Source organism: Meles meles, chromosome 5 (assembly GCF_922984935.1).
Source record: "Meles meles chromosome 5, mMelMel3.1 paternal haplotype, whole genome shotgun sequence".
Lineage (NCBI taxonomy): Eukaryota > Metazoa > Chordata > Mammalia > Carnivora > Mustelidae > Meles > Meles meles.
The window spans coordinates 126,599,717-126,743,895 of NC_060070.1; the positions used below are offsets into that span (position 1 = coordinate 126,599,717).

Sequence of the window (144,179 nt, forward strand, 5' to 3'; positions counted from 1 at the left end):
TACTATAGCATCCAGGGAGAGAAGCTTCACAAGTTTCTGATGATCAAATCATACCACATACTGGATATTTCTTTTCTCTCAGTTGCTTTATTTTTCTTTTGATTCTGTAGATGGCCAATTGTTCATTGCCTACCCAAAAACCTCCTTTGTTCTTCTTTGCTTAAAAACCCCATATATTTCCCATGATGGTTTCATGATGCGACTTTCCAGACAATATAATTTATCTGTGTCAGATACTATATCTTGCAAAAGAAAAAAAAAGTGTCCATACAACCCAATTCTAACCAAGGATGTATAAGAGGAATTTGGAGGAGGGATTCTGAAATAGCTCTTCCTTTTACTTCTGGCTTTCAATACATACATAGTGCCTGGAACTGCAGCAGGAACAGCAGCAAGCTAACACATTAAAGATGGTAGAGAGGAAGTCTGCCTGCCAACACCTTGATTTCAGCCCAGTGAGACCCATGTCAGACCTCTAACCTACAGAACTGTAAACTAATAAATGTGTGTTGTTTTAAGCCACCAAGTTTGAGGTAATTTATTAAAGCAGGAGTAGAAAACTGATACATATATAGTAACATCTTAGTAAATTCAGTTAATCTCTGCTAGAACTGAAAGAATCTTCAGTAATTCAATAATCAGACTTATAAAATTAAACCCACATATTCTCGGAATTAAAAATAAAATATGCTTTTCCCAAATTCTCAGCTATGTGCCTGGATGTGCCCACTATTGTCTTGCCTTTGTTAGTCCTTACTCTAAAGAGACAAGGATACTTCTACATTGCTATGTGTTGTTCTTCAGAATTAGATCTAGAGTTATGTTTCCTCTTTATTGCTTCCTCCACCAACTTAGATGAACTCAGCCAAGCAAAGGCAAATATTTAGCAGATGTTGTCCTTTTAGCAGAATTAAAGTCACAGTAGATATCTAGAAATGTAAGTACATGAAATAAAAAAACAAAAAGTTCTAAGTCTGATTATTTTAATCAGTTCAACATATAGGAACTTCGTTAATATTATTAAACATTTAAAATAATTTTATTATTAAAATAATTTTTATTATTCCATGTGGGGTTGTATGATTATCTATAATGAAATATAAAATAACAAGTAAATATGCATAGTACAGAAAGAATTCACACTAGAGTAATGGCTGTTGTGTGAAGCCACTCTGCCTGGGTACAAATAACACTCCTTCCACTTACTCAGCACATGATGATAAGGATATACCTTCTCTTAACTTCTCTTAACTCTTAATTCCCAATTAAAACAGAATTATAGTACCTGAATCATAGAACTGTAAGTATTAAGCAAGTTAATATATTTAAGACACTTAGAAGAGTTCTGGCATACAACAAATACTTGACAAATATTATTATTTATTACCATTCATTGAACATCTTATGAAGAAAATATTTTAAATAAATATTTCAAATATCTTTAATGAGTTTATCATCTTGAATTGGCAAGACTTTTTCATTTTACATTTGGACATCATTAAGAAATATTGTTGCCAAAACAGTTGCTTTTTTATTGGCTCTGATGCTTTCAGCTGCAACAACATAAAATTCAACTAAGTGTGCTTAAACCATAAGGAAATTTATTATTTATCCAATAATTCTAGATCCTTTAACTGTTCATATAAATTTTAGAACCAGATTATTGGTTTCTATAAGGAATCAGGGAATATAAATGGGATTTATATTGCATCTATAGAGCAAGTTGGGGGAGATTTTACATTTCAACAATACTGAGTTTTTAAATTCATGAACATGGTATACTTTCCCATTTAGATAGTCTTTAATTTCTCTCACTAGTATTTTGTTAATTTTAAACACATAGACCTTACACATTTTAGATTTACATCTATGTATTTCATGTTTATTGGTGCTATTATAAATGGCAGGTGGGTGGGGATGGATTAAATTAGGTAATGGGGATAAAGTGTGCACTAAGTGTGATGAATATTGACTGTTGTATGTAAGTTTTGATCACTAATGGTGAGTATTGGCTGTTGTACATAAGTGTTCAATCCCTAAATTATATGTTAACTAACTGGAATTTAAATAAAAACAAAAAATATAAAAATAATATATGTTAAGAAAAATATGGCAATATTTTTTAAAATTTAAATATCCATTATTTCACTGCTATTTTATAAAAAAATGTTATTTTCATATTGATCTTGTAACCTGTGGATTTGTTAAATTCACTTACTAGTTCTAGTGGTTTTTTTGTATGTTAAGATTCTCTATATAAGTAATCATCTCATCTATAGAGATGGTTGTATTTCTTTTTTTATTTATTTATAAATATTTTTTCCTAAGATTTTATCTATTTATTTAACAAACAGAGATTACGAGTAGGCAAGGAGAGGGGGGAAGCAGGCTCCCCGCTAAGCAGAGAGCCCAATGTGGGGCTCAAACCCAGGACCCTGGGATCATGACCAGAACCGAAGGCAGAGGCTGAAACACTGAGCCACCTGGGTTCCCCTATTTCTTTCTTTTCAATGTCTATTCTTTCTCCTCCTGCCATTCCTTGATACATTGACTAGAATCTCTAGTATGATGCTGAATAGGAGTGGTCAGAAGGAACATATTGGTCTTGTTCCTGATCTTAAAGAGATAGCATTTAGTTTTCACCATTAAGTATGAAGTATAGCTATATACATACATACACACACATCTTTCTCAGGTTGAGAAAGTTGCCTTGTATCCCTAGTTTGCTGAGCATTTTATCAGCAATGGATGTTAGATTGTGTCAAATTTTTTCCCCTGGATCTATCCAAATGGTAATTCTTTGTCTTTATTGTATTGATATAGTGAATTAGATTGTTTGACTTCCAATATTGAACAACATTGCATTCATGGAATAAATCTCACTTGGTCATCATCTATTGCATTTTTACATATCAGTAGATTTTATTTACTAACATTTTGTTCAGGATTTTCACAAATATATTCCTGATAAAATTGGTCTGTTGTTTTCTTTTCTCATATTGTCTTTGTCTGATTGTGATGCCAAGGCAATACTGGCTTTACAGGATGTGAATGTGGATAAAAATCATATAAATATTTTTACTATTTTAGGTTATTATGTGTTACCTCCCTTGACTAGAATTTAAATTCTTCAAGGATAACAGTTTTATTTTCTGGGTTTCAAGTCAAAGCTTTAGTTCCATAGGGCAGAAGGGTTTGGGTGGGACTCATGATTTTCCCAGTGGCATTGCTCCCCTCCTCTATGTCTGTACCACCACAAGAGGCTCTTTCCAATCTTCTGCCTGTCTTAGCTTCTAATCTCACCAGTAAGAATCTGGTGAAAGTCTGTGAGGAAGAGCCTGTGAGTGGGTACAAATTTTCATATGATTTGGGTGGCATTCACACTAGTTTATACCTGGTTTCTAGCATCTGTCAAAAAATATTTATCTCTTACTTACTTCTATGGTATCTGAAATCTTTTCCTGTCATATTCTACCATTGATTGGGCAAGTGCTTGTATCCAGTTTATCCTAGAGAAGACCTGCCTTTCTTTGAATTTGGGGCTACTTAGTTAACCTAAGACCTCAGGTGTCTAAGATGTTCAAGAAAACTTACAAATATATAGATTATCTAGCTCTTGCCTATTTGAGTGAGATTATCTAGCTCTTGACTATTTGAGTGAGAACAATACTCCTTATTTTCTATATACCCAGAACTCTTCATCTTTGTACTTTCTTGTATCTTTTTTTCAAATTATTTATTTATTTATTTATTTGACAGACAGAGATCACAAGTAGGTGCAGAGGCAAGCAGAGAGAGAGGAGGAAACAGGCTCCCTGCTGAGCAGATGCAAGGCTTGATCCCAAGACCCTGGGATCATGACCTGAGCTGAAGGCAGAGGCTTAACCACTGAGCCACCCAGGCACCCCTGTACTTTCATATCTTAATTGAAATCTTAATTAATACACAATGAAATAGAATTTAAAATGTGTGTATTGAAGTCCTTTCTATTTGGCCTTACAAGTGCGTAGGATTTTCTATTTTAATAAAAAAAAGTGCATAGTACCTTATCTTTATTATTATACAATCTATATTAGGAACATTATTTGAACAACTGTGTAACCACACAGTTTTCAGAAGGGACTTTTAGGAGGACTGAGAGCCATCTTTCAATGAAGTTTTCTCTCTTTTATATACTGGAGGCTTAAGTCCAAGACCAAGGTGTTAGTAGGGTTGGTCCTTTGTGAGGTCTCTCTACTTGGCTTGTAGATGGCCACCTTCTCCCTGTGTCCTTACAAGGTCTACTGTGTCTGTGTCCTAATCTTCTCTTCTTATAAGGACAGCACTCAGATTAGGGCCATCCAGGTGACCTTATTTTACCTTAATCACCTCTGTAAAGACACAATTTCCAAATATAGTCACATTCTGAAGTACTGAGGGTTAGGGCATTAATATATGAAGTTTGGAGAGCACAATTCAGCTCATAACCCTCCTTAACTACACTCCAATCAGGTGGCCCACTGCCATGGCTCCAACTTCTAGTAGGCTCCAAGCAGTATAGTCTTCCTCTCCGTGATCCAGACCTAGGGACAACAAGAGCTTCCCACTATCTTAGTCTCCTTCTGCCTCAGCAGTTATCTTGGGTTCTGTTAACCTTTACACACATTTCACTAAGAAATTCTTCATTTCAGTTACTTGAACAATCTGACTGTTCAATCTGATTGGATACTATTTCCTGCTGAGATAGTGTTCTAGCACCTTCTCTGTGGATATCCTTATCAACTTCCCTCTCCTGCTTCCAATGTGCCGCACACTGTATGGCAACTCTCTGACTCCTTGTCCATGTACCATATGGAACTGCAAATTCCTCTGAGGTAAAATCCAGACCTTTTCATTTTTGTATGTTTAGGGCGTATCCTGATATCTGTTGTATAGTACATGCTAAAAATTTGCTGTACAATTAATTATTGACGAATGACTCACTTTCTCCCAATCCCACCATCACTTTCTTTCCAGGATTATTTTATAGAACCCTAATACAACATCTCTAGGCTATGGAAACAGATTTCTAGTGGATCTTACTGTTCCACCTTCAGTACTAATAACAGATTAATCTTCCTAATAAATGATTCTCAGAGGGATGTAGCATTCAATACAATCACACTCAACCTTAACCTACCTTCAATTTCTCAACCTCCTACTATGCCAATAACTACCACCCACTTTCCAGCTGCCAGCCTTAGTGCTATTGCTCACATGCTTCCCTCCACATGACACAGCTGTTACCCCCTTTGTTTTCAGCTGGAATCTTAACAAGCCTTTGAGGTATGGATGTTCACAATTACACTATATCATGGGTATTATAAAAATTATAAAAGCAGTTTGAATTAGGAGCAGGGTTTAAAGACCTGAATGCTTTAAGTTGTGTCATGGATTTACCTAGTTTCTAGGTGGTGGGAAGGTAGGAAATCCCAGAGAATGGGTCTGGGTAATGAGAGGGAAACCTGAAACAGCAAATAATTTCTGCTATTGCTTATCTGTGGCACTAGGAAAATCACTTAACGTTTTGGTGTCTTAGTAGCCAAATACCTTAGACTAGAATCTGATGCTAGTCAAAGGTACTTTGAGTTCTATAATTTGATTTTCTTTAATATAAGCCAAATATGATTTGCTGATTAAGCTCACTACCAACCATCTATCTCTTGATGCCAGGTTTTCCTCAAGAAGTATAGAAGAATAGGTTTCACTTCACCAGGTTAAATATTTCACACACACACACACACACACACACACACACACATTTTTTTTTTTTACTTATTTGCAAATTCTCTGATGTCCAGTCTTCCCTGAAGATGGTACCTGTGAGAATCTGAATCAGTTTTGACAACTGAGAATCAGTTTGACTTCTAAGCAAGAACATATTCTGGTCTGTCCTTATTATATCTAGACATAAGGCACATGCATCACTCCCTATATCACCACACTTTTAGATATTACACTTTATGAACCAAGAGCTTCAGAATGTGGCATTAAGACAGGCAATCTTATATTCCTAGCTCTAAATAACCAAAATCATTGTGCTTGAAACACACGTGAGTGTATATGTTTAAAAAGAACTTGCATTCTCTTGCACAATATACAAAGATAGACTCAAAATATATGAAATACCTCAATGTCACACAGTATTCCATCAAAATTCTACAGGAGAACATAGGCAGTAACCTCTTCGACATCAGCCACAGCAAATTCTTTTAAGATACGTCTCCAAAGGCAAGGGAAACAATAGTGAAAATGAACTTCTGGGAGTTCATCAAGATAAAATACTCCTGTACTGCAAAGGAAACAGTCAACAAAACTAAGAGACAACCCACGGAATAGGAGAAGATCTTTTCAAATGACATTTCTGATAAAGTGCTAGTATCCAAGACCTATAAAGATTTTCTCAAACTGAATGTCCAAAAAACAAATAATCCAGTCACAAAATGGGCAGAAGACATGAACACACACTTCTCCAAAGAAAACACATAAATGGCTAACAGACACATGTAAAAATTTCATCATCATTAGTTATCAGGGAAATTCAAATCAAAATTACCTTGATATATTACCTTACACCAGTTAGAATGGCAAAATCAGGCAAGGCAAGAAGCTACAAGTGTTGGAGAGATTGTGGAGAAAGGGGAACCCTCTTACAACGTAAGTTGGTATAGTCACTTTGGAAAACAGTGTGGAGGTTCCTCAAAAAAGTTAAAAATAGAGCTACCCTATGACCCAGAAGTTGCACTACTGGGTATTTACCCCAAAGATATATATGTAGTGAAAAGAAGGGCCACATGCACCCCAATGTTCATAGCAGCAATGTCCACAATAGCCAAACTATGGAAAGAGCAGAGATGCTCTTTAACAGATGGATAAAGAAGATGAGGTCCATATATAATGAAATATTACTCAGCCATCAGAAAGGATGAATACCCAACTTTTACATCAACATGTGTGGGATGGGAGGAGATTACGGTGAGTGAAATAAGTCAAACAGAAGAAGATAATTATCATATGGTTTCACTTATTTGTGGAACATAAGGAATAGCATAGAGGACATTAGGAGAAGGAAGGGAAAATTGAAGGGGAGGAGAGAATCAGAGGGGGAGATGAATCATGAGAGATTATGAATTCTGGGAAACAAACCAAGGGTTTTAGAGGGGGTGGGGTTTGGGGGGATGGGTTAGCCCAGTGATAGCACATATTGCATAGAGCACTGGGTGTTATATGCAAACAATGAATCATGGAACACAACATCAAAAACTAATGATGCACTGTATGGTGACTAACATAATATAGTAAAAAAAAAAAAAAAGAAGAGGAAGATTGCATGTCAGAAATAAGGAAATAAGAGCCAATTAAGGCAGTTCCATGAGTGCCTTTCTCTAAGTTCTCAAAGCAAATTTTGCAAATTCAAAGTATATCCCAGTACATGGAAATTATTTATGTATGAGACCTTTTCCAAGACTTAATAAATAAATGTGAGTTTAGAATGGGCCAGTTTTTTTATATTTCTGTATCCTTGGCTTCTGGCACAATGCCTAGAATATAGGTTTTCAATAAATGTTGGTTGAATAAATAAATAAGATGCCTCGATGCTTGGAGGTGGGGAACGTGTACAAGGACATCCAAGACCATGTCACCTGGAGAGCAGTAACTGGACTAAGGGGTGGTAGACAATGAGGGTATTTAGGAAGTAGAAGATGATTCATTTATGAGATAGTTTCTAGGAAAATACTCAAATGGAACCTAAGAAACTTTTGACTTGTTTTGGGAAAGATCAAAATGTATTTTTCTCTAGGGAGAAATACTGACATTGACTTTTCTTCAGTCAATATTTCTTTCTAGAAAGTATCAGTTTCCCATTACATCCCTTTAGGAGAGCCCAGTTCTTGCTTAGTGTGCTGCTTTCAGAGCTGTAAACTGCCTGGCCCTGCCCAGTAATGGAAGGCAACTGTTCCTTTTTTTTTTTTTTTTTTTTTTTTTTTAGCTGTTCATTAATTTATTTATTTTTTCAGCACAACAGTATTCATTGTTTTTGCACAACACCCAGTGCTCCATGCAATATGTGTCCTCCCTATTACCCACCACCTGTTCCCCCAGCCTCCCACCCCCGACCCTTCAAAACCCTCAGGTTGTTTTTCAGAGTCCATAGTCTCTTATGGTTCGCCTCCCCTTCCAATTTTTTTTTTATAAACATATAATGTATTTTTATCCCCAGGGCTACAGGTCTGTGAATCGCCAGGTTTACACACTTCACAGCACTCACCATAACACATACCCTCCCCAATGTCCATAACCCCCTCCCCCTCTCCCAATCCCACCTCCCCCCAGCAACCCCCAGTTTGTTTTGTGAGATTAAGAGTCATTTATGGTTTGTCTCCCTCCCAATCCCATCTTGTTTCATTTATTCTTCTATCCCCCTAACCCCCCATGTTGCATCTCCATGTCCTCATATCAGGGAGATCATATGATAGTTGTCTTTCTCCGATTGACTTATTTCACTAAGCATGATACCCTCTAGTTCCATCCATGTCGACGCAAATGGCAAGATTTCATTTCTTTTGATGGCTGCATAGTATTCCATTGTGTATATATACCACCTCTTCTTGATCCATTCATCTGTTGATGGACATCTAGGTTCTTTCCATAGGTTGGCTATTGTAGACATTGCTGCTATAAACATTCAGGTACACGTGCCCCTTCGGATTACTGCGATTGTATCTTTAGGGTAAATACCCAGTAGTGCAATTGCTGGGCCATAGGGTAGTTCTATTTTCAACATTTTGAGGAACCTCCATGCTGTTTTCCAGAGTGGTTGCACCAGCTTGCATTCCCACCAACAGTGGAGGAGGGTTCCCCTTTTGCCGCATCCTCGCCAGCATCTGTCATTTCCTGACTTGTTAATTTTAGCCATTCTGACTGGTGTGAGGTGATATCTCATGGTGGTTTTGATTTGTATTTCCCTGATGCCGAGTGACGTGGAGCACTTTTTCATGTGTCTGTTGGCCATCTGGATGTCTTCTTTGCAGAAATGTCTGTTCATGTCCTCTGCCCATTTCTTGATTGGATTGTTTGTTCTTTGGGTGTTGAGTTTGCTAAGTTCCTTATAAATTTTGGATACTAGCCCTTTATCTGATATGTAGTTTGCAAATATCTTCTCCCATTCTGTCAGTTGTCTTTTGGTTTTGTTAACTGTAGAAGTCAAACTATCACTCTTCGCAGTTGATCTGATACTATATGTGGAAAACCCAAGACTCCACTCCAAAACTGCTAGAACTTACAGGAATTCAGTAAAGTGTCAGGATATAAAATCAATGCCAGAAATCAGTTGCATTTCTGTACACCAACAACAAGACAGAAGAAAGAGAAATTAAGGAGTCGATCCCATTTACAATTGCACCCAAAACTATAAGATATCTAGGAATAAACCTAACCAAAGAGACTAAGAATCTATCCGCAGAAAACTATAAAGTACTCATGAAAGAAATTGAGGAAGACACAAAGAAATGGAAAAATGTTCCATGCTCCTGGATTGGAAGAATAAATATTGTGAAAATGTCTATGCTACCTAAAGCAATCTACACATTTAATGCAATCCCTATCAAAATACCATCCATTTTTTTCAAAGAAATGGAACAAATAATCCTCAAATTTATATGGAACCAGAAAAGACCTCGAATAGCCAAAGGAATATTGAAAAAGAAAGCCAAAGTGGGTGGCATCACAATTCCAGACTTCAAGCTCTATTACAAAGCTGTCATCAACAAGACAGCATGGTACTGGCACACAAACAGACACATAGATCAATGGAACAGAATAGAGAGCCCAGAAATAGACCCTCAACTCTATGGTCAACGAATCTTCGACAAAGCAGGAAAGAATGTCCAATGGAAAAAAGACAGCCTCTTCAATAAATGGTGCTGGGAGAATTGGACAGCCACATGCAGAAAAATGAAATTGGACCACTTCCTTACACCACACATGAAAAATAGACTCAAAATGGATGAAGGACCTCAATGTGAGAAAGGAATCCATCAAAATCCTTGAGGAGAACGCAGGCAGCAACCTCTTCGACCTCAGCCGCAGCAACATCTTCCTAGGAACATCGGCAAAGGCAAGGGAAGCAAGGGCAAAAATGAACTATTGGGATGTCATCAAGATCAAAAGCTTTTGCACAGCAACTATTCCTTTTTAACATTAAACACATAGATCTATTTTTAAATAAAGAAGAAGATGCTTAAATGAAAATTAAGTATTTGTTCTCATTTCAAATGAATTCATATTTCCCCCAAATACAGCATAGCTGTAGGGTAACTAACTATCCTGGGTTGCTCAGGACTAAAGGGCTTCTTGGGACACAAGACTTTCAGTCATAAAACCAGGAAAATCCTGGGAAAACTGGGTCAAGTTGGTCACCCCACATGATAGATGCTTACAGAACCAAACTCTTTCCTCGTTTTATGTGATAATTAAATATCTCAGAAACAAAGTTAAGAACAGAAAGAGACTGATGCAAACAAAAACCATATATTTCTTTTTTTAAAGATTTTATTTATTTATTTGACAGATAGATCGCAGGCAGAGAGGAAAGGGAGGAAGCAGGCTCCCTGCTGAGCAGAGAGCCTGATGCGGGGCTGGATCCCAGGACCCTGGGACCATGACCTGAGCTGAAGGCAGAGGTTTTAACCCACTGAGCCACCCAGGTACCCAAAACCATATATTCCTTAGGAAATAGGTAAAGATGGTTAAGAGATTATTATCTTAACTCTGTGGAACTATTATACTTAATAACTGGAAGTGAACATGGTCTGTTTCAAAGTAGTTCTGCAACCACTTGATTAGATATTTCACCTCCTAAAACAGACAGCTATGTAAATCTGGCAATCAGATTCAACACTTATACTGATTATAAATCTCTAGATTTTCTATTACTCAAGAAAAGAAAAACCCACAAACCATACCTTTATACCAAAAAAAAAAGCTTCATACCATGGTTTGAATAAAATAATTACAATGCAGAGAGCTTCCTGCTCCACTTGTTTGTTGTGACTACAACAAAAATCATGAGATTTTAAAAGCAAAGTTTCATTTTAAATTGTACATATCTTCAAAAGCATTGCAGTGAGCATGCATTGAAAATAGCCACATACCACACTGCCTTGTATATCATTTATCTAGTTATCTTGCTACCCATCTACTGTGCTTGCCCGTCTGTCATTGCCCACAAAAACCTTGACAAGCAGGAAGAGGAACTGCCATTTAAAAATCACAAAGTTTTCTATCTGTAGGGATAGATTTCATATCACTTTCAAGACAAACTATACCTTTGATAGGGAAAAAGCACCTTCATGGACCCTTTGATTACAAGAGAGATAGAGCACAACCTTTTATTCTGGAACAGAATAGAGGAGACACTGATGTCATTTTAAAGGCAAATATAAATGCTTTTAGATTGAGACACTGTTCTAGTCTGTTTGGTATGCAAGTTGTGTATCAATGAAGTAGGGGAAGCTTTGCCTTAGACTATCCTGCACTTTCTTAGGACTTTGAAATTCCTTTGAACTGAATGTACCCCGAGATGCAATGGCTTGAATTTCTCTACAGCTGTTATTCTTGCTTTAGTCATTTACACAGACCTGAAGTTGAAGCTCTGCATAGACAAGGCACACAGGTGTGAACGAGATGGTGAAAAGTACAAGTCTACCAGTGCTTGAAGGATGCTGGTCTTTGAATAACACGATGTGGCTGTAGCTGAGATCTTGGGTGGGTTGGGGAGTGGGTGGAGTTTAGGGGGCAAAGGAGAAGGTAGTCTCCTGCAAAACAAGTTTTTATTGGGGAAGTACAAACACCTTGGTGTGGATAGGAAAGAAGTTGCTGGTCTGTAGTCTAGCCCAAGCAGCTCTTTATGTATGATGGTTTTCTCATAATTCACAGGGTTTTAATGATGAGTGACTAATCAAAATAATGATAAATATTAACAAATGTAAAATCCAACAGAGTGTTAAATAATGACACCATTATGTCATATGAAATGGACTTCCCCTCTCATGACAAGTGAAATTTCTCTTGGGACATTCCATTCTTTGAGGAAACCCCCTCCTCTCTCCAGCCCCCTACCCAGACTTTGTGAAGAATCTTCAGACCTAGTTCTATTTGTTTCACACAAAAAAGGGTGAAACAAACAAACAAACAAATAAAAATAACCAACACAAAGCTCTTTACTAGAGAAAAACCTTAAAGTAACATTTAGCAGATAGATGTTATATTTGCTGAGGAGGGCTGCTCTTGACCAATCATTCTTTAGAGCTGGAGCTTCCCTTGACATCTTCCTTTCTTTCTTCACATATGGGTGGCCCCAGGACCTTGAAGGCATATGAAGAAGCAGAAGTGTGCCTTTAAGAGGGTGACTGGCCATGCAGGTGTCATAAATGCAGATAGATGTGATCCTCTGACCCGGGACACTTAGGGGTCATCCCACTTCCCACTAGATATAAGGCCATGTGGTCACTTTGAATAGGGCTTTATGAAAATTTAGAGGCCAGCAATATAGTACTACATAGAAGGGGAGTTCTGTGTATCTCTTCATACCCAGGTGAGTTAGGGTAAGAAAGCAAGGCCCAAGTCATATCTTATATCAGTACTGTCAGGCAGATTAAAAAGACAATTATTGTAGGGCACCTGGGTGGCTCAGTCATTAAGTGTTTGCCTTTGGCTCAGGTCATGATGCCAGGGTCCCAGGATTGAGCCCTGCATCGGGCTCCCTATTCGGAGGGAAGCCTGCTTCTCCCTCTCCCACTCCCATTCCCCCTGCTTGTGTTCCCTCTCTCACTATGTCTCTCTCTGTCAAATAATAAATAAAATCTTAAAAAAAATACAATTAATCTACTGAATCTAAAAAGATATTAGTGGTTCAAATTTTAGTAGCTTTGGGCTGGGATCATCAACCTTGTAAAGTTGTGGGGTTTTTGTTGTTGTTGTTGCTTGTTTTTAAACAACGGAAAGTCTTTTTTTTTTTTTAAGATTTTAGTTATTTATTTGACAGAGAGAGAGAGAGATCACAAGTAGGCAGAGAGGCAGGCAGAGAGAGAAGGGGAAGCAGGCTCCCCGCCAAGCAGAGAGCCTGATGAGGGGCTCGATCCCAGGACCCTGAGATCACGAATCGAGCCGAAGGCAGAGGCTTAACCACTGAGCCACCCAGGTCCCTAACAATGGAAAGTCTTTTTTTTTTTTTTTTTTAAAGATTTTTATTTATTTATTTGACAGAGAGAGAGAGATCACAAGTAGGCAGAGAGGAAGGCAGAGAGAGAGAGAGGAGGAAGCAGGCTCCCCGCGGAGCAGAGAGCTCGATGCGGGGCTCGATCCCAGGACCCCGAGATCATGACCTGAGCCGAAGGTAGCGGCTTAATCCACTGAGCCACCCAGGCGCCCAACAATGGAAAGTCTTAAAAGAAACTGTTTGTTGTCTCAGGTAGACCTTTCTTGAGAGAGATAGGGAAGTACAGAGGTCAAGGAAAACCATTCCAGACAAGGAAAATAACCATAGCCAACCAGCAAAATGGATGTTCATAAACCAGGAATGGTTTTTTAACCAAAGCTCAAAGAATAACATGATATCAAGGTCAGAACTACAGACAATACTGGGCTCTGCCAGCTACAGCTATGATAGAAACTCAAGTGGCAGAGTACAAGAGTAGAGCAATGCATGAAAGCACTATGTGCAAGGACTCTCCCCGCCCACCACCCATTACACCAATGTGCACTACATCACTTTCAAAAACAAAGGATAATAGGACTTTGGTCATCCTTAGATCAAAGAGCCATCTCACATAGAAATTGCTCTACAAAAGGAAAAACAGGTAGGTGAGGTGACGACAGAGTAGTATATAAAAGAATGAATTATTAGTGCCTCACATCTGGACAAATGCAACAACCTCCCAGTTGTGTTTTCTCTCTTTAATCAAAAAACATCAGAAAATTTCCCCATATACTAGGAGCTATTCTAAGTGGTGGATATAAAGAGGGATGACAGCTGGTCCCTGTCCTCATGAAGCCTACAATTTTGGAAGCTAGGTATACTCAAAATAAACATGCATCCATGTTATAACCCATAGCCTGGCAACAGTGTCTCTTTCTACCTGATTTTTAGGAATAAGGGCTATTATTTCCCCTTTTGCCTAGGGGTCTGCTCTGTAAACTTCTTGATAACACCATTCCTCCAACACTGGCCTTACCTCTGCCAACACTCCCAGAAACTCTACACAGAGCAGATTTTATTGACTCCTAACTATGTCTGCTAGTATCTGTCCATTGACCTACCCCCAGATTCTCTGACCCTCTTACCTACCCCCAGATTCTCTGACCCTCTTTCTCTGCCCTGCTTACCTACCTATGTAACCATTCCTCTTACTGCTTTTCTCTGACCTCACTAGATGGCTGTGCTCTGAGATCTGAGCTCTCCAAACCTCTTAAGGGGAAGGAGGACACCAAGGTCATAATCAGAAGACTGCTTGGAGGACTGGACACTGGTGGTTTTTGAAAGGCTGAGGTCATTGAAGACCCCATTCTTATGATCAGGATTCTCTGCATGGCCTCAGTCAACCAGGTGACCTCTTTCTGGGCAGTTCTGAAGAAATAAAGAAAATGTTTTGTGCTTTTGCTAAGGTAGTTCGAGACTCCATCTTTCTTCTTCTTTCCATAATTCATTAGCTTCCTTTACTTTCAGTCATGCTTTAGTTATATTAGCTCTTCATTTTAACTTCCTGTTCTTAATTGGTTCTTATGACAGCATGGCCTAAGAATTCTATGGAAGACTAACATTATCTATTAGTATAAATTTAACTTGTTATAAAACAAGAGAAAGAAAGAGGGAAAGAGTTACAGAAAGAGAGAGATTTCATGTCTGAAAGACGATATCTATATGGCCCTATCATTCAGATGATAATGGCAGGAAATGCGTTTTTCTCTCCAAAGACTGGAGATGTTTCTGATTGCCATGACACTATAGGGATGTTAGTAACATATAGTAATAGAGACCAGGGATACTCCTAAATATCCTACAATGCACAGGACAGCCCCACAAGCAAAAAACAAACAAACAAAAAATCAGCCCCAAATATCAGCAATACTGAAGTTGAGAAATAGGATTACAGAATGTTCAGAAGGCCAAGGAAGATTATGTAGCTCCTTTTCATTAGGTCACAGGTTTATCTCAATTCTCTGAAATTATCCGTACTACCCCTCATAATCTGGCTGACTTTAATTGTTGAGCTTCTGCTTGTGGGCTTTTGCACACTACTATCTTAAAGTTCAGTTATTGCTCACTAAATACAACATTAAGTGGTTATCCTTCACCACATGCCTATGAATTCAGCTTGTTAACAGAGTACTCTTCACCATGCACATGTGAAGGCTTTACTTATTTGGAGTTATTACTAAAATCTACGGTGTTGTTTTGAGAGACACGAAAATGGAAGCAAAAATCTTAAATGGGGGTGCGTGGGTGGCTCAGTGGGTTAAGCCTCTGCCTTCAGCTCAGGTCATGATCTCAGGGTCCTGGGATCGAGCCCCACACCGGGCTCTCTGCTCAGCAGGCAGCCTGCTTTCTCCTCTCTCTCTGCCTGCCTCTCTGCCTACTTGTGGTCTGTCAAATTAAAAAAAGAATCTTAAATGGCATGAGATTCCACTAGGTTTATGATGATTTAAAAAATTTTATGAGCCAGAGAGAATGCAAAAGAATAGTTTCTGCTTTAGATGTGAAACTTGCCAGCTTCTTCTAGGAGTCTCCTTCCTTTCCTTCTTTCTATAATCAGGAGCTATCAAGAATAAAAGAAGTAAGACAGAAAGGCACTTGGAAATGGGCCATTCACCTGTTCAAGAGGAGAACTGAACTTGAAAATCTCAGAGGTGCTGCTGTGAAAACGAAAAGAAAGGAAACCAGGACTTGGTGCCCAGACTGGATCAGATTTTTCCTTTTCCTTTTCTTTAGTCATAGACTTGCAAGATATGACAAACCGTTAATTGTTGTGTGATGATAAAGAGAGGTAGGATTAAGCTCTAGGATAGGATGAGGGGAGTGAAGGGAGAAACATCCCACAGAATATATATATATATATATATATATATATATATATATATATTTTAAGATTTTATTTATTTATTTGACAGAGAGAGTTCACAAGTAGACAGAGAGGCAGGCAGAGAGAGAGAGGGAAGCAGGCTCCCCGCTGAGCAGAGAGCCCGATGCGGGACTCGATCCCAGGACCCTGAGATCATGACCTGAGCTGAAGGCAGCGGCTTAACCCACTGAGCCACCCAGGCGCCCCCCACAGAATATATTTTTTAAAATAACTCTTCTGACTTCTGATGTTAATAGTCTTCTCTTTTCTCATTTAACCAAAAATAAAAATTTGAGGATGTAAAATCAGTTCTGAGCATGTGTATCTTATAAGACCATACTGAATGAAGACCAGAGTACCCATTTTGACTGTTAAGAGATAACCATCACAAGTTATGAGTTTAGGAGAGGTTATAAGAAATGAGTAAGAGAACGGAAATGTTCCAAATGGATTACAGAAGAAAAAAAATTCATATGGGTCTGCCATTTATTGGAAAGTACCAACTTATGAACTGGTTATGTTATTGAAAGTTCATCTGACTACTGGAAACAACAACAGCAAAAGTGAAGTGCAGGGGAAAAGTAGTTCATTGATTGCTGAATAGGATCTTCAAAAATTTAAAGTCCAATGCTCTCTAAAATGAGGAGGAAAAAAAACAGGTTCCAAAAAGTTGATCATCTTGCCAAAGATCACTATGAGATTTAGGAACAAAGGTTGGTCTTAGGATTCCCCAGGCAGTCTACTAACCACCTTGTGTTATCTATAAGCAGGAAGGCAGTAAAAAATAGTGATGGTGAGGAGCAGAGGGATAGGAGATATGCTGTCCAGGTGTCTGGAAGGTGAGGAAGAGAAGAGAAAGTGAAGGTGGCAGAGAAGAATCACTCCATAAACAAGAGGGCAGGTCTGGATTTCAACAAACCTATGGGAGATAATTTGGGTGAGCACTGAGTGGGGGCTTCCTACATGTGGGGTTCTGGTCCCTGCTATTGCCCAGAATATATATGGAGTCCAAGGAGAGATGTGACTCACATGGAATCTGGAAGTTCTTTACAAAATGTCAGCATCCTTCAGAATCTAATTGATGGTATCAGTCCTCTAGAATTCATTAATTTATTCAACAAGTATATACTGAACCCCTATTTCATGCCAGGTACTATCCCAGAACATGTGGCTTTGGTAATGAATGAGATGGGTAAGGTCCTCTATATCAGAAGGCTTCTTTTTGGTGAGACAGATAAAATGTAAGCAAACATATATGATAATGTCCAATTAGGTTAAACACCATGAAGAAAAAATACAGGATAACTTAACTGTGACTTAAGAATCTGCTTTAGATTGGGTGGTAGGGAAAAGCCTCTTTGAGGAGGTGACATTTGGGCTGAGACCTCAAAGTAAGATCCAGCTTTGCAAAGGGCTAGGTCTGGATGGAGAGCACAGCCCATACAGAGTGCACGATCCAGCCTGGCAGGTTCAAGAGGCACAAAGAAAGTCAGAGTGGTTGTTAACTTATTGAGCAAGAAGGAGCAGCTGAAATGAGGTCATTAGGGGTGAGCCCAGCCATATTAGATTGATAATATATGTTCATTTAACATTGGGCACCTATTTTGTGCAGAGCATTGCTAACGAAATAAAAATAACACTGAGAAACCCCTACCTCAAGGATTCCGTCCCCAGGGAAGAAAGCTGCTTAGCAGAAGTGACAGAATTCCCAAAACAATTCTGCTATAGGTTGGAAAGCATTCTACCGTAGACACAATTATAATGCACACATTATGCTGTTTAGTAAGAACAGGGGCTTTCCAGAAGCAACTCTATCAACACAGCTAAGCCACCTATTACGGCCAGTTTATAATCTGAAGATGGGCACATACTAGATGTCTCATGACACAGTATGAGGTCTGAGATCTGGCCATCTGCTCCCCCACAGTAGGAGGTTAGGTCATCCCAGAGATGAGTCACTGAGTCCACCTTTCCCCACCGGGTGAGTCTTCTCGGTCTTCGTGGGTGGGGCAGGGCCATAGGAATCCCCCAACCCGGGCCTAAAACTGTTGCCCTCAGAAAACCCAAGAAGGGGAGCTGCGAAGACCAAGGCTCTGATTAGCACCTGATTCACCGAGGCAGTCAAGGAAGGGTGGTGACTACTGGTAACAGGTCTCCCCAGTCGCCCCAGGGGAAAAGGTCTGCGGGAGTTTTGGTGACCCTGATCCCGGGGGAGGTTGCTGGGTGACGTGCTGAGGCCGGGTTGGGGAGGCGCCTGCGCGACCACCAGGCCCCGCCCCGACTCGTAAATCCTCCCCAACGGCTCATAGCAGCTGCTCCCTGCGCTCGGGCTGCGCGTGCGCTTTGGGCTCCGGCTCCGGCAGCCTGGAAGCTGTGGGCTGCGCAGGGCGGGGCGAGCAGTCGCAGCGCCTGGGAGCCTGACTACAAGTCCCAGGGAGCCGGCCGGGGAAGGTTGATTGGGCGCTCACGGAGCGTGCAGTGGCAAAGCGAGACCATTTCCCGGCAAGAGCGCCAGTTCTCTGCTCTGCTGGGCCGGGAAGTCCGGGGCGGACGAGTGGAAAGCCCTTCCATCCAGGCCAGCTACCTGGAGCAAGCCGAATGGCCTGGATGTCCCTGATTATTATTGTTGTTGTTTATACTGCGAGCACTAAATTACTCCCCAGGGCCGCCTCCCCCGCCCGCTCCACCTGCTCCTCCCTCCTGTTGTAACATGCCATTAATGAGCCTGCGACCTCATTTCCAAGGGTGCTAGAGTTCGCATTCAGCCACCATGGGGAATGGGATGAACAAGGTAACGTGTCTTTCTTTCATTTGTGCTGGTTTTGCTTCCACTTTTCAGGCTTCACCCCGGCTGGTGTTTGCAGGGCAAGGAGAGCCCTCAAAGGGTGCCCCCTCTTCGCGAAGGAGGGGCGGCGCGCCTGGCTTGGTGCTTGTGATGTCTATATCTTTGGGGTGCCCCCCCCTCCACAGGCGTCCTGAGGGCTTCCGGGTAAGCAGTCCCCTCGCCTACCCTGCCAGCCGGTGTGCTTTACAACTGAGAAGCAAGCCGTGCCCTTTAAAAGCGTTGACACTTGTTCTGCGGAGACCTCAGCTGAGCTCAGAGGGATTGTGGTTTCTTTTTCTCTCCTCCCCTTAACTCCCAAACTCGGCTTTTGAAGCGTCACCACCCACGTTACTAGTAAACTGGAGTAGAGAAGTGTCTTATATTATTTAAATTCCTCTTTCTCCCACATTTTTTTTTCTTCGTGTGGTCAGAGAAGTTGACAGAGACCTAAGTCCTGAGGTGTTAACTGGCAAGGGTGGGGGTTGTTGAGAAAACTGGTTCAGAGCTGATTTATCCTGGATTATATGGCTTCTGTAACAAGGGCAACCTGTTGGCTGGCTACTTGTGCTGATTTTGCCTTATACAAAATCCATGTTACTGTCTTCTTTTTGTCTCTGTTCTGGTCCCCCACCGGTGGCTCTTCAGTTTCTCTAGAACCCCCTTCCTAAGTTGTGAGATAGCCTATGTCCTTCCTGACAGTGGAAGATACAAGAATTAGCTCTTGCAATTTAGAGCTGCCTGGGATGTGCATTCATGTCTACCAGGGGTTAAGGATTTTGTGATATGGTACTGCGGGTTTAAATGAGATACAAAACTTAAAAAAGCCCTCAGCAAAGACGAGTACCTCTTCACAGGTCTTTAAGTGGTCCTGGATCAGAGGTTAGTTTCTGGCCTAGAGCTTGTTCCCATTCTAATTCGCTCACATACATCCATATAGAATCAGTTTTCATATTTGGTGAATATAACCATGTGACTGGCTGGCTGGCTGGCTTGTTTTCTTCCTTCCTTCCTTTCCTCCCTGTTCTCTTTCTTTTCTTTTCTCTTTCATCTCTGCACTAGGGTTAGCAGTGGTTTGGCTCTTTCCGCTAGAGTGTGAAGTGCGATAGGGAGTGTTAGAAGTTAAGGTTGGGAAGAAAGTGCAGTACACAGGTAATCCTGGGTACCCAGTTAACTTTTTCACCTGCCCACATCATGTTTCCTGCAGACCCAGTTTATGGAAGAACTGTGTGATTTGGGCCTGCATATCTGAGACTTTATGGTAACCAGAATTGTATTCCTTGTGTGGGGCTTTTCCTTGGCGAGGGGGGGTGTGGGGAGGTGGGCAGTGACCAAGATTGGAAACACGTTATTTTTCTTGAATAAATACTTGCATTCTGTCCCCATTAAAACTGAAATCCACCAGCACCATGAACCTTCTGCTTGTTAAATGAGAACAGAACAATAAGGGTGCTTCCACAAGTTTGTGGGCTTGTAGTCATACCTTGATTTTCCTTTGTTTTTTTCTATGGTTTTTTTTACTTGAGTTATTCACTCTGCACCGCTTTTCGCATTTAATTTGTAGTATTTTTACATTATAATTCAAATAACATACTTAAGGATGTGAATTATTTATTAAGGTTCAAAATTAAGGCTTTTCAATGGAAGTCATATTCATATTCATATCATGATTTTTACCTTTCAAAAAAAGTAATGAATTTTTTGCTGCTATTATCATAATCATCTTATAAATAGAGCCACTATATCTAATGCAGAGATACAGAAACAGAATAGGTTTAGAGAGGTGATTAATTTAACAAATATTTATTGTGTCCCTACTATTAGCCAGCTGCTGTGCTAGTTGAAAGGGCCAAGGGTAAATGACACAGTCTTGAGGTCGAACCAACTGAAGTATTTGCCTCCCACTGTCACAAGCTCGGTTTCCTTTGAAATTGAGGGACAGCTGATTTTCACCAGGCAGGATGCCTTTTGGAGGACATAGAGCATCAAGGAAAGAAGAAGCCATCAGCCCGGGCAGCTGGGTTCCAGATGAAGTGCACCAACCCTGGCAGTCAATGGGAGGTTAAGATATTGGATCCAGAGGGTCCTCACATCCTGCCTAGAATGGTAATGCTTCCTTCAGCCCACAATTAGATCATTGATTCAGGTTGATCAAGATAAAAACGTGCACATAGAGGGGGTGCCTGGGTGCCTCAGTTGATTAAGCGTCAGCTCAGGCCCGGATCTCAGGATCCTGGGATAGAGTCCTGCATGGAGCTCCCGGCTTAGTGGGGAGTCTGCTTTTTCCTCTCTCTCTCTCTTTCTCTGGCAAATAAATAAATAAAATATTTTTAAAAATGCACATGGAGAAGGATTTGGGGCAGATTTCTCTAAGAAAATGCTTGACTAGAGAGACTAGATTTTTGTTTCTCATGGGGTATTATAATACTTAAGACTAATAAGATGACAATGAGGATAGGAGTTTCTGTGATAAGCCCTCACCCAAAAGAGTAGCAGGTTCAGACCCTTGAGAGAACTTTGAGTCAACTGGGAGTTTTCAAAGACTCCACAGAAACATGACATTTGCATGCAACAGACTGTTTAGTTTAAATCTAATCCCACTAGAGACATTTACTAAGTTGATCTTAGCAGCATAGTGAGGCACTCTGCATTGTGTCTATGAGCCAGACCACCTGGCTTTGAGTCCAGGCTCTGCCACTTACCAGCTGGGTGACTTTGGGCAGGTCACTTAACCTCTGTGCACCTCATCTGTAAACGGGAATGAAAATAACAGCACTGACTTCATGGGGTTATGGTGAAGATCAGATGAGTTACTCTGTGTGGTGAAATCTCAAAATAGGGCCTGACACACCATAAACTCATTAGTGATTACATTTTTGGCCAGTTCAGAGGGTCTACTTGGGAATTGCCCAAAAAGTAATCAAAGATTATTTTAGTTGCCTGCCTTTCTCTCCACTCTATGAATGTCAAACATGAAGGAAAAGAGATGGTGGCTTTTTCTATTTTGCAATTAATTTAGAACTCTGGAAGCTTTTTCGGGTTACTTTTCAAAGTCTTTAGAATTCATTTGGGATGAACTGCCATCCTAGCACAAAGGAAAGATTTCCACTCTCTTCACAATCAACAGGAACTAAGTTTCAAACTTAGCATTAGGAACTCAGTCATGTTATTTAATTTCTCTGAGGGTCCATTTCCCAATCTACACAGAGGGGAAGACACACTGACTTCCCATGGTTATAGTGAGGCTTAGATTTTATAAGCTATAGGCACATGATATGAAGCTTAAAAAATAATAGATTACAACTGCTGTGTTCTCTTTTTCTACTTCATCATCTTTGATAGGCTAGAACACAGAAGCCTCTTTCCTCTGGCCTTACGCTGCCTGTGTAACAAGCCGTGTCTGCCTCACTGAGGTAGACCTGACGTTTTGCCACACAGGAGACTGGAATGTATGGTGAGAACGTCCTCCATGAGGCATGAAATGTACATAAAAAGTGCTATACTTTAAGCAGTCAGAAGAAAAATCGATGTTGTTTAGTCCCTAAGTTTTCTTTTGCTAAGGATGACCAACTTTTGTGAGATGGGGATAAATCTTGTCCCAATAACCTTACGGCACAGATACTGCAAATCATGCTTTTCATTCCAAGGGCATTGTATGTTTTTATTTGCAAATGGTCTTAGAAAAGCATTTCTGTGGTTAACATTGATTCTGCAAATCAACTTGCTTTTACAGATGGGGAAAATATGAAGCCTAGTTTAAGACATACATGAACAAATTCTAGCTAAGGCTTTTAATTTCTAGATTCTAACAATGTACTTTGCCACTATTCCTGTAACTTTGAGCAATTCCTTCTGATCTCAGCTTAAACATTTTTACTCCAGCAGATCCTTGACCTAGATTGAATGCCACCTAAAATCGCACTCATCATCTACTTACCCGACTCTCCTCAAGTTGTCTGTCTTAACCCACTGGAACCTCTACACCTCCCCATGTCTCTCTTCCTTTTCTCTTTTCCCTCCACCCTCCCTCAGACACACACACACACACACACACACAACCTGTGTTGTGCAAAACAGTAGCCATTAGTCACAGGGCTGTTGAGTACTAAAATATGGCTAATTGCAAGTGAGATGTGACTTAAGTATAAAATATACGCCAGACTTTAAAGAGTAGTACAAAAACTTGTAAACCATTCTATGAATAATTTTGTATGTTGATTGCAGAAATATGTTTATATGTTGTATATTATAAATATTCTAAATATATTTTACTTAAATAAAATATATTAAAATTGACCTCATCTGTTTCTTTTTACTTTTTATGTGGCTACTAGAAAATTTTAAATTATATATAGCTCACATTATATTTCCATTGGGCCACCACCGTTCCATGAGAAGTCCACTGTGGTGAAAGAGAGAGGGGCCAGAGTTATCACAAAGCCTGATTTGGGGTGTCTCTAACAGTCTGCTGCTTCATGCATGTGATCTTGAACAAGTCACTTAATGTTCCTGAACTTCAATTTCTTTACCTCTTTCAACTCATAGAAACTATGGTTAGCTTATCTAGTCTCATTTGCTCAAAAATGAGTATGATGATACTTCTCAAATTCTTGAGAGAAGCAAATGAGAATTTTTCAGAAGACATTCCTGCAACCTGTGAAGTGCAAATGTGCACTGCTATTAGTATGAGTTGCTTTATCCCATTAATGATTATAGTAATGATACTAGTTGAGGATAGCTCTGTTCTCCTTAGGAAGATAAGGCAGTAGAGTGGAGAAAGTTTAGTTCAAGAGGAAAAGATCAAAGACATAAATATGCCTCCCTAAGCATATGCCAGGGTTCCTCAACCTCTGCACTATTAACATTTTGGGCTGGGTCAGTCTTTTTTTTTTAATTAACATATGTTATTTATTTCAGGTGTATACGTCTGTGATTCATCAGTCTTACACAATTCACACCACTCACCGTAGTACATACCTTCCCAAATGTCCATCACCAGCCACCCCATCCCTCCTACCCCCCAGGCTGCGTCAGTCTTTGTTGTGGGGGTTGTCTTTTGCATTGTAGGAGGTTTAGTAACATTCCAGGCCTCTCCCCACTAAGTACCAGTTGCACTTTTCCACCATTGTGACAATCAAAAATAATATCTCCAGGAATTCGAAGATATAAGCCAGGGAGCAGGGGCGCCTGGGTGGCTCAGTGGATTAAGCCGCTGCCTTTGGCTCGGGTCATGATCTCAGGGTCCTGGGATCGAGCCCCGCATCGGGCTCTCTGCTCTGCGGGGAGCCTGCTTCCTCCTCTCTCTCTGCCTGCCTCTCTGCCTACTTGTGATCTCTCTCTGTCAAATAAATAAATAAAATCTTTAAAAAAAAAAAAAAAATAAGCCAGGGAGCAGAATGGTCCCCCATTGAGAACCATTGGCCTAGGCTTCTCCCCTCAGAGGAGAAGGTCTAGGTAATCTAGAACTGGAACATTATCAAAAGGTGAATAGGATTATATGTTTATAAAAAAAATGAAAGAGGAAGGCAAAAAAAAAAAAAGGTGAATAGGGCCTTAAAGGTTGAGAAGCTCTGTTTTCATATGGTGAGGGGCTAGAAGGTTAGACATCTTTGTGCTGTTACCATGTGACAGCACCTGACTTGGCCACCTTCATAATTTATTCATCTGTCCATCCACCCAGTCATCAGATTATACTATTGAGCACCTGCTATTGTCAAGGCACTGTGCTAGAGCCTGTACTGGGAAATGAATTTGAAAGACAGGAAGACCCTGTCACCCAGCCCCAGGCAGCTTACAGAGGAGTCCTTCGGTGGGAGATAAGCACACCATGTACGCAGCTGTGTAGACAGACTGCTGTATGCTGGTAATCTGTCTCCTGTCCCCTATACTACCTTCTGGATATTTTCTCTTTTCAACATTAGAGTTTTATTTTATGTTGAAGGAACAGATGCTTAAGGCTTTATTCTAAGTGCATACAAAATTACTCTCAGATTCTTTTCTCTTTTTCTTTTTTTAGGAGCACAAGCAGAAGGTAGAGGGTAGAGGGAAAGGGATCCCATTCTTAATCTTTTTTTTTTTTTTTCTTAAGCAGACTGTGCTGAGTGCAGAGACCAACATGGGCTCTATCTCAATGAACCTGAGATCGTGACCTCAGGTGAAATAAAGAGTTGGATGCTCAACTGACTGAGCCACCCAGGTGCTCCAAGAGTATTCTCAGATTCATCCTTTTGCAAATGCAAACTGGTTAAGTCCATGGCCAAATGGCATTAAGAAAGTCTGTGACATTTAACCCTTCACAGAATCCACCAAAGTTCTCCCCCTCATTCCTGGCTTTGAAACCCAGAAAGTTCTTTCTGACCTAGGAAGAATTAAGATTATCCCACCGCCAACAGCCTTGTCCTGCTGCCTGATTTTATCTGAATTTTATCTTTTAAATCTGTTTGGGTGGTGGTCTTAGATTGCATGGTATCCTGAAGCACTAAGAGAAATGTTTAAAAAATAAACTCAAAATATTTACTGCCCTTAGAAGCAGTATTGTTTTGTTCATAAGTGCTTTTTTGTGGTGAAGGATTTGATTTTATGCACTTCTGTATAGATATTATAGTGTGGTGTGAAGGATATTGATCAAGAGGAGCCATTAAACATGGAGAATCTTTAGCATAGTTTCAAAGTATTTCTGCGGGAGTCTGCCTTCATTTCCTGTCTCTATACAGTCTTTTATCAGAAAGCAAGAATCTTTTTTGACTAGCAGAGTGCTAGAGAGCATCTTCCATTGCCTTTTATTATCTCTTTATGTGCTGGACTCTGTGGCAGGCTCTTGAGACAGAGCAGGGAAGACAACAGACAAACCCCCTGCTTCAAGGTCAATCAAAAAAGTAAGCAAATAGGGGCGCCTGGGTGGCTCAGTGGGTTAAGCCGCTGCCTTCGGCTCAGGTCATGATCTCAGGGTCCTGGGATCGAGTCCCGCATCGGGCTCTCTGCTCGGCAGTGAGCCTGCTTCCCTCCCTCTCTCTCTGCCTGCCTCTCTGTCTACTTGTGATCTCTCTCTGTCAAATAAATAAAAAAATTAAAAAAAAAAGTAAGCAAATATTAAATAATTTTAAGTACTGATAAATATGATGAAGAAAATAACAAGGGGTTGTGATGGAGGGTGTCAGGGAATTTAATGGTCATGAGAGACTTCCTTAAGAGCTGTCATCTTATAGGAGACCCAAAGGACAAGGCACCACCCATGTGAACAATGGGGGAAGAACATCCTCTGCAGAGGGAATAAAAATTATTTCTGAGGCCCAAAGACAATTAGGACCAATCTGGTGGTTGTTATCTTAAGAGTCATAGAACATTCTCAAACATATCCAAACTGCATATACAAACTTCTTTCTTTGATCTATGCTTTTCTTTCCTCCCAGGTGGCAATGTTTTCACTTTCCGTGTGTTCTTGCTTCTGGCTTAAGTTCAGACTTCATGAATTGACTGACTAGTCATCCACTTTGTCCCAGATGAACACTCTGCTCTTCCATGGTCTCTATAAGCTGTCTTTCTGCTGGAAAATTATTTCATTTCATTTTCTCTTTCTCTGTACTTAAGGATTACCAGCAACAATCATGTCAGGAAAGTGGATGGGTCAAAATTTGGGGGGTGGGGGGCAAGTCAAATTTTTTGTTTCAAGTTTGAATTATGAAGCTGACTAGAGTAGAAGTTTAAATATTCATGGGGTTTCTATTCTTGAAAACAAAAAATGTAATTTCGCACTGTGCCAGTGGTTAGCCATCCTTTCTCTTATTTTGTAATTCTATATGGAAGAAACTACAGAAACTGGAATTGAGCCATTCACTTTCTGTTTCTGGCCCTCGAAACGCTAGTTTACTCTTGTGGTCTTGAAAATGGAGTTTAAAGTTTACTGATATAGCTCTGTCTTCTTTTTGCATATGTGGAATTTAAGAAATAAAACAGATGAATTTGGGGGAGGGGCAGAAAAGAGACAAACCAGAGAACAAACTATAGGTTGCTGGAGGGGAGGTAGGTGGGGCTTGGGTTAGATGGTTGATGGAGAATAAGGATGAGCACCAAGTGTTGGATATAAGTGATAAATCACTGAATTCTACACCTAAAACTAATATTACACTGTATGTTAACTAACTGTGGAGTTTAGATAAAGACTTGGAAAAGAAAAAAAGAAAAAAAATTTACGGACATCTTGGTGGCTCAGTCAGTTAAGCCTCTGCCTCTGGCTTAGGACCTGATCCCAAGGTCCTGGGGTGCTTGCTCAGGCGGGAGCCTGCTTCTCCCTCTGCCTGCTCTGCCTGTTGCTCCCCCTGCTTATGCTCTCTCTCTCCCTCTCTGACAAAGGAATAAATCAATAAATCTTTTTAAAAAATAAATTTTAAATGCATACAAAATGTGCATCTTAACTGATTTTTAGTAAGTTGGCTCTTTGATTTTGGTAAGATTAAGCCTCTGTCTTTGCCAGCACTCTGACCTGGCCTCCTTTTGGGATGCTGCTCTCATCCAGCACTGGCCCCTATGCTGCTGGTGTGACCATCATTGACCCCTATGGAAACCTGCCCAGGGCAGAAAAGGGGCAAGGTTTGATTTCTTAGGCTTTACTCATCATTGTTTTTCAGGTCTCTCCTTTCCTTGCTTTACTTCCTCCTACCTTATTCACATTCTCTTTTTGTTCATCTATTCATGGAAGAAACATTTACTTGAGTAACTAGGAATCAAGGGAGAACCATCCAAGTTTAGAGAGAACATACTCACAATACATCATATTTGATGCAAGCAGCAGATAAAAGTCATAAACTTGACGTCCATGGGCTATAGTAAGCGTGGAGATGTGTTTTGTCTATCAAAATATCTAAGGTTTTGTGGGGTTTTTTTAAATGTAGTTGATAGCTGTTGAAAATTGGGTTGTTTCCCTTAAAACCTGGATGCTAGGATTGGGGGTCTCGCCCTGCATCTTTGAATGGTTATTTCAGCTCTGGGGAAGTTTAGGGAAAGAACTAGGCATAGGGCTGAGGTTGCAGACATAGCAACCTCAGTACCTGAAGGTCTCACTTGCTGAGGTACCAGATTTAGTTTCTATGGTGACAGCTACTTGGAACCCTAAGAAGGTTTTAATCTGAAGAGTTACATAGTCAGTTTTGCACTTGGAGTCTGGTTGAGGATTCCTTTGAAGGGATCAATCCAAGGGTAGAGAGATCTTTAGGAGGCTGTTACAAGTCAGAGGGGAGGCACTAAGAAGCTGAACAAAGATACTGCACTGACGTTTCAAGAGGAGCAGACAAATTAGCGAGCTATTGAGGAGTGGTGAAGTGTTTAATGAGGTGTGAGTAGAGTCCAGAGTGGGGAAGGAATCTCCTTTTGGAGTGATCTCTAACTCGTTTTGGGAGTGCCGGTGGGGCTGCTGCTTACAAGGTGGGTAGGACTTTGCTAGTCTGTGACTTGCCTGAAGGTCTGTACAGCTCATTTGCATTTATGCATTTTTACTGGGTTGAAAGGCCTATACCAGGGTCAGTGTTTGTAAGCAACAAAATCCAAATATGGCTGCTTTGGGTACAATAGGTAGGATGTTCGACCTAGCAATAGCACTACTGGGTATTTACCCTAAAGATACAAATGTAGTGATCCAAAGGGGAACGTGCACCCAAATGTTTATAGCAGCAATGTCCACAATAGCCAAACTATGGAAAGAACCTAGATGTCCATCAACAGATGAATCAATAAAGGAGATGTGGTATATATATGTACACACACACACACACACACACATACACACACACACAATGGAATACTATGCAGCCATCAAAAGAAATGAAAGCTTGCCATTTGCAATGACACGGATGGAACTAGAGGATATTATGCTGAGTGAAATAAGTCAGAGAAGGACAAAATTATCATATGATCTCTCTGATATGAGGAATTTGAGAGGCAGGATGCAGGGCTTGGGGGGTAGGGAAGGAATAAATGAAACAAGATGGGATCAGGAGGGAGACAAACCATAAGAGACTCTTAATCTCACAAAACAATCTGAGGGTTGCTGGGAAAAGAAGAGTAGAGAGATGATGGTTGGGTTATGGACATTGGGGAGGATATGTGCTATGGTGAGTGCTGTGAAATGTGTAAGCCTGACATTCACAGACCTGTACCCCTGGGGGCTGATAATACAATATATGTTAATAAAAATAATTATTAATTAAAAATATTAGCCATTAAAAAATACAAAACAATAGGTTAGATGGCCAGGAAGTTGGGAGAACTAGATTAAGGCTAACTTGCCAGAAGCAGATCCTAGAACTGATCTGGTGAGAGCATTTCTGGGGCTGCTCCAAGATACTGCTGATGCTATTTTGGGTTCTAGATGTGCTACCAGCCCTGCTGCCTCTGTTGGGGGAGAGAATATTGTGGGTTATCTCTGGATTCTGGTCTGGAGCAGCTGTTGCACATTTGTCACATTTCCATGTCACAGCAGCAACGGCAAATGCAAGCAGTCATCTGGTAATTGGCAGCTTCTGTAGTAAGAGCTGGGATCTGCTTCCTACCAAGACTCTAAATTGCAGGGAAATTCCTCAGACATAGGAAAGGGCTTCAGAGGCTAGGAAACCAGTGAAATAATTGTCTATTATAAGGTTTATAATTTTTTAGTATAGCCAAGGGGGATGAGGGACCCCAAATAGTGGGGGTCACTTCTCTGTTTAAAGAGAGTATTGAGAGCAAAAAAAATGTGATATTGCAAATTAGGACCAGTAAAGGGTATTGGGAAACTGGAGGTTACTTGGTTTGGCTGCAAATTGGAGAGAAATGGAGGAAATCCTTCAGGGGTAAGTTGGAGCCATCATGTGGAAGCCATATTGAAATTTTCAGTTGAATTTCAGTCTTGGCTTTCATTTTCTTTGGAAAGAGTTTGCTACTAAACATCATCTAGAAAATGACCCAGTGAGAATATGACCTTACAAAATTAATTTGATGGGACAGAGAAGCTAGTTCAATGGAGACTACTCTAGCCCATTTTTGAGTTCATGCTCCGACTGCGGGACAAGCAGCCAGGACTGTGCTAGGACTTTGTAACTCACTGGTTGGAGAGAGGCACGAGGGAGTATGGAGGGGAGTGCCATGGTGGGAATGGGGTCCAGATTTTCATTCTAGGGGACTGGGAGAAGGTGACATCATCAGGAGACTTGAGGAATTGATAATGGGGGTGGAAATATAGTGTTATGTTTTAGATAGCAGTGCAGGGAGTAGAAGCCTGACTGGAGCTGGCTTCTAAAGGATGGATTTAGGAATCATAAACCATGGCTCTAGAGCATCAGGGCACAGAGATGATCTAATCTCATGTCCTTGCTTTATTTTATTTAAAAAATAATATGAAGCGTATTAGTTTATTTTGGTAGAGAAGAACAGTAGAAGTAAAAAAAAGAAAAGCAAAACTGGGCCATAGTCTTTTCCCTAAATCACCCCTCTTGACTTAAAAAGGAAAAAAGTAAATTGAAGTAAAGCATGCACACAATTAGAACATCGAAACCATATAGAAAAGTGCAAAGATAAATACAGAAATGGCCCTTCTTGGACCCTCCCCACCAGCCCCCAGTGTTCCCCTTAACAGAGGTAATATGATAATGAAGACATTGACCACATACACAACTTTACCTTTCCTCTATTTTTATCATGACATTTCCAAGATATATTAAATGAAAATATCTTTCTAATGGCCCCACACATCTTAATCATCTTAGTGGTACTTTATCTAGAACCCTGAAAGCCTTCCATGGTTGCCTGTGTCTGCTGCATGCAGCCTGGTCCACAGCCTGGTCCTTTTCTTCTCTGCTGTGTCTCTGCCTCCCTCATGCTCTCTCCTGGTAGAAATTAGCCTTCTTTCTCTGCACTGGTGGTTTCCATTGCTCCCCTGCCTGTCCTTTCCTCTCTCCTGACCCACTGCTCTTGAACTGCAGGTCCCCTAAGTGTTCCTTCCTCCTGAAAATCCTTGGGGATCCCAGAGTGGTCAGGTCACCTCCTCCTTCCCTAAGCAAGAAGCTCCACAAGGGAAGTAGTATGCCTCTGGCAAGGCCCTATCTCTCCCCATCACACCTATATCCTGAGTGTCCAACATGAAGTCCACATGTGACAGGAATCAGTAAACCATTCGCCTACTGTTGTACATTCTGTGATTTTGGGCAAATATACATGCTCATGTTATGGTTCATTATAACTGTCAGTTTTATGAATCTGGAGCTATTTGTGGTCAATGTTATAAAAGAAAAATTATTCTTACTAAAAATGGCGAGGAAGCCTTTATTTGAGACTAGTGCAATAGTAGAGATACTATTGCAAGTGAGAGAATTTGACTCTTAATACAATAGGAGCAAGTGGGGATTTATAACCAACAGGCAAGGTGAGGGAAAGATGGAAAATTATTGAAAAGAATTTGATTAAATATCAAGGGTAGAGGAAGATGAGCTTGATTGGATATCAAGATTGGGAGGATTCTTGATAAACTGGCTTAGCAGGATTCTTTGCTAAAACTGGCAGGCCACGGGTGAGGCCTAGTCAAGAAGAAGGCTCAAAGGAGCCTGATTAAAGTTTGGTTAAGGAGAAGTTGCTGTTGGGCACCTGGGTGGCTCAGTGGATTAAGCCGCTGCCTTTGGCTCAGGTCATGATCTCAGGGTCCTGGGATCGAGTCCCGCTTCGGGCTCTCTGCTCAGAAGGGAGCCTGCTTCCCTCTCTCTCTCTTTGCCTGCCCTCTGCCTACTTGTGATCTCTCTCTGTCAAATAAATAAATAAAATCTTTTAAAAAAAAAAAAAGGGAGATCATATGATAGTTGTCTTTCTCCGATTGACTTATTTCACTAAGCATGATACGCTCTAGTTCCATCCACGTCGTCGCAAATGGCAAGATTTCATTTCTTTTGATGGCTGCATAGTATTCCATTGTGTATATATACCACATCTTCTTTATCCATTCATCTGTTGATGGACATCTAGGTTCTTTCCATAGTCTGGCTATTGTAGACATTGCTGCTATAAACATTCGGGTACACATGCCCCTTCGGATCACTATGTTTGTATCTTTAGGGTAAATACCCAGTAGTGCAATTGCTGGGTCATAGGGTAGTTCTATTTTCAACATTTTGAGGAACCTCCATGCTGTTTTCCAGAGTGGTTGCACCAGCTTGCATTCCCACCAACGTGTAGGAGGGTTCCCCTTTCTCCGCATCCTCGCCAGCATCTGTCATTTCCTGACTTGTTAATTTTAGCCATTCTGACTGGTGTGAGGTGATATCTCATGGTGGTTTTGATTTGTATTTCCCTGATGCCGAGTGACGTGGAGCACTTTTTCATGTGTCTATTGGCCATCTGGATGTCTTCTTTGCAGAAATGTGTGTTCATGTCCTCTGCCCATTTCTTGATTGGATTGTTTGTTCTTTGGGTGTTGAGTTTGCTAAGTTCCTTATAAATTTTGGATACTAGCCCTTTATCTGATATGTCGTTTGCAAATATCTTCTCCCATTCTGTCAGTTGTCTTTTGGTTTTGTTAACTGTTGCCTTTGCTGTGCAAAAGCTTTTGATCTTGATGAAATCCCAATAGTTCATTTTTGCCCTTGCTTCCCTTGACTTTGCCGTTGTTCCTAGGAAGATGTTGCTGCGGCTGAGGTCGAAGAGGTTGCTGTCTGCATTCTCCTCAAGGATTTTGATGGATTCCTTTCTCACATTGAGGTCCTTCATCCATTTGGAGTCTATTTTCGTGTGTGGTATAAGGAAGTGGTCCAATTTCATTTTTCTGCATGTGGCTGTCCAATTCTCCCAGCACCATTTATTGAAGAGGCTGTCTTTTTTCCATTGGACATTCTTTCCTGCTTTGTCGAAGATTCGTTGACCATAGAGTTGAGGGTCGATTTCTGGGCTCTCTATTCTGTTCCACTGATCTATGTGTCTGTTTTTGTGCCAGTACCATGCTGTCTTGATGATGACAGCTTTGTAATAGTGCTTGAAGTCTGGAATTGTGATGCCACCAACTTTGGCTTTCTTTTTCAATATTCCTTTGGCTATTCGAGGTCTTTTCTGGTTCCATATAATTTTTTTTAAAGATATTATTTATTTATTTGACAGAGAGAGATCACAAGTAGGCAGAGAGGCAGGCAGAGAGAGAGAAGGAAGCAGGCTCCCCGCCGAGCAGAGAGCCCGATGTGGGGCTTGATCCCAGGACCCTGGGATCATGACCTGAGCCGAAGGCAGAGGCTTTAACCCACCGAGCCGCCCAGGCACCCCAGATGCCATTAATTTTTAGCACAGAAGCTGTTTGTCAGGAAGATGCTCCAAGAAATCTGCACACGTGAAAAATGTTACGACATGCTGCTTTCAGCTTTCTTGGTGGAAGTGAATAAAAAATAGGGAGTGTGAAGCAGATGAAGCTGAGTGGGGGATGTGGGATGGTAGTGCCGACAGGAGGGTGTCGCCAGGGCACCAGGGGTCTGCAGTGGCAGTATGCTCTATGCACTTGGAAATCATGTCAGGTGATGTAACTTCCAAAACAGTGTCTGTATTTGAATTTAAGACCTGTCATACAAATTAGTGGCAGGACAAGAATTAGCTTTGTATTTTGCAAAGTGGGGGGTTGCTTGTGAAAAACCCAGCCCCTTGTTCTTATCTCAGATCTACTAAATCGTTCTATATGGGAGCTGGGGCTAGGGCTTTTTAAGAAATCTGAATTTTTTTTTAAGATTTTATTTATTTATTTGACAGAGATTACAAGTAGGCAGAGAGGCAGGCAGAGAGAGAGGAGGAATCAGGCTCTCTACTGAGCAGAGAGCCCGATGTGGGGCTTGATCCCAGGACCTTGGGATCATTCCCTGAGCTGAAGGCAGAGGCTTTAACCCACTGAGCCACCCAGGCGCCCCAGAAATCTGAATTTTTAACAGCTTCTGGTGATTCTGATGGATTGTCTTGAGAACCACTGCCTCAGGAAAAGTAGATATTTTGAAGCAAATCGTATGTTCTTATTAACTTGTGCATTTGGGCAGTTCATTCATTCCTTTAGTAATTCTTTATTGAATACTAATCATGAGCAAAGCCCTGGGTGAGGAGCTAGGTATACAGCAGCGAGCGACAGGATATGTTTGCTGTCCAAACAACTTTCCATTGTAGCAGAGGAGACAGACCTTCCCTAGCAATACCCCTGTGACATATCTCTGCAAGGGAACTGTGGGTGCTGAAGCCAGGGTCTACCTCAGAGCCTGGGCTCAGGACAGGCCTCTTCAGGGTGTGAGTTAGATCTAGGACCTGAAGGTTGAGAGGAGAGTAGGAACATAGCTACTGGACATGGGAGCAGCATGCATAAAGGCCTCAGCAAAGGGAGGTTTGCTGGAGTTGTGGGTTAAGTGGTGGATGCTGACGTGAGAAAAGGAGGAGTCAAGGGGGAAGGGTAGGCAGGAGATGTGGAGGGCTGGAGGCCCTTGGGTTTGGGACTAGACTCTCAGAATGCCAAGGGGCACTGAAGGGCTTACATGTAGATCTTTTGGGGAATTCTGGTCTTTAAAGCCCCATGAGCTCATGGGCATCAATGTGCATCCATTCACATGCTATTTGAGCAGGCTTCCTAGTGGCCATGTGCAGGCCAAAGCCCTGGAGACAAGGACGCTGGGTCCTGTTAGCTATCTGCGAAGGTGCTGAGAAGTGGGTGCGGCAGGCAGCAGGCCTGGGATGTCCTCCCACTGCTCTGGTGAGGGCCCAGCCTCTGTCCAAAACACTGTCAGTTTCAGGTCTGTAACACTGACATCTGATCTGTGTCTCTTCTAGATCCTGCCTGGCCTATACATTGGCAACTTCAAAGGTGAGCTGTCTTTTCTTATTACTGTGGTAAAATATGCGTAACATAAAATGGGCTATTTATGCCATTTTTAAGTGTACACTTCAGGTAGCATTAAGTACATTCACATTGCTTTGCAACCATCCATCTCCAGAAACTCCAGTTTCCAAACTGAAACTCTGTGTCCATGAAACACTATTCCCTTTCCCCCAGTCCCTAGAAACACCATTCCATTTTCTGTTTCTGTGGATTTGACTGCTTAGGTACTTCACACGAGTGGTCTTGCATTTGGCTGATTTCACTTATCATAAAGTTGATTCATATGGTAGTATGTGTCAGAATGTATTTCCTCTTTAAGGATAGATAGATAGATGATAGATAGAGAGATAGAGAGATAGATAGATAGATAGATAGATAGATAGATAGATATCTCTATATATATCCAATATATAATTTTTCCCTTCATCTGCTGATGGACATTTTGTACTACTTCCACCAAGGGTGGAATCAAGCATGATTTGAGTCAAGGTATTGACCTAGTTTATGCAAAGTCTGATCTGAACATAGCCACCACTTTTGTCCAGGCCTCTTGCTGAGCCCTTATATTTGTGCCTAACCTCTCAACTAATGGAGATGTGTATACTTAACAGGATGGAGTAAACTTAGGAAACTTGCAAGGCTGCAAGGCTGGTGACAGCCAACCATCCTCATAAGCATCTGAAGTTCCTCCCTCCTAGAACAAGCAAGAACACACTCTGTTTGTTTGCAGGTAGCTCCTTAAAATTGAGTTCAGGTTCAAACTGACTAAAAACAGTCTCTTTTTTTCCCAATATATTTTAAATTACTTTAATGTCATAGTAAATTACATTTAGATTATTACTAAAATATGCATAAAGGAGCATCTTTCATAGTCAGATGATGACTGTATCTACAAATCATTCAACTGTGAGATCCCACCACTGTATATCTATTTTCCTGTGGCTCTGTGTCAGGTTTTCTTCCCCTAAACAATTCTGACCTGGTAAAAAAAAAAAAAAAATACTATAGCATGCTATGTTTACTTCTTAGAACCCTCAAAAAAGGGATACCTTTGTAAAGTAAATTGTGCTAAAATAGAATATGGGAAACTAATAAGACATACATAGGAACAGCCCAGAAAATTTTAGGTTCTATACCCACTGATTAACAAAAATGCCCCAGGATAATGTTTATTTCCTCCTCCTCTCTTTCCCTAACTACCTTTTGCTCCTAGTGCTGTAAATTGGCCTCAGAGAGAATTGAGCATAGGGAGCTGGCAGCTGCTAATTGTTGCCAGAACATTTTAAAAATAGTACTAGAGTTCCTAAATTAGTAAGCTTTGTAGTTCTGAAAAAGCAACAAGTGCTTTGTGGTAGGTAGGTGGTAGCTCTGGACTGCATTAAGGAGCAACTATCTGTTGGGGTTTTGTAGGGAGTTATTAACTGCTTCAGTGAAGACAAGAGAATGTCTTTGTGTTTGAGAGCAGAGTTTAGGATAAATTCCAAGAAATAGAATTGCTACATGAAAGTGTTTACAAATCAAAAATTGTAATGCATGCCAACCAAATTCAGTACTTCTACCAACAGTTTATGAGAATTTTATCCTTATTCATAGTAGGTTACTTTCTTCTAGAAAGTCATGTGTGCACAATTTTAAGGCACATTTTAAATCTCTTTGTACTAAAATCTATACCTATCCAAAAATAAAAAATAAAAATAAATAAAATCTATGCCTATCTTCATTGGGGAGGGTATGTGCTATGGTGAGAAAACAATAAGTTTAAAAAATCTTTAGCTGTTTTCAAGATATTCAATGACATGGGAATCCTTTACAGTTTCTGGATTCTTGCTGTGGGTTTTACCTGTTAGAGAGGGCTACACTATCCCATACCTCTTCTTGTTCAGATGCTTAGTGTTTTTTGTTTGTTTGTTTGTTTGTTTGTCATCTTCAATTATTCTGACTTATATGTGGCTATGTTTTATTCACTCATCAATTCACCAAACATTTATTAATCACTAACTAGGTGAAAGGCTTATTTAAAGCAAAGGACTATTAGTGTAGTGAATTGACAAGAAGCTGGAAAGAAGCATTGCTCTCCATAGAGTTGCCTGTGAATTAACTCATTCATTCCAGAAAGTTGTTGCAATGTGCTGGGAGTATTATGTGGATATACATTTTGGTTCTCTGTGGTTCAGAGTCAGGAAGAGCAGGAATAGAACAGGGGAGCAGGTCTTACTGTGAAGAGAAGCTATGAGGCAGTCTACCTTGGCATCTGGTTATCCCCCACTGTCCATGAGCCATATGTTACCCTCAGACCGGGTAACAGCCTGGACATGAGAGGGGCTGTGGTGGGAATGAACCGGACAGTGTAGCCAGTGCACTCAGTTCAGTATCTGGCACATGACTGGTCAACCAGTGTCAGGCTCTCCTCACCCTCTCGATCTGTGAACTAGGAACCACACACCTACTCAGGCTGTTGTGGAAGAGAGCTAGATACTCACAGTGCCCATGTCATACTGGGTATGCAGTAGGTGCTGATCATCATTAGCTAGCAAGTATGGAAGACTGAGGTGAAAGGATCATGACTGCTCCTGGAAAGGGAATCCAGCTGTCATATGTGCTTTAGCACGATGTCTCATTTAGTCATTTTCTTTTCTATTTCAATTACAAACAATATGTGCCTATTGCAACACAACAACCAGTACAAAAATGTATAAAGACAAATAAATGGATTTTTTTTAACTTTCTGAGAGATCTTCATTTTTGTATGGTGTGGACTGGCACTGCTACCAGGGCCTTGGTTCTAGTGGCTATGGTCTCAGTCCAATCATTGTGTAGTCTCCAGTCCTATCTCCTTCCTCCCCTCCCCCACCTCTCTCTCCTTCTCCTCTTTGTCTCTCTTCTCTCCCTCCCTGCCTTCCTTCCTTCCAGTGGGGATCCTTTACATGTCACTATCCAACTTCCTTTTTTTTTTTTTTTTCTTTTTTTAACTTGCAATGAATCACAAAGCGTTTTCTAACACCAGGTCCTGGTGATTCTTCCACCTAGAGAAAAACTCACAAACCAACTCAGGTTCTGGAGTCTAGTCTTTGATGAGTCTCTCAGTTGAGGTGCCTTAACTTGCAGCTGGCTCTGCCCAGAAGCCAGAAGGAAAGGTGGGAGTGGAAGCTTGAAGAGCAGCTCCATCCCAGACCAAGACGGGTCAGTTATCTGCTGCCTCATAACTTGGCAGATCCCAAAATGGATGTGAGCTGACAGAAGAAGCCCTCATTGAAGATGTCCACAAATTCTAGAAATGTGAGAAACAGATCTCATACCCTGTGTGCGTACTGGTTATGTACATAGAGACATGTTTGAGGTCTCAGAGCTTTTGTTCTGTCTGCCAGTGACAATGGTCATGGTTCCCAGTGGTGGTTCCCCAGTTGTTAAGATAAGGCTGACCTGGTGAACTACTGAACACTGATCTCTGGTAGTCTGCTGTTAGCTTCGCCTAAGAGAACTGCATGGTGAATGGAGAACATTAGGTGGTGTAACAAGAGCTAGAATTCAGATGTCTTTGTAGTAGCACATATTTGGAAACATGCAGAGGTGATGGAGATTGAAGCCCACACTGCAGCCTTGAAACTTAATCTGGTCCCAATGATAATAATATTAATGATGGCAATGATAACATTTACTACACGTGAGCCGAGCACTATTGTAAGCATTTTATTTCATTTCATATTACCAGCAGCCCTTTAAGATGGTACTCTTACCATTTTCCCACACTAAAGGTGAGAAGAGTGAGGCACAGAAAAACTTGTCCAAGGTTGGCACCAATAAATATCAGAGTCCACATTTGGTACAGAAGGAAACAGGTAGGAGCTACCCATTTTGGCCCCTATCCCAGGTTGGAAATATAGCCACCTAAAGGTTGAACACACTAACACCTAATTTACAATTCTAGAAGTTATAGTTATATACAATAATTAGTAACTCTGGGATTCATTAATTTCACAGTAGGATCAAGCATAATTGAAAAACAGATCAGAATCACTTACCTACCACTGAGCAGATTCTCAATTTGGGAAGCAAAAGTTGTTTGAGAAAAGACTCAGAACATGGCTTGGGGTTCAGGGTCATAACAGAGAGAATTAGGTCCTTTTAAAATAGAGACCTTCTTTCTCCTCTTTCCTCCCTCTCTCATCCTGCATGATCATGCTTTTGAGTCCACAAATCAGTGTAACAGGTGCTGTGATATTGGAAAGGCATTACCAAAGAAGTTCTTTCCTTCCAAATATCTGTTTTTTCAGAGTGCTTATATTGATGGCACTATTTTCTAGTGTTTCTTCAAATATACTTCTGTTAATTTTGTTTAGAGGCAGTTCTGCTTGACTTTGTTGGACTAGCGTATTTACCATGGCCACTCTGGCATTTCGCACATCTTAGCACTGGTTACCCCTGTACATCTTCTGTATCAGAATAAGATCTAGAGCACTAATTCCCCTTCCTAAGGAAGCATGTGGCTGCCACTTTGCCTTTTGAAGACAGTATCTTCCAGGAATCCACTTGCTCCCTTAGCAAGGTCCTACCAGTGATGGATGGGGTCTTCCACGGAGGGAACATGTCACAGCAAAGGAGAAAGTTCAGGTAGGTGTTCCTATTTCAGTGCTCCCACTGTAAAAATGACATTCGCTTCTTCTAAAGGGCACGTGAGGCCTTAGGAGCGTAGATAGAGGCAGGCAGCAAGAGTGGGCAGGAGTCCAAGGGCCAGAGGAAATGTTGGTGGAGAGAGAAAATAGTACAGTTAGCTGTTTTACCGATGAAGGAGTTGAATATTTTACTTATTAGAGTAATTCAGTTGAGTTTTATAGTGTTTTTTTTTAATTTTTCTTTTCTTGGTTATGAAAGGAATGTAGGCTCATCAGTTAAAATAAAATGAAAATTTTAAAAATCCAAATGTGATAGAAATATGTTAAATAAAGTGAAAACTTCCCCAAACTGACATCCTAATATAACCATGGCCAGTGTATATTCTTCTAGACTTTTTCCATGTGAATTATAATTTGTAATCTTCCTGTTGGTTTGTTAATAGTGTTGTATTAGTAATATTGCATTTGTAACTGCAAGAGGCTGTGAGTAGTTTTTTGACTTAGAAGTGGCATCAAAATGCCATAGTGGGGAAGGGGCACCATTGGCACCCAGTCATAGTTCATGCCCTGAAGGCCCTACAGAGCTCCATGTGTACAGTGCACATAGTCTTCTGGGGTTATTTTTTAAATGTGGGTTCTGATCATGTAGATATGTAGTGGGTCTGGGAGTCTGCATTTCCAGTAGGCTCCCAGGTAATGCCATGATGCTGCTTGATAGACCCTGGTTTGAGCAGCAAAGGACTAAGATCCACCCCTTTGATTTTGTGCACGAGGAGAGCTGGTGTGAAACCTCCAGGCTTGTTCACATGCATGTGAGTAAGCTGATAACCCCATGTCTTACAGCTGCATTCACAGATTGTTACCTTAGTGCTGGTGGTTGTAGGCAGTCATCCAGAACTGTCAATAATTTGTAGTCCTAAAGAATAAGTCAAATGGCATCATCCCAAAATGTTGATTAAGTGCTTTATATATGCTCAAGTAGTTAGATACCATGCATATGGGATAGGGTAATCCCAGAGTGGCGTATCAGTACACACAGCACTGTGATAAAATAGAAAGGAGCATAGAGCAAAAGGAACATTGTCCAAGAGTTGCTTCTGTTTCTTTGGAACCCTACAGTCTGTTGTCTCATTTGTGATCTCATTCCATATTCAAAAATGTATATTTTATTACCAAACCACTTTTTTGTTTATTTTTAATCTGTGTTATAAAAGTATATTTATGAGGTGCTGAAAATGTTTTAAGGTTAGATTGCAGTGATGGTTAAAACAACTCTGAATATACTAAAAAAGTTGAATCATACACTCTAAAAGACTGAATTTATGGCATGTAAATTATCTCAAAGCTATTTATAAAAAAGGAAAAAGTATATTTAAAACAGATCTTTTTTTAAATTTTATTTATTTGACAAATAGAGAGAGATCACAGGTAGGCAGAGAGGCAGGCAGAGAGAGAGGGGGAAGCAGGCTCCCTGCGGAGCAGAGAGCCTGATGAGGGGCTCCATCCCAGAACCCCGGGATCACGACCCGAGCCGAAGGCAGAGGCTTAACCCACTGAGCCACACAGGCGCCCCCCCAGACCTTTTTATTTTTTAAAGATTTTATTTATTTATTTGTGAGAGAGGGAGCATAAGCAGGGGAAGTGGCAGAGCAGAGGGAGAAGTAGTCTCCCTGCTGAGCAAGGAGTCCAATGCCAGACCCAATCTCAGGACCCCGGGATCATGACCTGAACAGAATGCAAACACTTAACCGACTGAGCCACCCAGGAGTCCCTATTTATTTATTTATTTATTTATTTATTTATAGATTTTATTTATTTATTTGACAGAGATCACAAGTAGGCATAGAGGCAGGCAGAGAGAGAGAGGAGGAAGTAGGCTCCCTGCCGAATAGAGAGCCTGATGCAGGGCTTGATCCCAGGACTGTGGGATAATGACCTGAGCCAAAGGCAGAGGCTTAACCCACTGAGCCACCCAGTGCCCCAGGAGTCCCTCTTTAAACAGATCTTTAAAATTCAAATCTTGGGCAGGGTCAGAATCCAGAAGATTCTGCCCTGGAGTGTCAGAAGACTGCTTTGGAGCCCTCCACCTGCTGCTCCTCCTTGAACCATTTGCTACTGTACCTCGTCTGCGCTCTACTGTGAGCACTGAAAGCTCCAGTTTGATCTTGCTTCTCCACTTGGCTAAAACATACATACTGGTGGGAACTGGGAAAACTGCCTTTCAGTGAGAATGTGGAAGCTGGCTGCCAGTGGGATCCTAAATGATTCTTGTTTCTGTTCAATTCAAACTTACTGATGACAAAACTTGTGATAGTTGTGGGGCAGAGGGGCCTGGGCGGTGTTTGGAATTGAGTCCTATACGTGTTACATTGATAGCTGCTAAGCACATCCCAGTTTAAAGCTTGGGATGGTTGGAACTGTGAAGAAAGTCTTAAAACCAACATTTTAATATTACTTTTAAAGACTTTTTTTCTGAATTTAAAGTGGTACATGTTTATTGCAGAACATTTAGGAAAGTTTTTCAGTCTCTGCATGATCATCAAAGCTTCTCAAAATTGTAGATTCCTCTTAGGGTCATGAGATCTAGCCTAGCATCATCTGGCTCTGTGCTCAGCAGAGAGTCTGCTTATCTTCCTCTCCCCCTTCCTAAGTAAAGAAATAAATAAACAAATAAAAAAACAATGTTAAAAAAACAACAACTACAGATTCCTCAGCCTTTCCATAGACCTTGAACTAAGTTGGAGCTCCAACTTAGTTCATAGGCATGTTAAACTTTCAGAACCTCTTGTGTTTACATATATATATATATATATAAAATTTTTTAAAGCTCTTGTAATTCCATCTTTTTAAGATTATCACTATTGGAGCTAATTCCCTATAGCAGTTTTTCCGCTGTATGTGTGTTTGTCTTTATTATGTTTTTACAAATTGAGTTCGTATTGTATTTATAGTTTGATTCATGCTTTTACACCCGGCTTAACATTATATTCTAAGCATTTTCCCGTGTCATTAATATTCTATAGAAACATGATAAATAAATATTTCACTCAGTCCATTTTACCCTGTATCATTTAAAAAAGCTTGTCCCAGATTAGGACAAGGGTATGCAGGGAGCCTTTTCTTGCTGGACTCCTGTTTGTAGATTAACAGAAGGGTTTCAAGTTGAGGATACTTGTTCAGTCTTTCTCATGCAGCTTTAGGTAGGAGCACTAGAAGGGAATGTAAATTTTGGTGTCTCCTTAGTTTTATATGCAGATAATTAAATAGCTAACTGATAACCTATTCTGTTTGGGATTTCCAGAAAATGTTCCATTTTTATTTTTGCCCTGAAGTGAATCATAGATGTTACAAACCAGTCTATTCTGCATTTAAGCCCATCCCTGCCTTTGACATGAGGGTGGATAGTAAGTGGGTCTTTTGTATGTGATTTTTAACTTAAATTATTGATCATTAATAACAAATGACAACTACAAAATGACCTCATAGGTTCACTTTCTTTAAAGAGCAACAATCATGATTATAATGTTTATTAATCTAAATACATTTCACGTTTTAAGTGGACCACTTCATATCCAAAAAAATCTGACAATCAGAAATAAATTTAGTTATCTGCATAATACATTAAAGCAATAGTCTGAAATTCCCGAGGTCTAGGTTTTTCTGGGTGTGGTCAGTTTTGAAGTTTCAAGAAAGAAATATGCAAGGCAAAAAAAAAAAATATATGCAAGGCATTTTGTATTTTTTCCTAGCTAAACTTTGTAAATAATTCACTTGCAGTGAAGAACAAAATGATCATCTTCTTTCTTCTATGACAGACGCCAGAGATGCAGAGCAACTGAGCAAGAACAAGGTGACACATATTCTGTCTGTCCATGATAGTGCCAGGCCTCTGTTGGAGGTAAGGGAGAGCTACGTGCATGTGTCTTTGTATTCCCTGGGAGTGCGTAAAACTGTAACAAAGGCAACCATGTTCTCTCTGACATCAGTGTGCCCCTATTAATGCTGTGTACCTGTGGCCATATTAATTTTGTTTCCAGGTCGTGTTAATTTTGTTTCCAGGCCATAATTTTGTGTCTGTGCCCTGTCTGTGGCATGGTGGAAGAGTGTATTCTTTCTCTGATTATTCTCTTGCTACATTGCTAGTTTGGCTTTCTTGGCTAAATGCCAAAAAATAAGCTGATGCTGCATTTACTTCTGGATTTTAAGGGTGTTTAAACTTATTTGCATTCCCTTCAATATTATCCTTGGTTTTAGAATCCAAAAGAATTCAGGTTCCTCATTTCTTGATTTTTTTTTTCCCATTGAAGCTCAATTATGTACCATTTGCATTTAAAGACAAAAAACAATAGAAGATAAATTGTCATTGGAGAGTTCCAGGGCTTCTGATACAGAGGCTATCTGTGTAGAAACTGTTGTTAAGGTTTAAGTTTTCAAGTAAACAGGGTGTGTCTGCCTGTACACTAATTCCAAAAACATTTTCGTATCTTCAATTTTATGCTAATGATCGGTTTGAGCTGTTGGCCAGGAGTAATCTCTTTTTGTTTATTAGCCTCGACAGAGCCCAAGTTACCTTTTCTAAGAAAATAATACGTGTGTGGTTGGGATGCATACGTGTTCTTCTGTTTTAGGGTGGGGTTTTAGGAGGGGAGGTGTGACTGGTTCTAGAAGAAATAATCCTAGTTCAAGCTCTTTTCATTTAAATTCATATTATGCAAGAGCAGATAGTATACTTTTTATTTTAAATTTATCTATTTTCCTTAGCCATTAGAGTTGCCGGCTTTCAGTTATTGTAAAAGAAATGGGAACATGGATTAATAAGTGATTCTATTAAATGTTAATAGTACCAGAGAGCCATAGGTGGTGAAGAAACCTCCGTTCACTTCTCCAGATCTGTGAACTCATACTTCCTTCTGTTGTTTCAGCTCTGTTTTTTGTTGCTGTTGTTTTTTAAGGTGCTATAATTTGTGTGACAGAATGATTTTGCTGGAAACAGTAACAACAGCACATCATTTCTTTCCAGATGAACAGTTCCTTTGAAAATGGCTACTCTGTTTCTTCATCTCCATCAACAATAGTTTATATTTAAAATATAGCCAAGCTATGGCCAAGATAATAAGTTAAATGCAAAATGGTCATGATTGACTTCCTCTTTAAATCACAAGATGAGGCTTGAGGTTTCCTTTATTTTAATAAATTACATAGATGTCCTTCCCACCCTCACCCTCCAGGCCTGCCTCACTACTTCATGTTTCATTTAATGGAACACATTGCCCTGTGTGAACATGGGCCTTAAATCTGTTCACGTTGTAACTTCTGTTTAGATGCAAGACTTTCAGGTTTTAGAAATTAAAGGAGCTCTAGTGTTTATTTGTCCAACCTCCTCCAGGTTACATGTGGGAAACAAAGGCCTAGAAAGTAAAATAGGTGGGACTGTAACCCCATAAAAAGTGACACTGTTTGTATAAAAACCTCAGAGCTGTGGGAAAACTGCATTTCCCTCCTCAGTGTTCCTTTTTATTCTCTCATATTTCAGTCTATAAGGACAAATTCTGCTTTGGGGAAAAAAAGAGAAACCTTGCCTTTCCTTCAGAGACAGCTTTTACTTAGCAACATCCTGTTGTAGTCTTTGAATGCTATTATTACCTCAGCTTAATTATAAGTACTTTCCTGTGATTTTATATTCATTAAGAGTTAGACCATTGTTTTATAGCATAACATAGATTAATGTTGCCCCTCTCATTTTGTTCATTTTTAAGTTCACAAATAATTCATGAATACATTCTTATAAAAAAAATTAAAATAGTACCTCTCAGATTGCAGAAGTGGGGAAAACTCAGGTACCGAACATTATTTGAACTCATGTGCTCACATAAGGTACTGGGATAGAGGAGTTTTGCCAGGATCCCCGAAGTTTCAGAATGTTGTTTACTCTTCTGCCTGTTCATAAAGGCACTCTTCTGTCTTAATTTTTTTTAAAGATTTTATTTATTTATTTGAGATAGAGGGAGAGTGAGAGAGAGGGGGAAAAAAAAGCACAAGCAGGGGGAGCAGCAGGCAGAGGGAGAAGCAGGCTCTCCACTGAGCAGGGAGCCCCACACGGGTCTCCCAGGACTGTGGGACCACGAAATGAGCTGAAGGCAGATGTCTGATGGACTGAGCCACCCAGGCTCCCCCAGTCTTAAATTTTAAATTCAGTTCCAGAAGTCATGATCTCACCCAGCCTGAGATGAGTCAGGGAAAATGTTTGGAGTTGGTGGTGATTTGAGGGATGGATTTTATTCTTCAGCAGCTCTGGAAGGAAGTAAAGCAGGGATGATAGTGAGAGGACAGATTGTGTTCAGAGCCAGGCAACTGCAATAAGCTGAACCCCAACCTGATAAGAGGCCCTAATAAAAGGTGGAAGGATAAGGGATGCTAGAACCTCCTCCATGTTCCAAGATCTTCAAAGTGCCGTGCATGTTTATTGAATGGCCCCTAACTTACTCTGGGCAGCACTAGCCTGGGGCCAGGTGGGAATGGCAAGGTTGTTATTGTTTAAAATTGAAGGGTTTCAGTGCTACTAATTCCATGCAGGAATTCTCCAAGCCCTGCTGTCAGGTAGCTGTATATTGGTCACTACACTATAGGTACTTCTTTGGTTCATTTCCAGCAAATATCTGAATAGGTTTAAAAGCACTGGGTGCTTAGTATCAAGTATCAAAGGCTTTTGTAATCATTAGGTATGCTCTTATTCTGATGGAGGCTAAATGAGAGAGGGCAGTCATATTGTGCAATGTGGTTTCTAGAGCAGAGGTCATAGGTCAAGGGCTTCGTGAAGATTCTAAAAGGATAGATAGTTGAATAGTATGCCTGGGATATGATGCTTTTCCAAAAATGTAAAGAAGTTTAGGGAATTTAGCACACCATAGGCTCCTCCAGAGGATTCACAGATTTATTAACAGAATACAATCTTCCAAGTTCTGCATTGAAGGCACACATTTTGTCACTCTAAATAGGGAACCAGTTTGTGTGTGCCTACTTATGTAACACACTACCTATTAACATCCCATGGGACTATGTTCTGCTGAATACAGTCATGAACATTCAGACTAAGAAGGACTCAGGAAAGGGATCTGCTATCCCTTAGAGTCCAGGGTGAGACTCTAGGATGAGCACTTTTTAAGAGGGATGCTTATATAACTAGTAAACTAAGGCAACTGTGGTCAAGGAAAAGGTGCCAAACCTGATCTTATTACCAAATGAGGCTGTATAGATTAGCAAAGTATAGATTGTTGTGAGAGCATAGTATTTGTAGAATGGAAGATTGCACAGTTATGCCTGTTACATCCTCTGTGGCTGTAATGATTTGTAACCTGTTGCACTGACCAATGATGATACTATAAAGTGCACTTGCTGAGAAAAGCTTCATGAACATGCTCAGTTCATCTTTAGTATGCATTTATTGATTTTACTTTGGGAGGGACTTTAAAAGAACTCATGACTTGGTTGATTTTACTTAGATTAAATGTGATTCTCTATTATTCAGGTACTTTTTAGACAGGTTTTCCAACATAGTGTTAACAGGGTTTTGTATCCTTTCTAGCAACCCTATAGGTGGAAAGCAATGAAAGAATAAAAGGTGCTGTTCTCAGGCCTTTGCAGTGGCAGGGCCTCCCCTCACCTCTCGTCATCTAGTGAAGCCAGGTGATCTTTGGTGCTTCCCAGTGGATGAGACAAGATTGTTTATCCTTTGAACCATGGGGCAAGGTGGTCAGCCAAGAGAAGGAGGTCCAAAGCCCCAATTCCTCTTTCTGCAAAAGAGTATCTGAGGAGTAGATCTTCCAAAATGAAGACTTTTAGAAACAGTAGAAACTTAGGGGCCTTTATATTCATTTGAGTCAGCCCTTAACTAAAATCTAAGATTCTGAAGAGCTCTGACTCCCGTTCCATGCAAACTGCTGTATGTTTGACTTAAACATCCCAGCTGAACAGATTCACAGGAATCGCTTACCTTGATTCTAGCACTGTGTAGACAAAGAAGCTGAAGTTCAGAGACATGAAGGGACTTGCCTATAATTCCATACTTAGTCTAGGTGGCTTGTTAGGAACCTGAGTCTTCTTTCCCAGGCCAGAGATTTCCCCAGATTGCCTTACTGTCTTGGTCCTCTCCTTGCATGACTCATGCTTGTGAATCTGCAAATAGTATTAGTAGATATTGCCACATTGGCTTTGGAAAGGGTTATACCATTTGTGCTCTTATTGGCAGCATATGAAAGTTACCGTTTTCCCATACTCGCACCAGCACAGAATTTTATTCTTTGTTATTATTAATTAACAAAATGTTTGTTTCGTTTTATTTTCTGTGAATGCCATCCTCACACTATCAAGCCTCTTGTCCAGACAGTTCTTCCCTTTGAAGACAAAGAGGGATTGATTAACTGAGCGGTTGAGTTCTTGCTACATGCCAGGCCCTGGAACAGATGCTGCATATAACAGAAGTGAATCAATGCCAATATTTGCCCCAGTGAAGCCCTTAGAGTATAAACAAGATATATATTGTGGATATTTTATAAATACTACTAATAATTAAGTCCGGTGAAGGAAGAGCTCTGGCTCAGGATAGGCCCTCAGTGCTAGGGTCAAGTAGGAACAGAGACTATGGAAGCTCAGAGAACAAAGTCCCTCCTCTGCCACATGAATTTGGAGACGTTTGACTGGATTTTTGGAAATGACTGGGAATTTGAAAAATCTAGTCAGTGGCATTCCAACCAGGAGAAAGCTGGTCGTGCCAAGATATGACTTCTGGTAGAGCTCTGAATCCATGACAGTCACATCAATCTCTTTCAATCCTCTAAGAACTCTGAGAGCCCAGCAAGGCAGATGGCATTGTCCTAATTCCTTCATAGCATAATCAGACCTGGTGACTTGCTCATATCACCTCCAACAAGTGGCAGGACCAGGTGGAAAAATTAATTGCCACATTTATTAATTTCACATTGGAATTAAGTCTAGAACTGTAATTAAAATATTTAAGAGGAAAAAACCCTGTCTCTTTCTATGTTTAAGACTTGGTTGGGGGGCTGCTTGCTTTTGCTGGGGTATTTCCTTATTTGTGAGTGTGTCTTCAGTGCCTACTGATTGCTCCAGATTTGTAGGGTGGTAAAAATTGCTGTCACAACAATGGTGCTTTTTCATATTAGGAACCCCATATTGTTTATAGGTGCTGAGGAAGTAATATTGAGCAATGAAAGATTTCTCCCTTCCCCTGAAAAAAGAAACAGAATTCTATCTTTCTAATGTAAAAATTTCAGAGTTTGTTTCATTTTTCATTCTGTGTATTTAACCAGAGCACCTGCAGGAAACAAAACTATTTTTTGCTATCAACAAAAATGCTTTAAAAAGTATTCTTATTCCTTTGCTGGACTAATTCTCCAAGTAATTTAAATTTTTAAATGTTGTGTATTTTAGGATTAAATAGAAAAAACAGTAGGTTATATGCATCTATTCAAACCAGGGTATTGTATGTTTTCCAGGTAGGTTTTGAACTTGACTTCAGCTTGGCTATATATTTTTTCCATTTTAAGTTTTGACTTTTATACTTTGAACCACCGAAGTTTTTTTTTTTTTTTCCAAAGAAAAAGATGTTGCCATAGAAGGCACATATTCTTGATGGTTCTATTTTGCATTTCCTTTAACACTAAAGACATTTTTTTTTGAGGTGCCCTACTCACAATTTAATTTTGTTAGTTTTATTTATAGTTGGTCATGTCTTCTGGTTCTAATACTTCTTATTATTTATATATCTACACTGCTGTCTTCATTAGCCACTTATTTATGAGAAAATTCTTGCCATGGTGATATGTTCATTCTACTTGGACAGCAGCACTGGGGGACTGAGAGCTTCCTTGACAGACCTTGGTCATCTGCTGTATGTATGTCTGGTGACCCACCCCATTTCACTACCTCAAAAGTTTAGCTGGTTTCCCAAGTGTAAAGCAAACTCGAACCAAGGTGCTAAATGGTATTTAAAATTTAAGAAACTATGCTTCTGTGTGTTCTTCTTTCTTCTACCCTCTTGCCTCCCTAAGCCCTACCCTTCTTCACAGCTCAGCCCCAGCTTTCCTTCTTCTGAGAAGGACACTCCCAGTGCCCTCCAACCTCAGGACTCTTCCCTTTTCTCTATAATATTTCATAGAGAAGCTACAGTTTGTACTCTTAACTGGATTATGAATTGTATATATTCTGACAGCTTCTATAGGGTATTGAATGGCTATTTAACCACTCTTTGATGAACTAGCTCTTCACTGCCTGTGTCCAAGGTCCTCAGCTGGCCTCAGGCTCACTGCAGGCAGGTGCCATTTTGGGATTTCCTTGGTCTTCCCCAGCACTCAACCTGGGCCTGGCACACAGGGGCCCTTCTGCAGATGCTTACTGATGAGAGAGCCACATGCATTTTCAGCTCCAAAGTGAGCTGAAGTGAGAAATCCAAAGTGAGAAATCATATCTTTGGTCATTTGTGGCTCATTAAGGAGTGTGAAAAAAAAGCTGTACCAAAAATGATTTATTAACCATGAGTAATAAGTGAAGCCGGAGGATCTGGTTAATGCAATACAACCTCATTTATGTGGGTTGTTTGTTCCATTCCTCCCATGTCAGTGTTAGCAAATGTAGATGTACTGTTTTATGGAGCTCTTGTGGACTGTAGTTCAGAATTAACCTCTTGCTAAGTTAGAAACAGGAATCCCCTGTGACACTTCTGTGACTTTCTGATGGATTTCTTAAGGATCCTTCAGCTACCTTTGGTTTGCATTAGAAGCTTAGTCCTATGAGGAGGAAAGTACATCTAAGACAAAGTGAATGAAAAGTTAAAAGGTTTGTCACAGCCAAGGCAGCAGGCTTGAAGTGGAGGCAGAGTTGGTTAAGGCATTGTTTCAGATTTTAAGGAATTTATAGCCCGATCATGAAAAGCTGGGAGAACATTCAAGGTACATGGGCTTGTGTTCTGGCTCAGGAGGAAGATCCTCATTGCCTGTGGTCCTCCTTTGGCAGCCACACAGGAGACTTGCATGGTGTCACCCCCAGCTCTGCGGCCCATGTCAGTCCTCAGCTCCTGGGACCCGGGGGCCCACCCTGCTCATGACCTTCAAATCACAGGAGCTATAGGCCACATTTCCCATAGCATATTTCCCCTAAGAGGAGAGATAACTGATGAAAGCCACATGTTTCATCCTATACCTACAGAGGTATGGGCAATAATGTTCACTGCAACTGTGTTTATGATGCCAAAAAATTTGAGCCAACCCACACATTCAGCAGAAGGGTAATGCTCAATTATGATACATCCATATTAAGAAATACTCTGCAGCAATTCAAAAAGAAGAGTAAGGTTTATATGTATGCACAGGGAAAAGGTAATTGTTAAGCAAAAGAAGCAAGTTGTAGAATAATATTCATAATATGATCCCATTTATGTAAAACTAAATATTAGTTATATATTTCTGTGGGTACATATATATGCATGTAAACAAACAGCTAAGGGTCTAGAAGGACCATACTAGATTGCTCAGAATGGTAAAGTGGAATAGGATGGGAGAAGAGGATAGGAAGGATAAGTTTCACTTTGTCTTTATTTTTATTGATTTTTCACAATAGAAGTATCTTCATAATTTCTCTTTGAATGAAGGGAGGTAGAGAAGGAAAGTAGGCAGGTGGGAGGCCATACTCTTGGTATCTGTAGTAGTGACTAGTAGATTGCATTTGGTTGTTCAGGTTTGGCCAGAATGGGTTCTGTGGTAACAGTTTTCCCTATGTATTCATATGTGTATGTTTGACATTAGGCATGTTGCATATTTGTCGCCCATGATCAGGGGGTATAAACTATTCATTTCAATCATCTTAATCTTAAAAGGGAGAAGATAGGCCAAGAAAAACCTTTCAACTGTATAGATTTTATTTTTGGTATCAGTTATCTTCTACTTGATTGTTTCACTTAAATGAGTTTATGTCCTTTCTTAAAGATTCACAGATTCCCTAGTGATGCAACTTGAAGCATTGGGCAAGGTTTCCTGTTTGGATTGGCCATTGTATCCAGTGTGGATGATTTTTGTTATTTTACTGGCATTGCAAAAAACATCACACTATCGAGGTCCAGGGCCTTTGAAAACAAATCATTGTTTGACCATGGTTTTCAGATTGACAACTATTTCCAGTGAACCCCGGTTGTTTTCACCTCTCTAAGAAAGTCTCTTTGATGCCACCCAAGTATCAGTGGTACCTACCATACCAAAGGCTTGCAGCAGCTTTCATGTGTTGAGGTAAATTTGTTTGAAGCCAACCCCAGACTTAAATAGAAATGACTCAAATAGAAATGATTATGGTAGGTATCGAAAACTGTCTAGTAATCACTCTTTCTTGAATCAAGCTGTATCTGAGTTCCGTGTGTGTGGGCAGTCAAGTGCATAATACAGCTCCATCTGGCTGCTGACCCTTCTGTGACAAGCTCACTTGCAAATGGAGTTCTAAAACCAGAATTCCAGCATGAATGGAATAAATGGGACTGGAAATATTCTGGTACCTCATTGATTCTAGAGAGGAAACAGTGCTTTTTTTGTCTGTAATTGAAAGAGATCTATGTTAATCTTTCTTTTCTCTGGCTTTCTAGAGTACCATGCATTTCAGGTGTGGATCTTCTCTTTAGTACTCAAACTTACTGACAAGCCTCTCCACAAAACTGCTAAACTTTTCTCTAACTCAAGTCCCAGTTTTGTTTTTTAACATTTCCTGCAGAGTGCCCTGTCTTGTCCATCTTGTCCTGACCCCCCGTGCAATCAAGTCCTGAGCACATTGTGTGCTGAGGGCTGTGTTTCTGAAGTGGGCTTGCCTTGTTTGCATCCCTCCTTTTCCTCAATGGGAAATATGCCAGTGGTAAGATCTCCTGGTATCTCCAAACCAGGACTTCACAAAAAGCATGTAGCACATGGTCTCCCCTCTGTGCTTTAGCTAGAGTGATAGTAGGCATTGACACAACTACGTAAATTGCCCAAAAATGCTAAAGCACAGGGTAAAAGCTCTGTCCATTTATACAAGATCTTTAGGTTAATAGACTGGGGAATTTGGGGAAGAATTCGTAAAGAGGGGTGTTTAGGCAGCCTTGTAGGACTAGTATGGTTTGGTTCAGTGGAGAGACATGTCTTGACTAGGAGCAGCCCTTATGGGCTGGTCAGGAAGGGGGAAATAAGCCCTGGAGCCATAGAAGATGTGTGGAAGTTGGCTGATTATAGAGTGGAGAAGGTGGTCAGCGTGGTGGGGTAAGGGTGGGGCCATATTCACTTCTCTTTTTGTCTAAATTAGGAGTTATTCCTTCAGATTTAGCAGACATTTACTTACCTCGTAGTAAGGATTGGGAATTAAATACAAAGAGAAGTAATATGAGGCTCAGTGTTCAGAAGAGACAGACACAGAAATCCCTTTAGGGGCACCCCAGGGCACAGAAGGCTGGAGAGAAGGAGCTCTGGTGCAGATACAATGCAGTTTGGCCATTCTTCGGCCATCGACCCTTAACATGGCACCCTTCCGGTGCCATGAGCACTGGAAGGGGGAGAGTGACATAGCAGCAAAATCTGGAAAGCTTTAATAGGGGCCTAGTTTTGCTAAGGAGTTTAAAAAGTGAAGAGCAGCTTAGTTTGGAAGAAACAACCGAAGTCAGTATCCCAAGGGAAATATGTTTCTAGTTGCAGGTTAGGACAGCACAGCCTGTGGCTGGCAGACCGTGGGAAACCTGAGCATCATGATGGTAGTGGCAGAGGACATGTAGCCCAAGAAGACTGAACAGGTTTCAGGCTTCTTAGGTGAAGGGCCTTTGAGTCTGCAGTCAGAGTTGGAATGAGAAGTTATATGTGGTTGGTTGGTTGGTTGGTTAAGACCTAAAGCAGGTACAATGGCTCTGTAGGTGCTGTTGTTTTTAGCCATAAGAAAAAGAATGATTTAAATGTAGCTTGGTTTTCTGAAGACTGGTTTAAGCAAATTTGCCATTTTCAGGTGCTCCTAATACTTCATTGCTGGTAGGCATTGCAGGTGGACCTTGTTCCTGCCACAGCTGCAAGGGAAGTGATCCAAACTGACTTTAAAAGCCTGAGACTAAAGCAGTGGCACCTAGCTAGTGTCATCATCTCAGCACAGGCTAAGTGGACACGTCGTGCCTGTACTACTCTTTGAAGTGTTTCCCCCTCTCTGTGGTCTCACTTCTGACATGTTTTGCAGACCTTTGTGTGTGTCCTGGGGCAGAGGATGCTGTCAAGCCCCGGGTTTGAGTTGAGAAATTATTTCTCCTTTCAGTTATCACCACAATTAGTACAGATGTTGAGTTTCAACATTCAGTACTGAGCAGTGGCATTTTCAACTAGCTCTTATCTGCTTTTCTAATGGGAAAACAAACGAAAGGCATGGTCAAAGTTTGAGCTAGTCGAGCCATACTTTCATACAGCACTAGTGAGGGAAAAGAAGTAGATGCACCTAAAATCTGAATTAGAGCCTCCTCCTCTTGAGGACCAATATGGACATGCTTGTTTGCTTCTCAGATTTTTCCCCAATTAAAGGGAGATAATTCATAAGATTCCCTTGGTGAAAAGCACAGCCAGCTGCCAAAGAAGGAAAAGAACATGTGGGAAAGCTGCCTTTGGATTGTCCTTTTATCCTTTAAATGGTTGCAAAGAGATAGTTTTTCTGATACTGTGTGATCATGGAGAAGGCATCTCAGACAAACAGAGCTGAGCCCAGACCTTGAAGTGAGCCTTCTGGTCATGGAAACTATTCCTAAGCACAATAGTACAGAGATTGTTTCAGAGTGTACTCGTTTTTAAAGAAGTTGGGGCTTAACAATGGTGGAACTGGTCCAAAATGACTTTACCTTACATTAAATTAATGAAATACCTTGTCAAGGAGACCAGCCCCACAGCACCCAAGCAGACAGCAATTCCAAATCGACTGTAAATGATTAATTTAAACTTCATTATAGAATGCTCTGATACTATGCCCTAAAGAACAAAAATGATCTCGTAGCTAACAAAGTCAAAATAACATTTCCAAGTATTTGGGTTTTTTATGTGTTCCCTTAAACTGAGGCTAGCCATCTTTTCTCATGGAAACCTCTCTTGCTGCTGCTCCTGCATGTGTGGTGGCGTTGTGGTTGAATAGCCTCAACCAGTCACCTTGAGGTCCTAATGACCCCAGTGAGGGAAGGATCTCTGGCCTCCTTGGTAGCCAGTGCTCACTCACTCCTTGTGAGTCCTACTCAGGCTCTAATGAAGGTGGCCTGGGACTTCCTTCTATGCCCAGTGCAAGAGGATGCAGCTGTCAAAATAAAAATAGACCATCAGATTGCTTTCAATGGCAGCAGTGGGGGAGGGAAGATTTGGTGAAGTGCTGCCCTTTTAAAGGAATGAAAGCAGTGGAATAAAAGCAAAGTAATGGAAGTCTGTGGAATGTTGACCAGCCAATCCTTAAAACCGAGCAAGGAAGATTCCCCCCCTCATTATGTTTGGGAAATAGACACCCCTTCTGTACATGAATGTACCATGAAACATAGAAATTTAATGCCATCTCTAATAATCCACATTTATCTGCATGTGTTCAGGAGATATGGGAGAGTTACTGTCTCTGCTCCAGTCTTCTCTACCCTCCCAACCCATGGCTCATTCTCACTGCTCTGAGCAACATGGCCCTTCTTGTGTGGCTCATGTACTGGCCTTTGCATGTCATAAGCATTAGCCCTACCCATGTACAACAGGCCAGCTCTCCAGGGCAGGACCCTGCTCTGGGTTAGTGTTTGTTTCATTCTTGAAACAAACCATTTCTAAGTCTGATCCCACAAAGAGGAGGTGATATTAGGCCTGAGAGATTATGAATGCTCTTTAGAAAAAGCTTCTTTTTCAAAGCTGCAGATCACATCTAAGAATGAAGAAAGGGGGCAGTCTACAAAGTTGATAACTCAACCTTCAGTGAATTTATCATTTTATCGTAAGTGAGAGAGTCTGAGAGCTCATTTGCTTAGTAATCTGCAAAAGAGGACACAAATGACATTTGAAACAATGCTGTGTTCCTCCTGAGTAGGGAAATGCATTTAAGAAGGGAAATAGTCACCTTCTTGCTGAAAAGATGAGGATAACTCAGGCAGGTGTGCTCATCCAGGTCTGGTAGACAAACTGGAAGTGTGAGTATGGCTCTCACCATTGGTTCTTGTGAACTGTCTGCTGTCAGCATTCTCCAGCCTGGTATGTGTGATGCCATCTTGCTCCTAACCCAGGGCTGCCATCAAAGTAGAGATGACTGACAACAAATTGCCTTTTCCATTTATTGAGCGCCTTCCAGCTGCACCTAGTGTGTTTCACATATCCCATCTAATTTCATTGTTAAAAATGTCCTATATTTGAGGAAAATTCCTCTATCCCTTTCTTTTACAGAGTAAGGAAGAGTTCTGAGCACAACTAATGATTTAGAATACTGCAATTCTAAGATGGTGGTGTGTTGTATCAGATATCATTTAAAAGTAGAAGAAACGTGTGATACGCAAAACAAACCTGAAGCCACCAAAATGATTTTGTGAAATGTCACTGTCTAGACCAGGCTCAGCACATTTTTTTTAATTTTTATTTTTTTTTAAAGATTTTATTTGTTTATTTGACAGAGATCACAAGTAGGCAGAGAGGCAGGCAGAGAGAGAGGGGGAAGGACGCTCCCCATTGAGCAGAGAGCCCGAAGTGAGTCTCAATCCCAGGACCCTGGGATCACGACCTGAGCCGAAGGCAGAGGCTTTAATCCACTGAGTCACCCAGGCGCCCTTTCTTTAAATCAAGGGACAGATAGTAAATATTTTGAGCTTTGTGGGTCCTGAGTTTCCTGTGACAGTACACTGCTCTCTCTTGTACATGAAAGGAGCGTTAGACAATACATAGATGAACAGGTGTGACTGTGTCCCAGTAAACATGGGCCTTTTTGCCAACCATGCTGGCATCTTCCAGGAGTCTGTATGCCAGCCATGTGGGGTGGTGTCAGGGAATTTAGAACAGGGAGCCAGAGCCAGCCTGAGGCGGAGGGAGATGATGTCAGGGAAAGCTCTGTGGGTAGGGCTGGTGGGTTACATCAGGTGTGGTTCCACTAAGGGAGTGCCCCTGGGAGGAGTCCTGAAAGAGAAGGGTATTCCAGAGGAAACAAACACTGGGGAGAAGAAGGGACCCTGGGGAGGAGTGGGCAGGAAAGTACAGAACATTTGGAGAGATTCTCAGGCAGCCAGGTACCTGGAGTTTGGTGAGCTGGTGGAGGTGAGCTTGGGAGGTGAGTTGTAGACAAGTGCTGAAAGATTTTGAAGAGGATCTTTACTTTGCAGACAAGATGGATCCACTGATATGTTTAGCAGCTGAGGCAAATTTACCTTTGTATCTTTAACAAGTGGTAGCTTGTGATCCTGAAGTATCTACTGCTGATTTCTCCTGATTTCTAAGCATCAGTTTTCAATCATGGTAATTTTTTTGGTATGGTGATTTATCATTAACATTCATTAAGTAATATTATAGAATTACTTGGTTTGGAGAGATTGCTGAAACTGGCCCTGTTTTCATAAGTCACACTGAATACATCAGCGGTGCCAGACACAACTGAAATCACAGAAGAGGGCTTTCTGTGGTAGGTTGGAGATGGCATGAATCTCCCTCACCACCTTTCCATAACCCACCCATGCTGGCTCAAGGAAATTCAGTGTGCTGACCATGCCTACTTTAGCCTTTCATTGAAATAACTTGAGCAAAAATAAGCATTTGGGTCCTCATCTGTTGATCTGACAAGTCAAATGTATGTCGTTTTTTGACTAACCTGAAAGAAGCCAACAGGTGTTGGAGGTTTCTCATTTGCATTTTTTCTCACAAAATCAAACCAAAGGCTAAATCTTGTCTCTCCACTCTGACCTTCCCACCCCTCCCCACCCCATCAAGTACCACAGAGTTCTTGGAAGTTGTTATTTGTAGTAGTGTTTCCTAAATTTAGCTGGTGCAGGAAGAATCAGTGGCAAATGGGTGCCTGAAGAAAATGCATCTTCAGTTTAGAGCCTAGATTCAGAACATGTGTTATGTAGCACAACTCAAGGACTGTATTTATCTTCTGTGGTGATTTTCTACAGTAATTCCTATGAGATTTCTGTTATGGTACAGACAAAAAAGGAGATTATCAAGAGTCTTACCCCCTAGACCTTACCTGGTTTTGTTTTGTTGTGTTGTGTGTTTTTTAGATCTTATTTATTTGAGAGAGAGAGTTTGAGAGAATGGATGGGATGAGGGACAGAAGAAGAAGCAGATTTCCCTTGGAGAGGGAGCCTGACTCAGGACTCAACCCCAGGACTTCAGGATCATGACCTCAGCTGAAGGCAGATGCTTAACAAATGAGCCACCCAGGCACCCTGTTTTAGTTTTTTGCTTTTATGCCTGCTTCCAGTTCTTAGTCCACAGACATACATAAGATTTTCCAGAGGTAATCTTTCTACAGATATAATTTTGTATTCTACTTTTTCTCTTTAAAAACTGTTACTGGCTATGTGAAAGTTCTTAAATTGAGGAGAAATAATGATCAAACTCCATGGGCCAGGTACTGGCTTTGGCATCCATGTACATGGCATCCATATACATAGCCTAGGTGGAGATCTTTCTGTGCTTTCTCTGGAGTAAGATACTCCATGAAATGTAAGTCTGTCAAACCTTGCAGGTACATCTGAGCAATTTCAAGTCAGCAGTTGCCATCTCTTGGTCTATGACCTTCAGGAGTGTGGCTAGACTAATTTTTTCAGATTACCTGCCTTTAGGTTTATATAAAAATGCAGAAGTGGGGTGCCTGGGTGGATCAGTGGGTTAAAGCCTCTGCCTTCAGCTCAGGTCATGATCCCAGGGTTCTGGGATGGAGCCCCGCATTGGGCTCTCTGCTCAGTGGGGAGCCTGCTCCCCCCCACCCCACCTCTCTGCCTGCCTCTCTGCCTACTTGTGATCTCTGTCAAAAAAAAAAAAGTGTAGAAGTAGTCAAATTCATAGAGATAGAAAGTAGAATTGGGAGCTACAGGAGATGGGGAGAAGGATTAATGGGAGTTAGTGTTTAATGGGTTTAGAGTTTCCATCTGGGCAGAAGAAAAAGTTCTAGAGATGAGTGGTGGTGATAAGGATGTCAATATACATGATGCCACTGAGCTGTGTATTTAATAATGGTTAAAATGGTAAATTTTATGTGATGTATATTTTACTACAATAAAAAGTGCAGAGTGATTGTCTTAAGTGGGAGAGACTTTTGTTTTTTATAGTGGTATATAAACTGTGGTCTTGCTTCTGATCAAACTTAATTCTTTTTTAATTTTGTTTCTTTTTTGGAGTCAGATTTTTGGATAATTTGGGAATTAGGTCTAAATGGGGTCCTTAGCTTACTTTGTTTAATTCATTAATGGGCATTAGATTATCAGTATTAATAGATTTCCATGTGTAGGAATTGCAGAGCCCACTTCAGCATGCCACTCTGTTACCTCATAAATGTGACTGTCAAAGAAAAAAATGTCATCTCTTTTAGAAGACTCCTCCTTTGTACACCCATATTGCTATTGGTATTTGGACAGGATAAGATGAGAAACCAAGATCCAAGATCAAGTCACTTTTATTAGCAGCTAAAATAACTTTTCCATCACATGGATTTCCTGATTCTGGCCTCTTAGTAACTCTCTCTCCTACTCATGTTTCCTCTTAGGTTGTGAATAAGTCCTTGCAGAAACTGATTTTATTAGTTTTCCTGAGAGAGAGAAAACAGATTCTGAAGGCCTTGATCTTTCTTTACTTTAGAAAAGTAGAATGTCAGCTAGGTTCTCCAGAAGCCTCTTACTTATGTTTCAGAAAGAAAAGAACAGTGAATTTTAGAAATTGTACTTGAAACAAGCGAGAGTTTGATCTTTTTACTAGTCCTGAAATCAGAATCTTGCCCGTTTTTCAAGTACTTGACTATGTATCGTTTTAAGTGTAATCTTTAGTTTCAGCCCCAAAGAAAGGCAAAAACCTTACTTTTGGTGGTTACTATGCTTGTTGAAACAGAAAACAGAAAAATATTAGAACTTTTGAGAATAAGAACTTAGAAAGCCTTAAGCTTTGTGCAAGAAGAATCTCCGAAATACTTTCTTTCTTTTCAATCAATTGATATTTGTTGTCTCTTTCAAAACCTAACCTAAAAACTGTCTTTGGATGATCCCACTGAAATCTAACTTCTTTCTGGCATTTTCGTAATGTCTTTCCACACTATGTAATACTAACTGATGTGTTGCCTGTTATGAATATTCAGTGTATATGTGGTCAGTGTAAATATGAGGCTTTTTCTTAATTCTTTGCCTTTTCTTCCTTCTGGTCCTCACCTTATCAGTATGTTATAGGCCATTCAAAATGCCACGTAGTCAGAAGAAATTATCTGCTCATTCTTTGTCCCTCCTAGAAATCAAGACAGTCTTAAAGCATAGACTGAGCCCTTTCCCTTAGCTAAACTGGTTTTTGTATTCTTCGGCTAGCTGCGTAAATTGAAAATCTGTAACTTGACACTACTAGCTCCATGAAGTTAAGATTAATTGGCTTTCCACCAATCACTGTTTTGGAACATCATGAAAAGTATTAAGTTTTTATCTATTTAATAATTTTCTTTCAAAGAAGATAATTTTAGTTTTATGTTGGTTTTTTTTTTTTTTAGTTTAAGAGGTAATATGTAAGAGCAAATATCACCTGGCAAATCCTGTAGGAATGGAAACATTGCTGTTACTTTTTTTTTTATTTCAGTATAGTTAACATACAGTGTTATATTAGTTTCAGCTGTACAATATAGTGATTAAAGGATTCTGTACGTTACTCAGTGCTCATCATGATAAATGTCCTCTTAATCCCCTTCACCTATTTCACTCATCCCCACATCCACCTCCCCTGTTATTTTTTTTCAGATTGTTCTAGAATTTTGTTCCAGAATAAGATCTGTTACATTTTTGCTTCATTTGTCATTTTTCCATAATTTAGCTAAACACATCCTGCCCCATACCTCTGTCTCTACAAACCTCAGTATGAGAGAATGATTTTTGCCAGGGGGATTCCATTAATACTAGGACAATTTTAAGTCTCTCCAGCTTGTAGCATTGAGGTCCTTAATGCTGTCAGCACTCTTGCTGCTTTCTGAATTAGTAATTAACTGCCATGAATTCTACACATGTGCAGGCATCTGAAGACTTTTTTCAGGTACTGTATATTCTGCAGTCTGTGGCCTGCAAGAAAGATACTTTTCGTGCTTTGTTAATGACTAAGCCAAGATAAATAGATGTTCTTGGGCGGTGAGCAGCTGAACCTTTTTGACAGTTTTGACTCCTTTCTTTACTGTATTTGCATAGTTTGTTCCCTTCTTATTGTAGATCACGGTGAGCTGATTCTTAACCAAGTTCTGGTGGTATGGACAGGCAGGAGGCTGGTGTCTGGAACATGTGTCTGCAGTGTGCCCTTCCTATGTCATGGCTGAAAGTTCAGCTCTCTTATTTTTATGGTCCCCAGGCATGGGCACTTTATGATAGTTTTCTTCCCTTGTACTATTCCTGTAGTGTGATCTTCATGTTAATTGGTTTTCACCTTGTTCAACAGATTTTTAGTGTTTACTATGTGGCAAGGAAGGTTATTGTTGTTGTTCTACTTTTGAGAGAACATGATCGTATGTTTTCTATTTTCTCTGTCCTTAACAGTAGGGGATCCCCAAACTTGTGGCTGAGAGTTACTTTGTTCCTCCTTAGAAGCTTCACAGATGGGAAGCTGTAGCTGCCACATGCCCATCCCAGCTAGTGAGGGTGAGGGGCCCAGCATGGCTGAAAGTTGCCTCCTCATCAATCTGTGGGCATGAAGGGAGGGATACCCTTTGCCATCTTCCTGCACATTGCTCCTGCCTTATGGGGCCAGCAGCCTTTTCTTTTTTTCATCAGGCACCAAAAAGGGGAATGGGACCCCACTCAGGGAACACCTGAAGGAAGTGAGTTGCTTTCCAATCACACTGCCATTGGAATTTATGGTGAATGCTCTTAATAAGCTAAGAGCTATTTAACCTCCTCTTCTGGCCCATTCTCTTCCTTTCCTTTTTTTTTTTTTTTTTTTTCTTTCCTCCCATCCTATGGCCTGGGGTGATTTTAGATTCTGTTAGGATTAAGTGGCTGTCCATCAGCATGTGTGACAAGCAAGCATTTTTATCCTATGTTAGAGGGGATCCACCTCAGCATTCTTGATTGATTGAAGTTACCCAGGTGACAGTCACAGTGGTAGGGAGGGTGGAAACCTGAGAATCCTTCCCATCCCTCTGGAAGTTCTGGTCTGAAAAAAGTTGGAGGAAGTGTGTGGGAGGAAAGAATTTCATAAGCTTCTGGACCTGATCCATGGCCAACTCTCACTTAAAAGTAAAAGAAAAAAAGTAAATGAGTCATTCCAGTGACGGATTTATGAAATGATCAGTATGTGTATCTATACCAATAAGCTTGCTTGGCCCTGATGAAGGGAAGTAGTGAAATTACTTTTTTTTTTTTACAGTATCATTTCCTTTTCCATTTTCTTTCCTTTTAAATCACTGCTTTAATACCTCTCTGGGTTTGGAGGTGCTTTAGAACTTCAGACAACTAACTTGTTATTTCCAGCAGAGCCCAGTGCCCAGAGTCCAGGAAGAAATGAGGACAGACAGAAGGAGGCAATTAGGGATGACAAAGTGAAGGTTGAATGCGGGAGGAACATAGTCCGGCAGCTTATCCTTAAACTTTACCCTCGACATGTTCAAACCTGTTAGGTCACATGTGAAGTATTCTCACATGGAGAAGCAGTAGTAAAACTCATCTTCAAGAGTTTGTTGGAAGATGTAATAATTGACCCAGAGATGAAAAAAAAAAGTATATGTATATGAATTAAGCAGGAAAAATGTTTTTTTTTCTGACCTCTCCTAATAGTAGGAGACAGGGAGGGGAATTTTATCTTTTAGGTCTTAATGACAAACAGCTGATTGCACTCTGAACTGGTTTAAAAAGGAAGGTGTTTGTTAAGAGATAGTTGAGAGCTTACGGTCTCAGAAGAGCTGGAGAAACAGACTTTCAGCTGAAGTTAAAGGAACAACACTCAGACCACATCACACAACTGGTGAGATCTGCTGCCACGTCTGCCCCCAGAACCACCTGCTTCTACTGCCACCTGCACCTGCCAAGCAGGTGCTCTTTACCCATCTGACTTGTCCCATGTCCTGTTTCCAAATCCACCTCAAGTAGGTGTGTCATATGATGAAACCAGGTCCTAAGTCTACACCCTAATAGCAAAGGAGATTGAGAAATGTAGCTTACATGGATTCTGTACTGGAAAAGTAGAATTCACAATGTCTTGAAGTATCAAAGTGTGGAGGTCTAGAAGAGTTTGGGGCAGCCACAGATTTGGATGTTTCTTACAAGACTACATTAGTAAATACACCACAGAAATGCCTCATATGAATTAGCAATAAAATTTTAATGATCAACTGCAAAAAATTCAAATAATTCTAAAAGACAAGTTATTTTATGACTTTATTTGCTGAGGTACTTGTGTAGTCTGTATATTTCTATATGTTTCTCCTTCATTAACTCTCTTAGGTTGGTTACTTTTTTAGTGTTTGATGTGTTTCTTCCCCTACTTATTTTTCATGACATGGTGACAAGATCCTTTGAGATTAGGCTGTCAAAGGAGGAAGGGTTTAAAAATGGTTCCTCTAAGTCCTCACAGAACCATATTGTTTTGCAAAGATTGCTGAGATTTCTAGATTTTGTTTTTTACATGACATTGAAGACCTTTGGAACTATACTTTAAATCCCTCCGAAGAAGAAACAACCAGGTTTTTTAAAAAAAATTTAATTAATTATCTAATTTATGTATTTAATTTATGTATTTATTTATGTAATTTATGTATCCAATAATGTATTTATTTGAGATAGAGCATGAGCAGGAGAAGGGGTAAAGAGACAGCTAGACTCCTCCCTGCAGAGCAGGGAGCCCAATGTGGGGCTCAATCCGAGGACCCTGAGACCATGGACCTGAGAAGTCAGACACTTAACTGACTGAGCCACTCAGGTGCCCCAAACAACCAGGTTTTTAATAAAACTTAAATTTAGCATGGATTTTTATGGCATGAATTTACATAGACATTTTTTATAGATTTTTATGAAGACCTATATGAAGTTCATTTTTTGTTTTTCGAATTGGGCCATTCTTTTAAAAAAATGTGAGTTTGGTACACAAACTTATACTCTTTTGAAAAATAAGCCAAATCAAAATAGAGATGCCTTGGTGGCTCAATCATTAAGCATATGCCATCAACTCAGTTCATGATCCCAAGGTCTTGGGATCAAGTCCTACATTGCGTTCCTTGCTCAGCAAGGAGCCTGCTTCTTCCTCTGCCTGCTCTGCCTGCCACTCCCCCTGCTGTGCTTTGTCTCTCTCTCTCTCCCTCTATAACAAATAAATAAATAAAATCTTTAAAAAAAATAAATCAAGATATTTTGAATGTGTAAATTCCCAATGATGTATCAGGGAAATTACAATTTTCCAATTACTAAAATTTGATATAGAATACTCTGTAATATAACATTGTAATTTAGTCATCATGTTAAGGATTTTACTTACAGTGCTTCCTTTTTGGCCACTTAGGATTTTAAATGAAATAGATTTTTTTAAAAAATGTTGAATATGTAAGCAAGCATCTGAAATGATAGTTTTGAAATTGTTTACACTTACTGGAAAGCACTCAATTATTTCACTTTTTTGATAAACCCTATCTAAGCCTACAAACTGTTTGCAAGGCAGAGCATGAATATTTGTATGCACGGTCAAGGAAATAACCAGGAACCTTAATTAAAAAGTTTCTCCTCGTTCCTTGGCAACAAAGGATGAGGGAAAAACTTCTCCTTTTTACTTTTTATTTTTTGATCTGAGTAAACAGTTCCTTTAACTAGTATTCTCCACTAAGTATCATCTTTTTATTTTATTTTTATTATTCTACAGGGGGTTAAATACCTGTGCATTCCAGCAGCAGATTCACCGTCTCAGAACCTGTAAGTGGTTTTTTTTCCCTACATTTTTGGAGATATTAAAAATGAATAAGACCAGTAAAGTCAAATAAGTTAAGTGCTGTGACGTCATCAGAGCCATGGGACTCTTGATGCCAAGCATAGAGGTCTGTGCTGCGAAGTTAGAGCCGTAGCGGGAGGCACACTGTTTGCCAGTCCTTCAACTGTACAACACTGACTGATGGGATGTCTCCAAGAAGAGCCTCATTTTTAGAAACTATGCCTCAAACCAAACTTTTAGCATGTTTATCCTCTCTCTTAGAAGCAAAGGCTTAAAGAAGCTAATGGGTTTTGTCTAAGACAGCACCATCCAATAGAATAGACTATGAACCACAAATGTAAGCCATGCAGGTAATTTTAAATTTTCTAGGAGCCAAATTAAAGAGTATAAAAGGAAAGGTGACAATAATTAGGTTGGGGTTAGGCTTCAGCAGAATGGGGGACAGGTCTTTGGAGACCCACAGCAGTCACAGCTTTAAACATTCACACTGTTTGGTGTCTAAAAATGACCTAGAAAGACCATGATATGGAGTTAAGTTTTACTGAAGCCTGGATTTGAACCTTGCAGGCTGAGGGACTGGAGCAGAATTGAAGTACTGAGCCATTCAGTGTTTCCAGTAGACACCAGCCTCTGCTTCTCAGGCTGGCCTCATGCTTACATTGCATGTCACATACAACAACCCTGCTAGAATTATACATTACCGCATTTTATTAGGAAAGTTGTAAGCTAAGGTGGTGTTTGTAAATTTGGGAGTATGCAGACCTATCAGGATTCATCCTTCATGATTCTTAAGCTCTCTTGCCTACAAATCCTGCGCATTGGAATTACATACCACATAATTTAGTATCCCAATTGTCTGGCATCTCTAAAAGCTATTGAATACTGAAACCTCAGCCAATCTTGACTTTTATTGCTGGAGAACAGATTTTTCACAGATTATACAATAATTTTGAGAGATCTACCTGTTTGGGGGGGAAAAAAAAAACAAAAAACGTTGCCAGAGTCAGATTGATTGCTGTGGGGAAAGATGTGGGAAAGTAGGTGGGTAGGACAGGGGACAGGTGGTATAGAGTTAGACCAGGAAAGGTAGATTGGAAAGCAGGGACAGATAACATTCTATGCAAGACTTGTTTTCACAGTAACTCTGTATTTCACAGAAAAAGTCAATCTTTAAAATCGAGGATGGTGGAGGAAATATTTTACTAGGATCACTAGGAAAACTGTAGCAGCCTACGTCTAGGAGAAGAAGCACCAGAGAACTTCCTTGGTTACTAGTCGTGTCAAGAAACAGAAGTGGTTGGAAGGGCATGGCGTATACGGAAGGAAGTGAGCCACTGCCTTTCTCTGGAGACCACAGCAATCTTCTGCCCATGTTTTGGTGCTATTTTTAGAACAGTTGCTTTGCTCTTATCTCAAACTGAGATTCTAACGTACTGTGAACTTGTCAATACCTGGTTGGCAATGACTCTTTGGAGGAATCAGATTGTAACACATTCTGGGCATTTGTTGTCAGAGAAGGTAGCCACCTGTACTCGATTGCCCCCAGGACTTTTCAGCTTTGCTAGGAGCCAAGCACTGTGCTTGATGTCCAGGACAATGACTGATGTATGAAATGAAGATTGAGCATTGAGCAGCCCTACATTATATAAACAAGTAAGCAGTAGACCTTGATGTTAGATATCTTAACTTTAAAACTAGTTGCATCTACCTTGACAAGTCATTTAAACCCATCTGAGCTTCAGTTCCCTCATTTGAAAAATTCCTGCCTTCAGGATTTTTGAAGACAGATCAGATATCTATGAACTCTTAGCACTTTTGAAAATCAGAGTATACTTTTACTGTCTTCAGGGTGTTTAGATATATCTTGAGAGTTACAAAAGGAGATAGTTGAAAAAACAAGTTTTGGTGCTCAGGAGGCCCACTTCAGTGGAATATTTGAAAGATTTCTTTACATGGAAAGGCCAGAGTGACAGAAAATATTTCTCTGAGTTGCAGTGTCTCATGGGTCAGTTCAGATCTGGCAAAACCAGCCCAAACACAGTCACCTAGGGTCCAGAGGACTAGCCCGTAAGATTTGAATTCATTCTCTCCCATCCCAAATACGTGCAGAGGTCTTGTTAAGATGAGTGATTTCCCTCTTTAGCCCTTTCCTCACATCTTGGTGAAAGTGCAATGTAGGATTCCAATAGGTGGTTATTATAGCACCCAAGTGTGAAGCTAATGACAGAGAGAACTTGAGGAGAATGTGCCACTGCTGCTATTTTGAGTGAAGTCCTATAGCAGTACAACCTCTGTTTCAGTTGGAAAATAAAGTCAAGGCCATAACTCATCGAAAGGCAGAAAAGCTGGCACTCTCTTGTTGGGAGTTATGTTCATAGACACTCTTGTGATTCTTTGGGGAAACTTTTAGTTTTAATCCATTAGTAATAGCAAATCTTATCCATTAAATAAGGATTTGGGCACATCGACGTCTATGATTCTATAAATACTTCTTGCTCTACTGAAGTTACATGGAAATTGTGGAGTAAAGTTTGGAATATGAGTATACTTTTTATGTTAAGAGACAGCCTATGAAACAGCTTTACTTGTTACAAATATTTTATTGGAAGCATAATGTGCCTTTTAACAGTGAGCATGCTTTCATGATATAATTAGACCATAGCCAGTGGAACACTTGATTCTGTTTATATGACCCACCTCACTGCAGGTAGCCTGAAGTAATTACTCAGCAAATATTAGAACATATCGGCTAATGTGAACCTTTATTTTCTGTACCATTAACCAATGTAGGTGGTCAGGAGATAAATAATATCAATGCTCTGGTTTGCAAAAACAGGAGAAATCATGTCTGTCATTTAGAGAAGAGTAGAACTAGTAATTCTTTAGCCATTTTCAATTACTGATGCCTGAGAATTCTTCTATTTAATGACAAAATAAATTCTAGAAAACTGTACCCCTGTTTTAAACTTATGAACTTTTAAAATTATTTCCCACTTGGGATATAATTTAATATATATAATATATATTTAATATAATATCCTAAATCTCTCCCCACAGATACTTATACCAACAGGAATTCTTCTTGCCAATTATGCTTAGTAAGAGGTTTGTGACCTTTTGAAACTAACTGCTGCACTTGGCATTCAGTGGCTGTAAACTGCCCAGAAAGGTCATTTTTCTGTCGTGGCTTTAATCCTCATAAACTCCCCCTCTGATCTTCCAGGAACTTCAAATGCAGAAACCTGGTAGAGATAACATTAGCACATTAAAATTTTAGCTCAGTTCCCCCAACCACCTTGCCTTTCAAAGTCAGGAAATGTGAAAGTTCAAGTTCTCATAGTCATTATAACCCCACAGACCCAGGTTGGTGTGTTTTGCATGATTTGTCACAATTAGAGGCATCCTCGAGTTTATATCAAATGCACAGGCCACATGTTCTCTGGTTGATGTGGCTAGGATTTCTCAGACTTTGAGAAATAGTTGCTTTTGCTTTCTCTCTGTAGTTTCTTATGCAGGTCATTTTTAACCTCGTTTCTCTCATCTGTAAAATACCTAACACAATTTTTGTAGTATAAGGTAGATAAGTGAAAGTGTTTTTTATGAACTCTAAGCATTTCTAAAAATAAGATTATATTTGCTGTCTATCCAAGAAAGAAGTATTAATGTATTTTGAGAGTGAACTACTTGAGAGGGAATTACTGTAATTCACCCTCAAAATACACTAGTACTTCTTTAATTAATGAATAAATAACTAATTTATCAATGAATAAAGAACTACTCATTCTTATATTAATATTTATTAAATTGGTATTTTGTATTTAGACATTGTTAAGGGAATAATTACTTTTTTTAATCTTCTTCTGTCAAGTCCAGGAAAGTTTGATCTGTGCTGTGGAGTTGGTAGCATTGCATCATTACAATACAGCCTTTGTGACATTCAGTGGTTTGAGTATTGAGCAGGTCTCTAAATTTTTTGAGGTTTTTGTGGGGAGAAGAGGTATTAGCAATATAGTAAGCTTATATTTAAAGTATCAGTAAAACTTCCTTGCCTTATTCTACCTCCTTATCTTTTTGTGTATGTTTTGTTTAGTTTAGCTGATGTCTTCTGTACATCCAGTTCTCTCTTTCACTCATTTACAGTGGTTTTTGTTTTAATTATTAAAAAGCAACTTTGCAAGATCAAAGTGATGTGGGCCCTTGGAGTGCCGTGGTGGTCCTATTTCCAGACAGATGTGTACTTACCTGAGCATTCGTGTGGACACACACACTTGCTCACCCGTGACCCCTGAGGACTTTGCAGCCCATAGAAAAGAGAAATACTCAGAAAAGTTATACTGAGTTTTCCATAAGGCTTGACTTATGGAATTTAACTATTGCTTAGTCTTAAACTATGTCCTCCTTGTTTTTCTAGTGTTCAACTACTCTTTGTGAAATGGCATTATAGTAGGTGGTAAAGAGGGTTTTGTTTTGTTTTCAAAATGACCTTATGTGGCAAAATGAAAAGCATGATACATACCACGTGTGTGTTTTAAATCCCCCCAATTAAAAAACAGTGTTTAAGTGCAGGAAATATGAAATTTGGGAAATCATTGATATAAATATGAGTAGTTTGTGTGTGTTCAAAGCTGTGTGCCAATAGAGCAGCTCTGCCATGTACTACTGTAGAATGTTCCTTCCTGCTTGCTTCTGGGTGGGGTGAAAGCTTTACTGTATTCCAGCTGGGCCCACACAGAGCCTGGGGGACTGTGCTGATCCTGCCCCAGGAGAAACAGCTTTCTGATCCAAGCCCACCTTCCAGAGCACAGGCTCACTCACTCAGAATATTCCACCCGCTTGCTTTTTGCTTTTTCACTTTTTTTTTTTTTTTCAAGCATTCTTTTTTCAGGAGGAAAAAATTAAAGAGTGCTTATCTTTCTTGTTTTCTCCTCCTTTGCTTTCATATACAACATACACGCACATATATGCTTGTGTGTACACATAGATACACACATGTGTATGTATGTGGGAAGAAGTGTCCTGAGTCTCATGGCTTTTGCTGTCAGTACAGCCTGCTCTGATACTGCTGGCTTTGGACTAAGCCCAGCTACCATTCAAGGTACATGACCAGATCCCTTGGGCTACTGCTCAGATAAGCAGAGTCCTCAGCAGGAGAAGGCTGTCTCTGATCCCACAGTCTGCCTGTGGGGTGTCACAGGCTGTCTGTGATCTCACGGACATCTTGCAGTCTTGGAATAAGAACTAGTTGCCAGCCTCAAAAAATGAGCATCATGGGGTGTAGTTTTGCTAGATCCCATCCACCATCCGTTTTGTGCATCTCCAAAGGTCAGGGAAACCTGGCTGGTCCTGTCTCTTGGCCTCTAGACAGAGAGAGGGAGGAGGCTCTTCAAGGGGAGGACAGCCAGCACAAACAGAGAAAGGGGGACAGTGGCAACTGCAGGGCTGAGTTTGCTGAACCCCCACAGAGGATGCTTTTCCTCTGAGGTGCCCTCTGCCCTACCCAAGGTGTTCTTTTCAGATTGCTGGCAGCAGCAAGCACTATGAGGTAAGTTTGTGACACATAAAGGTGGATGAGCCCCACTGGCTTTCCTCCAACAGAACTTATTCCACATGTCGTTGTACGGAAGTGAGGGTACAAAATGAAGAGCAAGAATAGGGAACCTGTGTTCATTGTAACAGCCTGTGGTGGGATGGTGCTTAAGATGTGTGCTTCTGCTTCACGTCGGAGAATTGGGCAACAAGAGCCAGAGTCGCGGGTATTTCCTGTGTGGAGGAGGGAGTTTAGTGACCAGCGCTAGAGTTTATGTCATCAGCTTCCCTGGAAATAACCCCCGCTCCCTGCAACACACCAAAGCAGTAGTAAATGTGCCTGCCTCCTGGCTTTACTTGGAAAAAGCACTTCTAGGAATGTCTGCTTGGTGTGGCCTCGTGCCCAACTGTGTTTATGAGTCAAGGTTTGTGGTGGGGCTTTGAGCCATCCCTTCAGTGGCATCATTTACACTCCTGGGCTGGGCTGTGAGCTGTCCTCTCACAGATGTCTGGCCTGGGGTTCCACAGCCCTTGCCCCAACCTGGTGGTGGGCAGGAGCCATCTGTAGGTTTGTCCTAGACTTAAGGTTGGTGCAGTTAGAACTGAAAGAAGAAAGGGCTGGCAAGGAGCAAAGTGGGGGCACCTCCTCATGACTTCCTTGCCCTTCAGCTCTTTCACACACACTCTCTAGGCTCTGGCAGGTTTGCATGTTGCCCTACTGACCCCCACTCCCGCCCCACTGTCTTATCCTGAGAAAGTACAAGACTGACTTTTGAACCCAGATACACCCGACAGTATTTAAGACCTGGATTTCATCGTGCATGTGATTTGGTACATGCAGGAATAAAAGCCAGATAGAAGTAGTTGATCCCACTCTCAGGTTTCAGTAAAGGGATTCGTTGGTTATCACTTTGCAAGATCTTGGTGAGCTCCACAGCACTGCCCATGTTCCCCTAAAACATGAAGTCCTACTCACTTCAAGGGCACTGGTAACTTTCACGTCACTCGGGCCTTGCACTGTGTTCTGGAGCAGTCTGTGGTTTGCTCACTCCTCAGGCAGTTGTCATTCATTTTGAGATTTGTTTTTCCTCTTCTGGTTGCTGTGTTCTTCCCTACCTGTCTTGTCTCAGATGCAGCTCTGCTTAACTAGAAAGAGACCCATAAAGGACAGGCATGGGTATGGGCAGGCATGGAGAGGACTCTCAGAACCTTTGGCTCCTCCAGCATGGCCGACCTAGTGGACAAATGTGTACCCTCTAGGCCACTGCTAGACTGAAGTCAGGGATGAGCTCTGAGTTCTGGGCAGCCTGTCCTGGTACTGGGATCTGCAGTCAGACCCACCGTACCCCCTGGCATGTCTGCTATGTACAGTGACCAACAGAGGAGAACAGGCTGCGCTGTGTAAACCATGAAGCAGATGGCAGATGGGCAGCCTGTAGCCACTCCTCGGCCAGATGAGTGGGCTCAATGTTTATACTTTCTTTTATTTTTAATTTTTATTTTGTTAGTAGGCTCCACACTGAGGTGTGAAGCCCAATGTGGGGATTGAACTCATAACCCTGAGATCAACACCTGAGCTGAGATCAAGAGTCGGAAGCCTAACCAACTGGGCCCCTCAGCTGCCACCTAGCTCAGTGGTTTTTTTGGTTTTTATTTATTTATTTATTTTTTATAAACATATAATGTATTTTTATCCCCAGGGGTACAGGTCTGTGAATCACCAGGAGCTCAGTGTTTTTAAAACTGTTGAATTGGTTGCTGCTATCAGGTAGATTGTATTTGACTAAAGAGCACAGTGATGATGTTTTAAGTGACAGAGAAATTTACTTTAAGCCTTGACTAAGAAACCTGGTGGTGGGTGCTCCCAGGCCTGGGCATCAGTACCCTGAGGTCTCCCTTTACATCCTGCTGCCTCTCCACCCCAGGGGCTTATCACCTGTGGTTACAGGGCAGCTGATGCAGCTATAAGCATGACGCTTACTTCCAGTTTCCTAGCAGGAAAACTGGGGCAGAGATAGATAACTTTACTTTCATTAGGAAGAGAAAACTTTTCCAGAAGTCCCCACCTCACAACCTTTTCTTTACTTCTCCATGGCTGGAATCAGAGGAAAGGAGGACTATCCTGACAAATTTTGCTGCCCCAAACGAAATCAGCACAACTCAAGATGTCTGCCACAGTTTCAATACTTAAAAATCAGAAGGCTTCACTGCAGACTATTTTTGCTTGAGAGACAAGCTCTAACAGCACCGAGCTTTTTTTCCTGCTCCAATGGGCCAGGCTTCTGCCAGTCACATCACAGTGTCCCCATCCCTTTATCCCTCTGTGCATTCAGCTTCACTGCCTGGCTTCCAGCCTTACAATCCTTTCTGAGATCTCTTTCAGTACTGACATTTCAGATTTCAGGAATTACAGCAGGAATCTTTTCTTGCCTGTTTTAGACCAAGCCACTGTTTGTGAGTATAGTTGCAATGCCCAGAGTCATTTTATAAGTGTATGTCTGGGAGCATTTGTGCCTGGGAAAGTTAGCAGAAGTGTGTCTTGCAATGTTCTCATAGTTAAAGATTTTAGGTAAGAGTCTGGAGTCCTTGGGTTCGATTCCCTAGGACTTTTGATCATGCCTATGGCTGGTTATGGAATATGTATGTGTATGCATGCACATTTATAGTTTCCTGTTTTGTCTCTCCATCTTAATCTAGCTGGACACCTCTACTTAGGTTGCTAAGTTTCTTCTGTATTTAATACCTGGCTGAGTTTGTTATGCCACATCTGAATTTCTCATTATTACATTCATTTGTCCTGTTATCCTTCATGAAACAATAGACCTAGCTTGTGTGGTTGGAACTAATTTTCAGTCTTCCATGAACCTCCTGCAGCTTTGCAGTGTCCAGTAAATAGTACTCAGTTGGTGTTTAAAAGAGGATGAATTTATTCCATGGGCAACTTCAGGTGTTTTACTGCTCTGTAAGTCAATCAAAAGTAGAAGACCTCCAAAAGCTTGTACTCTGTAGGTGCCCTTGGAGTGTTTATAATTAACCCACCAGTCAGTCCAGAACATGCTCTACATGATGCTGGTACATGCATGCAGAGAAAGGGTGTTTAAAAAGCTAAGGATCATGGGGGGAGGTGGGATTGGGAGAGGGGGAGGGGGCTATGGACATTGGGGAGGGGAGGCGAACCATAAGAGACTATGGACTCTGAAAAACAACCTGAGGGTTTTGAAGGGTCAGGGGTGGGAGGTTGGGGGAACAGGTGGTGGGTAATAGGGAGGGCACGTTTTGCATGGAGCACTGGGTGTTGTGCAAAAACAATGAATACTGTTATGCTGAAAAAAATAAATAAAATTAACCTTTAAAAAAAATAAATAAAAAGCTAAGGATCAGAAGAAGTAAGGATCATGGTTTCATTGTCATAAAGGACTTCAGAGTTTGCAAAGCATATTGACATCTATCACCTTGTGCAACCCTGTAAGACATTATATCCACTTTATAAGGGAAACTAAGTGACTCTCCCAAGGTCACACAGCCAGTAAGTGGCTGAGCAGGGGTTGGAGCTCTATTTTCCCTTTTCCTACAGCCCTCTGACAACATCCTGACAGGATGTACCAAAGTCAAGGGAGACCAATATGGTAGAGTATTACTAGGTTTTTCAGATCATCAAAAGTAAACTACCTCTTAGCACTGGAGAGCCTGCATGATACAGGCACCTTCTTCACCTGGATGGTATTGAATGTGCACAGCTAGTGTGTAGATCATCAGTGTGGGGTCACTAGTATGCTCCTGAACATTCAGTGGCTCCAACCGGCCCTTGGGCTAGGCAGAAACCACCCCCCACACATACCAGTCAGTGGCAATTCTGTGTTTCAGGGATTCCTTGCAGAGAAATTCTGAAAATCCCAGAAGATGGGCAGCCCTCCCCAGGCCCCAGCATTGTGTGTGACAGATTCTAAAGCTGAGGCAGCTCCAGCCCCAGACAGTGTGACCACGGTTTTGAAGCTGTGGGACTCTGAGACCTTTTCAAGAAACCTCAGGCGGATTTTTCTTTTCATCATATGTTGAGTAAAGTAGAGAGATGTCACTTCTCTCTTTTTTCTCCCCCCACAGGACAAGACATTTCAAAGAAAGTATTAAATTCATTCACGAGTGCCGCCTCAGGGGTGAGGGCTGTCTTGTACACTGGTATGTATGCCTCTGCCTAATCATAGCTTGGTATTTCTGCTCACCCTGATTTCTCTCAAGGGTTTTTCTGTGTGTTTAGATTAATTATTTCATCTCCTAATAGCTCTGTCTGCTCTCTGAATCTTGAATACACACTCCATCTGACCCCTGCCATTTGTTAGTCATCATTTGTTTTTGATGAGAGAGAACGCTATAATTTTTTTTTTTCATTTTCACTTAGGATTTTCATTTTCACAGTTAGGATTTCTGTAGGGTCTGTCAAGGCTTCTGGACAGGAACCTCTTTTCTAGCCCATGTCCATTATTCCCTTGGAATAGCCTCCTATGGAGGGTACACATTTTGTGGGATCGTCCCTGAAACCTCAGTACTTTTTTGAAACACTGTTTCTTTCTGGAGAGTTTTGATCACGTATTTAGCACGTGTTTAGCACTGCATGAGTGTAATACCAGAATGACCATTTCTTCTCCATTTACAGATGGGGACTTTTATATGTGTTTAGCTTAGTACTTTGCTTTGAAAAGATCTGAATAGACTCTTAGAATCAAACAGTTTATATACAGCTCTCCACCTGCATTCAGCTATACTTTGTATGGATACGAATACATATAAATGAGTACATACACACTGCAAAGAAAATGTTATAATACACGCAACCCAAGGACAATGCACATAAAGTTCTTAGCACTGTGCCTGGCACATGGTAAGCTCTCAGTGAATATTAGCTCTCATATTTTACTTTTTTTTTTAATTTTATTTGTTTTTTTTTTTTTTTAAGATTTCATTTATTTATTTGAGAGAGAGAGAGATCACAAGGAAGCAGAGAGGCAAGCAGAGAGAGAGGGAGAAGCAGGCTCTCCGCTGAGCAGAGAGCCCGATGCGGGGCTCAATCCCAGGACCCTAAGATCATGACCTGAGCTGAAGGCAGTGGCTTAACCCACTGAGCCACCGAAGTGCCCCTATTTGTTTTATTTTTAAGTGAAATATAGTTGGCATTAGTTTCAGGTGTACAATATAGTGAATTGACAATATGCATTATGAAATATTCATTACCACTAGTACTCATACTCATCACATAACTGTTATGTCAAAGGAACCAGCAGCCAACATTCTGGAGCCAGAACTCTGCTATTTATCAAAGTGTAGGCTGAGCACGTTTCCTCTCTATATTGAGTCAGACTCCATATTGAATATTACTCAGCCATTTAAAAAAAAGAGAGAGATCTTGCCATTTACAGCAACACAGCAACATGGCTAGATTGAGAGGTATTATGCTAAGTGAAATACATCAGAGAAAGCAAATACCATATGATTTCACTTATATGTGGAATCTAAAAAACAAAGCACATAAAAAAAAATCAAAAGGCAGAACCAGACCTGTAAGTACAGAGAACAAACTGATAGTTGCCAGACGGGAAGGGGGAAGAGGATGGGCAAAATGGTTGAAGGGTAGTGGGAGATGTAGGCTTCCAGTCATGGAATGAACAAGTCATAGGAATAAAGGTTTAGGGAATACAGTCAATGGTCTAACAAGGTTGGATGGTGACAGATGGCAGCTACAATTATGGTGAGCACGGCATAATGTAAACGTATAGAATCACTATGTTGTACACCTGAAAGTATGTAACATATGTCAGTTATACTCGGATTTTTTAAAATACAATATTATGTTGTGAAATAGATTAAAAAAAATAAAAAAGCTTAACAGTCTTTAGAGTTTCCCCAGAGAAGTTGCTATTTTAGTGAAAGCTCTTTGGAAATGTAAAGTGATGTCTCCTGGGCTGGGTTGCTGCTGAAGTTGGTGACAGTTCTGTTATGACAGAAGAGATCCAGTGCATGATATCCAGAGGAGCCATTCATGAAAACTAATCTGTTCTAAGGGCCTGTAATCTATATTAGGAAAGCAGGGATAGTAGTTTGATTGCTTTAGAAAGAAATAATGTTTGCTGGTTTTATGCAGTTCTTAAGATTGTGTGATTTCCTTTTTTTTTTTTTTTACTTTAAAAAAGAGTAGGACATATAACAAATTGTAGATTTTATAATGTTCATCTACATTTGCTTTAAGGAATTTGAGGGGATGCAGTTGGAGCCATATAAGGGGAGGTCTATAATCCTGTCCCTGGGCTTCTGTGGCTCCTGGTGAATTAGAATCTCCAGGTTTGCAGTCAAAGAGGATGTACTTTTTAAAAGCTCTCTCAGTATTTCTGATCTAAAAGCTCTCTCAGTATTTCTGATCTAAAAGCTTAAGGAAGAGGCACTATGTAAGAATGGTTATATTATTATTATTATTATTATCATTTGAATATGTGTAGCCCTGATATTCTAGGAATTTGTATTTCATATGGTTATATAAATCTAAGATAAGCCTTTCTAAAAATGAGAAATTTGCTAAACTTCCCCATCTTAAACCGTTGCTAGAACACTCTAAATCTGACGCAGCACAGCCTTCTGTGACCACCTTAATTTGCATATGCATTTAAAATTGGTCCCCTTACTCAGCCGGCTAGATATAATTAACCGTTATTGACCCCCACATCCCAGAGCACGTGGAATGTGCCCACTCTTGTGCTCTGCTCAGTTATTTCAAGAAGAATACAAACTGTTTCATAAGAGCTTCTGTATTTAATGGGCCTTCAGTTACATATCTAGCCTTCATTTATCTAAGAAAACCAGACCCCCCCCCAAAAAAAGAAACCTTCTAAACTGCTGCAGGTTGTAAATAGATTTATTGCATAGATCCCAGACCCTTCAAGTTCCCTCGACATGCTTTAGTTAGTTATTTTTTCTGTCCAAGGAAATGGGGACTATCTGAAGAAGGGCTCAGGAGCATAGAGAATCATAAAACTGGTGCCAGAAGCGATAGACAGTAGAAAAATCTGTAAAAAAAAATAAAAAAATAAAGGCTTACACAGACACTGATGCCTATATTTCTGAGTAATTTCATACTGGCTTGCTGTCCACTCATAATCCAAGGCAGGAAGACTTTCTAAAATGAGATCCACAGAATCCCCTGATCTTGATGAATCAGGAGATAGACTCATGGACTAAAACCCCTTGCCCCTGTGGGTTCTTTTGGCCCTTGCAGCCTGGCCGGCGTCTCCAGGAGTGTGACTCTGGTGATCGCATACATCATGACCGTCACCGACTTTGGCTGGGAGGATGCCCTGCACACTGTGCGCGCAGGGAGATCCTGTGCCAACCCCAACCTGGGCTTCCAGAGACAGCTCCAGGAGTTCGAGAAGCATGAAGTCCACCAGGTAACCATGCTCAGGGGACTTTGGTGATGTAAGCAGCATCCTCTGGGAAGATGCCTCAGTCTTTCTGTACACACCTAGGATCATGGAGGTTGGAGTTTGAAAGGCCCAGAGAGGACAAGAATGCCCCACCTGCATCCCAATTAAAGTCATCACTGGCCCCTTGTTCACCAGCTGCAGCTGTGGGATGTTCTTTTACCATATTCAGACCCCATATTAACGTCTGTTTATTTCCCTTTGGGCCAAGTGTCATTTTCTTGGTTTGGCTTGCTTTCGTGTCCTCAGGCTAAAACCCAGAAGAAGCAGTTATTTCTCTGGCTTGACACTGGCTGGCCAACCACAGACCTATGATTTCCCAATACCCATTTATTCCTTGTTTACATATGACAAAATCTGTACCATTAAGTAACAGGTATAATCTGTGTAGATGCAGGTGTGTGTGTGTGTGACATTTTGGTTATGTTTTCGACTTCTCCAGTACCGACAGTGGCTGAAGGAAGAATATGGAGAGAGCCCTTTGCGGGATGCAGAAGAAGCCAAAAACATTCTGGGTAAATATAAAGAGCAAGGGCGTGTGGAGTCCCAGCCTGGTACAAGGCGGTGGAGCAGCTTTCAGACCCTGCCTCCTTTGGCCTACAGCAACTATACGACGGAGACCTAATAACTGAGTGATCTGGTGCCTACCTTTCCATCCCTTGTCTTCAGTGCATTTCTGCTGGGTTCCCTGGTGTGCTGGCTGCCCCCATGGAGGACAGGAAAGGGAGGGTGGCAAAGGTGGATCCAGGTTCCCTCTCCATGAATCCACAGCCCTGCCCCAGGCCCCTTCATCCTGCCCACTCCTGCCCTGCCTGAGTTTGGAGAGTCTGCTTGACTGCCCCGCACCATCTCATGCATGCGCCTGTGTGCAGGCAAGTGAGCATGTGTGCCCATGCGGGTAGATGTGTGAACTCCAAATGTTCATATTGCTGGAACAGTCACAGAAGCCATGCTACCAGGCTTGGTGTCACCACCTTTTCTTTTGTCTAAGACTCCACATGGAAATCGTTTGAAGTTAGCATTTAAAAGCTGTTCAGCCTAAACCAGCCTGTGGCTGGGAGCAGACTGAACCCAGAGTGGTCACAGTGAGGGCAGCAGGAGGCCAGACTCCCTCCTGAGGGTAGTTCCAGGGGTCCTGAAAGGTGTGTGGGGCTGTGCTGTGAACATTGCCTCAATCTTAATGAAAGTGCTCTAGGCACTTTCTACCACCTCAAGACCCTCATCTCAGCCCATAATGTCCCTGAGTTCTTCTTGGTGTATGTTCTCAGTGGCACTGACTATATTTCAGTTCCATGGGAACCACACCACATCAGCCCAAGCTATATGCCCAGAGCTCTCTTCCATTCTCCTCTTGTCCAGGTTCACTTACTCTCAACCTCTTGTTTTCTTGCTGTTGTAATTCTGCAAGGGTGTCTTTGCAACATCTGCATGCATCTTCAGGAATTGGAAAGAAAGCATTTATTGGGCACTGTAGCAAGTTCGCATTTAAAAATACATTTTAAAATGCCTGTGTAATTATTAAGCACCATCGTATATGCTGTGGATTTGATATTTGATCTCAGCTACCTCATTAAATGTTTTTTTGAAAAAGTATTTTTGTTATTATAATCAGCTCATGGTTGGAAATGTTTCATCATGATTGCTTTTGAATCCAAAGGGCAAAAGCATCAGTATCATTGAGCTATTTAAAATTTCTACTTGAGCTCCAGTAATGCTTTCTGGTGGGTAAAATTCCACATTCAGGCCAAGCCCAACAGGGCTGGAGAGCATCTGCAGTTTGCAGCATGGAGCAACAGGATCCTCGAATTCTGTGAGCAATTTTGTGGTCCAGTCTTTTATACCAGCTCAAATTGTTTAAGCACACAAAATCACAAGAATGAAAAAGTTTACTTGCCTTCTCCCTAAAAAGATGTTGCAGCCCAGTTTCTCCAAATCCCACAACCCAACAACCGAGCCTCTGGCTAAGAAGAGCAGCTTTCCCATACATATAAAACGTATGTCACAGGTGAGCTGCTTTGGGGACCGGGGGAAATTCTACTCACCCACCAAGGCCCCAGATATACACCAGGAAAGGGAAGCATGGCCATGGAATTTTCTACCAACAGCTGAAACAATTTGTCTATTAAGTACATTGGTTTTTTTTTTTCCTTGAACCAAAAAAAAAATGTAAATATGGTCACAGAAAAAGTATTTAGGATATCAGCTGAAATGCTTAAATATGTGTGTGCATTTATGAACATCTAAACATATTCCTGTAGGTCTTGAAATGTTGTTTTAATTTTTGTTGCCAGTAATGTTCTTTCTCCACAGCCACTTCAGGAATTCTGAAGTACTGGGCCTTTCTCAGAAGACTGTAATGTACCTGAAGTTTCTGAAATAGTGCAAAGCCACAGAGTTTAGGCTGGTGCTGCCAAAAAGAAAAGCAACCTAGAGTTTATTTTTAAGTATCCAGAAGTGATGTATAACTTGTTTTTCATTTTAAACTGAATATATGTGTAATGATATATGTTGAGAACTAAAGATACTCTTCAGCAAGAGAAAATATTTTTACCTTAATGCCACTGCTACAGCAATTTCTTTAACCTTAACTTTGGGGTTTATAAAGCAGTCTCAAGAGCCTTGCTGCACTGTTTTGGTAAATGTTTAGTAATCATGATTGCTTCTCATGAGGATTGTGCTGTGTAAACTCTGCTCATGTGTTCTTAAATTCCCCAGCTTGGGAAATATTTCTTGGTATGTGCTCTACCCACGGTTTGTGTTCTCCATGGTGGACTTTACCAAAAGCTACACGTTTTTGTTAACAAAGGGCAACCGAGCATTTAACTTCATGTGCAATGCACTCTTCCTTGGCTGAGGTGTAAATGTCATATGCGTTTCTGCCTGTGAGGGTTGTGAAGCAGGATCGGAATCTGCTCCTGTAGCAGTAACACTGGTTTAATGGCAGAGGCCAGAGTTTCCTCCAGAAGGTGGTACAGAGAGCACTTAGAAGAAGCGAATTATTTTCACCATGAGAGAAAAATTGATCCTCAGTGTGAACAGAAAGAAATCCATAAATTCAATTCATATTTCTCTTGCCCACATGTGAGCACTAAATATGTGGCACTAATGAAATTACTGCATTTACCACAAGGCTGTGTAGCCCAGGTGCTCCATGAACACTGGCTGCACATTGTTGAATGAAGTTTACTCTGACACCATATTTAGCTTTTAATTTGAAGAAACACAGACTGGCTTGAAGAGCGATTTAAGTCCATTTCCTAAATTGTCCTTGTCTAAATCCAGGGGAAGAAGAAGGAGATTTAACTTTTGACTCCAGGGATAATTTGGGCCTGAACTAAGGGCAGGTGGATACAGGAGCTAATATATGTGGACCCTTTAACTGTAGGTGGCAGGCTTCACCTGTATTCTGAGTGTCTGCTTTGAATGCCTGGAAGTTCCTGACAAGGGCACAGGAAAGGGGCTGGAATGGAGATGACCCTCTGTACTGGCAGCAGCCCCTGCCGGTGTGGGATGATATTCACTGATCAGTGTCAGTCATTAAAATGCTTATTCTGAATCAACAGGCCTGCCTAGATGTAGCCCAGGTAATCCAGTTGTAGCAACCTCTGAGTACTCTCATGTGTCAGCCTTAAAAGCCCTGAGATGTCTCCACTTCCCACTTGTGAGGGTGTGCCGGAGCCTTGTCTCTGTGGGAAAGCACAGAGCCTCAGGAAGACCTCTATGCTGTGTGTAGGACCCGAGGCAGCAGAATTAGGAATATAGGTGTTTTGGTGATGGCCTTAGTCCAGTAGGGTCACCTGCCCCTCACAGCCTGACATCCTTTCCTGTCCCCCTCTTCTTGCCATAGGACCAGATCTGGCACCAACAATAATCCTCTAATAATTGTCTGGTGTTCTGTGGGCTACAAACTATCACTGCAAAGCTTTATAAACTCACAGAGGGTATTATTTTATTTATTCGCATCTCAAAGAGGCCAAAAAATACACCCAAAACTGAAAATGTTAGTTCTGCTTTGCTTGAATTTTGATCTTTTGATTCCAAATCAGTGGGTTAATGAGAGGGAAGAGCTGAGCTGCCCCTGCACTTTGAACATAGAAGTTTATAAGGCTCTAATGACAGCCAAGGGAGAACCAGCACCCCTGCAGCAAATCAGTATGGCTGCTGAAGCCAGAACTTCTCTTTGGTTGCTTCCACACACACACACACACACCCCCAACACACACCCTGGGGATTTTGTTTGGGGCCGCATCCGTGGAGTTGGCAGTTAGGAAAATTGACAAATACAGAGTGGGTCATAAGGACTAGTATAGGTGCTCCTGGTGCTATGTGGCAGGGGAGGGGAAGAGAAAAACCATTCCAGTTTCAGGGTGAGGAAGGCAGTGTTCAGGGAAGGACTCTTGGAAAAAGTAATACCTAATTTGAGACTTCAAGCTTAAGAGCTAAAATTAGTTGGTCATAGGGAGGAAGGGGAGTCCAGGCAGAGGCCCAGCATGTGTGTTAACATGGTGGCATGAGGGAGCACAGTGCACTGGGATGACCCTAAGACACTCTGTGTGACTAAAGCAAGAACCAAGGGGTGGGCAGTGTTAGTAGGTGGTACAGACAAAACTGCACACCCAAGCAGGGGCCCAGTCAGCCAGGTTGATACCATTGCTTAGTATCTGTATATATGTTAGTATTCAGTAACTGGTTTATTTCTTACACTAGCCCTGCCAGCTTCCCACAGGGCTGATTTCTGAGCTTGGAGCCTCACAAGAAGCATACATGCCATTATGCAGATGTAATGAGTAGGGGTGCGGGCTGGCTAAACTTGCTAGAGCAAGCAGGTACGATGGTTGGTTGGCATGTAGGTGGAGAATGGAGGGTCCATATTGGAGGCCAGTCAGGAGCAGCTGTTATAGTCATCCAGGTGATGGAAGATGATGCCCTGAACAGGGTCATGGTGATGGAGATGAAGAGGGACCAAGAAGGCAAATAGATTTGGGCTTGAGGGAGTTTGGGAAGGGAGAAGCAAATGCTCTCAGTACTGGATTGAATGTGGGGGACTATGGGTTTTGTGGCCTTTACTCTCTGGAATCTTGCTTCCAACACAATGGTCCTTTGTGTCAACATCCTCCTTTCCTTTGATGTCGGTGTGTGGGCTCTGAAATGTCAAGGTTAGATTTAAGGGGACTGCCAGACCTGGGGCCTCCAGAGATAATCATCCCAGCTTTGCAGATTAGGTCAAGTTTATCCATGCACCCAGGACAGACTCCCAGGAATTAGATTCATAACAATGTGGAACTCAAATGTTCAATTTTATAATTTATTGTGAAAGATTTAAAAAAAAAAGCTTTATGAAAACCAATTTTATTCACTAGGCTATCTCTCTTTCATTGTCAGGATTTGGGAGGAAGCCAAATTAGTCATTAGGCATTGTCCTAGGAGATGGACATGGAGCTAAGAGCCTTGGCAGGAGGTGGGGGATAATTCTGATCTGGTATGCCCCATAATCAGATTGATATTCCCATAATATACTTAAGTGGTATTTCTACCAGGCTCCTGTTTTGCTCCCTGAAGTTACCTTTCCAGGGTCTAATGGACCATCAAGTTTATGTACTCTCTATGCCCAAGGTGATCTTGGATTTAAATCATGTTTTTTAGAGCACCTTCATTTTTTAAAAAAATTTATTTTGTTTTTTCAGATTTCCAAGATTCATTGTTCATGCACCACACCCAGTGCTCCATGCAGTACGTAGAGCACCTTCATTAACCTTGGGTATCCTTATGTGTCTTCAAGAGCATTTATGCTTTTCTGTGGGGATAGGTTCCCACTAGTGGCTTTTTTTCTTATTTATTGGGTGCCTATTCTTTCTAGTTTCTGTCTCAGCAGGGAACCTCACTTTCAACTTCTGGGTCTGTTTTGTTTTCCTCTTGCATAGAGACAGCTTATAAAATCTGGTGATTTGTGTGTGTGTGTGTGTGTGTGTGTGTGTGTGTGTGTGCACATACACCTGTATCTTATGTTTTGATTAGTTTTAGAGAAATCCTTAGCTTTCAGGAGAGTCATGTGTGCAACATCAAGGGTACCTTGAGCTCGGGTACCTTAAATGGCAGGTAGTTGGGGCACCCAGGGAAATGTCAGAGCCCATATTGCACAACTAGAGCTAGTCATGAAGGGCTGCTCTGCACACCAGTATCTAGTCATAAAAATAGGGAACACACTAAAAATCAAAACCCTGTGATCCCACACTAGATGACTCCTCCCATCCTGACCCTAAGTTATTAATAATTTTATTAAGAATGTGCTTTCAACATGCTTATATTTATATATGTACTTAACAAGAAATCACCAAGACTTCAGAGGGAAGTTCTTCTTCCCTTTCCTTTTTATTGCCCAGAGAAAGAGAGAAACTGCGAAGAAGGAGGGGGACAAACAGCTGCATTTGACTTGTCACTGGAGGCTTGAGCATATCATTCGTTCACTTCTTAGAATTTAGTAGGGTCTCCTGAGGCCTTGGGCTCATTGAGACTGTCATGGACTTGGATGCATGTAATGCACTGGCCACATTTCATCATGCAGACAGATCTTGACACTTTGCTCTTGTTTTCCTATCCCCACTCTAGATCTTGAGACCTGTCACTGCAGTAACAGGACATAATTAGTTCAGCCAGTACCAAAATTAGTAATCAAAATTAGTATCTGTTTTGCAGCTAAGGCTTAACCACCTAATAAGAATCCGACTAAAAGTTGCAAGTGCTGTGCCTGTCTCTTTCCATCAGGGGAAAGAATTGCCAGTCTGTATTTGAACATCTGCAAGTTTAGGTTTATTTTGGCTCTGGATATCTATGCAAACTGTTGATCAAGAGTTAGTAATTTGCAGTTAATTTTCCTGAAGTTTCCAGTTCACTTATTAGAGTCTGGTGTCAAAAGAGCTATTTTAGCAGGTGACTGAAATTACTAGGCAGTTCAACATTCTGAGTGTGATGTTGACTAGTTAGAGGTGGGGTTAGGAGATATATTGAATGGGATTGTACCTGAGCACATCCTTTATTCAAAGGCCTACTGAAGAAAACTAGGTAGGAACCAGAGGTAAAAAAAAAATAAAACTTTGATTTTTGTGGGGTTAACAATTTCTTCTAGAAATAAAGTTAGTTTATGCTGATCACACCATTTGTCTATTTGCCCAGCTTGACCCAAGGAGGCCGCATTACAGTGGCCTTTCCATTTAGTTTCTCAGTCTTCCAGGACACATATCAGTGACAAGCAAATATGTCATGAATGGAATATTGCCATCAACATGGTGTTGGTCCCTCTCTCCCCTTCAAGTCTGTTGATCACCAAGTGCTTTGCCCTCAGCCTCTTGTGCCCTTCACCAGAAGTGGCCAAACCAGCACAAACAGGAACCATACTTTCTGGTGAGCAGGTTTGCCTTTTGTTTGTTGGCTGTGGGTTTCCCCAAGGCACTGATATGGAGCCTTTTTGGAAAATAAAAATCAAAAGCCCTCCACATGTGCACTAAAGAAATGTCACCTTCTGCTTTGCAAAGGGTGTGCCCTTCAAGGCAAGAGACCCAAGTAGCACTGAGCTTCCTCAGAATGGGAGTCCCTAGAGAAGCTTGTCATGTGCCAGGGGTCAGATGTTTGGATTCTCCTTGGTTTGTGTTAAGCCACACTGATGTGGTTGGTGGCAGAGAGAAAGGCAAGAAGGTGTGAAAGGAGAGGACCATTTCTCAACTGTTTGCAGAAGCTTTCATGAATCTCCCAAAATAAGGTGCATCCCAGAGGTGTATTGAAGATGTGGGCTAAAGCCCATTCATGCCTTGATATTCACTATCCTACAGCAGACAGGCCTATTTTCTGCTTTACCAGAACCCCTTCCCATCATCTTTCACCTTCCAAGAGCAGAAAGGCACAGGTCCTGATAGAGTAGGTTGGAGGAGATGAGAGGCCAAGGTCTCTCTGGTGACCAGGAAGCCAAGAAAGTCACAGGCCAGACAGGCCTGACTAAGGTCCATTTTAATCCCCATTCTCTGGAATACCTTGGGGAAGTCCCAGAGGAGGCAACCCAGTCATGTGGGGAACTTCTTCTAAGACTGGAGTAAAGAAGCTCCGTAGAAGAGATGAGCAGAGCTAGAGGACACCATGTGTCATGGCACAGTGATGTGCCCAGAGACAGCTTCACAGCCTTCCTGGGTAACATTTTATGTGTCTAGAAAGGCCTTTCTAATTGTGAAGAGCTCCCATGTAGGTTACAAGACAATCACCCTCTTGATGGTCAACAGTTTCAGCACTTAATGTGGGAGAGAAGCTGGCATTGAGACTTTTTCTTGAAATCTCTTCTGACAACAATCTTATGGGATAGATTTTACTATGGGAGAAACTTAGTTCTAGAGAACTTGAGCATTGCCCAGTCTCAGGGCCAGAAAGTGACCAAGTGAGGATTGTAATCCAAGGAATCTGGCTCAGGTGTGCCTAAATGTCACTACTTCTTTCAAAATGCCACTACCCCTGGGAGGCTAAGCTAATAAAATGCTAACAGTCATGTGTACTCATGTTCAAGTTTTTTTCTGAAGGTGGGTTTATGTTAGATTAGAGGCCTAGTGGGAAAATTAAGGTGGAAGATAGGTAAGTATAGTTAAATAGGCACATGAGAAAGGCATTTCTTTTTTCTTTCCATCAAAGCCTGGCCATTGTGTGTACACTATTGCTGCCACACATACCTCTGCCTGGGTATTTCTGATTTAGCCTAAAGTAGCAGGCAGAGTACTGAGATATCCTAGGGCCCCAGGAGGCCCTTTGCAAGAATGTAGAATGGGCCATGTGTGTACAGGAAGAGGAAAGAGAGAGCCTGGTACTTTAAGCAGATGGTATTCTGTCCTTGATGTGCCATCATTACACAAATAGAGGAACCTCAGTGAAGTTTTTTCAAGAAGCTCAGGGATTTGCTGCCACCCAAGTCAAATAACTCAAATGGAAACATTCATCAAGGACAGAGATGTGGAAAGCAACAGTAGATACCAAAGCAACCAGAAACTGACAGGACCTCCTTCCAACCCCTGGGGCTGAGGGCCAGGGCTGAGAGATGGAGTTACTAGAGCCAAGTAAAAAGTGAGCCATGCAGGGGTGCCTGAGCAGGGCAGGTCTTTAAGAAGTAAGGGAGACTGGGAGGAAGCAGAGTAGAAGTCTCCCATCTATTATCCTCTTGTCCTATCTCCCTGTACCTAATGGGAGGCTGGCCAGAAGAGGATTTTGCATGTCACGTCCATGAGGGACAGAACAGTGTGATTACCATACAATAGGCAGCCCTGGTGCTCAGCCTTGGGTAGGGCGGAGACACAGTGATAGGATGGAGGAAGTGCCATGAGCTTCCAAGAAGTATCTAAGTGTCAACAAGCTGATACTAAAAGTGGGTCTAGTGGGTCTGAGCCTGGGTTCTCCTACACACTTAGTCCTGAAGTATGCTATCTGGAGCTTGGCCTGTGACTCACTGCTTTCATCTTTAGAACGCTTTTAGAAGCATCCATGTCTGCCAGTGTGCCCCTGCTGATCTGTGCTTTCCTATGGCCTCTCTGGAGAAATGACACCCTCTGACATTAAGGCCATCAGCCATGACATCTGAGCCTCTGTTACAAATTGTGCCCATGTGAGAGGCCCCTACCCCCTGTACTGAAGCCCATGAGGAGGAGGGAGGATAGTTTGCAGTGCCTCAATCATGCCATATTGCCCACGGCTCACTGGGAAAACTATGTCATGAGATGCTTTCAGAATTAGCACTATGTGCCATGAGGGAAATTACGAGAAATATTCTGTGAACAAATGCGGAGCACAGAATCATGAATGCAGGCCCTGGAGAGTGTCCTGCTGGGGATGGAAAACTTGGAAGAAGAGTGAAGGACATCCTGGACAGAGGGTGACATGCAGTAAAGACACAGACAAGAGTGAACAGAGTGTACTTGGAATCCAGGACCTGTCTTGGAGAAGATGACTGTGAGGGAGGTGAGGGTTGGAAAGTAGAATGGCTAATCTTGTCCTGAACTGTAAACTGTGGGCAGATGTGGGAGGGCCTTGGATTGCTTTGGGCCCATCAGAATGGGCTGGAAGCAGGAAGGTAGAGCAGTTAGGAGGGAAACAGGCTCCTAACCTGGACCAGATGCCCCATGGGACCTCTCCAAAGATGAATCTACCAAGTGAAGCAACATAAATAATGACCATCTTGAAGTAGTGACAGGCAGTGCTGGTTTGCTTTCTCCAGAAGCAGAAACAGAGTTAGGGGTACAAAAGATTATTGGTGACAGGAGGGCAGGAGGCTTATGGGTCAGTGGGGCTGTCAGGCTGAAATATAGTCCCACCTTCTCTCCACCAGAGGAGCCTAAGGGCAGGCATAACTGATTGCCCCAGAAGAATGGCCTGAGCTGCCAAGCAAGGCAGCCCTTAGAGGCCAGAGCTCAGCGAAACTTACCATGCTTGCAGGGAAGGACAGCCTGACACTCTCCAGGGACACCTGGTGCTAAAGTGCAGCCTTGCAGAAATACTTCCCAGTGTCTCACACAGCAGGACTGCCCAGAATACACCCAAACTCCAGTGTTGGAGCCTCCGATGTAGCTTGATCATTTGGGTATCTCTGGCAACTAGAAACCCTCTCCCCTTTTTTCCTCCCCTTGCCTCCTCTCCCTTTCTCCCCTTGTCCTCCTCTCTGTCCTCCTGTCCCATTCTCTCTCCTCTCTCACTCCTCTCTCCTCAGTTCTCAGATTAGAGCTGGGTGTCGAGGAAGCATGAAAGCAACACCAGGAGTTAGGGGATTCCAAATGTCCCTCCTCACAATGATTGCAGCCTCAGAAGCCACCAGAGATTTATTGAAAAAAAAACCAAATTTTTTTAAAGGTTTTATTTGTTTATGTGACAGATGGAGATCACAAGTAGGCAGAGAGCCAGGCCAAGAGAGATGGGGAAACAGGCTCCCTGCTGAGCAGAGAGCCCTATGCCGGACTCAGTCCCAGGACCCTGAAATCATGACCTGAGCTGAAGGCAGAGGCTTGAACCCACTGAGCCACCCAGTCACCCCTGAAAAAAAAACAAATTTTAGTAACAAGTAACTAAAAATAATCTGTCTTTTATTACCAGCCAGAGCCAGCAATCTTAAACCATTCCAGTGATAAAATATATCTCCCCCCCCAAAAAATTATTTTATTGGTCTAAGTTCTTTTTTTAAAAGATCTTATTTATTTATTTTAGAAAGAGAGAGAACAGGGGGAGGAGAAGAGGAAAAGGGACAAGCAGACTCCCCACTGACCACAGAGCCTGACTTGGGGCTTGATCCCATGACCCCGAGATCATGACCTGAGCCAAAACTGAGAGTCCAAGCCTTAACTGACTGAGCCACCCAGGTTCCCTGTTGATATAAGTTCCTAGTCTAAACAATGTATGCATACGCTTAAAATGTCCATGTTTTTATTATATTCTTTATTAATAGCACGTTCTGTATGGAAGTGAATGTGGAGAACTCCCAGTTAATGGGGGAAACTGGGACATAGGGAATCAGCTTGTCTATTGTTTTGGGGTTTTTTTGTTTGTTTTTTCTTTTCTAGTAAATTCAGAAAGATCTGGAATCCAAACTCTGTGATAATTACATTTCTACACTTGCAGAGTAGATTTGAAATACCCAAGGATCTTGGGGCGCCTGGATGGCTCAGTGGATTAAGCCGCTGCCTTCGGCTCAGGTCATGATCTCAGGGTCCTGGGCGGTGGGCTCTCTGCTCCACAGGGGGCCTGCTTCCTCCTCTCTCTCTGCCTGCCTCTCTGCCTACTTGTGATCTCTCTCTCTGTCAAATAAATAAATTAAAAAAAAAAAAAAACTTAAAAAAAAAAATACCCAAGGATCTTACATGCAGTCCCTTCAGTCTGGCATTCTGAGTGGCCACTTGGATTTTTGCTTGTCCTTAACAATTTTTGATTGCAGACATATTAGAAAACCACCAGAATTGGCCCTCAAGAAACACAGACGTGCTATTTATGGAATTTGATGTGAAATGTCTTTTTTTTTTCATCTCTCCCAACGTTATCCTTTTGTTTAACACCTTTCTTAGCTATGTGTATGTATGTTGCTCCACTGAAAGAAATTTTTCAAAATTAAAATAAAGCAAGTTTCTATGATCAATGAAGAGTGAAGATCAATTGACAAATCTAACATAAGGAGAAGTTCTGTTTTGACAAAGTCATCAATAAATTTGCAGAAGGCTCAAAAACAAATTGTAATTACTCATTAATGTCACAGACCAACATCTAGGTATATGGTCCCCCATTTTTCAACATACACATTATTGTAATTAAGAACAATACATGGCTTTTTCATTTTAATGTGATATTTCTGTTTTTATTTATTGACATGATAACCAATATAAAATTCAATAAAAGAACATTTTTACAGCATGCATAAAATGTCCCTTATTATTCTTTTTTCATTCCATGATCACTACTTAGAGTATTGGGTATCAAATGCACAAGTATGCTTTTAAGTTCACAAGGTCCTTCTTGAAAAACAATACACATTTTTATTTGCTTCACTTTTCTTCATTCTGTATCAGTCCTCTCTCCTTAAGCAATAATGGAGGCCCTGAAAACCTGTATGATTTCACTAGAGCCTGTGTCAGTGGGTGCCCTGTTCCCTATTCTAATTTACTTTTATCACATTTCCTACCACCTAAAATTTGGCTGACTGTTTCCATTTTATTTTCCTTATAGAGACAGCAGTGAAAAGATAATGAAAATTCTCCAGCTTTTCACATGTTTCTTTAATTTTTTCTGTGTTCTTTCTTCAAAGATAATTAAAGATTACTTTGGTTATTTTTGAGAACACTGGGTGAGAAAGCTGTCTTATTTTCCCTGTGCTATTCTCCTGTGGGTATTCCTTCATTAAGAGGCTCATTGTAAGAAATTCTACATTTCACAAGAGGTGAATGGAGGCTAAAGTGTCCCCTTTTCTCTTTGTCAAAGAATGCCCATTAGTATGTCTTTAAATTGCCATCTCCCTTAATATGTTTCACAGAGTCAGATATAAAATAATCCCATGTACATATAATTTATTAAGATTACTTCTTCCATTGCAAAAATCACAGTACACATCTTTTTAAAAAGATTTATTTGAGAGACAGTGAGCACAAACTGGGGGAGGGACGAGACAGTGGGAGAAGCTGGCTCCCCGCCAAGCAGGAAGCCTGAGATGGGGCTCTATCCCAGGACCCTGAGATCATGACCTGAGCTAAAGGCAGACACTTAACCGGTGGAGGCACCCAGGCACCCCACCCCCTCCAGTACACCTCTGTTTACGGATGGGACCTAATTTAAATATTTGTGAAGTTTTGATGACCCCGAGTCATAAAATTTGTCCTTCCCCTGTGCTGAAAATCATTGAGTCCATTTCTCTAACATAAAGTATAAGCCTCTGCCAATGGACCTTCAGCTCCTTGAAGGCAGGGCCTGGTGCATAGTAGGTGCTCACATTCTGTCTACCATGAACTCTTGTCAAATCACTGGTCCTGTAGTTTTCTCTGCTCCTCCCAGCCTTGCCTGTTGTCAGAGCCTCTTGTGGCCTTATTTTATTTAGGTGGTTGCTACACTCCTTGGGCAGCAAGCATGGCTTCAGTCCCCGATCCCCCAACCCTGCTGCAGCCAAGAGTCCCCTGACTCCCCTCTCTGCCCTCCAGCCCCAGAACTCCAGGGCACCAAAATCTGTGCTTTTACTCCTGCAACTTTTCTCCTGTTTCCTTGCCAGTGTGCCTCCTTGGAGCCACATGTTTGCCATCTCTTATGTTCTGGACTAGCAATCTGTGAATAAAAAGCCCCTTTGTTGACTGAGTCCTTCCTGCCCACCAACCCAATTTTTTTTTTCCATTTTATTTATTTTTTCAGCGTAACAGTATTCATTCTTTTTGCACAACACCCAGTGCTCCATGCAAAACGTGCCCTCCCCATTACCCACCACCTGTTCCCCCAACCTCCCACCCCTGACCCTTCAAAACCCTCAGGTTGTTTTTCAGAGTCCATAGTCTCTTATGGTTCGCCTCCCCTCCCCAATGTCCATAGCCCGCTCCCCCTCTCCCAATCCCACCTCCCCCCAGCAACCCCCAGTTTGTTTTGTGAGATTAAGAGTCATTTATGGTTTGTCTCCCTCCCAATCCCATCTTGTACCAACCCAATTTTTAAGAAATGTACTAGGGACCTTCTTTGCCTCTTTGGGAATTGCAGAAATACAAGCACTCTGTGGAATGGACAGGACCTGGTTTAGCACCTGGAGCTTCAAAATCTTCCCTAAATGTTGACATCATTTGTTTCTGAGCATTTCTTTAAAGAAATAATAATAAAATCAAATGTTTGAGAATTCAATCTTAGTCTCTTAAAAATTCTTATGATCAAGGCCTTCGCACTAGCCTCCTAATCTATTGCTATTTTACATTTTAAACAAATAAGAGGCTAGCATATTCATTTCCTTTTTTGTGTGTTTAAGTCAATAATTCCAAATTTCTGACAGTCCCACCATGCGTGCAGCAATGGGTCAGACCCCCGCCCAGCTGAGCCTACATGTCTACTCAAGAGGGTTGAAGACTGCCGTTGGGTGCAGATGAAAGGGTCTCCTTGTGTGAATTGCTTCTGCAGCCTCAACCAGAGCCCATCCGTACTTTGCTGGCTTCACATATCTTCTTGTGTCTTTGATTTTTAAATTATTATATATTTCTTAGACTATCATTGACCTTGTCACCTTTCACTCAAATCCAGGCAGTTACTATCTGATAGTCTTATTCTGTTTCCTGGATTTCTTCATTCACTGCCTTTCTCACAATTTACACTCATTTCTCAGAAGAGTTTGATGCTGATTGTTTGCTGTGAAACTAGCTCTGAACAAAGTTCACGGTACCAGTTGAAACGGCTGTTTAAAGCAACTTTTTAGAGATACACAGTGTCTATTACTGGAATCCCACCTCTCTAGAAAAGATGTGAGCCACATCGAACAACGCGATTGATGAGCCCTAAGCCAACACACTGATGATTAGGGTCCCCAGGGAGACTTCACATTCAGATCTGAAGTGTCTTTTGTACAGTGCTATGCATGAACAGTATCCAGGTATATATGTCTTAGTTTACAACATCTTTTCTTCAGGTTTCTTGAGCAAAAGTTTAGACTCTCAATTTTCTGTCCAATAGCTTCTTTCTGAGATTATGAAAATTTGCCCCCCCACCCAAATAAAAGAAAAATTACTTTTATTCAGTCAATCTTATAATGCTTTATATTTTCCATCTAGGAAGTACTTCACATATATTAATTCCATCTAGGAAGTACTTCACATATATTAATTCATTTTCCCAACAAACCATATTTAGGGGCTAACTAGCAGATCCAGATCTAGATGGAACTCAGTTCTGACTCTTAGTCCAGTGCTCTTTGCACTACACCACTTTGGAACCAATGGACAACGAGCTCCTCATCTGAGCAAAACACAAAGATAACCTGCCAAAATAATTTAGAAACAAAGATTGAGGCAACTTTATCATATGACATAGTTGGTTCTCAATGGATTGATTTATGAATTAATAAAGCAGAAACAAATAGTAAAAGAGGCCACAGTTAACTAGACTATGAGGGAATGTTGTCTCTACATGATACATTTATGCAAGAAAATTCCTTTTCTCAAGGACTTTGATCTTGTCTTTGAGGTGTATGGATTTGAACTGGTTTTGTAGGATCCACTGAAGAAGTCTGGACAAGCCAGTGGGTGACATCTAGATTAGGAGGGGCAGCAGATAGAGACAGGGTCTGTCTGGGAGCACGGCTGGAAAAGCAAAGAAAAACCAAGCTAGAAGAACTGAGAAAGATAAAAGTGTGGGAACAAAGCAAGGAGCAAGGCAGAAGCTGTACAGGTGTGGCCCAAGAACTGAGCAAACAGCAGAGAATTTGATCCAGGTCAGGAGCAAGTGCTCACACAGAAGGAGTACCCATGTGCTCCTAGGACTCTCTGAGGGGGAGTGAAGGGTTGGTCACCATCTATAGTTAGACATCAAATGTGTAGTTACACTTTTTAAGAAATATAAATCTGGACCACTGACAGCTATTCAGTTTAATACCAAATCATCAGCTATAAGTTAATATACTATTAAGACCATAGAGTTGGGGCATCTGGGTGGCTCAGTCGGTTAAGCATCTTACTCTTGGTTTCAACGCAGGTCACAATATCTGGGTCCAGGGATCCAGCCCCACATTAGGAATCCATGCTCAGCAGAGAGTCTGCTTGAGGATTCTCTCTTCCTCCTGCTGCCCCTCCCCAGACTCACGCAATCTCTCTCTCTCTCTCTCTCTCTCTCTCCTTCTCAAATAAATAAATATATCAAAAAAAAAAAAAAAAGACCATAGAGTCAATGTCCTCTTGTCCAGAGGTAAAAATTGTCTTGCCCTAAAACTTTTCCAAAACAAAAACAAAACACCACCCAAAACTTCTGAGTTCCACAGAAAAGAATCAACTTTTCCAAAGAAAAGTTTGAGTAGGAAAAGAAGCAATGGGGTAACTGAAAAGTGGTTATGGCAACCATTTTGAGAGACAATGAGTAAATATTTTAAACAACAACGATTAAGTATAATGGTGAATATATCTCTGACTTTCTTAGCTAGAGTAAACATAGTCAAGATGTTGAAATAATACCCCCACACTTCGGTTTCTATAAGTTTAAAACTCTAAGGTTGAAAAGCGAGAATACTATTATGTTCTTTGTAAGTAAAAGACATCTTAGTATTTCAGAAAATAACCTAACTTATACCACTTAGGTAACTAAGATTTTATTTTGCCCAAACAATATGTTTTTTTTTTTTACCTGATTATGGAGCATGGCAACGGTCAATACATGGAAAGAAAAATTTTCAAAATTACTTCTGGTGCTTATATTTATTTATTAACAAAAAGAGTAACATTTCAGGTGAAAAAAAAATGTTTGGTTCTTCTCTAGCAATGTCACTCTTTCCTTAGTTCCCATATTTTAGGAGATGCTTAATTTTAAAATGTGTTTGTTGCCTGAATCCTGCTTAGCAAAATTGTTTGTACATTTCACAGACTATGCGTGGGGCAAGTACTGTTCTTCTGATAATCTTTCAGTGCCTGTTATCATAGCTGATCAGCAAAAATCAAAGAGAATGTTCTACATGACATTTTCTAGGAAATTGGTGGGATTTAATCAGGTAGATCAGCATCCTTCCTGCTATCAGACTCCAGTTTGTAAATTGGGCCTAATTAGAATTATTTATTGTTTCAAGTACTTTTCTTGAAATGTTGGCAAGCATCATGGTTGGACATATGGCCTTCCTGTCTGCCTTCTTGCTCAGGTTGAATATGATGTCTCTGGTTTACTAGCCCTGAATCATAGGGGCAGAATTTATTACTACCCCTGAATCATAGGGGCAGAATTTCTCAGAATTGTAATGTTCTGTAACATAGCATACATAGAGTTGTTAAAAGAAGAAAGTATCTTTTGTGGCCTTTGGGGGAAATTTAAATTATTGAAATTATCTCTTCCCTTTCGTGATCCCATAGTTTCTAGCTGAATGGGGGGGATGGTGGAGAGGATGAATTTATTGTCAATATCTTCCTTTTTGCAAAAAATTTGCCAGATTAAAGTCTTGGGATAACCATCCAAAAGGCCGAATTTCTAAACCATTTCTCTCTTTTCTTAGCTCTATCAGAGCTGAAGATTCTAGAAATTTCAAGTGCTGCCTCTCTTAAAGTTGTATATTTGGCCAAGTTAATATTTTTAACTTGACAGGGAAGGTTCCCCCACCCCCTTTGCTAACACCCCAGATAAGTCATGAACCCCCTAAAAATGACTAGACCGCTAAGCAAAAAGTGCATATTTTATACCGTAAATAATTTAAACAGTAACTGGACATTCTCCAAGAAGACATGTGCTGTCCTTTTACAGTAACAAAGTCCCCAGAATTTCTTTGAATAGCAACAACAGCTGTCATTTAATGCACACCAAAGAAGAGGGTTTGTTTGTTTGTTTGTTTGTTTGTTTTACTGTGGCAGAGATTTGAATGGGCAACAGGGAGATTCTGGGTGGTTTTAGACCTTTTTCCACTTCATATATCATGTCACACTAGGCATGTTTCATCATGAATGTGAATTATTTTATATGCTAGCAGAAATCATACAATGTCTTATAAGACAAACCCCTAATAATCACCCTGTCTTCTTTCTTGCCATGTTGAACATGGGTGACCATGCATACACTTTATTTTCCATAGAAAAATACACACCAGAACTAATTAAACAGCCCGTTGAGTTGCATCAGGTGCTAACAGACGTTGCAGCTGTCTGGCCAGCAAAACATTGTGGCTTGCCCTAACGGTCATTTAGGTTTATAGAATGTGGGGAATCTGATCTCTCTGCTTTTAGGTGACTACTTCCCATAGTTAAAGGAAATTTATGGAATTGGGTTTTCCTCATGTTTTCTCTTCTTCAGCAATATATTTTATCCTCCTATTTTTCCATTTTTAAAAAAAAACAGCTTTATTGAGATCAAGTTTACAAACCATAATTTCATCCATCTGAAGTATGCAATTCAGTAATTTTTAGTACATCTACTAAGTTGTGCAGCCATAATCCAGATTCAGAACATTTTTTTTATCCCAGGAAGATCTTTCATGACCATTTGCAGTTAACTCATCCTCACCCAGAACAATGACAGCTTCTTAGCTACATTCTGTCTCTGTAGATTTGCCTTTGCAATATATTTCACATAAATGGGATCATACAGTGTATAGTCTTTTATGTCTGGCTTCCTTCACCTAGCGCACAGTTTTAGCATAGCAAGTATTGGTGTTTCTTTCATGTTTATTGAATAGCCTGGTTTGTCCTTTATTGGAGTTGAGGGCTGATCATTGGTAGATTGGACCAGTGGTTCGACACTGGGCTAATTGGGAGTTATCTGGAGGCATTTCTGATTGCCACCCATTGAGATGGGGGCTGATACTGGCACCTGATAGAAAGAGGTCCGTGATGCTGCTAAGCAGCCTGCAGTGCACAGGGCAGTCCCCATGACGCAGAATTACCACAGTGTCAGTGATGCTGAGATTGAGAATCCTGGAGTTAAATGTCACTGAATTTTCACTTATCATCAGGCTACATGTTTACAACCAAATGTTGCATGATGGAAATCCTCCCTTTGATGCACACTACATGTCTTTGTATTAGGGTTCTGTCTGTCTAATTTTTACGTATGTTTAAAATATGAACTCATTTGTGAAACAGATTATTATTATTATTATTATTATTATTTACCATTTAGGAAAACTCTAGAACGTTCTAAAATCTTATTTGGTAGGTTGCACTGAACAAGAAAAGAAGAGTACACAATTCTTGTTTCCTGGTTGAGATCTCAATACAATCTCTTTGTGATAATTTAGCAACAGAAAATAAGAAAGTGGTGATGACTTATACGACATAAATTCCCACGAAGCTGCAGGAACTATTGGAAGATTCATAATAAAGGCATTTAATAAAGTACATTGTCTGCTTAACAACAAATTGCACCATCATTTTTGTGACATGTACACCAATGTTATGCTCTCCAGTTATATTTTGTCAGTTCAGCTCCAGAATTTTAAATCTACTGTGTTATTCTTAACCTTGGTTCATAGGGGCAGAGATGAAAAGAAAACAGATCTGAAAAAAACAAAAATAAAGGGTTCTTATCACGAGCATTTGGTGCATAAATTCCCCCTGGGGAATAAGAAGAAATTAGCCAGAATTAAAATATTTTGTTTCATCTGAGACCAGGGACTCACTGACTGCTTGATTTTTTTTCTCTAGGGTTGTTGAGATGCCAAGAGGGGGAATTCTATCTCTTGGGTCTTGTATGATGATGAATTAGAAACAAAGTACTCTGTTTGGAGCTTGATAACATAAAAGAAGACTGATGTGGCATGAGTCAGTAAACCATACTTGGCAGAGAGTACCTTTGGGAATTTGACAAATAAACAGTGGATTCTTAGCTTCCTTGGGCAACTTCCCCTCACTCTGACCCCTCTTTTTTCCAGTGAGCAGTTCCACCTCAGTCCTGCCAATGCAGGCAGGGACAGAGAAGGGCAAGGAGGTGGACGACTGGGAATAGGTGTGCTGGCTGAGAGGAGAGAGAAAGCAGAATGGAGTCTTCTGGCAGCTCCTCTACATTTTTTTTTTCACTTTTCCAACGAGTGTTTATTATTAGTTAGGCCATGATTCAGAATCCCTGGGTGGGGATCACCATGCACCCAGGTCCCCCTTCACCACCCTGGGAGAAGGACGGAGGACAGAGGAAAGTTGGGCGGAGCCAGTTCAGATCTTCCCAGGAAATGTGCCTTCTGCCTGGCAGTCATCCCAGGCCGACACCCAGGATATGAGGCAGAGGGACTTATACACACGTCGGTACCATTAGCACACGGAGACTTCGCCCCCTTTAGCAGTCATTGCCTTCTCACAGTGGTGGAAGTCCAGGTAGTTCTGCCAGCAGTTCCTGGTCTGGTTCTGGTTGGGGAAGTGGCTGTCAAAAGGGGCAGTCTGGTAGTTCTTGATTTGGTCTTGATGTCTTCTGCCATGGTGCTGACTCTAAACACACCACAACAGCACCTCTCAGCTCAATGTGACCCGCAGCTAAGACCGCTCCTCTACATTTTAATGCCCTTTAATATCTGAGTCTCATTAGCACCTTCTGTTTACACTAATAGTAAATCACATCAGAAATATGTGGTGGAAGTAAACTGAGGCAATATACATCCAAATACAAACACGTGTACATGCATAAAACATGCACACATAATACATGCACACACATGTATACACACAGCTGCACATACAACATGTCTCTGTAGAGACATGCACAAATGTATGCATATATGTGTTAACATATAAAACATACAATACATAATACATACACACGTGTGCACAAATACACATATTCCTCAGAATTACCATAAGCACTCTGTACACATTTATTCATCACCGCCAGATAGATTTTATGTGTCTGTGTTATATTATAGTAAAGGACACTTACACTCTGAGAGGTTTAGTAATTTGCTTAGAGCCACGCAGCTGGTAGTAGAGCCAGGATTGAAACCAAGTTTTCCCTAAATCCAAATTCCAAAGAGAGAAGCAATACTAATCAAAAACTAATGATGTGCTGTATGGTGACTAACATAACATAATAAAACATTTTTATTAATTTTTAAAATTTTAATTAAAAATGTAATTAAAGATTTTAATTAATAAAATCCTATTAAAAATAAAGAAAATTTGACTTTAAAAAGATGTAACTCCAACAATAAAAACATCAGTAGATGCAGGGGAGGGGAAATGAATAGGCAGAGCACAGAAGCAGTGAAGATACTCTATGATATTATAATGAAGGATATGCCATTATACACTTGTCTAAACCTATAGAATGTGCAACACCAAAAGTGAACTCTACCATGAACTATAGAATTTGGGTGATCATGATGTGCCAATCGATTGTAACATGTACCACTCTGGTACGGAATGTTGATGGTGGCGTGGGGAAGAGGCATATGGAAAATGTCTATACCTTCCTCTTAATTTTGCTGTGGATTTAAAATTGCCCTAAAAAAGTACAGTCTGTTAAAAAAAAAGATATAACTTCACATGGAAGTGTTCTGGCTCAGTCATTCCAAGACAGATGATTCAACTGAGTGATCAAATGACCTACCTGGATTTGAAGTTCAAGAATATGATAAACCTTAGTCTGTGTGTGTGCGCACATGAATGTGTGTTTCTTAAAATAAAACTAGAGGTTTGCTAAGCGAAATAAAATTATCATTTGATCTCAGTGATAATGTGGAATTTGAGAAACAAGGCAGAGGATCATAGGGGAAGAAAGGAAAAATGAAACAAGTAGAGTTTTTTCCTAAAGATAAAAATGACATATGCTAATTACTGAAATAGTACATATGTATATGAAATAAAAGAAAAAAGTAAAAAATTTTCTCCATTTCTTCACCTAGAGATAAGCAATCTTAACATCTCTTGAACATTTCTCTTTCTCTTTCTCTCGGTAGGTAGAGACAGGTACAGAGATATGTACATGCATAGATAGATAAATAGATGGTAGAGTTTTATATAAGTTATATAGTAGAGATATTGTTTTACAGCAGACTTTTTTACCCCCAAAAGTATAGGGTGACAATTCTTGTTAATATGTCTAGTTCTATATCATCATTACAAAACCCACACTGATTGATAACTATAATCTACTTTTATATTCTCTCCTTTTGTAAGCCCTATTGTGAAGTTGGAACAAGATAGAAAGATCTCAAGTGGCCAACAATGGGGCAAAGGATGCTTTTGAGAAAGGAATCAAGCCAGCACCTTCTGCATGAAACAAACCTTTACCAAGTCAAAACCTCTTGATTTCTTATTACTCAAAATTGTAGAGCTTCCTTCAGCCTAAACTCTTTAAGCCTGGGTAAACCTGCTAACAACCAGATTTGCACTAATACAAACGTTTGACACCAAAACTAATAGTGAATACTTACGAACTTAAGATCCATACTATCCCATGAGCATGTTTTCCATTCTAAAGAGAAGCTCAGAAAGACTCTGCCTCAGCTGGAGTCTCAGTCATTTCTCTGAGCTGCTCTCCTTCATTCTAGAAAGGATTCCAAGACCTTATGCTTGACCTCCTTGCTTGCATCAATGTGTTTCTACTCTGTGCTAAATCCTGGGAAGACAGATTCTCTTTTTTTAGTCATTGAGATTACAGCCAATTTTTTCAGTGTTATTCATTTTACTCAACAAGTATTAACTGAACACCTACTATATGCCATGCAGTCTTCTAGGTCAGAGATACCTCAGCAAACAAGACAAACATGGTTACTAGTGAGAGGTGAAAGAAGGTCAATTTCCAGGGCCTAGGTGGTGGAGTCGATTAAGAGTCCAGTTCTTGGTTTTGGTTCAGGTCTAATCTCAGGGTCATGAGATTAAGCTCCGAGTCGGGCTCCAGGCTCAGTGCAGAGTCTCCTTGAGATTCTCTCTCTATCAAATAAATAAAATAAAATCTTTATTTTTTTTAAATAAAATCTTTAAAAAAGAAAGTCAATCTACACAAAAGGAAGTTAGGGAGTATAGGGAGCTGGTATGTACAGCACTCCCCTGCACACCCTCACACAATAGTTTTACAAGTCTAATGATTTTCTCCTTAAGATTATTTTTCAGAAGTGCTATCTGGGGTCATGGATCTGCGTATTTAAACACTCTTAAGAAATACCAGATCAAATTGTATTTCACACAGTAGAGTAGAATACTAGATTGTGGCTTTCCCTTTAACTTCTCTCCCCCCACCAGCGTCTCAAGGATAGGAAATGTAAGTGAAGTCCTCCTCCCCCAATTTGACTTAAAACAACAACAAAAAAAACTGTTCCAGAGGTAAGTATTTTGATTTCCAATGATGGGAGAAGGGAAATGTTCTTAGAATTACTTGTGTTCATCTCTCTCCAGAACCGATTAATGGATGCAGCTCTCAGAATCTCAGAGAGGAGCAGTTGTTGTTTGTCGTTCTTACTATTCCCCTTAAGAATGTGACTGCTCTTCTATTGGGGGCTACTCTGTGCCCCCGGGAAAACTAAAAAAATCTCTAGGAGCCAGAAACTCTCAGTTCAGCAGGAAACGGTAGCTTTTTAGAACTTTACCCCTAAACATCTTCCCTGGCTCTATCTTGACAGTAGTTCCCCTTTCCCCAGTACCTCCCTCCTCTTTTTAAGCCTGACTTCTGTGATCTCTTTCTCATTCTTAGGTCCTCTTTGGAGACACTTTATTTTTTAAATAAGAGAATTTTAATTACTATTGTTTTTATTTTTTTAATTTTTAAGATTTATTTATTTATTTATTTATTTATTTATTTGACACACACAGAGAGAGAGAGAGGAAGCACAAGCAGGGGGAGCTGGGAGGGAGAAGTGGGCTCCCAGCTCAGCAGGGAGCTGATGCAGGGCTGGATCCCAGGACCCTGGAATCATGACCCGAACTGAAGGCAGACACTTAACCAACAGAGCCACCCAGGCACCCTATCAATTACTATTATTTTTTAAATGGTGTTCCAGAAATGTTTATCCCAACTTTGGAGTGCATACCATGCACTCCTGGAGTGCAACCAGGAGGGAAAAGTGACGTCAGTTGTAGATGGTGCAATATTGTCAAGTCATCCAATGCTTGGCAGACTGGCTTCCTGCACCTCAAAATGAGAGAACATGTTCTTTCGTATTTATATACTGTCTCCTCCACTGATAAAGCACAAACATTTTGACAAGAGTTTTTTTTTTAACCCATACAATACTATCATTAGGAAAAAGAAGTACTTTTATTGGTCCTGAAGGGAAGGTAGGTCTATTTCATTTTTTACTCCATCTCAGAGAGCAGGATGATGGCTAGAGGAAGATGGTATCACCAACTTGTCAAGGGTTTTATAAGCCTCATATCATTCAGGGTCATATTAGCACTGATATTTCCATTCTCAGTCTGTTGGGAAATTTGGTCAGGCTCACATAATTAGAAATTGTGTAGCCAGGACTCAAACTGAATGTGGCAGCCCCATTGGCATGTTTTTGACCCTCACATAGTGCATAGGAGCTAAGGTGCTATAGGGTGTGAGGCAAAAATGCCCCCATGATTTCATGCCTTGTCCTGGAGCCAGGATGAGGCCAACAGGAATCCAAAGAGCACTGATCCTGAGTGTATGGGTCCACATGACCTCCTGAGACATGGGCTCTGTGGGCAGGACCATACTGACAGCTTCAGAGGGAGCACTTGCCCCACCCTTGGTAAGCTCTCATGTAAATGTCTCAGAGGAATTGCTAAGAAAGTCTGGATTCTGAACTTTTAATGGAATAGAGCTAAGGATCAGGGCTATCAGGGCTATCAGCCACTTGGGGACCCCAAGCTTTACTGGAAAATCCCAAGTCATCTAATAAGATGATCTACAAGAACTACAAAATAAATAAAAATATAAAAATATTTTAAAAATGCACAATATATGAAGTACAATCTGGCAAATAGCCAGGTTCCTACTATAAGAATTAGAAATTTAGTATTTTGTCATATTTACTTTTTTCTATAAAAGAAAATGTTATGAATATAATTTTTATAACTTTTAAAAACAAGCAAAAATTTTAATCTTTTCTTCACACATGGACATATAAAGGCTAGAAATAGTTAAGAGAATGAGGGGCCCAGATCACAGTTGTAGTGGCCTCTGGGGGAGGGTCTGGGGGTAGGACTGAGGTGAAAGAAACTGCAATTTAGGTGGCTCCCCATGAAGCCAATATGTTCATACAGATGTGTGGCACTCTCCTTCCCAGGACAGTTAGATTCACTTGGGAACCACAAGGTCTGTAGGTAATTTCTGGGAAGTTCATCTGGCATTTGTTATAGTCCTTCAGCTCCCTAGGAGAGGCTGTGTGGCCCCTGGGCAATGGGATGTGTGTGGGACGATTGGACAGAGTCTGGTGGCCATAAACATGTGCTCTTGTCAATAGCCTGCAGGTTGCCAGCCTCCCTCCTGGGACATGTTGCTGTCCCTGAAGTATGCTGTACATCCTAGATCTTCCTTGATTCTGATTCCTTGATTCTGAGTGAACTGATGCCTCAGGGTGGCCTGCTTCTGTTTCATGGGAGAAACCTGTCTCAGAGGAGGCAACTAAGTCCCATCTTCTCTAGGACTTAACTCCTTATCCCTTGAACCCTCTCTGCTTCCCCACTACATCCTTTGTTGCACCCACAGAACTTCATCCTTCAGGAACTTACTGGCATTTCACATGTCACACTGTATTATGCAGTGTGTGTGCATGTGTGAAAGCCCCTTGAGGCTGGGGTTGGTGTCTTACTCATCTCAGCACCCCCAGCTTCCAGCATGTTGCCTGGCATAAGTGTTATCAAATGAATCATACATTTGATGAGTGTAAGACTGGGGTGATTCTAAGCCAGTGTACTTCAAACTTTTACATAATGCATCTCTGTCAAGGGAGAAAAAGCTTGAGCTCATACTTCTCATCCCCTGGGATAGGATTGAAATCACTAGCTAATATCTTAGAGTAAAATGTGTATCTAGTATGAAGTTCAAGGTTAGTTAATGACAGAGGGTGGAAATATATATATTGTATTCATTTACTTGAGCTTCTGTAACCAACGACCACAGACTTGGTGGCTTAAACAATAAACATTTATTTCTCATGTTTCTGGAGCTTAGGAAACCTAAGATCAAGGCACCAGCAGATCTGATGTCTGGTGAGAACCCTCTTCCTGGCTTTACTATGTCTTCACATGATGGAAGGTGCTGGAGTCTTTTGTGAGATACTAATCCCATTCATGAGACTCTTAAATGTGGCAGGTTGATTTCTTGTCAGATCTTGTCATATCAGTACCTAATGTTTTTAATCTGAAAAGACAGCTGACAAAGAGCTTTTACTTAGGAAAACAGGCTCTGCCATCTTCTATTTGCTTGCTCTTTTTTACTACTGCCTTTTGTTCATGGTTTCTTGGCAAATAGTTCTTTCTGGGGCTGTCTACTTAACACCAGAAGATTTTACCTGCAAATCCTCTTAAGGAGGTCCCTGCAGTGCACTGAGATGACCCAGGTGGCCACAATGCTCTCTTCTCTGATCCATACAGGGGTGTTGTAACAGGAGGTGGGCCTTCTTGAGACAGACATTACCAGTGTCTGTCTCAAGAAGGCCCACCTCCTGTTACAACACCCCTGTATGGATCAGAGAAGAGAGCATTGTGGCCACCTGGGTGGCCAAAATGGGGCCATTGTTACTAGGCTAAGGATGAGTTCAACATTAAAACAAATCAAAAGAGATATTCTAATATATTATTTTGACACCCCTTTCATGCTCTGCTCACTAACAATGTAAGCTCTGAGGGTGCCAGTATTTACCCTATATAACTGTATACCAGCCCCTAGAATAGTACTTGGCATGTTGTAGATACTCAACACATGCTTACTGAAGGAGCAAATGTATTTGGATTGAAATAACCTTTTTATGAACCAAAGACTAACATGGTAGCAGGTAATAAAGATTCAGGTGGAGCCCTGACTTCATGTCTAGACCAGTCTTCTCCAGACCGGAGCTCCTTCAAATCTGGAAGGACCTTGGACCAACTCCCCAGACTTTCACATACTACATCCATTGAGTCTGAACAAGTTCCCTATCAATTAACAGAAGGGGTAATGGAGTGGCTAGTATCCAATTTGGAGGCCTTCAGATATGCAAAGAGTTCACTAAAAGCAAAACTTTGGGAGCTCCTGGGGTGCTCAGTGAGTTAAGCATCCAACTCTTAAGTTTGTCTCAAGTCACGATCTCAAAGTTGTGGGATCAAGCCCCACATCAGGCTCTATGTTCAGTGAGCGCTTGCTTGAGTATTCCCTACCTCTTTCTCTGCCCCTCTCCCTGCTTGTTCTCTCTCTCTCTCTCAAATAAATAAAATAAATCTTAAAAAAAACTTTGGTTATAGTTTCCCAAACGGGGATAAAGGCATAAAAGTAGTAATAGTCATAGCAGCAGCAGCAGCAGAAGTAGCAATAATAGTAACAACAATGCCAATGGTAGTAGTAGTAGCAGTAAAAGAAGTAGCAGTGGTGGTGGTAGTAGCAGGGATAGTTGTAGTAGAATAGCAGCAGTAGAGGTGGCAGCAGTAGAAGTAGCAGCGGTGGTGGTAGTGGTTAATAGTAGTAGCAGCAACAGTAATTATAGTAGCAAGAGTATCAGTAGATATGGCGGCAGGATGGCAGCTGTAGTCACCCTTTACTGAATGCTTCTTATGTGCAAAACATTATCTTATGTATAATTTTTAGTTTAATCCTAAAAATTTCCATGTTTAAAATGCCTAGAAGCTTCAGTTGCCCTTAAAATGATGTCTGAGCTCCTTAACTTGACTTCCAACACCCTTTGTAGCATCTAGCCCCGCTTGGCTGTCTTCTGGCCACATGCCACACTAGCACTCAGTCTGCATCTTTCTTTCAGTTCCCCTGCACACTCTGTCCACTCCCCTGTGCATGGTACACAGGAATAGGCACCAGTCTTACTATTCCTAGCTCCCTAGCCCTTCCTTTATCCCACAGGCTTAGAGTATAGTCAGTCCTATTAGGTGAAAGCACCTCAGGTGTGGTAGTGCTATGTTGTTGTAATTGCTCTGTTAACATTTTATCTCCTCCTATGGAGTCAGAAAAGAGCAAAGCACTCAAAAAAGGATGGGGACAAACAAAAAGGGCTCAAAATTCAACCTGATGAAGCCAATGGCAAAAGTAGGAAGAGTTGAGAGAAGAAAAATAATTATAATCATAATATTGGATTCTAATCCATAGAATAAAATAAATGTCCATGGGTCTATATAGACCCATGAGAGGAGAAATTCACCTCTCTTGCCTACTACTCATTATTCTATCTCTCTAGGGTCTAACATACATGACATATAGTAGGTGCCTAATGAATAAGACTTAAAGGAAGGAACTGTGATATTATCACCATCTCACAGATGACTGAAAAGTTAAATGATTGCCTGAGGAAGGGCAGTTAGTAAGGAGCAGAGCTGGGATTTGAACATAAGGGTGTCTCTTTCAACTCTGCCCTTTTTTTTTTTAACTTCTAGCTCCCAAAGGTTAGTCCAAAAACTCAAATAGCTTCCTAGTTGTTATCTTGCAATATTGCAATGTGAGTTGGGAGCCAGAACTGATAATTACCAATTCTGTAAGATAGCAAAACCTTTGGCTCCTCGTTGTAAGGTATATAGAACTATTATTTACATTGTCATATGCCACAATTCATCAATCTATGTGAATCCAAGCAGTGAAACTCCTTGGTTTAACAATTCAGTAATAGCAAATGGAGAGATTGTTCTGACCTATCTTATGCCATTCAGAATTTATTTTTGAAAACTTCATTTAGTTAGAATGTTTTGTCAATGAGATAAATTTTAAAGTACTTTATTTTCAATGAGTTTAACAACAATAAGCAGCTATAATGCTTCATACCTTGTTATTTGGAGTCATCCTTACTCCAAATACTCTTGTACATCTTTGACAACCTGAATGAACAGCTCATTTCCTGGCTCTCAACTGTTGGCTTATAAATTTGGTGAGTGTGTGCCAATGAATTATTTGGAATTTGTGTCAATACTGCATATTATATACCATGCATAATGAATAAATAGTTACTGAGATGTCCTACAACATATTCCTGTTTCCTGACTGCTTAAAGTAGCATTCAAGTGTATGGAGTGACTTATGCTCTCCTAAATTCTGTTGCATTAAAAACTGGTTTTAGAAAAATGAGTATAGAGATTTGATTCCTAGTTTCAAGCTCCCCAGGCTGGCAAAAGCTGGAATTGCTTCAAAGCCACAATTTCTTGGAAGGCCACCCACCAGAACTCTCTACTGAGTAAAGAGAAGCCCCCAAAGGAGGTAAGAGTGGGCTCCTAAACTGTGTCAGGGGCTGCTTTGGGTGGTATGAAAATAGCCATGACCAGACAAGCAAGGTCCCCACTCTCCTGGGGCCGAAGTCTCCACAAGAAGTTGGTGACTGGAATGCAACTATGATGGGGAAGCAGAGATTTTAAAATGTAAGGATGGATTTTGTAGAGAAGTGGTTGACTCCCATATATAATGGAATATAATTCAGCCATTAAAAAGAATAAAATCTTACCATTTGCAAAAACATGGGTGGAGCTAGGGAATATAATGCTAAGTGAAATAAGTCAATCAGAGAAAGACTAATACCATATGGTTTCACTCACAGGTGGAATTTAAGAAACAAAACAAACCAACAAAGGAGAAGAAAGAGAAAGAGAAAAAGCAACAAATAAACTCGATTGTAGAGAACAAACTGATGGTTACCAGAGGGGAGGAGGTGAGGGAAAGTCAAGTAGGTTTTGGGGATTAAGGAGTGCCCTTGTTGTGATGACTACCAGGTGATGTTTGGAATTGTTGAACCACTATATAGTACTACTGAAACTAATATGACACTGTTCTATTAATGATACTGGAATTAAATTTAAATAAAAGAAGTGGTTGATTCCAGGTTTGGAGTAAGGCAAATAATAAGATAAACCTGAGACTTGCAGGGCCAGAAAATAGGAAGTGTTTGAAAAAGAAAGGGAAGGAACAAGAGACAATTTGAATGAGCTCCCATTGGCAAAGATTAGAATAATTTGAGTTTAACAGATAATCTCACAAATAAATAATGGATTCTAACCCATAAATTAGAGATAATGTATTCTAATTCACAGAAAAAATAAATATTCTTGGGTTTATAGTGATATAGATAAACAGATAATTGACAGAGAAGGAGCAACTCTTCCTTACGTAAGAATTCAAGTTAATAAATATGGAAGAAATAAGGGAAATATAAAATCACCAATAGACAAATATCCTAAAAATCATTGCAAGCCAGATTCTCTGATGCATACAAAAATCACGGGGCTAAGCCTGTGAAGAAACAGGATATTTTCAGTCTTAACCTATTTCCCCAAAGAGATTGATCAGTTAGAGAAAAATAGTAACTTTGCAGTGAAGAAACTCTGCAACCACCTTAACGAAGTGCTTAAGGAAACATCACCAAGGAGATCTGTCAGCTGGTGCACCCCTGATAAGATGCACATAGGAGAATCCAGCATTTCCATGGGTTCCCTGCCAAAAACACATCACTTCAATAGAATCAATAATGAGAAAACTTCAGACAAATCCAAATTTTTAGAAATTCTATAAACTCACTTGCCCATCAAAGTGTCAAAGCCATGAAAAACAAGGAAAGGCTGAGGAAACATAAAAAAAAAAAAAATCTCTGGTGATCTGCTGTCTGAAAAACAAAAAGGGAAGAGTTGGATACAAAGATGCTTAATCTACTCTGGTGGAGTTGGATATCATCTGGAAAGGTTGAGAGTCAAGTAGAATGTATCTCTGAGGTTTCTATGGAGATAAAATGAAATATAAGAGAAAAAACACCTGATGTGCTGTAGATGGACCGTTAAGATAGTGCAAACGCAAATATCTTATCTGTCTCAATAGCAGGTTGAAAAAGTAACATTTACTTGAAAAATTCCCCAAATTCTCATTTTTCCTGTCAGGCAACTTACTTTGTACAGAGTGCTATTTTAAGTCCTATGGAAAATAATAAAGACATAGGAAACACAACGTTTGCCCTTAGAACTTATTGGATGGAAGAAGGATATTACAAGAGAAATACACAAAACAAAGATTAAAAACATGCCTATATTGAATAGATAAAGAAAATGTGGTAATACATACAACGGAATATTAATCAGCTTTTAAAAAAGAAGGAAATTCTGCCATTTGTGACAGCATGGATGGGTCTGGAGGATATTAGACTGAGATAGGCCAAATGCAGAAAGACAAATTCGGCATGTTCTCAATAATAATTAGAATCTAAATAGTCAAACTGACAAAAGCAGCAAGTAGAATGGAAATTGCCAGGATCCAGGTGGAAGGGGATAGAAGAAAGTGGTGGTCAAAGGGTACAAAGTTTCCTGAAGGATGAGTAAGTTCTAGAGTTCCACTATACAGCATAGTGCCTATAGCTAATAATACTGTACTGCATAATCAAACTTTGCCAAGAGGATGATCTTATATTAAATGTTCTATTTTTTAAAAAGATTTTATTTATTAGTAAGAGAGACAGAGAGAGCACAAGCAGAGGGAGTGGCAGGCAGAGGGAGAAGCAGGCTCCCACTGAGCAAGGAGCCTGATGTGGAACTGGATCCCAGGACCCCGATATCATGAACTTAGCCAAAGGCAGACACTTAACCAACTGAGCCACCCAGGCATCCCATATGTTAAGTGTTCTTATCACAAAATTATAACAATAACAACAACAACAACAACAACAATAACAGTAGTAATGGATGAGAGGAAACTTTGGGAGGTGATGCATGTATTTACATCCTTGATCGTGATGCTGATTTTCACAGATGTATACCTACCCCCAAACTCAAGTAATATACATTAAATATGTATAGCTTCTTACATGTTGATCATATCTCAATAAAGTGGTTTTTAAATTAAATAAATAAAAATCATTTTAAAAAACCATGCCCGGGCACCTGGGTGGCTCAGTGGGTTAAGCCTCTGCCTTCGTCTCAGGTCATGATCTCAGGGTCCTGGGATCGAGTCCCGCATCGGGCTCTCTGCTCCGCAGGGAGCCTGCTTCCTCCTCTCTCTCTCTGCCTACTTGTGATCTCTCTCTGTCAAATAAATAAGTAAAATCTTAAAAAAATAATAATAAAATAAAAAAAATAAAAAATAAAAAACCATGCCCATACACCTGTGTAGCTCAGTCAGTTAAGTGTCTGCCTTTAGTTCAGATCATTATCCTAGAGTCCTGGATCGAGACCTGTGTCCTGCTCCCTGCTCAGCAGACAGCCTGCCTCTCCTTCTGCCCCTCCCCTTGCCCTTGTTCTCTCTGTCTCTTTCTGTCTCCACAAGTCTCTCTCTCTCAAATAAAAAAATAAATCTTAAAAAAAAACAAAACCATCTTGAGACACTGAAAAAATAAAAAATAAAAAAAATTTTTTAAAAGTTACATATCAGTGTACCCTCAAAAACAAAAAACAAAAAAACATGCCCATAGGTATTACACATATTCTAAGATATGACTTTGTGTAAAGAAAAGGGACAGCCTATCAAGGTGAGTAGAACAGACGGGATTAGTCCAGAAAGAGGAAGTAGAAAGCTGTGGTTGAATGGTTGAATTACGGCTGTGAAGAAAATATTCCCAGATGCAGAGAGACCTGCCTTTTCCTGCTAAAGACGGAGCACTTGAATCATTAAGAGATAGGGGTATGGTAGAGGTTAGAGGCAAACTTTGAGGATTATTTTTTTTTTTTTTTTGGTTGAAGAGGGCAGCAATAGGCCACTGGGCCCAAGGTTATGGGAGTAATTGGTGTCATGAAGATAAACATCTTTGAAGTATTTGGTCAGATAATCAGGGTTGATTAAAGAGCGCTATGAGAAGCAGGAAAGGAGTTCTGTTAGAGCCCAAAGGATTATGAAAGCTATGATTAAGGATGCAGACTCCTGCTGAAGACCAGACTAGGTGGGATGTCACAGAATAGGGGCTGGTCAGTTTAAGCAACAAAACTCAGAATCCCAGAGGCTCAGAAAAGGGATGAGGCCTTTGGATTTTTGCCAAAGAATGTCATTGGTGGTTTAATAAAAGTAGTTCCTCCAATGCAAAGACCGAAGAACTAGAGCTCCCAACTGAAAATTTATTAAGGAAAGGAACCATGCTCTAATATATCTTTGTATTTCCCCAAAATACCTAACCCAGAATATCATCTTCGAATTTTGACAATGAAGTTCTGTATTTCCCTGCCAAGAGCTTCAACTCAAACCAGATTGCAGGCAACCCAGAAAAAAATATATGTGAAAATAGGAGTAATTTGCATCAAAGATGTGTTTAAGAAATGAACTTAAGAGTAAGAAGGAAGAAAATGGAGGCCTGGCATAGATTGAGGGATTCAGTAAAAGTGGAGGTCAAAAGGTACTGTCACAGCATTTGACATAAATCAACATGGTCAGTGAATCTTAATATGTGTTAATTTTCTGTTCTTAAGGAACTGTTTGGTGGTTTTGATTATAATATCTTTCTATGCTCCTAAAAGTGTAAACATCAGAAAAAAACTCCTTTTTTTAAAAGCAATTTAAAAACAATTTATATAAATAATGTGTGACCTCACCACACATGTTGGGGTTTTCCCTAACTCTTGTGCATTTTTCTCAGTTAAGATTATATCAAGCATACGATTTTGCATTCTGCTCTTTTCCCTTAACTTTATATCATAAGCATTTCCCCCAAACTAACAAAAATTTTCATAAATAAATTTTCCAACTGTGTGAATGTACTAACATATATTTAATTGCTCCTCAATGATTAGATATTTAAATTAATTCCAAGCTTTATGTAACAAATGCTGAGATAAACATTTTTTAAGAATGTTCAGTTGCTTTTTAGAAAGACTATTTCAGCCATACAGATATTGTTTCATAAAGTATCATTTATTATTTATTTATTTATTTTTATTTAAATTCAATTAACCAAGGTATAGTACATCATTAGTTTTTATATAATATTCAGTGATTGAATATAACACCCCAATTCTCATCATATCACATGCCCTCTTTAATTCCCATCATCCAGTTACCCAATCCCCCTACCCACCTCCTTTTCTGCAACTCTCCATTTATTTCTCAGAGTCAAGGGTCTCATATGGTTTGTCTTTGATCTCATTTAAATGGGTATGAATTTTCTCTTTTTAGTGATCATTTGCTTATTTATTTAGAAAATACGGATTGAGTATCTAATATGGGTGGAAATTGTTCTATGCGCTGGCTATGCCAATCAGCAAGAGCATCAAAGTCCCTGTCTTCATGGGGCTCACGCTTTAGTAAGCTGAGATAAGCCATCAACAATGTCAACAAATGTTGGCAAGGATGTAGAGAAAGGGGAACCCTCTTACTGTTGGTGGGAATGCAAGCTGGTACAGCTACTCAAGAAAACAGTATGGAGGTTCCTCAAGATGTTAAAAATATAGCTACCCTATGACTTAGCAATTGCACTACTAGGTATTTACCCCAAAGGTACAGGTGTAGTAAAAAGACGGGGGGGGGGGCACCTTTACCCCCTTGTTCATAGAAGCAATGTCCACAATAGCCAAACTATGAAAGGAACCGAGATGCCCTTCAACAGATGAATGGATAAAGAGGATGTGGTTCATATATATAATGGAATAGAACTTAGCCATCAGAAAGGATAACTACCCACCATTTGCATCAACACGGATGGAACTGGAGGGGATTGTGCTAAGTGAAATAAATCAAGCAGAAAAAGACATTAAGCATATGGTTTCACTCATATGTGGGACATAAGGAATAGCACAGAGGACCATAGGGGAACAGAGGGAAAACTGAAGGATGAGAAATCAGAGAGGGAGATGAACTGTAAGAGACTCTGGACTCTGGGAAACAAACTGAGGGTTTCAGAGGGTTTCAGGTGGGGGAGATGGGGTAGGCAGGTGATGGTTATCAAGAGGGCACATGTTGTGATGAGAACTAGCTGTTATATGCAACTGATGAATCATTGAACACTACATCAAAAACTAACAGTGTACTATACAGTGGCTAACTGAACATAATATAAATAGGTAAGTAACTAAGTTAGTAAGTGAATAAATACATAAATAAAATGTTACCCTAAGGGGAAGCTGGATGAAAGGTGTATGGGAACTCTCTGTACCATTTTTTGCAACTCTTCTGTTAAATCTACAATAAAAAAGTTAAAAAAAAAGTCAAGTTACAGAAGTAGATTGTGAAGAGCCACGTGGGAAGATTAGGCAAGTGTCTTAGTGTTGGCTTGGAGAGTTCCCCTGCCTGGTGGTCTTTGAATAAACACCTGATGCAAGGCAGAGAGCAGGCACAGATAAGTGCAAAGAATTTTTCAGACAGAGAGGTTATTAATGAAGCTGAACATTTGTTTCAATATTGATCATTTGGGGCTCATTTCATAATGAGGAATGTGGCTGAGGGCTGTCCTCACTGTTCAGTTCTTTCTGTTGACATCAGGCACCTCTAATAACTCCATATATCTCAATGTGTCCATCTCTAAAAATGGGATCATAATGTCTGCTTCACTTCTCCATCAGGTTGTAGTGAAACATGATTGAGGAATCAGTGAAAAAAAAAAAAAAAACACGTAGTAAGCTATAGACCAGGTGTTAGGTCAGCTTCTTTGTAGTTTGTCACAAAACACTGATCCCCATAGTACACCTAGACCATGCAAACAGGTCCCTGACTAAATGCTTGGCTCCCAGATGCCCTCATTCCAGGGCAAGGCAGAACAGTTTCATGTTTCAAAACCAGTTTGGGAGAAGAATCCTCCTAAAAGTCAAGGTATTCATAGGAAGCTCCCCTATCTTCCCTCCTTTGCCTGCTCACACTTGGCACCTGTTTTCCTTCTTTCCCTCACAACTCCCAACAAGTCTGCTCTGACTGGGCATGGCAAGAGCAGCATTACCTTCCAGGACAAAGGAACCTACAGCAGGCTTTAAAGGAAGTTACCTTGGGTCGTTCCCACCCAGAGCCACTCCACAGCCACACTGAATGAAACCTCCTTGGAGGGAAGTGATCTGCATCCATGGTCAGAGGAAACCTAGTTCCTCCTGACCTCCCACTGCCCCCAACCTTACAAGTTTGGGGCAGGCAAATAGAGAAGCCTGCTGTTAACTGAAATATCCACTATGTTTAAGACAGTTAACGAATCCTCTGCTATCTCCCTGTCTGCCAGTAGGCCATAGATGCCTTATCCCCTACCTAACCTGCTTCCAAAGTTGAATTCCAACTACTTTTTATAGCACAATCGGCCCAAACATCCTTCTGGTGCCTCAAGCCCAAATTCCCAAGACAGAATTAACACCCTCCAACCTAAATGTCACTCCTTTGTCATCATTTCCTGTTCCTCGTTCTCAGTATGTCTGGTGTCTCCCTCTCTTGCCACACCTCAAAGTCATGACTGCTCCAGTGCCTCCTTCTATGTGACTTCTTTGGTCCCCAGGGTGTGCCCCAGACCCAGAAACACCTAGACCTTCCACCTGCATGCTCTTGTACCTGCAAATCCATGCTGTACCCACTGCAAAGTTGTGTGTCTGAAATTTGAGTTGGGTTGTGACACTTCCTGCTCCAAAACTGTTAATGTACCTCCCTGCTGCTGTATGTTGTCTAAAGTCTGTTGGCCCTGGGACCTCTGAATCAAAATTTCCATTGTCTGATGGAAATGCAGATTCCTAGTCCTACTGACTGAGTCTGAATCTCTAGGAGCATAGTGATGATAAAGAACCAACATTCTGCCAACAAAATACTTGGTTTCAAGGCCTTCCATGGTCTCCCTTGATGGGCTTCACGTTTCCTTTCTGGCCCCTTTACCCTGAATCATCACCTCTACCCTGGACTATGCTCTTCTACCAATATCCCCTCTGTCATACTTCAGGACTTTGTCCATCTTGATCTCAGCCTAGAGTGTCCTTTTCTCTTCTATAGTATTGAAACCTTATGACTTCAAGGTTCAGGTCAAATGCCATTTTCATGAAGCTCTCTAGTTCCCTCAGTTGCCCTTTCTCCTTTTCCATTTTATCATAATTATATTTCATTCTGCTTTGTGTTTCCTCTTGTGGGTAAATTGTGTGTACATGGTCCGGGCCCATAGTGTGGTAGGCTCCATGTAGTGGTTATCCTTATGTCTTCCTTGGTGCCTTACGCTATGCCTCATAAAAGTATCCTATCTGAAATAAATGAGAGTCTCAGAAGAAAATCAGGCTTGTTGAGAATCAGGATGTAATTCCAGCTTGAAAGGGTACAAGAGAAATGTTCTGTCCTTGCTGCCAATTTCAGGCTCTGCTTTAGCAAGCTGCCTCCTAAGAAGAAGGGAGGGAACCTGCAGCAGAATGTCTTATTGAGAGAAAATGGGTGCCCTAGACAGTTCACACAACCTGAAAAACACAGTGGAATATTTACTGCCACATGGAAAGAACAGTCCAGGACACCACTGAAGAGGGAATAAATGGTGTGGTAGTTGAGTAGGACTTCCAATGCCCCCAAATCACATAATGTAGGCACCTGCTTATATTTCTCTAAGAGACCTGGTCTCACAATGGGGTTTGCAACCCCTGGAAAAGTAAGTGCCTCCTGTGGCTATACTTTTGCACATTGAGAACTCTGCAACTGGACAAAGGAAAGCAAACAGAAATCTCTTTCTGACAGTCATGAAGAGCTATGAGGCTGAGGGTGGGGGCGGAATGCACCGCAGCAGGGTTCATGGAGTCTGATCACAAAATAGTAGAGAGACATGTATCTACAAAACCCATGGTGAGGAGAGTGCTAAAACTCCTGAGATCTGTCTCTGTCATCCTCTCCTTCCTCAGCCTCTTTTTCATCATCCTTGATCAACTCCAGCTGGTTATCCCCCCGATCTTCATTATCATCATCATCCAGTACGTCCCCCTCCTCTGCAGAGGCGAGGATGACTCTTAAGCACATAGTGGGGTTTAGAAATCTTGTCCCATTATTTCTTTACCTAGGCGCTTGTCTAAGATCAAAATTTTCACCAGATCCTCTCCCCTAGTATCTTCTTCAGCACATGCTCACTGTTCTCCCCATCCTTGTCCTTCCCATGTTCATTAATTCATATTGCCCTGCGCCTAGTCCCATTTTCACTTCCTTTGATGCTCCTAGTAGTTATGTTAAGTCTTACCCTGTAATTTTTGCTTTTAATTTTGATACCTCTTTATGGTTAAAAGGATGTGTGGTTTTTATAAAAAAAAAAAAAAAACAAAACAAAACAAAACAAAAAAAACTCCTGAGACCTGTGCATGGTAATCCGGTATTTCAAGAATTGACTTTTTTTCTAAAAATTATTTGATAGGTCAATACAAAAACAGCACCTACAAAATATACATTTATCTGAAGGGTGTTTTAGCATGGGAATCAAAATAAACATATCCTGAAACTCAATTTTACTGATGGACCCTAAACTTGATTTTCAAAATGAAGAAACATTGAAGGAATTGGGAAATTTCCATTTAAAAAAGAATATTGATTTCAAATTTATAAAGATGGTGGCAAAAAAGGATGTACTGGGGGGACTTTTGTTACAAATGCTACAGAAAGAAGCCAATAAACAGTAAAAAGTTTACCCAAAGTACAGCATATTAATTTATAAAATAAAGAGTTCATATATATCACAGACTCACAAAATACAGCATGTTAAGCCTCCCAAAAGTTCTGTGTAGGTCACCCAGGATGAACACACCCAAGTACAACCTTTAAGAATTCATTTATGAACTGTGACTACATTGTCAGGAACTATAGTGACACATTAATTGTTCAAGATAAAAGCAAAGTACATCTGCCAAAGAAGCTTAGTTGAAATGTTCACAGCATAACTCCTCTGAGGCCTTATCTTTTATAGAAGTTGGTTCCTTTTTACACTTGACAGATGAGACTAAAAAACAGAGAATCAAATTTGGTGAGCAGAAAAGGACAGATGAATCTATGGGATTATTCAAAATGTACTGCCTACTGGCTTTGAATAATATTTTGTAAAGAGTTGAAGAAAAAAAAAAAACACTACATTTAGAGGAAAGGGAATTTTTGAAGGGAGTTTCAAAACCACAATTTCAGTTTGAACTGGAAGAAGGACACAGGTTAGTTCACTAACGTAGGTTGGTTCTGTGAGCAGGATGCCTGGGAGGTATTGCAGGAGAACAAAGATAGCCTGAATAGCAGGGTGGGGCTAACACAAAGGACCCAGATGGGTGGGAGGAGAGAAGGGCTGGTGAGGCACCCACAAGGTCAGCAGGGAGGAGTGCTCACATCTCACTGGAGGCAGCAGGCACTTCAGAGCAGAATCAGTCTCTTAAAGCCCTCTGCTGTTCATAAAAAGTGCCATTGTCTGGTGCTATGGGGTAAGCATTACGGAAACAACTTACAACAACACAAGCCTTTCAAGAATGCCCAAACATTTTGTGCAACCGTACCCTGTCAGTTGAATGCCACCAACATGACATGTCCAGCCCTGAGGGTCCGTGAGTCCCTTCACAAGTCTTACTACCCTGTTCACACATACCCTTTCAAAACTTTGAGGTGAAATGGCTAGACAGAGTCCAAACATACATCTTACCAAGCACTTGGACCTGACTGCAGTGCTCAGAGGGAAACAGAACTGGCATCATGGTGCTGCCTCCAGTTACTACTTTAGTCACTCATTCAGCCATATCAACATGTTATAAGTGGAAGCAGAAACTCCCTCTGGGACAGGAAGATATGGCGGAAGGGAAGCTCTCTGGGCAATCCCACCTTCTGCCTCATCATCTCTGTAGGGGGGGGATGGGGGTGTGGGGCAAGTGGGGCAAAATCATGCAGCACTCTGCACTGTGAGGAGTAAGTTAGCAAGAAAAAGCAAGGGGCAAAAGCCAAGTCTGCAGGACTACCAGAACACAAGAAAGGCCAAATCTGAGTGGCTTTGTTTCCTCAGGACCACCCTGAGGAGAGAAAGCAAGACTGGCAGAATGGCGCGTGCAAATTCAGAAGTCAGGGGGTTGTGGACATCAGCGAGCCATGTGGCCAAGGGCTTTCTTTGCTGCCCAGTTCCTTCTGTTGACGGGGACACCTCTAAAAACCCCTTGATCTCAAATGTTCCTCTCTGAAGTGGAGTTGTAATGCCTGCTTTACTTCTCTATTGGATTATAGTGAAAAATTATTGAGACTATATTCAAATATGTCACAAGCCTCTCTGAAGTATCATAAATGAGGCTTGGCATTGCCAACAGGCTGACACTGGTGGACAAGAGTCTAAAGGGAAAATTCCAAGCTGCACCAGTGAGCTTGAAAGGGCAGAAGTTCTAATCTCATCCCATCTGGGGAGGGGGATGGACTTCCAAACCAGATGGGGCAGGCCTGGTGCTGCCCTCTATGCTCCCCCCAAATATCCAGACTTGAATGAGTGTGTGGCCTCGTGGGCATGTGCCTTGTTACATTGCCTTAGGGGAATACCCACTCACCCCCAGGCAGACACAGAAGGCCCTTGGAGGGCCAGCTGTTTATTCTAGCTCAAGATCCAAAGCAGGGATCCCACATCATACTTCCAAAGATGTCCATTCTGAGCTGCCGGTGGCTTTATAGGATAGGTGGAGAACGTATCAAAACTACTGTCCAAATCAAATTTCCACTTGACTTAGCCTGGGTAGCCCTCTCACACTTCTGGAACAGGACAAATCAGCTGCCTTTATTAATGCCTTGGAACATTAAAAAAAAGTATGTTCAGATTTTTTAAGCTAAACATGTGTGGAGGAGTGTTGAAAAGAGGATTTTTTGAGTTTCCTAATATTCAAGTTAAAGTAAACTTAGTCACTCTTGCTAAAAAATCACTTAATGTGTGTAAAGCCCTTAAACTCCTGTGTGACAGAGGCCATTCTAGTATATAAAGTATGGAGCAAAGGAGGAACTAACAATTTCTCACTCTAAAACACCCTCTGTGAATCCTCCCCAAACGACCAGAATGTCTTTCCTCTCCCACCCACTCCTCTTCCACCTGCTCCAGGTGCCAAACCTCCCTCTAGTTCCTACACCAAAGCTCAGGTTCCCTAGCCTGTCGGTCATTGTCCACAGTTCCCCTACCTGTAACGTACCTCCACCCTAGCCTGCCTGGGAAACCCCACCTCTCCCAGCAAAGTTCGGCTCTAAGATCGCTTCTTTTATTAAACCTCTCTGAAGCATTGGCTGAGGCCTTTCTGGTAGACATTCCTTCTTAGTTAGCTTCTCTTCCTGCCCTATCCTGCTTCCTTCTCCTGACTCCATAGGTATTTAGCCTATAAGTATTTACGACCTGATTTCTGTAAGTCCCACAAGCTAACCTCCATCTACAAGTCTGCTGCTGTTTCACCAGAGACTCCTCAATCTTTAAGTGAGGATCCCGTTGTATTCTTGTCCCCAAAAGCATCCCCTTAAAGGCAAAACAACATTCATTTTTAGAGCTCATTGCTACTAGGCACTCAGCACATTTAGATGCTGTGGTTCAAAGGTGAGCAAGGAATAATTCTGTGTTTTCAAATGCTAAGGGATCAAAGGGACAGTGACCCCAAAGGAACTATAGCACCTACCTAGATCAGCCTGGATGTTGGGATGTCATTTCAAATGTCCCCTGTCTAGTCTCCCATGAACCTTTACCTCCTCCAGATTTCTTTCTTTCTTTCTTTCTTTTTTTTTTTATTTTCAGCGTAACAGTACTCATTGTAGATTTCTTTATTTAGGTTCTTGGTCATATCATTCCCCCAATCTCTGAGCCTGGAAAATCTCCAGTTATCTCTGACCTTGTTATATCATATCCACAGAACCTTTTATGTACTCTTCTTTCCCCCTAATTACCTCTTCATCTGCCCCTGTCTGAGAACTTGTCATTCACCTCGGTCCTCCTAGGACTCCTGGCCATTCCTCTCTCCTACCTTATAGATGCTACTGCCAGGCAATCCTTCCTTCAGTGTAGTTCTTACCTCATAACGGGAACATGAGTCCTGGTGATATAAAGCTTAAAGAACCAGTTTGTGGTTTTACCTGTATTATTACTCTATGCTGTGTGACCAAAGCATATTCTCAGAGTAGTGATAACCAGCCAGCAAATAACTCATGTAAACAAGTAGTAGTCCTGCTTGGTAGTAAGCCCCTGAGATTTTAGGGACTTGCTATCAGAGCATAATCTAACCTTTCCTGAAGATATACTTTACCTCCCAAATGCCCTTAAATGTCAGAAGCAGAACTTTATTTAAAAACAATGGTGTGTTGTTTCACAATATTCAGCTGAAAAAACAGCTGATGACGAACCAACAGTATGAACTGCTACAAATGGGTGGAATTAGATAAACCTATTTGGTTTTCACCTATTGCTTCAATTTTCAGAAAATACCCAGAGTTATTGCATTTGAATTTTTGTTGTCTTATTGAAGGGAATTAACAGTATTAAGTGGTCCCTTGTTAAAAACCACGTCATTACTTATGTAGAGGCATAACAAGTCAGAGAGAAAAGAAATGTCACAAAGAGACATCTTGGAATACTGGCAAGAAGAGGAGACGAAAAGGGAACAGTTGTTTATAAACAAAGGGGAAGGAGACAACATTGTCTTAACCTCTTTGACTTTGTGACTTTTTATTACATAATTGATAAAAAAGACCAGTACAATTTCCTGTAAGCCTGAAAGTGGGTTATACTCTGCCTAAGAAAAGCCACATACATTAGTTCTGTGGCCTAAAAGAGTTCACAGACTAGTCCTGAACAGCTTGTGTTCTGGAAATGCTCATGATGAAACTCTGCAAAGTTCTTTCACTGAAGAAATTCAGAGCACTTTGCAAATTAAATTAGGAAAGTGTATGCTACTCTGTGTAAAAAAATCATGTTTACATACCATATTGGTATTCAAATTTGTCACCTTACAAAGAAAGATCAAATCAATTCCTTTAAGCTGGATGTTCAGTCAAAGCATTTAACATATAAGTTCATTTCCAGTGTATTCCATCTCCTGTTTAAGTTGCTTATAAGGTTAGATTTTTTTTTTTTTCAAAGGATTAAAGACTTGAGAGTAGTGGCTGAGAAGCAGTACTTTTTTCCTCCAGTTTCCTCAAAGTGAATATGACTTCACAAAGAGTGAAGACCAGTGGTTAGGTCAGTTACTTAAAAAAAAACAAAAAACAAAAAAACAAAACAAAAAAAACATAGCTTTTCTTACTTGGAATTTACCATAACCAAAAAGGCCACTAGAATATCATTAATGGTTTCAAGTTAAAGCAGAAAAAAAAATTATTTAGGGTTGGAAGAAGGTTCAGTGATTGCCTGCTGCCAACCTCCTCTTCACAGGCAAGGAGAACAAGGTCAGGAAGACTACATCTTACCCAAGTTGTCCTAACCAGTGAGTGCCCAACTGGAATGAACATGCCACCTCCAGACTGACAGGCCTGTACTTATAGGCTGGTTCTGAAATATCAATGCAACAAGAAGCCAAATGCCTGTAGATTATGAGAAAGAACTATTGGCCAGAATGTGTCCCTCGGCAAAGTATTTGGACCTCAGCGGACCTCTTTCCTTATCTGTATGATGGGGTTGAATATTGCCTGCCCTCTAGTCAGATTTGGTTGGAAGATCAAATGAGATAAAGTCTAAGAAACTTCCTTCAATGTTGAAACACAACATAAATAATAATAGTCCCAATTTGTTGAACACTTGGGACATGTGTTCCCACACATGGGCTAAGCATCATTTCATTATCACAGCACACATTATCACAAGCAAGAAAGCCATTACTTTCCTTGCATATATAATGGTTATATGGTTAAATAGTTCACCCAAGACCTCATGGATTTAGACCAGATCTAGCGGACCCTCATATTTGAGTATTTAATTATCAATAGTATCATACAATAATCATGCTAATAATTATATAATGTTATACAATATACTATATTACTATAATACATTGAATAGAAGAGCAATATATAGTGCATATTACTATATTACTGTAGCATATTGTATAATACTATACTAGTCTATGGTATACTATTATGTAATACCATTAGTACTACATATAATACATATAATATTACTAAAATATAGGTAGTGCCACCCCCTTCAAAAATGAATTAGGGAGAAAATAGCTTTAGCAAAAACAAAACAAGATTTCCTGGGTGGCTCAGTTGGTTAAACATCTGCCTTCCATTCAGGTCATGATCCCTGAGTCCTGGGATCCAGCCCCAAGCTCAGCCAGGAGTCTGCTTCTCCCAGTCCCTCTGCCCTTCCCTTGCTTGTGCTCTCTCTTTCTCACTCTCTCAAATAAATAAATAAATAATCTTAAAAAAAAAAAACAAAAAAAAAAAACCTAAGACTTCCATAATTTATTTTTGTGTATAGTATGGGTTTTTAAAAACATTTTTCTTGGGGCATCTGGGTGGCTCAGTTGGTTAAGTGTGTCCCTTTGGTTTGGATCACGAACCCCGGGGTCCTGGGACATTATCTGGGGTCCTGGGATTGAGCCCCACATGGGGCTCCCTGCTCATTAAGGAGCTTGCTTCTACCTTTCCGTCCATCCTTCCCCCTGCTCATGCTCTCTCTCACAGGTTCTCTCTCTCTCAAATTAATAAAATTTTAAAAAATATTTTTCCTGCGTGTGAATCTTAAGAGATTAACTTGTTAACATATTGAATTTAAGTAAATGCAACCTAACAGTCTTTTTATGGTCATGTGAATTGAAAATTACAATGCTCCATTCAGATTAGGCTCAGTTTAGAACTTCTGGACAACTCACTGAAATAACCTCTTCACAGAACGTAATGATCAGCTTCTGTTTGAGATAGACACTCAATTTACTGATTTCCTATTTGTTTTCACTTTTTAACAAGTTGTGACATTTGACGATAAATGTCTAGTCTTTTACTGTTACTGAAGAACCTTAGTGTATGTATTGGGGAGGAAGAGTGGGGAATGCTCAACTTTAAAAACCTTTTTCATTTTTGCTTCAACTATGACTAAATTGTAAGTCTTTGGTGAGTAACTGGCAACTCCTACCTGAGTAGGAGTAGGGGTAATGAGGACATCAAGAGTTTTAGTGTTTAAAATGTATTATTCTTTGTATTCCCCTCATCATTAAAACAAAACAAAAATCGCTTCTAGAAGATCAACATGACAAATGAGTAAACCAGAAGATGGCGTTGAAGATTAGCAGTCACATTTTAAAGCAAGGTAGACGTGAAGTCTCAGAAAGTTTCACACAGCGACTGTTGTTTTGCACTTCAATACGTAGATGAGTGAAGAAAATGTTGAAACTAAACCTGGTGCAGAAGACACGTGGAGGAAAGTGCAAAAAGCTCATTTGCCATTCTTGTTCTTAGCAATTTCTTTCTGTCTGTTGAGAACACTTTTGGAAAAAGTAACACACTGATTAAAATGTAATCAACACGAAGTCAATGATCTTTGTTGTGTTCAATTAAGTATCCCAAGTGCCTAAAACAGTTTATGACATGGGGCATGTGCTCAAAAAAATCTGTTGAATGAATGAATCTGTGAAAGGAAAAGAAAGGAAGAAAAACAGGTTGTGACAAGAATTTTCTTTGAACAAAACTCTGTTTATTACATAGACTCAGAATGGAAAACTTGCTTGAGTGAATAAAAATATGGCATCCTGTTAATTTCTGAGAAAGTCCGTTAGTTTTAGGAAAAGCATACCTAATCTGTGCCTCCCTGCCTCTTTTGCTCTAGCTTAAATTTAGTTTTTTCTTTGGATAGGAGGCATTAAGCCAAGATGTAAGTTTAAAAGAGAAAAAATGAGAAGTAAGTGAAATCAAAAACTTTTCAAAAGTTGCAAGTTGACCTAGGGTGGTGGTGGTCTAAAATCATATAGAAACCAGTGATCTGACGGTTTACCTGAAATTGCTAAGTACATAAACATGCTGGCAGCATCCAAGATGCTCTGGTGAAAACTTAGTGGGCAGGCGCACAGGGAGTTAATTTTAGTATTAAGCCTGTCTTGGAAAATTAAGTAAAATCGCAGGTCCTTTTAAATATTATTTCTATTTTGAACATTTATATCCCACTAGAAATTTGCTTCTTATCAGACTGATGTTAAAACTATGTCATTTTAAAGTGAACTGAAGTCCAGAAGCAATTAAGCCTTTGGATACTTCGTGACCCCTCCCCTCAACTCTTTCGTGTTGCCCAAATTGAAATTTTAGGGGCGATGCACTTTCTGAGTAAACTCAATTCACCAGTTCAGTAGATCCAAAAGTCTGTACGCATTTCAAACATACGGACAGACAGTATTTGAGCCACAGTTTATAGCTAGCTTAAAGTATCGGAGCCATGCTTTTTCTTCTTTTTATTTTTAATGGTAGGATGTTCTCTAAACACCTAGGAGAGCAGGCTTTCAGCAACAGTTGTGATTCCAATAGCGACGCCACCCACCCACAATTCTACGATGTGGACAATTCTACGATGTGGACAATTCCTCCGTTTTTGGTTACATGCTCTTCAAGTGAAGTCCCCTGCACTCCAGATTCCCGCTCCTGCACGCCCCCACTTCCCGTCCTAACCACATCGCAGTTGTTTAGCTGTTATTAGTTATTATCAACCAGCCTCCCGTAGGACCTAGTGCTCAGACGAGGTCCCCATTTCGCGCCTTCCCCTTGGCAGGAAACCTCCCCACGTTAGGGTCCCCGAGGCCGCGCATGCCCGACTTGAGGTGCGCTTGCCCCGCGCAACGCGAGGTGGATCGCAGGGGGCTCCAGAGCCCCCGCCTGGCGGCAGCAGACCCCCCAACACTTGCTTCTTCTAGTCTTGGCCCCGGGACTCTCCCGCGGCGCCCCAGTCTCTGCTCACAGCGCCCCCACCCCGCTCCAACCCGGCAGGCGCTTTCTTACCCGCCCAGCCCCGCCCCAGGCTCCGCCCCAGCGGGCTTTTAAGCTTTATAAGTTCCTCTTTCCCACCTCCGATACTTAGTTTCACCAGTTGAACTTGGGACCCACTGCTGCCCTCAGCTCCGAGTTGGGGGCGAGGTAAGGCTTGGGGTCGGGAAGGAGAACGGAATGAGGCTGGCACTACAGAGAACCGGGAGCGCGAGACTAGAGGTCCCGGAGTCCGTCTCGAGGGCAGCTCGGGGCCCCCAGTTTAGGACCCGAGAGGGAGCATGCCCCTCGAAGGAGCCCCGATTACCACTACGTCTGCTTTGGGCCCCGGGACCTTTGTGTGGGCTCTGTAGAGGGCCACCCGGGAGAATGCCCAAGCATTGCCCTCACCACTTTGTGCTTCGGCCCCGCCCAGACCCGGGGGAGACCACGCGCTGGACGGGATGGGATAAAGAGGCTGTCAGGGCCCCAGGAGTGGCCAAGGGGGGGGGCATTCAAAGGACCTATACAGCACGGCAGGCTTTCTTGAGGAAGGACAGCCTCGTACTCCAGAGGCTTCAATCTGAGGCTCCTTATTCTGCTGCCTTAAGGGCCCAAACTTACCTTGGCCTCCGGCTCATTGCTCCCCGACTGGTGGTGGTGGAGGAGGAGCTCCAAATTTGGGCCACTTGGGACCCTGCGCTCCGCTGCTTCAACCGGTGCCCTCTGAGAACCTCCTGGTTCCCTCCCCGCCTCCGCTCTCTTCGCGCGGGCCTCCTGGGTCTGGCTGACACTCTGCGCGCCAGAATCTCCCGCTATTTGGCTGCGCTCCTTGCCTTCGGCCGGGTCTCAGCCGCGTGTTGCTCCCATTGCCCACTTAGTCCTTGCTAGCTGCTGAATGCTCGGGGATTCTCTTGGGGCAGAGAGAGCAGGTATGGGAGGAGAAGGCCCAGGCAGGAGTTGCTGGTGCTGAGCACCTGGAATGTCCAGAGAGCAGGCTTTCTTTCCCACGTGCGAGATTCTTGGCGCGCGGGGCCCATCAAAGGAGTGTGAACGGTGGAGTGGGCAAGAGTGGTAACTGACAATGAAGGGAGAATTGGACTGGCAATGGTTTGGGAATGGGCAAAGAAGAGCGGGAATTGAGTGAGCATGAAAACGGTGCCAGAGGGGTGGCGGCTGGATTTCGCAGTGTGCGCAAAGGAAAGACTTGTGTTGCCCGGGCAGGGTTTGGTCTGTGGGGTGTGTAACAAGAATGGAGAATCCAGAAGGTGGGGTAGCAGGATGAACTCCGCAAGAGGCACGCTTAGGAGACTGAGGACCGGGAATGCCAAGGGGATGAGACCGGGCCAAACTGAGAAGGTACTTTCTCTCAGGGGCCTTTGGTGACAAGGACTTTTACAGAGCGTTCCTAGCTATCTCGGAGATTCCAGGGCCTCGTGGTCATTGTCAGAAGGGTCTGAGAAGGTGCTCCGAGCTCTGTGCCTGGTTGGCTAATGGCTGACCCTCCTCTCTGCCTCGCAGAGTGAGTGCAGGAGGCGGATCCTGGGCGCGCGAGGGCGACAGTCGGAGTGCGGGGCATGAACCTGGAGGGCAGCGGCCGAGGAGGAGAGTTCGGCATGAGCTCGGTGAGCTGCGGCAATGGGAAACTCCGCCAGTGGCTGATCGACCAGATCGACAGCGGCAAGTACCCAGGACTGGTGTGGGAGAACGAGGAGAAGAGCATCTTCCGCATCCCCTGGAAGCACGCGGGCAAGCAAGACTACAACCGCGAGGAGGACGCCGCCCTCTTCAAGGTTACTAGCACGAGGGGAGACCAGCCAAGGTGGGGGGGGGAGGGAAGGCCCCAGAGAGCTGGGTGGATCCCCAACCGAGACTCGGTGGCGATCCCAGTCGGCGCCTGGCGGTTCTTAGAGGAGAGGAGACGGCGCGGGAAGGACGGGATGGGATGAGCCCCGCAGGGCGGGCGGTCCGGGAGCATCAGGTGGCAATGCGCAGAAGCTAGGAAAGAAGAGGAGAGGTTTCAACCTTTGTAGTGTTTTTAGAAACGGGGGACCAGGTACCAATCCTGAACGTGTGGCATGAGCAGTACCAAGGGAGTCCGATGGCTCTAGCAGCAGGGAAATAAATGTCTGGCGGCTCAGCCCCCGGGAGAGCAGCGCTGACTTGAGGGTTCCTGTTTGCATTTATGTGGGTTCCTCTGCCTCCATCGGAGCCTCTTTCTGTACTGTCAACATGTGTCTCTCTTTGTCTCCCAGATTCTTTTCTGTGATCACCCTTAGGTGTGCTTGAGTCTGTTTCTGTTTTCCTGTCCCTCTCACTAGTCTGTCTGTCTTTCTCTGTTTCACTGTTTTTCTCTGCAGGTCTTTCTCTCTGGGTATTTTTTTTTCTTAGTTCCCTCTCTGTCAGTCTCTCTCTCTTTCTAGCTCTCTTTGGTCCTTCCATGTGTGTTTCTATCTGTTTCTGTCTGATTCCCCCTTTCCAAGTCTCTAGACATTTTTCTCTAGGCGTGTGTGTGTGTGTGTGTGTGTGTGTGTGTGTGTGTGATGATTGTTTTCCCCTAGAGCAGTTTACCCAATGAACTGTGCCTTAGGACCCAGCCCCACCACCTGCAGGCAGAACAGGGGCAGGGGACTTCCTCTGGAATTTGTTCTCAGAGTATCTGACCATTCAGATGTACTCAATGTGTAGCAGCTCACCCCTAGTTCCAGGGGAACTCACTTCAGATACTGTGAGGTGAGAGGGTGTTATGGCCCCTTTCCAGGGACCCTTCACATCTCACCTACCTCTTTTTTTTTTTTTAATTTTTTTTTTTCTTTTTTACAGATAGAGAGAGAGAGAGAGAGAATGAGATTACAAGTAGGCAGAGCAGCAGCCAGAGAGGGGAGGAAGCAGGCTCCCTGCCAAGCAGAGAGCCCGATACGGGGCTCGATCCCAGAGACCCTGAGATCATGACCTGAGCTGAAGGCAGAGGCTTAACCCACTGAGCCACCCAGGCGCCCCTCACCTACCTCTTATAAATACCTAGAGAATGCTCAAACCGTTTGCCTTCAATTCAGCAAAGATAGAGTCCAAGGGGGAAAGTAGTTTACCTGGAGGAGACCTGATGTATTTCTGTCCCATGTTTCGAGCAACAGTAGAAATCTGAGGCAACTAAGCATTGTTCTTTCCTTTAGAAATATTATGCTCAGGTTCTTCTTTTTTTTTTTCTTTTTTTCCTTTTTTCTTTCTTAAGACCTGTGTTTTAACCTTTTCCCCCCCCTCTTCTTTCCCACAAGGCTTGGGCACTATTTAAAGGAAAGTTCCGAGAAGGCATAGATAAGCCAGACCCTCCTACCTGGAAGACACGTTTGCGGTGTGCTTTGAACAAGAGCAATGACTTTGAGGAACTTGTGGAGAGGAGCCAGCTGGACATCTCAGACCCATACAAAGTATACAGGATTGTTCCTGAGGGTGCAAAAAAAGGTAGGGCTTCCTGGATTGGGGTCACAGAATATAGGCAGCCTGACAATTTTCAGTTTTCAGGCCTTATTTAATTCTGAGGGTCTGTTTTTTTTTTCTTTCTTTCTTCTTTTATAGCCTTCCTTCCTCCTGCCTCATGTTCAAGCCCAAGAGGCTCTTTGCCCAAGTTCTCAGGGTCATAAATTGAAATTCTTGTGGTATTGGTACAGGTTGATTTCTCAGATTCTAACTCTCTACCTGTGGGTGTATGCACATGCATGTGTGTGCACATGTTTTTTAGTTAGTTCTATTGTTGTAAGATATGGGCCAGATTTTTCAAACAAAATATGGAGAACTCGTTCAGAGTTTTATCTTTACTTATCAGTGTTTCATGATTAACCATTCTGTAGAAAGGAAGTGTACATATATCCATAGATTGTTATTATTTATAGTAATAAAAATGTCAACTTTTTGAGTGTACTCTGGTCACCTGGGAGGCTTATTGAAATTCAGATCCTCTCTTTCCAACTTCCTGACCAGTGTGTCAGAGTAGAGCCCAAGAATCTTCATTTTAAGCAGTCCATACAGATGACTTCACTTGCGAAACATCTTGCTGGTGGGGCCCTTTATGTGACAAAGTGCATTCACACACAACATTTCATTCCCTTCTCTACCTGTCTTACATAGGTCAAACCTTGTAGAAATCAGTTTAATAATCTGAACAAGTAATTGCCCATGGGAATTACTAGAAAAGTACCTTATTTGTCAACACCATTATGCATTCTAGGAATTAAACTCTCAGGTGTTTTCTAAGATTTCACTTTTAGTTATGACAGTTCCTTTTTTTCACACTTTGCCATTTGCTTTTTGCCCAAACACATAGGAGCAAAGCAGCTCACCCTGGAGGACCCACAGATGACCATGAGCCACCCCTACACCATGACGACTCCTTATACCTCACTCCCAGCTCAGGTATGGTGGAGGACACAGGGCTTCTAGAAGGGAAGGCTGGGTATGGGTGAGGCCACATGAGCCAGCTAGAGCCACATGCCAGGAAAAATACACAAACAAAACAGCAGCACTTTGTTTTTGTTATTAGTCAATCAGCCAACCCAAATCCCCAATCATTGGATGAATGTCTCACTTTCTGCCTGGTGTTACTGTAGGTGTTGGTTTTAAGGAGTGGAGAAGTGGATGTGTCTGCCTGTTAGCATGGACCTATGCTACTAATTCTGAAATCTGGGAAACAGATCTTTTGTGGAAGATGAAAATTTTGAAAGTAGTGCTTTATCATGTGAAACCACAGGGCAGCTGATGTCTTCAGACTTTTCTCATGTGAATTACAGCTCTGTTTTATTCACTTTGGTGGGTAGAAGAAAGCAAATTTCCCTGCAGTACTTTTGGTGCCAGGTTTAACCATATGATGAAGCTTTACACAAATCATTACTTTATAACACTGTCTTCATTGTGCTTTTTGATTCTTTATGGCTACTTTCCACCTAGTGTGATGAGCTGTTCATTCCAAAATCTTTTGAGATGGTAAAATGATTTGGTTCGCAGCCAAATTAGAGATTCTGTGAGAAGTCTGACTATAAAAGAATCTGCCCCCCCTTTCCCAGTGCCAAGCACTGAACTTTGCTGAGCTGGTTGCCTTTCATCTCAGCTGCTCCCTCATATTCCTTTAGCAGGTTCATAACTACATGATGCCACCCCATGACCGAAGCTGGAGAGAGTATGTCCCTGATCAGCCCCACCCAGAAATCCCGTATCAATGTCCTGTGACGTTTGGATCCCGCAGCCACCACTGGCAAGGCCCGGCTTGTGAAAATGGTAAGGAGTGGAAGAGATTATGCTGAGTGAAATAATCAAGCAGAGAGAGTCAATTATCATATGGTTTCACTGACCTGTGGAGCATAAGGAATAACATGGAGGACATGGGGAAAAGGAGAAGACTAGTGAGTTGAGGGAAGTCGGAAGGGGAGACTGTGGACTCTGAGAAACAAACTGAGGGTTTTGGAGGGGATGGGGTAGGGGTTAGGTGAGCCTGGTGGTGGGTATTAAGGAGGGCGCGTATTACATGGAGCACTGGGTGTGGTGCATAAACAATCAATCTTGGAACACTGAAAAAATTAAATTAAATTAAATTTTAAAAAGAAAACGGTAAGGAGTTTGCTGGGGCTGGTTTTTAGACTTGTGGCTCACCCAACAGAACAAACCTGGCCAAAGGGCCCTGTTCTCTCCTGGATCTGTCCTTCTCAGAGCTGCTAGGAAAGACCTCATGTACAGTGAAGGAGAGAGTTAAAGTCCTCAGGGGAAGGATTCCAATGTTTACTGACACCTGGCCTACTTGTGCCAGGACCTATGCTGGGAACTGCCTTACATGAGATCTTATTTAAACATCACAGAAAAAGACACCTGGGTGGCTCAGACAGTTAAGTGTCTGCCTTTGGCTCAGGTTATGGTTCCCAGGATCCACCAGGGATCTTCCAAGGTCCTGGGATTGAGATCGGGCTCCCTGCTCAGTGGCGAGTTTGCTTCTCCCCATCCCTCTGCAACCCATCCCCCCACTCATGTGCTCTCTCTCTTGCTCTCTCTGTCTCAAGTAAATGAATTAAAATCTTTAAAAAAAATAAAAAATAAACACCACAGGAAAAAAAAATAAAGGAGACACTAATCTCAAAATAGGTAAATAAATAAAAATAATAAACATCACAGAGATCCATCCCAGGCAGCTAAAAACTGCCCCCCTCTTTTAAGGCAAATTCACAGAATGTAAGTAATGCTGCAAGTTACCCAGTGAAAGTGAGGGGCTGGAGTTCAACCTCAGATCTCTTTCATTTAAGACAGAGGGTCTCAGATGTCAAACTAGTTGGCCATATTTTTTTTTAATTATCGGTTTGACAGGTTAATATTTTTCATTTCCCTGAATAATCTTTGACAAAAAGTTATAGATTTTGTCAGTCTTCCCTCCTGAGTTGTCTCTTAATGTTGACAGGGCCAATAATCTCACTGGTCTGTTTCTTTCTATACATCTGCAAAATGGGCATACAGAGCTGTGCCCAAGCCTTTCCTCTATTGGGATGTCAGCAAATTATTGAGCTAGTGTATTTCTCTTAAACAGTAGCGTGTCCAGCAGGCACCTGGTTGTCTTAGTTGGTAGAGGATGCCACTCTTGATCTTGGGGTCATGAGTCTGAGCCCCACATGGGGGTAGAGTTTACTTTAAAAAAATAGTGTGCCTATCATAGTTATTTTTGGGATTAGAAGTGATAGTAAGAATGGAATGGATAAATACTAAGAAAACAGTCTCCATAAGGTGACTAGTGCTTGTTGGGGTCAAAAGAGCTTTGTTCACTCTGGATTAGATGTGGTCCCATGCTCATAGGAGTTTCCCAGACAGCAAAATGAGATCACTGAGTGGAAGCATTAATTAGCTAAGTGCAGAGAAGATTTCACACAGTGTATCGAATACAGGAAAACACAAACTTCTAGGACTTTTGAGTTAGATATTTATATAGATATCCTGAGATGGGTCAAGACTCAGATCCTTCAGTATTTCTAGGAATATTTGGTTCTTCACTATTTGGTCAGTTCCTGTTTTTCTAATCATGTTCAGGTCACTTTTGGCTTTATGGGATTGATGAAGTATACTATCATTTAAAATTTATTTTTAGTGGCATGTTTACAAAAAAGCTCAGAATTTGATTTTATTAGCTTTTCAAGAGTGATTTGCAACGAAGTTTGCTTTCTATTCCATAGTGGAGGAGTTAGCTAACATTAAACTGGTGTTTCTGAAATTCAGACTTGAGTCTAATGCATCAGGCTCTATGGAACTAAACCTTATTAACAAGGCAATGCCTCAAACTGTACAAAAATATGGAATAGGTAGATATATTTTGAAGCATAGTTGGCATTAAATGAAGAATCACCAAAATTATGTTCTATCACATATTCTTTCTCTATTACTGTTGTAATAACTGTGATACACAACTATTATGCTGCCAAGACCTATGGTTCAATTTTCTTCCTGAAGCCAGAAACAGAAAGCTAAATAAATGTGTACTAAACAATTTGTAAGTTTTTAACTGGACTCTTTGGCATCAGAACTCAGGTAGACCTGAGGTCTACTGTGAACTTGCGGAGTGAACAAGGATGACTCTCTCTGAGCCTAAGTTATCCTGTTTATCAGATAACATGGAGGGATGTGGCTCAAAGTTGCTCAAACTTTCAATTAAAGATAAGTTCTGGAAATATAAACACAACATGGTGACTATAGTTAGCAATACTCTATTGTATTTAAAACTGCTAAGAGAGTAGATCTAAATATTCCCACTATATAGCACACACACACACACACACACACAATGGTAATTATGTAAGGTGATTAAGCTGTTAACTAACTTAAAAAAAGAAAGAAAATTATAGAGGGACTGTTCCAAGTTTCCTTCCAAAGCTATGAAAAGTCTCCTTCCTCTTTCAATCTTGTTTTTTATGATTGGACTTCAACTTGTCTTTGTCACTTGAGAATGTCACTGGTCAGTTCTAGAGGGCACTTGGCCCCGCCCTCCCAGGGTTGGTGCACCCCCAGGGAGAGGAGACCTTCCTATGCGTCGTGGGACTGACTCTGTTTAGACATCATCTGATTCTTATTTACAAATGCAGGTTGCCAGGTGACAGGAACCTTTTATGCTTGTGCCCCGCCTGAGTCCCAGGCCCCTGGAATCCCCATAGAGCCAAGCATAAGGTCTGCTGAAGCCTTGGCGCTCTCAGGTGAGTGCAGTGTTCCCTTCAAGAGGCCCCCCACAGGAGGCTGGCTTCTGCTGTGGATCAGCCCTCACCTTTGGGTATATTTGATTGGGAAGGGGGCTATTTCTGAGCAAAGACCATGCACACTGACTTTCTTCCATCTGGGGACTAGAGTGGGTATCGACATAATCTGACGCCCAACTTCCATCAATGAGGAACATCATTAGAAAATTTAGCACTAGAAGCTAGCTTTTGATTCTGATGCCAATTCTAAATGCTGGTTTAACTGAGTCATTTTAAGGTTTCCACTGACATTTATCTGAATTTCCAAGAATGTGAACACCTCAGCTTTATATACCAGAGATCCACCCCCCTTCAGCCAACATCCTCACAATGTAGCATAATTTCTTAGAAGAATATGCAGAGGTTTCTCATTTTAAAAAGCCGATCATCCTTCCAGGTTTAGCTACAAATAGTTCTTCCTCTCTGGCATCCTGGGAACATGAGTTCTGACTCCTTTCTCTTTATCACATTCATATGCCTAAAAGTTGTGAGCCTTGCAGTCAGTCTTCCTCTGAAATTTGATGGGTTTTGCAAAAAAATTGGATTAGAGCTGATTTTTAAAGTTTCATTTCTAAAAGAATCTCTGCAAGCTCAAAGATCTTACCTGTTTTAAGGAAGGCACCTCAAGGTTTACTAAGCATATGTGGTGTGTATATAGTTATTTTTTAGATAGTATTTTGAGTTGTTTTAAGATGAGATTTGTAATTACATTAAAAATGAATACCTTAAGTTAGCCTCAGAATTCTCACCTTGCCCCTTGGGCTTTTTAAAAATCAATGATAGAAAAGTATGAAGTAAATTCTGAAGGTTTCAGAAAGCTGTGGGTACCTTTCTTGCTTCCAGGTTCACCATTTCTTTTCAGTTCTGAAGTTCTGAATGAGGCTGCTGCCTTTCTTCTTAGATGCTCCTAAATGATGGAAGGGAGATGTTTTGAGATGGAAATCTCATGCTTAATTTTAGAAACTTTCTAACCCTTCTCTTAAGCACTGAAGACCTATGTGGGTGCCTGGAAAGTAGGAAATAAACAGCTATCATGACCTCATGATTTCTGATGACATTAAATGAAATGAAACCTGCCCTGTAAGTCACCTCAAATGGCCAACACTCACTATCATCAAAGTATACTGTCTGTGTTCGCTCTCCACTAGTGTGTTTACAGCAGCAGAAACTGAAGTGGAGAATTGAGATAGTGATGTGGATTAAGTCTCAAAACCTGCCATTGAGGAATAAGAGGGTTTTGTGGGTTTCTTTTTTTGGTGTGCATAATGCAAATTAATTATCGACCTTGAGCATATTTGTTGGAGAACTGTAATTCCCATTTATTTTTAAATCCCATACAGTTATGGGTGGGTAACTATTGCCTATACATGAAGCCCTTTTGCATTTCAGGTAAGGGACCCTTTGCAAACCTAGCTTTGTTGTCCTTTCAGTTTGTGGGTCCTATTCTGAAGAAAAATTTCACAAGTGAACTCATCTTGTTAAATGTTTTAAAAAGCACAGTTATTTTCAAGGCAGAATTTGAAAGCCTAGTGGGACTTTAGCCTTAGAACATTTTTTTCATTGATTCTTTTCTTTCTACTTGAATTAATTGTATTACACAAGTAGTACATACATACACAGCATAAAAACTAATGTGACAATCAGAAAAGAAAAGATGGAAAATAAAACATCATATTCCTACCACACAGACATCACCACTGTGCACTTGTATGTATAATTTTTTTTTTTAATGTAAGTGACATCTTACTGATATTTTAGGGTAGTTTCTTAGGTAAGCGTTTTTGTTAATTTTTTGAAACACCATTATATTCTTTTTACTAATAGAAATTAGACTTAGGGTTTACTTCCTCCAAAATAAAAACTGATTTTCATGCTTAAAGATGAATTTTGTTCAGTGGTACATGACTTATTATTTTAGACATAATTGTTGTCATCACCACAATCATCATCACCAAAACAATGACACAGAAGGTTCTTAACCAGTGGTGCTCTCTAATACGAATCAAATATATTGTGCAGAAAATTAATTGTAAGGTGTGATCCCCCTACACAAAAAAAATGTATGGTCACACAAATTTGGAAAATGCTGAGTTAGACAACATTAAATAAATTTCTTGCATGATTTCCTTAATATCTTTTACCGTCTGTGACTCCCAGAGGGAGATGGGGGTGTGCAGCATTTCCTACACTTCCTTGACCCTGGAACTTTCTGCTTTTAATGGAGTATCCTGAGAGACCAGTGTCCCATCAAATACACATGTTGTGGTTGAATAGCTTGGCATCCTGATGTATATCCAATGCTCCTTGGTCCCTTAGCACTGACCTTGAAATCTCTGTGTTTACAGACTGTCGACTCCACATTTGCTTGTACTACCGGGAGATCCTGGTGAAAGAGCTGACCACATCTAGCCCAGAAGGCTGTCGGATCTCCCATGGGCATACCTACGATGCCAGTAACCTGGACCAGGTCCTTTTCCCCTACCCAGAAGACAATGGCCAGAGGAAAAACATCGAGAAACTTCTGAGCCACCTGGAAAGGGGTGTGGTCCTCTGGATGGCCCCGGACGGTCTTTATGCCAAAAGACTGTGCCAGAGCAGGATCTACTGGGATGGGCCACTGGCACTCTGCAGTGACCGACCCAATAAACTGGAGAGGGACCAGACCTGCAAGCTCTTTGACACACAGCAGTTTTTAGCAGGTAATGCACCAAATGATCTCTTAGAAAGGAGCATCCCACACCTGTGAGCCTAAGAGACAGAATGGAGAGGGTGACACTGTGCCTGCCACAGTGGTCCAAACAGAAGGTCACTCCCATCCCAGACAGAGGTCTTCCTTCTATTAACCCCTGAGCCAACCTGGCATGATCTGAGAATAGGTTTCTTGTTTGTTCATCTCTCACCTCTGCCTCTGCCACCTGGTCCTCTGCATCAACAAAGGGGTGTAAAGAGGAGAGAGATTGGTCAAGGGGATTGTGGTTCAGGCTGATATCTTGAAATTTGGTATTCACCAAATGGTCACAGAATAAAAAGGTTCACACTTTATTGGCAGTATGATCTCAGCAAACATGTCTGCTGATAGTTCAGCTTTTTTAGGGTACCTAGGAAAATCATAAAGGTTAGGAGTGTATTGTTAACTTTCTTGGTTATGTGATGTGTTACCCCTATGCATATGCCCTCCAGCAGGTGGGACTAAGTATAGAGTATGTGGAACCGATTTTGCAAAGGGGAAATTTTTGAGAAAGCTCTGAGTTATCTCTATGATGTATTTCAAATAATATTTTCTAAAACCAGTAAGTTTTGTTTTTCTAGTTTGATTTCATGACAATTAAATTAGACTGGCTTTTGTGAAACCACTGGCCACAGTATTGTTGCAGCTTCATCCAGAATATTAATTTAGCTATCTATATTGATGATGCCTCTTTGGAGGGAGAAAGCTGTTCTGTCAGCTAACTGCCAACTCTTTCTGTCCCTTATTCTGTACCTTATCCTTAAGCTATTCTTTATAAGTGCCCCTTCAGTAACACCCTATGTCTTTGGGTTTTCATGTGCCTCTCCTTTCCCTGAATATGCTTCCTGATTTAGTTTATTTAAACTAAAAATATGAAGCATCTATGTGCTTTGACATTGTTGACATTTGCTTAGCCTTTTGGGTTTAAGTTGCCCAAATTCATGTGGGCACATCCAAATTCTCTTTTGATGCCCCAAAACAAATATGTCCCTACATGACTAACCCTTGATTAAATGTATAACAAGAGGAAGGCGGAGCACCAGGGAGAGAAAGGCAATTGGGCCTGAAGACCCCTTTCTCCCTCTGAGCTGCAAAACTGCCTCCAAATCTGTGCCACGACTGTTTTGTCCATGCTGGGGTCCAGTATGGCAGTCATGGTGGGAACCCAAGGAAGAGTCTCAGGAACTACTGAGGGACAGCTTGTCTGCACCTCTTAAATAGGCAAAAGGGTCTGAAAGAGTAAATGCGGGGGTGGGGGGGTTGATTGGATCAGCTCAGAGACTGTGAATCTTGGTCTCTTTGGATTCAGAGCCGCAGGGCTAGGGCTTTAGTTAAGGTATCTGAGAGGAATGACACTTGCTTCTGTGAGTTTTTCTCACCATGTATGTTTTAGGAATTTCAAATCCTACCATTCTAAGTAAGCTATAAGTACACTTTGAGTCACAGTCACTGAGAGCAGGATACAGGCCAGAAGCAGAAAGGCATGATGCACAAGCTGTGAACATCTGTAGGTTGTGAATTCACTTGCCTAGAATTTAATATTTATCTTTGAGCAAGAGTTGTTTTTTTTCTTCCTCTGTAATCATGTGCTGTGCTTTTTGCTCATTGCCACCTCTTATCTTGAAGTACTCACTGAGGTTCAAGGAGGAACCTGTGAACTTAAAAATTGCTGCTGTGTAGACCAGCTTCTGCATAATCAAGGATTCCCACAGAATGTTCTCATGTTATCAAGCATTTGAGACATGACTTTTTAGGAGAATTGTGCCAACTCGCCACTCTGATTAGCTTGTGTAGGTGTAGTCTCAGACCTCAGTAGTGTGAACGCCTTTTACACATTCTGACTGAGTCAGTTAGGTTTGATTTGAATTCTGGAAGGAAAAAAAAGAAGCAGGAAGTCAAACAGTCCAGTGAGTTAGTTAGAAACTTTTCTTCGGTTGAAGAGAACAGTGAAGATCTTTGATATCTCCCCATTCAGGATTTGCAAACTACTAGGGACAGCCCCTAAAGGCAAAGCCCAAGGGTGCATATCTGATCGAGATGCATGTGCATACTGTTCTGCAGAAGTTGTAGCAACAACCATGTGTGTTTCTCTTGGGACACGACATTTAAACTCTGGTGGAAAGAGAAGAATAGGAGCAGCTAAGAGGCTTAAGACTCATCTTGAATATGGGCAAAGCAACATGGATCAATGTCAGGGATTGCACATGTGTCTTTCCAACAGTCTTTGTTCTGCATCCTTAGAGTAGGAGTGGTGTCTTCAGGATATACATATCCACAAAAGTGGGGCCCTTAGTGTCTCATCACTACATTTTTCATTTCAAATCTGTCCCAGAAGATGGGCAAGAAGTCAGCTCAAAGTCCCACAGTTTAGGCTTAGTGCCAAGGAGGAGACTGCTGCCCATCACTGGTGCTCAGTCCCCAAGATAACAGTAAAGCATTTTCAGAGATGCCTGGATCATGGAGAGGTCCTGAGTGGCATAGCTATTGGATTATGAGGGCTCAGCAGTTTTTAGATGATATTTTTATCATCTAAAGTAATCAGAAAATTTTTATTTTTAAAATAAATACAACTTCTCCTTTGTATAAATTATTCTTTTGCCTCAACATGGCTACATTTCTTTTCCTTTTTCTTCATCCTTCACTCCTTTCTGCTACCCTTTGCACTCTCATGGGTCCAGTGCTGCAAATGAAGGTTTCTTAATCTGCAGGCCATATTTCCCTTAAAGAATCAAGTGAGGGGCTCCTGGGTGGCTCAGTTGGTTAAGCTTCTGCCTTCAATTTGGGTTCCAGGATTGAGCCCTGTGTCAGCCTCCCTGCTTAGCGGGGAGCCTGCTTCTCCTTCTCCTTCTCCCTGCTCGAGCTTTCTCTCTCTCTCTCTCTCAAATAAATACATAAAATTTAAGGAAAAAAAAAAGAATCAAGTGAAACCTGGAGCTCTCTCAGGAAAAGCACACCTATGAACACATACATGCAATTCCATATCGGGTCTATAAATTATGAACCCAACTTAGAGAAATAAAAAATACTCACTCCTATTTTAGTTTTGCTTCGTCTTTAACCTGGCATGTTCAATGATGGTTTCTGATCAGTTTTTTTGTTTGTTTGTTTTTTGTTTTGTTTTTTTCTGGGGCTTCTCCAGAGTTGCAAGCTTTCGCTCACCATGGCCGTCCTCTGCCAAGATTCCAGGTAACTCTGTGCTTCGGAGAAGAGTTTCCAGATCCTCAGAGGCAAAGGAAGCTCATCACTGCTCACGTGGGTATTTAGTCACATTCAAATGATTAGCTTTCCCTGTTTTTCAACAAAGGCAGTGTCCCAGTTAGAAAAATCTCAAATGAAAACTATATGTCAAGTGACAGGAAAATTGTGAGGGAAAAAGCATGGCCCAGTGAATGGTGCAGGAAGCACAGCCCAGGGAACCACATGTTTTTCCCAGCCCTAGAGGTTTACTCATCACAAACCTGCAACCATGGGTTTCCTTCTTCCGATCTTGTATCAAGATATTGTTCTATTCCCATTTTATGAGGATTTAAAAGGACTAGTGATAAAAAGTTTCCCTTTAAAATTCTCCATGTTTAATATTGTTTTTAAAATGCTGTCTAGCTGATCTTCACTTGATGGAGAAGCTTTTCCCAAATGGGAAGCTGTCCATTGACTTACATATTTTGCAGTCTCTTCCAATTTTTTCCAAATCCTCTTTTATTTCTGGATTTTTAGAAATTATTTAACTAATGGAAACCAAGAGTCCTATATTATTTGGAGGAGGCTAACTCTGTCAACGAATTTAAGTAGATCAGTGTTCTCTAGCAGAGTTTATAATAGGGTCATTTGGAATAAATTTGTCATAAAAAACAGAGTTTTGAATACACAAGATTTTAAATTTGAAAACTTTACATTGCTACATACCTTCAAGAATTATTAATGAGACAATAAGCAGTAACAGATAAAAAATATATATATATACACCCAATAATAGAAACATTCAGGCCATATTTTAGTACCCATAATGTTTTTTTAGTGACAACTGAAATAAAACAGTATCTAATTTTAAACACTCAGTACCCCCTCTTGATTGTAAAATCAAAACCAACCAACCAACCAACCAACAAAAATATAGTCTTGTAGACTTTAGAGCTGTTTCATGAATTATCTCTAATAATTGATATAATAATTGATATCTTATTAACAGCTAGGGTTATTAAATGACTAAGTAAACTTGGTATTGATAAATAATGTTTCAAAACCTGGTGAAAACCTCCTAAATCAGTCTGATTTTAAGGGTTTTTTGGGTGCACTAGACCTCCACTGGGTTAGGCAGCTATGTGTTCCTCGAGCAAGGGTCCCTGGAATTGAGTTGTCTGGGATGGAAAAGAAAAATGGGTATGTATACACCCAAGAGTTCCTACTTCTTTTTATTATGGATTTAATTTATTTCAAGTATTTCATATGAATTATGCTTTAAGTTTCTATATATCAAATAACAGTGGCTCAGTTTAGTAGTAGAATTGATTAAGTATTGATTAAGAATGAAAAAAGTATTCAGTTTTCTTAGATGCTGTAAATTAAGCAAAATTCTGAAAACTGAATTGTTTTAGTGAATATGAACACATAAATCACCAAACTAAAAGAATTAACCTCTTTCCCCATAATAACAGTGTTTTGTTTGTATAGATTTTGCTCCTTTCTTTTTCTTTATCTTATACAGATTATCTAAGTCATCTAAGAATTGTAAATTGTTCAGAATTTATACCCTCATCCTTGTCAAACTGTGGTCATGGAAAAATTTATTGGCCTAAATTATTCTGAGTTAGCTCAAACTTCATTAATCATCTCAAACTTCCTTTTAATTTTGTCATTTTACCTGCTTTGCTTATGCTTAGTTAAACATAAGTTTTAAGCAAAGCTATTAATTTGAAAGTACCACCTTTGACTTTAACTAGAGTAAAAACTCAGAATTAAGTAGCATCTATTTATAGGTTATGGTATATGTAAGGGTTAACAAAATATTACTTCTTCAGAATGTTTTGATTTGTGTAGCCCGAATTTTGGATTCAACTTTACCTTATCTTTAGATACTGAGTTATTTAACGATGAGCCAATTACAGGATGTTAAAAAGAATATTTCAATAATATCTTTTTAAAATCTCTTATTAAAGGTCGAACCTCTACTAGCCAGACAACTATATTATTTTGCTCAACAAAACAGTGGACATTTCCTGAGGGGCTATGATTTACCTGAACACATTAACAGTCCAGAGGATTATCACAGATCTATTCGCCACTCCTCCATTCAAGAATGAAAATGTCAAGACAAGTGATTTTGTTTCATTGTAAATATCTGACTTTGACAGGAAAAGCTGATTGAAATCCCTTTTTCTTTTGAGAAACTTGGAAATTGGGGCTTCAATTCAACACTTGAGGAGAACCTCAGCAAGAATGGGTGTAAAAAGGCCAGCTCCATCTAATTGACAGATGAGCTCATGCAAAAAGGAAGAACGGTTTTCAGGGTCTTCCATAGACTGCCATCTTTGATGATTACTGTGAAAATTGACCAAAGGATGTGTTTACATTTACTTAAATGCTATCTTTAATTTGATGTGGATTATTTTTTGCTTGAAAACTGAGAAAACTTGTGTTTCAGTATTGACCACTAACTAGATGGATAAAAGCACGTAAGTGTTGTACTATTTCTCAGGGAAATAATATCAAAATTTGAAGTGACTCTGCCCACAAAAGAAATGTATTAATGCACATAGACGATGTTCCTCTTGTAGAAAATGCTTGCTGTTAGGAAGAGAATCTTTGACTGAGGTTGGACCACAGTGCCTCCAGCTTTGGGGTGGCTGATCATCACCCCCTGGCCTGGGACTCACCCCAGCATGGACCTCCCTGCCCTGACTGTCACTGCCCCCCATTTGCTCTCTCTCCTTGGGTGCCCCTGGGACCCAGTTGTATTTTCTGGAGCCAAAAAGCATTAGGGCTACCCTTGATAGTGTATTTTTGACAGTTCTACAATCTTGTAATGACTACTTAAGATATTTTTTGTTTTTCTTTCTGTTTCTCATTTTGTAGAAATTATTGCTAAAGTTTTTTCTCAAAAAAGAAAAAAAAGATCAACAATCCAAGTACTAAAGATATATTTTTGAAACTCGGTGACATTTGCCCTCTTACCCTGTTTGTTTTGTTTGGCTATCAGTTAGTTATCCATGACAACACTAAAGAGGAGGAGCAGATGCTTTTCAATTTGGTGAACTCTGTTAGGAAAGATGATGACAGGATTTCACTGATTGCATAACTGCAGACTCAGTGAGCTGTTTTTGCTTATTTTGTATATTATGTGGCTTCCTCATGCCAATATGGTTTGACAGGGCCCTAAAATTACTGGGCTTTTTCCAAATACATCTTTTTATAGAATCACTAAGATCTCCACATGCTTAAGTAAACCCAATCACTTCCTTGTTGATTGTTTTGGAAAAGTACAGATGTTGAGACAGAAGCTGGCAACTGATATTTTTATCATACTACCAAAAAACTGCTATTACTTTCAGGCACAGCAAAAGACTTAGTAGTTCTTAAATATATGCCACTCTTCTTCTTTTTTTTTAATTTGTTTATTTACAGCATAACAGTGTTCATTGTTTTGGCATCACACCCAGTGCTCCATGCAGTACGTGCCCTCCCTATTACCCACCACCTGATTCCTCAACCTCCCACCCCCCCCGCCCCTTCAAAACCCTCTGGTTGTTTTTCAGAGTCCATAGTCTCTCATGGTTCATCTCCCCTTCCAGTTTCCCTCAACTCCCTCTCCTCTCCATCTCCCCATGTCCTCCATGTTCTTTGTTATGCTCCACAAATAAGTGAGACCCTATGATACTTTATTCTCTCTGCTTGACTTATTTCGTTCAGCATAATCTCTTCCAGTCCTGTCCATGTTGCTACAAAAGTTGGGTATTCATCCTTTCTGATGGAGGCATAATACTCCATTGTGTATATGGACCACATCTTCCTTATCCATTCATCCGTTGAAGGGCGTCTTGGTTCTTTCCACAGTTTGGCGACCGTAGCCATTGCTGCAATAAACATTGGGGTACAGATGGCCCTTCTTTTCACTACATCTGTATCTTTGGGGTAAATACCCAGCAGTGCAATTGCAGAGTCATAGGGAAGCTCTATTCTTAATTTCTTCAGGAATCTCCACACTGTTCTCCAACGTGGCTGCACTAACTTGCATTCCCACCAACAGTGTAAGAGGGTTCCCCTTTCTCCACATCCTCTCAAACACACATTGTTTCCTGTCTTGCTAATTTTGGCCATTCTAACTGGTGTCAGGTGGTATCTCAATGTGGTTTTAATTTGAATCTCCCTGATGGCTAGTGATGATGAACATTTTTTCATGTGTCTGATAGCCATTTGTATGTCTTCGTTGGAGAAGTGTCTGTTCATATCTTCTGCCCATTTTTTGATATGATTATCTGTTTTGTGTGTGTTGAGTTTGAGGAGTTCTTTATAAATCCCGGATCTCAACCTTTTGTCTGTACTGTCATTTGCAAATATCTTCTCCCATTCCGTGGGTTGCCTTTTTGTTTTGTTGAATGTTTCCTTTGCTGTGCAGAAGCTTTTGATCTTGATGAAGTCCCAAAAGTTCATTTTTGCTTTTGTTTCCTTGGCCTTTGGAGACATATCTTGAAAGAAGTTGCTGTGGCTGATATCGAAGAGGTTACTGCCTATGTTCTCCTCTAGGATTCTGATAGATTCCTGTCTCACGTTGAGGTCTTTTATCCATTTCGAGTTTATCTTTGTGTATGGTGTAAGAGAATGGTCGAGTTTCATTCTTCTACATATCACTGTCCAGTTTTCCCAGCACCATTTATTGAAGAGACTGTCTTTTTTCCATTGAATATTTTTTCCTGTTTTGTCGAAGATTATTTGACCATAGAGTTGAGGGTCCATATCTGGGCTCTCCACTCTGTTCACTGGTCTATGTGTCTGTTTTTATGCCAGTACCACGCTGTCTTGGTGATCACAGCTTTGTAGTAGAGCTTGAAATCGGGTAACGTGATGCCGCCAGTTTTGTTTTTGTTTTTCAATATTTCCTTAGCAATTCGGGGTCTCTTTTGATTCCATACAAATTTTAGGATTATTTGCTCCAGCTCTTTGAAAAATACCAGTGGAATTTTGATCGGAATGTATGCCACTCTTCTTCTAATCTATATTTTTAAATTCACTCAACAAACAGTATCCATTGCATTAAACAGATTATATTTAGCCTTTATCCAGTTTAGTAAGCAATTAAGCATGGAAATGTCATTTTTTTTAACTTTTAAAAGGAGGTTTTTTTTTTTCCCCAAGATTTTATTTATGTACTTGAGAGAGAGAGCATGAGCAGGGAGGAGGGGCAGAGGGAAAAGGAGAAGCAGACTCCCTGCTGAGCAGGGAGTCCAATGTGGGACTGATCCCAGGACCCCAGGATCATGACCTGAGCCCAAGGCAGATGCTTAAGCAACTGAGCCACCCAGGCACCCCAAAGAGTTTTTAATAACATAATACATCTTAACTACAGAAAATGTAAATATAGACAAGCAAAAATGAAGGAACATCCTCTTTCTTTTTCCCAGCCCAAATCCTGCTCCCTTAAAATATCCACAAGAACAGTTTGACTTATTCTTCCAATACACTTCACTTCTCTATAGATATACATCAGCTCAAAAAAACCTTATAGGATCACCTT

General features: G+C 41.0%; 2 protein-coding genes and 1 pseudogene across 5 annotated transcripts; 2 read left to right on the top strand and 1 right to left on the bottom strand.

Annotated features, from left to right (window-relative positions):
• The first annotated feature begins 18,548 nt into the window (after positions 1-18,548).
• DUSP22 (dual specificity phosphatase 22) lies at positions 18,549-88,416 on the top strand. Of its 2 annotated transcripts, XM_046005829.1 has the most exons (8): positions 18,549-18,927; positions 34,747-34,780; positions 43,221-43,303; positions 64,455-64,504; positions 74,148-74,222; positions 77,305-77,476; positions 77,952-78,024; positions 79,820-88,416. In XM_046005829.1, the coding sequence occupies exons 1-8, from the start codon at positions 18,907-18,909 to the stop codon at positions 79,864-79,866; spliced, it is 555 nt and encodes a 184-aa protein (XP_045861785.1). In that variant the 5' UTR covers positions 18,549-18,906; the 3' UTR covers positions 79,867-88,416. The 2 variants fall into 2 exon arrangements, with proteins under 2 accessions (XP_045861785.1, XP_045861784.1); XM_046005828.1 differs by having other exon boundaries at positions 77,952-88,416.
• A 9,278-nt stretch (positions 88,417-97,694) lies between these two features.
• On the bottom strand, positions 97,695-98,149 carry LOC123942501 (annotated as a pseudogene).
• A 26,454-nt stretch (positions 98,150-124,603) lies between these two features.
• On the top strand, positions 124,604-142,119 carry IRF4 (interferon regulatory factor 4). 3 transcript variants are annotated; one of them, XM_046004320.1, is made up of 9 exons: positions 124,604-124,651; positions 126,002-126,273; positions 127,756-127,942; positions 128,802-128,890; positions 129,604-129,748; positions 132,580-132,687; positions 135,072-135,425; positions 138,594-138,706; positions 140,608-142,119. In XM_046004320.1, exons 2-9 carry the CDS (start codon positions 126,058-126,060, stop codon positions 140,749-140,751), a joined length of 1,356 nt encoding a protein of 451 aa, XP_045860276.1. In that variant the 5' UTR covers positions 124,604-124,651; positions 126,002-126,057; the 3' UTR covers positions 140,752-142,119. The 3 variants fall into 3 exon arrangements, with proteins under 3 accessions (XP_045860276.1, XP_045860277.1, XP_045860278.1); XM_046004321.1 differs by having other exon boundaries at positions 129,607-129,748; XM_046004322.1 differs by lacking the exon at positions 132,580-132,687.
• Positions 142,120-144,179: the final 2,060 nt, after the last annotated feature.

Coding starts and splice junctions, on each gene's coding strand:
- DUSP22 (XM_046005828.1), top strand. CDS start 18,907: ATGGGGAATGGGATGAACAAG. Junction 18,928..34,746: donor TGGGGAATGGGATGAACAAG/GTAACGTGTCTT, acceptor TGTCTCTTCTAG/ATCCTGCCTGGCCTATACAT. Junction 34,781..43,220: donor ATACATTGGCAACTTCAAAG/GTGAGCTGTCTT, acceptor CTTCTATGACAG/ACGCCAGAGATGCAGAGCAA.
- IRF4 (XM_046004320.1), top strand. CDS start 126,058: ATGAACCTGGAGGGCAGCGGCCGAGGAGGAGAGTTCGGCATGAGCTCG. Junction 126,274..127,755: donor AGGACGCCGCCCTCTTCAAG/GTTACTAGCACG, acceptor CTTTCCCACAAG/GCTTGGGCACTATTTAAAGG. Junction 129,749..132,579: donor AGGCCCGGCTTGTGAAAATG/GTAAGGAGTGGA, acceptor TTACAAATGCAG/GTTGCCAGGTGACAGGAACC.